Here is a 144,179-nt window from a genome sequence, read left to right as displayed (position 1 = left end):
TTATTTTAAATGGGGTGGCAGAGTGAATAAGGCCCACATCATTTGGGCCGATGGTCCACAAATGTGCCAGGACTTGGGCCAAATCTGCCTCACGCACAGAATCAAATTTAGGTATGGCAGTGGGTGTTCTTTTTCCACTGTCACTGAGACGGGTACCTCATTTGTGTAAATGATCTCTGTTTTGGAATACTCGTCAGGATCGCCAAAGAGTTGCTCATCTGAAATGCTTCTCACCAGTTGTCCAGGCTCAATAAAAATGACACAGGCCCAGGTGCACATGTGGTTGTCACCTGCTAGGAATGCCCCATATGTGGGTGTAATTTTAAGAGCATGTATGCCTAGGATGATGTTCCTGTCTGATATTGGGGAGTCCTGGGACTGTGGGCTAAAGAGAAACTCTTTTGGGAGCTGGACAGTGCGATTGTGCAGTACTGGTGTGTTCGCTACAATGATGTGTACCGCAGTGGAGAATGCTTGTTCATCCACTGGGCGGGCTCTTATTTGATCTTTCAAGGAGGAGTCAATAGTGAGTGCCATCATCCTTGCCAAGGGTGTGCCTGGTATAGAGCAAATCATTGTCCCATTCTAATTGAAGTGAACTGTCATGTTCAATTTTGCCATGAGGTCTCGCCCTAAAAGATTCACAGGAGAGTGTGGCGAGTAAAGTAATTGTTGTTCCAGCACCCAGGCTCCTATTTGTATGGGTACTGGCTTGGTGAAAGGGACCCTTGCTATTGCCTCAGAGAATCCCTGTGTGTCCGCTATCTGATCAGAAATGAGCAGAGGTCCGCCTGTAATACAGGAGTACGAGGCGCCTGTGTCAATGAGAAAGCTGTATGTTTTGTTGTTTATTGTGACCATGACGGTGGAGTCATTTTCATCACACAAGGTGCATAATAAAACCGGGCAAACAAGAGTTGTCTGTGGGCTGTCCTAGACAGTGTATCCTCCTGCTTGGTATTGCTGGATGGTGCCTTGTGTGAACGGATTTTTGGGGGTCATCACCACACCACCTTGGGGTGAAGCAATTTGTGCTTCAGGTATCACTTGGTAAGTGGTTGTCTGCTGTTGTGGCTGTATGGGGGCTTGCATCTGCGGGGGCGCCTGTTGAGCTTGGGTAATCAAAGGAGCTTGGAGCTGCACTTGCTGCATGTTTTGCTGAGGGGCAGGTTGGGCGTAGGCATACAGTATCTGGGGTTGCTGTAGATATATTTGTGTGGCTGGGATCGTGGCGGTGCCTGTTGGGTGGAACCCATAGATTGCTGGCCTTGGTCTCAAAGTCTAGTGTGGCACTCTCTTTGCATGTTTCCTACTTTGTGGCAATAAAAACAAGTGTATTGTCCTGGCTGCAGTTGGACCCTTTGCTGTCTCATTCCATTACCTCTTCACTGCATGCCTGTGTTTCTGTTGGCATTGTTTCTGTTATTGTTGTAATAATGTTGTTGGTCATTACTGTAGGTAGGTTGTGCTGCTCTGTATTGTACTGGTGGCTGCTGTTGCACATACTTTATGGCGGGCTGTGGTTGGGCCTGTAAATATTGCACGGCCTGTTGGGGCTGGGTCTGCACGTATTGTATAGCCGGCTGTGTTTGCATCTGCTGTGGGGCAAGCTGGGTGTTAGTTGTTAGTGCGTTCAGGGCATTTTGGGGGAATGTACGGACTGCTGTCATCTGACTGATGGGTGCAGGCAACATGACTGTGTCTGGGGTGTCCTTTTTCTTATTAAGTTTCTTTTGCACCAATTTTGCAGCTGCATTCTCTATAGCTAGCTGTCTACTCTTCCACTGGTCTTGTCTCTTTTAGCAGAAATGGATAATGTGATCCTGAATCTCAGGCCATGGTTTTGCTTCCATGGCTACTACTCCGTCTAACTTTTCCTGTACATCCTCTGGTAGTCCTCTTTTAACCATGTGGTAGAAGAGCCTATTATTCCCTCCTGTTGCGTTCCATTTATCTTCCAACTCCTGATGCCATTTATCTTTAATCCTGGATATAAAGGTAATGGGATCCTCGTTCGCTTGCATTGTCTGCGACATGAGGGATCCCATGTCAGGGACATCCAGATACTTTATCCGTAATTTCGCCCAGACCGCTGGTCTTATTTTATCAAATGGTTCCCCATTATACTGTGTGTCATTCATGGTTATTAAACCATTACTGACGATTTTGAAGATGTCTTCTGCTTCCTCTCCCATGATGGAGATGAGCAAGCTTTTCATATCACCTATCCCTATGACGTTACCTATAGTGTTCCTTTCTAGGACTGCTATCCATTTGCCAGTACCCTCCGTGAGGGGGGGGGGAGTTGCTTCTTGATGTTTTCCTTTTCCGCGTAGGACCCTGACATATACACAGGTGGGCCAGTGGCCTTTTTATACAAGAGTGGCATCTGATGTGTCACTCCTGTATCTAGATCTTTTGGCCGTGTGAGGTCATGTTGTCTGGCATATTTCTAACCAAATCTTTACACTGGCCCGCATGTAGGCATAATCCCAATCTTCATCTCCTGCACCCTGTAGGATGCATTCTACTGCTGTTGCCATATGTTGTGGCTCAAAGGACCCTTCTTTTGGCCATGGGAGCATCTGCGGGGCCAGGGACTCTGTCCAACCTGCCAAATCGTCTGTGAAGTGGTTGAGAGCATAATCGGAACCTTCACCTAGTATCACTATCTCGTTGGGCAATGGACCATTATTTCACGGGGCACATGGTCTGTTGAAAAACATGCCGTTACACTTCCTAGCTCGGGTGTTGTGCATGGAAGCGGTGCCAGAGACATCATACATGATGTCATCCGGACATCCGTGCACCCCGAATACTCTGAGGCCCTCTACTTCTGTTACCTTGGTCCCCCTTTTCCCGCTTGTATCACCTAAAGTTCGGAATTCTTGGCATTGGTGAAATGGGTTTGTCGTGTTTGTGGCGCGTGATTGGCTGAATGAATCTACCATGGCTGTGGTGGATTGTGGGGCAAACGGATCTATCACAGGTGCAGTGTTCCGTGGCGGTAGCTCTGGTTGTGTGAAGCGGACCTGAACTGCCGTGGCAGTTGTATGTGTTGGTTCTAATGCCGCTGTCTGGAGCCAAGAGGAATGTCCATTGTGACACAGTCTTCTAATTCCCCCAGTGTCCCCAAATGGATCTGTCTGTGATGTGAGTGGGTTTGGGGTGTTTATTGCTGCTTGGGCATTTGACGGTCCAAGGCTGGTATTTACGAGTGTCTCAGTTATTCTGTCCTGTATTTGTTCTAGCTTGAATGAAGCGCGTCGAATTGACAGGAGTATATTGTCCCTATCGGGGCTGGGTGATCTTATTCTATTGAATATATCTGTTTGAGCCTTTTCATTCGGACTATTCTCCAAGCTTTTGCTAATGTCTGTGGTGGTTCTCCAATTATCATAATGGACTGGGTGCAGTGCCAGGGGGCCTTGTTGTTCCCTGTCCCTATGCTGGTGTTGGACAGTGGAGAATGTGATCAGTGGGTCGTCTATGTTTGTGCTGCAAAATGGCAACTGGTCTTGGAGGTCGGCCTCCCACTCCTGGAGTTGTGAGGCCTTCACATCACGAAGGGAGTTGGGATTGAGGATTGAATGGTAAGACGATGCGAATGAGTGGAGGGATGATGAGAGTGAATTGTTGGATGATGCGAGCGAGTCATTATCCGAACCTTCGTCTTCTTCCTCAGCTAGTGGTGTAGTCATTGTTGTGGGAGTGAGTTTTAGCGTAAACTGTGCGTCTATCTGTCCTGGTAAGCCTGGCACTGTGGCATGTATTGTTGGGCTGCTACTAGTGGCGGGTGGTGCAGGCGGGGAGTTGTCAGGTGCGGGCAATGTGGCAGGTATTGTTGGGCCACTCCTGGCGTCGGGTGGTGCCGGGGAGAATGAACTGCATTCAACAGAGGGTGAGGGAGGGTCTGATAGGGCAGATAAGTTATCTGGGAGCTGGTTGTATCCAACAGCTGTCATATTATTCATGGTATAGTGTAGGTCTGGTTCTTCAGCTGGGGTGGTCGATAGTGAGGGGTACATGCCGCTGGCCTGATATGGAGGAGGGGCCGAAGGAGCGGTGGCCATTGTAGCAGTGTGCTCCTGCGCATTGTCTTTAAAGATACGCCAGAGATCTAAGGTAGACTTCCTTTTCTGTAGATTTGTGCTGGAGTATTTAGTGTCCAGGGAATGTGGTGGCGTGATCTAGTATCGTTTTATCAAAACCACCTTCTGAGGGCCACAGATAACTCATGTTTTTGGGGAGTTTGTGAAGCTCTCTACAATGTTTGAGTATGCATTGTTCCTGCCCACTGAATGTTTTCAGAACGTGCTGAAGAGGTGTCGCCATAATGAGATGTCTAAATGTGTCAGTGCAAGATAAATCAGTTAATGGGAGAGGGTGTTGCTGTGAAACAGTCTGCTTATCCTTTCCTTCTTTAGTGACTGTAGTTGAGATCAGGTATGAGTTCTCCTCCTACACCCTCAAGGGCACGATTATATATACCATTTTGTAACTCGTGGTTCTGCGTAGGATTGCAACCAGGGAACTGGAGCTGGCCGCCAAAGCAGGCGTCAGCTATTTTGGACTGGAGTGGGTTTCTGGGCCAAAAGCTTGATAGAATTGTCAGTCCTTCCCAACTTTCAAGGGGTAAGATAAAATATATGTGAAAGCCAGTAGTCGTTTTATATACAGTAGAACTCAGTATCCCATTCATAGGGAAACTAGTATGCGTACGGTACACTGTGAGCCTGTGAGGAGAAATGCTATTGTTTGCAAGGAAGAGTGAGTGCGCCCTGCATGTGTGTATCTCACCTAGTTGTGGGGAAAGTTGGAAAATAAATCTTTTACAAGTTCGTCTCCTACCTCATCAAAAAGTATTAAGGGTGGGTATTAGTCTTAAATCTTGTTCCTGGGGTCCCCTGTATATCCCCTCAGGGGAAAAATCAGAAAATTCAAAATTGGGGCGGGCAAAGGCGATAATAATTGTGCTCTGTAATGGGTTTCGTGGCCAGGAGGAAGTAAGTGTGGTGGGTATTTCTAAGCCTGGGGATATTAGACGGATGTGTACGTAGATCCAATCTGGTGTTTTGTGCACTGAAGTGCCAAATATTCTTTTCTCATATACTGCCTGAAGTGCCTGCATGGGGCTTTCTGACGGTGAAGGGTAGGTGGTGCAGAAGTAGAGCAGGAAAGAATATTTCTTTTTGTGCTTCAAAGTGCTCATTGTCGACTCCAGGGGGTGTGAAAAGCTGGTGCGATAGATAGCGTGATCTGCCGGGTATGACTGTAGTCAACGCTGAGTGCCAGAAATATCGTGAGAAGGACAGTGCTAGTGAGGGGTGTCACGTGAATGAAACAAGACGGGTGACCGTCAGAGAGACCCACAATGTGATTGTTGATCAGGTATATTGTGATTCTTGTTATGAGGATTATCGTTCATTCCCTTATATTGAGTTGGAGCAATGGGGTGGGCTTGCAAGGTCAGGCAGGGATGCAGAGTCTGAGGAGTTTTATAAATAATCGTGCATCAGTGCTCTCAAAAGAGGTGTTGTATCATTTTGAGACTGCGGTGGAAAAAATAGGAATCAGAGGCGGAGGGTGTGGGGGAATCGGGAACTTCAAGAGGTGGGATGGAAGCTGCTCCAGATGAAGCTACTGACTGTATGGAATCTAATGAAGATTCCCGCCAGTGACAAAAATAGGGGAGGTAGCAGAATGGTCAGGGTAACCTAGGTGTTCAAAGGAAGCAGAGTGGGGAACAGATAGGGTGGAGGAGTTAGAGGCTTCGTCAGGGTAAAGTAGGTGGGGCAAGTCGTGTCTGGAGATGGCGGGGTGAGGGATATTTCTGGGGGAGCGTCAAATAGGTTGGTCAAGGAAATCGCAGAGATGCAACCCTGGGTGTTTTGGGTGAAGGTGACCCCTGAAATCGCCCAAGCGTTGGATAGTATATTTCGGAGATCATCGTCCAGGGGAGTGAATTCGCTAATAGTGGTATTATAGACAGCCTGAGGAGTGCCGTGCACGAACTGGATAGTGTAGTTGACAATACGTGGGGGGCGTTGGACATCACTGGTATAGAAGGTACAGAGAAAAAGGCAATGGGCTAGAAGAGGAGTACTTGTCCCCCCTTTTTGGATATCAGTTGCAGAGGCAAATGATAGACAAATATGTAGTGTGGTGGGGGAATGAGGTATGAGGGGAGTAGCGGTGCGGAAAGGGCAAGCTACCTAGCAGGGCTGTGATAAAGAAAGGGAAAGTCTAGTCATCATACAGCCCAGACAGCAGTGGAATAGCGGTGAGGACACTGAGCAATGGGACCAGGTGCAGGAGAAGGGGAAAGGGGTGGCAATTGGGAAGGGGGCGCTATGTTAACAGAAGCACAAGGAGGTAACCATGAAGCACAATGTGGCACAGAGCAAGGCAACGGACAGAAGACATGGAACAAAAGCAAATATTAATCAAGGCAATGCATTTTCAAAATAAATTAAAAAGATATAAAAGATATGCATCCTGAAAAATTAAAGTACAGTAAAAAGGACCTAGATATAAAATCTCACTAGACACAGTGGAGCACCATGAAAGAATTATGAGAACCAAAGTGCACCACGAAAAGACCTTGAGAGGCAAAACTCGAGGTGGGAGGTGTGGTCAAGAACAGCAGGGGCACGGGGGCGAGAGGAAAGTGTGACCTACGTACAGAGAAGGTGAGGGGAGATGGTAGAAGAGGAGAAAGGTAGAAGAGAAACGGAGAAAAGCAGATATTCGTGGTAGCACAATGCAACAGAGCTGTGAGTCACGGAGGGGAGGGTGTGTGGGGGAGCTTGTTTGCAGAATTAGTCAGTGGAGAGACCGTGCAGCTGCGCCAGCCGAGCTGGTGAGCGATAGTGGCTGAGAAAGACCACAAGTTACTTGCTCTTTCTGTGGCTGCGCAGAACGAAATTACAAAGTCCAACTGTGAGAGAGGATCCAAATTTTAATGAAAAACAAAATAGTGAAACCCAATCCTTGCAGAAAAATGTCATGAAGAGGAGAAGGGATAATAAAAGGAAAAGGCTGGAAGGAATGATAATAACAAAGGAAAGAGCGGGCACATGGAGGCAGCCCGTAAACAAGAGAGAGTGAGGGCGGGACCCCGGGCACATGGAGGCAGCCCGTAAACAGGTGGGGGCGGGCCTGTGCGTGAAGGCACAGGCAAGAAGCAGGTAGCAGAAGGCGAAGAGAAGAACTTACGTGGAAGAGAAAAAGATATAAAAAGCAACAGGAAGATAAATATTTAACACAGGCGAAGGGAAGATATACAAAGGAGGGTATTGAACCCCCGCAATACAATGCAATAGAGATGTACATTAGTCAATGTAAAAAACACATCATGCAATGTAATGTCAAACCACAATCCATAATAGAGAACCGTTGCACCTATGCAGCAAAGGACACACGGGGAATGCAATGCAAACCCAGGGGAACGAGAAGGGACTCTCCCTCCCAACACTGCCTGCAATGCCCCCATATGATATTAGGTGTAGTTTGAAACTCCAAGTGGAAAGGGGAATGGAAAAAGACACAGGTCTATAAGCAGGCAGTCTGCATTCCTCTGTATTCTACTCTCTTGCTACTAGGGGATACCTCAGTCCAAGGAATTTAGCGGGTGTGATTTGAAATTCATGAACAATCACTGTGATGTACCTGTAGTGTTATGTGAGTTTATAATGACGGAACCATTGTGGCTCCTGATGGACTGAGCAGAACTGTGATATAAGCATTAGAGAATTGTGAAGTAAATGCAGGTTTAGAATGTTGAGTTCACGATTACACGAAGCAGAATAAAGACGTGTTATATTAGGCTCTGGGTGTGGCGTGGTATGCCGAGTCATTGGCTGGGGAGGCTACTAAAATTGTTGACAAGAAGAGAGATTAAAGATCGATGGACTTTCTGTGTATCCTTGTGGAACACGATTCCAAACATAAACATGCTTGTCAAATTTGAATGAAAATAAAAACTGACTGTGTGGATGCAATGGAATGGAGAAAAGGCATGACATAAATCAGTTACAGTGAAGCATCCTGCACTCCATGGTATCTGATATAGGATCACAGCTGGATTTGGTACTATTGGGCCACATGGTACAACTATTTTATTTATTTTGCGCAAATCTTGGACGACCCTATATTTTCCGTTTGGTTTCTTTATGCCAATTATAGGTGAATTACAGGGGCTACTCATGATTTCTTTTAAACTGCCCTGTTCGACCATTCGTTCAATTTCTGCTGCAACACCCTCTTTTATTTCTGGGCTCATCTTGTATTGTTGAGTATTTGGGTATACTGCACCTATTTTTACAGCTACTTTTACTGGGTCTACATTTGCCATTAATCCTACTTCTTTTCCGGTAAAATCGCATACATCAGGATTTACGGTATTTTGTATCTCTTCTAGTAATTCATCGGAGTCATCTTTTTAACTGTGTCATTTACTAGAGTTCCCTGTCTGGCTAACATGATCTTATATACTCCATCTTCATCAGAAGTTTGAATTGCAACACTATCCGGTGTGCAAAATATTGTGCAATTCATTTTTCACAACAACAGTCCCTTCCTAGCAAGTTTACAGGACTCGAGTCACAGACTACAAACTTATGCATTTCTTCGAAATTGCCAATACATACCTCCATTGGTTTGGTAATTGGGGTCCTAATCTGCTTATTAGAAATTCCCACTACTTCTATCGCTTCTCCCGAGAGGGGTAGGTTTGGGATGTCAGCTGTTCTCACAGCAGAACGGGTAGCACCAGTGTCCAATAAAAAGGTAATATCATTTCCCTCAACTTTACTCTCTATAAATGGGTCTGACTGGTCTTCCGGCAAGGATACGCAAGGTACGCATTCTGCACCCCCCCACCCCCCCTCAGCCACCGTCATATAGACTCTTCTTCAAAAAACGTTTTCTGTAGAAGAAACTGTTGGGTTACAGAATTTTTCTTATCAATTCCCTCCCTGAATCCTGTGTCCACACTGTACTTGGCTTGACTCACAAAATCTGGCATATGGGCAGGTGGCAATTGATTCTGTATTACCTGTTGTGGTGGTCTCATTAACATATCATTCTGCATATGTGGATTTAAGTTTGGATTTTGGACATTATTATTCTGTACAAATTTACACTCGTTTTTCCAATGCCCCAATTTTCCGCACCAGTACCTCTTCTTTGCTCATTCGCCCTCTTGGTTTGCCCCCACTACATTTGCCTTGTCCTTCTTCTATTCCTTGTTTACTTGCCTGATTACTGAGTTGGAGTTCTTGTTGTTCTGCTAATATTACTTGGGCCCATATTACCTTTTCTTCCAATTTCTTTAGTCTGTTATCAATTTCATCCCCACAGTATTTTGCATACTTGAGGACTTCATCAATGGGTTTGCCTGCCAGCATAACTTATGCTCTTTAATCATTTGGGATATATCCGACCTCAACCCAGACACAAAACAAGATAAAAAATGTGTCATGTCTTTATAATCAATGTTTTCCAACCCACTGTACTGTTGGAATACCTGTAAAAGGTGTTCCTAATATGCCTGTACAGATTCATCTTTCTCTTGGGTTGTTCTATCTATTTTAATCCAATCGGTTTCCTTTGGGGGACCTTTCCCTTCAAATAAGTTATTACGTGGTGATATTTTTTCATTACATCATCTGATGGGGCTCCTGTTTTTGTGTCTCTTGGGTACTCGTCATTAGGCCAATCTACTGAAAGTTTACATTTTGTCCATAAGTCAGCAGGAACAACTATGTCAAAACAAACCATCTAAATTTTGTAGTAGCACTTTTTAAACCTTCACAAACTTTTTAACTTGACTGTACCATTCTACTGGTTTTTCTCTAAGCTTTGGGAAATCAATTGTAAATGACAAAATATCCTGTCGGGACCAGGAGACATATACATAACCTCCTCAGAGAACTTCTCTCATTGAGCACAACCTTTCAACCTTTTCTGTTTCTTTCATTACGTACTCAGATGTCGTTCGATTTGCCTGTGCTTCTTCCTTTTTCTTTGTCCATCTGGCTTTCCATCTATCTAAGTCTCCCCATTTTTGTAACAATGTCAATAATTCTTTTGTTTGTAATTTTCTTCGTGATACATTCATGTTTTCTAAATCTTTGTCAGAAAATTCTGCTCTATATGGTTTTTGCAATACTTTAGATTTACCTACGTCAATTCCCATTTGTGATGTCAAATTAGTTAATTTTTTTATGAAATATTTTTGTATTTCGAGTGATACTTCTGCATATGAAAAACAATTCTTCTTGGCTAAAATAATTTAATCTCTCTAGTCCTACATTCCCTGCTATCATTTCTTCCAATTCTACCCTTAATTTGAAGATTTCTAATACCTTTGTCTGTGATTTTTCCTTTTCTATGTCTCGTGTCCATCTCTCTATTTCTTCAGGGGTTTCTACAGTGACACTCCTTATTCCTGTAGATGTTTCAATCTGAACCTGTCTTGAGCACCCAGGGGTAACTTTTCTGAATTAATCATTTATTGTCTCTCTTATAGGTAAATCCATTAAAGAAATCACTGACTCACACTCACCTGCCTGGTCATCCTTTATTATATTTTCTTTTCTGGTTTGAGTGATTGGAGTAGTCAGGACAGGAGTTTTAGGACCAATTTGCTTATCCCCATATAAGGAAACTACAGGACCTATAGTCACTGGAATCGTTAAAGCTTCAGGGCTTGCATTCAATTGACTTATTTTCTGAATTAGCTCACTTCTGTTTTTATTTATTGCTTTTCATTCTTTTTCTTGAAGTACCCTTTTCAATGTAGTCTCATGTACAACCTGCGGAACCAAGGGAGTTTTTAGAAATTGGGCACTAGGGTTAATACTATTTGTTTCTTCCTGGTAAGGTGGAGGATTTTTCATTAAAAGGTCTTCAAGATAATCATCTTCAGAATCTCCACTACTGGTCATTAAGTGCTTTGTCTTCGCTGTACATTTACTTCCTGTCATTTCATCTGTAGTCAGTACAGGATATAACCGTTCTACTACCATGACCTGTCTCCATTGCTTCAACTGCTTATCTCTAGTTTCTCTGGGGAATTGAGGATAAAATGTATTCAAATTTCTGTCACATCGTGGTCTGTCCCATTCAAAACCCTCAGTTTCCCATTTTTCTAAAGCTTTGTACAGAGTTAATCTAGGCCTTGGTTCTAATTAATTCATGCAAGTTTGTAAATTGTGCCACATTCTTCCATTAAATGTGCTGTACTCTGGGAATGCTTATATTCAATCATCTTTTATCCATACAAAAGTGTGGTAACCTCTTTCTATCATCATATATGATGCAGGTGTATTCCGAGGGAGAATAATAATTCCTTCTCGAGTTTTAATGGGTTTAACCTTTTTTAAATAATTCTTTATTTTCTGCATAAATTACATTTTTCTTTTCTCTCCGTACATGGTTCTTGCTTTTCCTCTAATGTACTGCTCGTGGGCAAAACCAGTAAATCTTCGGGACCTTATAATAGTTGGATCAGGGTTCCACATATAATCTATTAACACTGGCAAATAATCAATTCTTTTTTTACTTTTAAATGCTTCTCCAGTACCAGCATGTCTCTTATTCTAATGACCAATCAACATTTGATTTACAGAAACACTTTAACCAATGCTTGCGCGATGTTAGAAATGGGATCCGTGGCTGGCCAGGGCTTGCGCCAAAGTCAGCCAGAGACCACCACTTCCACGTCAGGGCAAGGGAGTTACACGCCAAGATAACCCCTGCTCACCCCCTTGGTAATGTAGCACGAGCAGTGAGGCTAAGCTCGGAGGCAACGTGAGTTAAGTGTTTGCGCACGCACCCCCAGCAACAACACCCAAGGCCCACCAGAAAGGAAACTCCACTCAAGGTTATGTATAAAAATAGCCTTTGTATTACACCAAAACACATTAGATAAAAACACACACTTTTCAATGTGCCAACAGGCAAGGGCAGAATTTACAGGAGATATATGTACAGGATAGGGCCACCTGGACCACTGTCAGGAATAAGCACTTTTAGAAATAACACTCTTAGACCACAGAACATATAATCGAGTGATCTCCTCAGTAGGCCTGAGAGGGCGGTGGCGACCCGCGCGCTAAAAGCGTTTGGTTGGGGTGACCAAGGTGTGGGCTCAGAGGAGGAGGGGGCAGGGTGTGGGCGGCCCAGCGAAGCGGACGCGGCTCAGAGGAGAGTGGCGCGGCTCGAGGCATGAGGGCGGCCCAGGCACAAGCTGCCAATGTGCAGGATCGGGCGGCCCAGGCGGAGCAGAGCACGGCTTCACAAGGAGCGGTGCGGCTCTTGGCGGGGGCGGCTAGGCACGAGCTGCAGGGGAGTGAGCGAGGCACACTTCAGGCGAGGCCCCAGCGGCCCAAGGAGATCAGACAAGATCCCGCAAATTTGTCAGGGAAGGCACAATAGAGTCCACTGGTCCTGGGACTCTGGTCAGGGGGCAAGCTCAGTATCAAGCCCTTGGAGATAGTTAAACACCAAATAATCATGTAGCACACAACCAGTAATCACTGGTAAGAGGTAAGTACCACCTACGCAACCCTAACCACCTTAGGAGAATGTCACACAGGGAACCAGGACCACACTAGAAACACCTGTACTAGGAGAAAACAACCACCTAGGTATCACCATACATTTAGGGGTATAGGCATGGGAACAAAACACATGATGTATAAACATACATTCAGCGGTGCAAGAACAAGGCACATGATGCATCAAAACACATTCAGAGGTGTAAGAACAAAGCACATGACACATCAAAAACACATTCAGAGGTGCAGCCAAAAACAATTTGCAGAAATCACATTAGCACAGAACTTACATCAAAGTCCAGGTTGCGCCATGGCGCCAAAACCTAAACGTAGCAGCTGCCCACTACTTGCTGGGCAGCTGAGGACAGGGACAGAACAGGGCCTAAACGCTGCAGCTGGCACTAAGTGCTGCACAGCTGGGGAAGGCCAAGAAGGGGTGAAGGAGTGCGACTCACTCCTGAGTCCAAAAGAACAGGTCCCTAGGAAGAAAAATACATAAACGGTGCAGCTGCCCACTAATTGCTGGGCAGCTGGAAACAGAACTGCGACAGGGCTTTCACTAGCCCTCTGGAACCTAAAACTTCGCAAACTGGAAGCCCTCAAGGCTCTAGGACTACATTGGGGCCCTCAGGGGCAAGGAACATAGGTGCCCCAACAGGTAGGAGCCCCGGGGCTCAGAACAGGCCGCTCTGGGGCCTTTCAAATAAACATAGCCCCTCAGAGGAATCTTTAAAACAGCTCTGGGCCATCGTTGGAGCCTTCATGGCTCTGAATACATAACTGCCCCCGGGAGCCTCGGGCTCTGAAATAAAATGCTCCCAGGGCGTTGGAGCCTCTCGGGCTCTGAGACTTCATCACAACGTTGGGGCGGCCCGCTGCCATCCTGGGCCACCCTAATTGCCCCCCTGGCTCTGTGCCTTACACCGGCACCAATGCAGGCAAGGAGTTAAGCACTCACCGGGGCTCTTGACGCTGCCGGTCTCCGCTTCGCCCGGCCTGCGCCCTCTCCTCACTGGCGGCGGTAGCGCTCAGCGGGGCTCTCCCGCCTTAGGGGAGCCCCGCCTTCACAAGACGCCCGCTTCGCTCGGTGTTGGTCTTCACCCGGTCCCCCATCTCGGGACCGGGGCTTCGTGTCGAGCCCTCGAGGCTCCGGGCAGCCACCAATTAGAACGCCGCGGCGGGCGGGACTTCCTCCGACAAACTGGAAGTCCCGACTGCGGCCAGGCGAAAAGCTGCCTGACTTCCGGTTTCGCCACGGGCTGCGGCGGTGAATCACACAGGGTAATAACGAGGGGTGGGCACCCTCTGTAAGCACGTAAAATGTACAAGCGAGGTGGGCACTCGCTCAGGACCAGATAAACGGGGTGGGCACCCATAATTAAAAATATTACGAGAATCGGGCACAATGCAGGGTAGGCTCCTGCGAAGCTCGGGTCACGAGTCGATCAGAGAGCAGCTCCATGCTGCAAAATTCAAATAAAGCGCTCTCAACGCGCTGGGGAGTCCAAGGAGTCCTGGGGCAGAGAAATGGAGCAGGCAGCTCCCAGTAAAGAAGAAGTCATCCAGTCCCCCCCAGGCAAGGCAGAGCTTTCCAGGCATCCAAGATATCCAGGGGCGGGGCAGGGCCCAGGGAGGCAAGCCTTCCCCTGGGCCCAAGCAGCAGCACGCCCCTGGTAGATTCGAGTTGGGAACAAGAACATTTTGTAAGGGGACACAGCCCCTTTTTATACAGTGAATTCCTTTGTCTAAAGGTGCAGTGTGGGGGAAAAACCAGTCACAGCTGGTTTTGGAGCACTCTTGATGTGCTCAGCCCCTCTCTCTATTCACTGGCAGGGCTACGGACATTAGACGCACCACAGGGGGCGGAGCCAGCATTGTGTGGGGAAAGCCCAGCCCTATTCAGGACCCAGGTGCACCACTCCCTCACATCACACATGCTAATCTCTCCACTCACCACCGGGCAGACCCACCCAGACTCCTGAAGCCAGCAGCTTCAGCCAATCACACGCCAGCAACCTTACTGCACACGCACACCAATGTCTGGAAGTGGCACTTCCACACTAGACACAATCATGCAGCATACATCATTGCGCAGCATTCAATCACACGAGTCCGCACATACCAGACTCGAGCCGGCACACCCCACGCATCAGGAACTACCAGGGACACATACATTCCCTATGCATTCCTATTGAAGGGCAAGCCTATCTCACACACGCATTCAGGGAGCGCACGCACTTTACACTGCGCCACAGTTTCAAAGTGCGCAAAGACCAGAAATCACTATAATTATTTAATATTACCAGGCAAAAAGTTCAGGGGTGAACCTGCCAGAAGGGCCAAGTCCAACACGCAGCTTTCTTGTGATGTGCGTTTTTGCTCTCTGCACTCACCCCTCCTTTACAATTTTACCTCTGCTACACGCCTGCTGTTTCTAGCAATCCCAGCGGGGCTCTCAGTGACGTCAGTGCAGCACCTGCGACTGACCCCGGCCATTGCAAGGTAATACAACAACTCAATTTCTTTTAAATTTTACGTACGCATTTCAAGTTCAAGTTCAAAAAGCTTTATTCGAAATGTAAAAACAATTCATAAAAGCATACAAGACAATCATAAAAATTCATTCTAATTACAATATAAAAAAAGGACCAATATTTAAAATCCATATGTACAATATTTTTCAAACAAAGTGGGATAAGGCATACAATTGGAGCAGATAGATTAAACGTGAAAGGGGCATCATCAGTAATATACAACTTATTCGGAGGTAATGGCCCGTCTTATTTTCATTATTGCCTTTAAGTACATCATTACAGTATTGATCGTGTAGTGATCTTCCAGGGACCGCAATTTATTATATGCTTCTCTCGATTTTCTTATGCCCCATTTTAACAAAAGAGGCCTTAGTATTTGTCGCCTTGGGTATAGATATAAAGTGCAATATAAACTGCAGTGAATGTTGGATTGAGATGATGTCTCATCACAGGGGCAGATAAGTTTGACCTTGGACCAATCATTACATCTTGGTAATAAATCTAAAAAATGTTTCAAGTCGAAAAGATGTTAAAATCCTACGATCGAAAAAGGATTGATCAACAACAAGATACAGCTGGATGTTACTATGCAATGTCACTTCATCGTGATTTATAACTGATATCTTGGACCTTTGGCTTTTCCACCTAATCGGTTCACAGTGCTCGACCAGAGATTTTTTTAGGCTGGATCTGGAAACAAAGTCCATTGAAAGTGGATTAGAGAAATATTCTGGGGGTACGCATTTCATTAATTAACAACATAAAAACATTCGCTACTGTGCCTGATTGACTAAATTCAAAGAAAAGCCCGAGACCGCGGGACATGGCGTGCTTCGTGACAGGTTAGTTTGGATTTACAAACTGATACTTCGGGAGTAGATCTAGCCGTGGTTTTACAGATACGGATAGTAAATTCAATACTGCTTTTTCTCTTGCAGATACACGCATTCGTGTTAAGGTACAGCCTTACTGAGCTGTTTATATTGCCGTAGTTTCTACACGATTGGGAGTTGTAATACCGGAGACCCGACTAGTGGGATGTATCGATCGTTTATTTTGTATGAGGTGAGATTATTTATGGACTAGGTTTATGTAGGGAAACTCACACTGGTGAGTTAACGAATGTGTATTAGGTTAACGGATGGATGTAGTTTTGACATGGTTACAGTTTTACTTTTGGCAGATATTGAACCGTACACATCACAAGGTACGAGATATTTACATTTAGATATTTTTTCCCTTTTGAATGAGGTTGGAGAAGTGACACATGAGTCATTATCAGATGTGATGAATTGGGTATATTTACAGATATCACTGATGCAGTGCATAAGATACATAGTGTTAACTATTTCGTGTGTATTAGTTGATAGTAGGTCATTTTAGGTACTGTTGACCAAGCCAGTATCTTTTTATTACAGATCTGATTTTTGAATATAATGAGCACATCTTTAATCGAGGATATGAAATAATTGACATTTGAGGTACAACTCAACCTGATTGATATACATTTTCTCTTTCTTTGACTGGTACTTTGGATTCTTTAATGCATATCTGACATTTTTCTTTCTGGTGTTGGACATATTTAACCTTATTAACTCTATGATTCCATGAACTAATTTACACAGAGGGCGACTAAGGACCCCTTTTTCAGTTCTCTCCTTTCTGCTTAAACTTTAGTGGTGAAGGGGATACATTGTACGAATTATATGGAAATTATATTGATATTTTTATTTTTATTTTTTCTGGGTTGCAGCCCTGATGAAGTCATTTGATGCATGTATATAGCATATGACGAAACACGTGTTGGCTGCCAAAGAAGTAATTTGGAGGACACCATTAAACTGGATATTTGGATTTCGTGCTTTGCAGTGGCCAATTTATTTTCATGAATTCTTGATTTCCATGAAGAAACTCAAAATGTTACTCCTGCACTCATATATTGGTTTTGATTAACTAAAGTATACGTATATTTAATTTTTATTGTTGCAGAGCTCAGGAAGAAACTTGTTGTAAAAAACCCATTTCTTTCACGGCAAGTGAAACTTTTCCGTTTACCCTTAACACACTATGAGTAAAACCTCTTCCGCTTAACCTTCACTCAAGCATCAAAGAACCTGTTACTCCTTTAGACTTACCCTTCCTAGGTGATATAAGACCAAAATTTCACCAGTGAACTTCTTTGCTATCAATCACTCTCCCTTTTTACACAAGGAAATAATCCCTAACTAGTGCTTCAGGTTTTACTTAACTTTCCACACTTCATAATGGCAAGTAACCACACTGCAGTGTGGCTGCCATTTACCACCAGCTATTCAATATCCCTGGGGAATTCTGGACATATTTGTTAAAACATATATATATATTAACATAATATAATTAAATAATATCCAATAATATTACCGTACTATAGCAGAAGTGTAAAAAATACTATTCCCACTCCACAGAGTGCAACTGTAGGGAAAGTGTTGGATAGTGTAGGGGTAAAAATTACTATTCCCACTCCAGTGGGTGCAACAGTGAGGAAAGCGTTGGATAGCGTAGGGGTTAAAATTACTATTCCCACTCCAGTGGGTGCAACAGTAGGGAAAGCGTTGGATAGCGTAGGGGTTAAAATTACTATTCCCACTCCAAAAAGTGCAACAGTAGGGAAAGCGTTGGATAGCGTAGGGGTAAAAATTACTATTCCCACTCCAGTGAGTGCAACAGTAGGGAAAGCGTTGGATAGCGTAGGGGTAAAAATTACTATTCCCACTCCAGTAGTTGCAACAGTAGGGAAAGCGTTGGATAGCGTAGGGGTAAAAATTACTATTCAAACTCCAAAGAGTGCAACAGTAGGGAAAGCGTTGGATAGTGCAGCAGTAAAAATTACTATTCCCACTCCAGTGGGTGCAACAGTGAGGAAAGCGTTGGATAGCGTAGGGGTAAAAATTACTATTCCCACTCCAGTGAGTGCAACAGCAGGGAAAGCGTTGGATAGCGTACAGGTGAAAATTACTATTCCCACTCAAGAGAGTGCAACAGTAGGGAAATTAAATACTTCATATATTATTTCAATAAATATAAATTAATATCTATCAAAAATTAATTAAAAGTAATTACAAATGTAATATTATATAATATTTAATCAATTAAAATTAAAAATTAAATTTAAATATTACAATTATTTAACTATTAATACACATTAATTACAAATTAACAATTAATAATTTAACATTTAAAAATTAATTTACAATAAATTCAAATCACAAGACGCCCGCTTCGCTCGGTGTTGGTCTTCACCCGGTCCCCCATCTCGGGACCGGGGCTTCGTGTCGAGCCCTCGAGGCTCCGGGCAGCCACCAATTAGAACGCCGCGGCGGACGGGACTTCCTCCGACAAACTGGAAGTCCCGACTGCGGCCAGGCGAAAAGCTGCCTGACTTCCGGTTTCGCCACGGGCTGCGGCGGTGAATCACACGGGGTAATAACGAGGGGTGGGCACCCTCGGTAAGCACGTAAAATGTACAAGCGAGGTGGGCACTCGCTCAGGACCAGATAAACGGGGTGGGCACCCATAATTAAAAATATTACGAGAATCGGGCACAATGCAGGGTAGGCTCCTGCGAAGCTCGGGTCACGAGTAGATCAGAGAGCAGCTCCATGCTGCAAAATTCAAATAAAGCGCTCTCAACGCGCTGGGGAGTCCAAGGAGTCCTGGGGCAGAGAAATGGAGCAGGCAGCTCCCAGTAAAGAAGAAGTCATCCAGTACCCCCCAGGCAAGGCAGAAGGGCCTCACAGGGAGAGAGCTTTCCAGGCATCCAAGATATCCAGGGGCGGGGCAGGGCCCAGGGAGGCAAGCCTTCCCCTGGGCCCAAGCAGCAGCACGCCCCTGGTAGATTCGAGTTGGGAACAAGAACATTTTGTAAGGGGACACAGCCCCTTTTTATACAGTGAATTCCTTTGTCTAAAGGTGCAGTGTGGGGGAAAAACCAGTCACAGCTGGTTTTGGAGCACTCTTGATGTGCTCAGCCCCTCTCTCTATTCACTGGCAGGGCTACGGACATTAGACGCACCACAGAGGCGGAGCCAGCATTGTGTGGGGAAAGCCCAGCCCTATTCAGGACCCAGGTGCACCACTCCCTCACATCACACATGCTAATCTCTCCACTCACCACCGGGCAGACCGACCCAGACTCCTGAAGCCAGCAGCTTCAGCCAATCACACGCCAGCAACCTTACTGCACACGCACACCAATGTCTAGAAGTGGCACTTCCACACTAGACACAATCATGCAGCATACATCATTGCGCAGCATTCAATCACACGAGTCCGCACATACCAGACTCGAGCCGGCACACCCCACGCATCAGGAACTACCAGGGACACATACATTCCCTATGCATTCCTATTGAAGGGCAAGCCTATCTCACACACGCACTCAGGGAGCGCACGCACTTTACACTGCGCCACAGTTTCAAAGTGCGCAAAGACCAGAAATCACTATAATTATTTAATATTACCAGGCAAAAAGTTCAGGGGTGAACCTGCCAGAAGGGCCAAGTCCAACACGCAGCTTTCTTGTGATGTGAGTTTTTGCTCTCTGCACTCACCCCTCCTTTACAATTTTACCTCGGCTACACGCCCGCTGTTTCTAGCAATCCCAGCGGGGCTCTCAGTGACGTCAGTGCAGCACCTGCGACTGACCCCGGCCATTGCAAGGTAATACAACAACTCAATTTCTTTTAAATTTTACGTACGCATTTCAAGTTCAAGTTCAAAAAGCTTTATTCGAAATGTAAAAACAATTCATAAAAGCATACAAGACAATCATAAAAATTCATTCTAATTACAATATAAAAAAAGGACCAATATTTAAAATCCATATGTACAATATTTTTCAAACAAAGTGGGATAAGGCATACAATTGGAGCAGATAGATTAAACGTGAAAGGGGCATCATCAGTAATATACAACTTATTCGGAGGTAATGGCCCGTCTTATTTTCATTATTCCCTTTAAGTACATCATTACAGTATTGATTGTGTAGTGATCTTCCAGGGACCGCAATTTATTATATGCTTCTCTCGATTTTCTTATGCCCCATTTTAACAAAAGAGGCCTTAGTATTTGTCGCCTTGGGTATAGATATAAAGTGCAATATAAACTGCAGTGAATGTTGGATTGAGATGATGTCTCATCACAGGGGCAGATAAGTTTGACCTTGGACCAATCATTACATCTTGGAAGAGTAATAAATCTAAAAAATGTTTCAAGTCGAAAAGATGTTAAAATCCTACGATCGAAAAAGGATTGATCAACAACAAGATACAGCTGGATGTTACTATGCAATGCCACTTCATCGTGATTTATAACTGATATCTTGGACCTTTGGCTTTTCCACCTAATCGATTCACAGTGCTCGACCAGAGATTTTTTTAGGCTGGATCTGGAAACAAAGTCCATTGAAAGTGGATTAGAGAAATATTCTGGGGGTACGCATTTCATTAATTAACAACATAAAAACATTCGCTACTGTGCCTGATTGACTAAATTTAAAGAAAAGCCCGAGACAGCGGGACATGGCGTGCTTCGTGACAGGTTAGTTTGGATTTACAAACTGATACTTCGGGAGTAGATCTAGCCGTGGTTTTACAGATACGGATAGTAAATTCAATACTGCTTTTTCTCTTGCAGATACACGCACTCGTGTTAAGGTACAGCCTTACTGAGCTGTTTATATTGCCGTAGTTTCTACACGATTGGGAGTTGTAATACCGGAGACCCGACTAGTGGGATGTATCGATCGTTTATTTTGTATGAGGTGAGATCATTTATGGACTAGGTTTATGTAGGGAAACTCACACTGGTGAGTTAACGAATGTGTATTAGGTTAACGGATGGATGTAGTTTTGACATGGTTACAGTTTTACTTTTGGCAGATATTGAACCGTACACATCACAAGGTACGAGATATTTACATTTAGATATTTTTTCCCTTTTGAATGAGGTTGGAGAAGTGACACATGAGTCATTATCAGATGTGATGAATTGGGTATATTTACAGATATCACTGATGCAGTGCATACGATACATAGTGTTAACTATTTCGTGTGTATTAGTTGATAGTAGGTCATTTTAGGTACTGTTGACCAAGCCAGTATATTTTTATTACAGATCTGATTTTTGAATATAATGAGCACATCTTTAATCGAGGATATGAAATAATTGACATTTGAGGTACAACTCAACCTGATTGATATACATTTTCTCTTTCTTTGACTGGTACTTTGGATTCTTTAATGCATATCTGACATTTTTCTTTCTGGTGTTGGACATATTTAACCTTATTAACTCTATGATTCCATGAACTAATTTACACAGAGGGCGACTAAGGACCCCTTTTTCAGTTCTCTCCTTTCTGCTTAAACTTTAGTGGTGAAGGGGATATATTGTACGAATTATATGGAAATTATATTGATATATTTTTTTTTTTATTTCTCTGGGTTGCAGCCCTGATGAAGTCATTTGATGCATGTATATAGCATATGACGAAACACGTGTTGGCTGCCAAAGAAGTAATTTGGAGGACACCATTAAACTGGATATTTGGATTTCGTGCTTTGCAGTGGCCAATTTATTTTCATGAATTCTTGATTTCCATGAAGAAACTCAAAATGTTACTCCTGCACTCATATATTGGTTTTGATTAACTAAAGTATACGTATATTGAATTTTTATTGTTGCAGAGCTCAGGAAGAAACTTGTTGTAAAAAACCCATTTCTTTCACGGCAAGTGAAACTTTTCCGTTTACCCTTAACACACTATGAGTAAAACCTCTTCCGCTTACCCTTCACTCAAGCATCAAAGAACCTGTTACTCCTTTAGACTTACCCTTTCTAGGTGATATAAGACCAAAATTTCACCAGTGAACTTCTTTGCTATCAATCACTCTACCTTTTTACACAAGGAAATAATCCCTAACTAGTGCTTCAGGTTTTACTTAACTTTCCACACTTCATAATGGCAAGTAACCACACTGCAGTGTGGCTGCCATTTACCACCAGCTATTCAATATCCCTGGGGAATTCTGGACATATTTGTTAAAACATATATATATATATTAACATAATATAATTAAATAATATCCAATATTATTACCGTACTATAGCAGAAGTGTAAAAAATACTATTCCCACTCCACAGAGTGCAACTGTAGGGAAAGTGTTGGATAGTGTAGGGGTAAAAATTACTATTCCCACTCCAGTGGATGCAACAGCGAGGAAAGCGTTGGATAGCGTAGGGGTTAAAATTACTATTCCCACTCCAGTGGGTGCAACAGTAGGGAAAGCGTTGGATAGCGTAGAGGTTAAAATTACTATTCCCACTCCAAAAAGTGCAACAGTAGGGAAAGCGTTGGATAGCGTAGGGGTAAAAATTACTATTCCCACTCCAGTGAGTGCAACAGTAGGGAAAGCGTTGGATAGCGTAGGGGTAAAAATTACTATTCCCACTCCAGTAGTTGCAACAGTAGGGAAAGCGTTGGATAGCGTAGGGGTAAAAATTACTATTCAAACTCCAAAGAGTGCAACAGTAGGGAAAGCGTTGGATAGTGCAGCAGTAAAAATTACTATTCCCACTCCAGTGGGTGCAAGAGTGAGGAAAGCGTTGGATAGCGTAGGGGTAAAAATTACTATTCCCACTCCAGTGAGTGCAACAGCAGGGAAAGCGTTGGATAGCGTAGAGGTGAAAATTACTATTCCCACTCAAGAGAGTGCAACAGTAGGGAAATTAAATACTTCATATATTATTTCAATAAATATAAATTAATATCTATCTAAAATTAATTAAAAGTAATTACAAATTTAATATTATACAATATTTAATCAATTAAAAATAAAAATTAAATGTAATTATTACAATTATTTAACTATTAATACAAATTAATTACAAATTAACAATTAATAATTTAACATTTAAAAATTAATTTACAATAAATTCAAATTAAATACAATTAAATAAATTGTTTTATTTAATTAATTATAAATAAATTACTTCCCATCCTATTCCCCTATAAACCCACAACCCACTACAGAAAATAAATTATTAAATTAACATAATTAGCAATTAAACAATTGAATAACATTAATTATGAATTCTAATTTAATTATTTACCCATAAAAAATGAATTAACAATTAATTCTAAAACAATACCAATAAATATGTTAGCATATTTAATTAATTATAAATAAATTACTTGCCACCCAATTCCCCTATAAACCCACAACCCGCTACAGAAAATAAATTAGTAAAATTAACATAATTAGCAATTAATCAATTAATTTAAATTAATTGCCAATTAAAAGTTAATTAATTACCAAATATAAATTAATTAACAAATAATTAAAAATGAATAACAATAAATAAATTTACATATTTAATTAATTATAATTAAATTACTTCCCACCCTATTCCCCTATAAACTCACAACCCGCTACAGAAAATAAATTAGTAAAATTACCATAATTAGCAATTAATCAATTAATTAAAATGAATTGCCAATTGAAAGTTAATTAATTACTAAATATAAATTATTTAACAAATAATTAAAAATGAATAACAATAAATACATTTACATATTTAATTAATTATAATTAAATTACTTCCCACCCTATTCCCCTATAAACCCACAACCCGCTAAAGATTTAAATTACGCAAAAATTTCTTTATTTAAAATTATTTATAACATAAATACACACTTTTCACACATATGATAACATAAAAAACACTATAAAAAATTCAATATTATCAAAAATTCGATAATTTTATGAACATATATTATATACTTCGATATTTTCACTGTCTATATTTTTAACATTCGATATTACATTACTTACCTTAAAACGATATTTTTGATGTCTATATTCTGTCCAGTCGATATTTTGTCCATTCGATATTTAAAACTCGATTTTGTGTCCAGTAGATATTTTGTAGTCGATATTTTGACTGTTCACCCCTATTACTTTATTTTAACTATGGTATTAGCAGATTAGCAAAACACTCAAGGTTTAGTCCAAGCAGAAGCATATGCATTAGCATGTGAGATTTAAAGCAGCCATTTTAGGCACTACTGCACACCTGCAAAGAATTCCCACGAAAAGCAAAAGACGTCACACTACGTAGATGCAGTTGACGCATGCGCAGAAGAGTTCCTGCGTTTTCTGCAGCTAGTTTAAGACACTCAAGTTACTTGTTAGTAAAAGCACATAGGTAAACTTCCCCTAGATACAGAATATGTTGTGTAGTGCATTATTAATACTCACAAAAAATGCTGGTTAACTTATTATATGTTATTTCGAGAGGATTGAGTCCAAGCAAGTTTCTTTATGTACAAAACCTTGCTCCATCAGCATGACTAGCTATTGCACTAGATTCATGCAATACATTGCCATTGTCAGTATACCATTAAGATACTTGATAAAGAAGAATGTTTCTTTGCTTTGGCCACATGAATGCAAGCAAAATGTCCAGAACATTAAACAAGCTATTGAGAAAGCTACTGAAAGGGCATACTTTGATCCAAAGCTTCAAACTGGGGCTGTTGTTGATGCTAGCCCTGTCAGCTTATGAGCCATCCTTGCACAGCACAGCAGACACTCAACTGCTCAAAGACATATCTTGGCATATGCAAGTCGAAGTTTGTCCCAAATTGAACATGCTTATACACAAGCTGAGAAAGAAAGCTTAGCAGAGGTGTGGGCTTGTGAACATTTCCAAGTATTCTTGTATGGGACGCTCTTCAGGCTATGACAGATCATCAAGCATTGGTGACTGTCTTTGGTAATCCGAAGGCTATAATACCTCCTCACATTGAACGTTGTGGTCTGCAAGTGCAAGACTACAACTACACCATCGTGCATCATCCGGGGAAAGATCGGAATGCTGTTGACTACTTCGCATTAGTGCCTCTGCAATGCGTTGGCACCCATTGTAAGACAGCTGAAGCCTACATAAAATTTATAGTGAACTCACGCACCCTAGTTGCCATTTCATTGGAACAAATTGTCACTGCCAAGAATCAAGATAGTGACTTGGTAAAAACTGAAAGACATTTTACGCATCAGTCTTGGTATCAGAACCCTTGACTGTTTACTAGTGACAGTGAATACCAGAAGTTTAAAAATGTCAAAGATGTACAGTATGTTACTCAGGAAGGTATTATTCTAAGATGTTCAAATATTTTCATTCTGGAGAGCCTGAGACACAGATAATTAAAGTGGCCCATGAAGGACAGTGTGAAATTGTTTCAACCTAACAAGCTCTCTGAGATCAAGTCTGGTTTCCACATCTCAATGACAGAGTTGAAAGGGAATTGAAGGTCTGTCATCTATGCTACTGCTGGTCATAAAAAAAAACGCTCAACACACCTTAAACTTGTCAGAGTTGCAAACACGTGAATGGTAAAGGATAGCTGTTGACTTCTTCATTCCTCTTGACAACGGACATCACCTGGTAGGAATCATTGATGAATGCTCTTGTTTTCCATTGACAAAAGCTCTCTCATATATCACTCAAGAGAGATGTATCAAGAGATTAGATTACATATTTGTGATATGGGGTGAATAAGAATTTTTCAGTCAACTTAATGTGAAACATCAGAAGAGGACACATCTTTGGCCCCAAGCCAATGGCCTTGTCGAACGTTTCATGAGTACTCTTAAGAAAGCTGTCCAGCGTTCTCTACTAGAAAAGCTCAACCTTAAAACTGTCCTAAATTTGACTCTTAAAGTGTACAGTTTGACCCCTCACTCAACCACAGGTGAAAGCCTTGCAAACTTGATGTTCAGGAAAGCCATGCTGACCATGTTTCCTCAATAGACCAACAGAAGATTAAGTACTGAGAAAGAAACCAACATGGAAGACTTGCAACATTCTAGAGGAGATCAAGTGCTTGTTGGTCAGCATAGAAAACAAAAGTCTGATGCTTGTTTTGATGTGGACCCATTTCATGTTGTGATCTGCAAAGGACACATGGTGACTACGCAGCATCCTGGGAAGTCCATTACATGAGATTCCTCACATTTACTACATAGTTGTATGATTAAATAACGACTTCCTGAACCATGACTGCCTGAACCACGACCTCCTAAACCACTAAAGTTTAAACAACGATCTTTTCTTTACAACAACTTTTTTTTCAACGACTTCCTGTACAACGAAATTCCTTTAATTAGTCTTTATTTGTGGGGGGAAAACCCCCCACACCCCTCAATAATCCCTTATTAGCGTGTTTATATGTTAAAGTGTTTTAACTTCAAATTAAATACAAATGTTAAACATCTCTTTTTAGAAATAATACTCTTATAATTAATTATAAGTATTTTAAAAATCATTTATTCAAACAAATGACCTACCTTTTAATGTTAGAGAATTCCATGCTTGCTTTTCCTTGATGCCATTTCAAATGTGTCAGCCATAGAGTTTTTACTCGCGTCGAGAAGAGAAAGACTTTACCACAGTGAAATGCTAACCAACAGTGCCATCTACTGGTTTTTAAAGGTAAATTCATTCTGAACATTTTAAAAGTTTTAAGTCGTTGTTCCGCAAAGTCGTGGTTCTGGACTTCGTGGTATGTGATTCTTCGTTGTTCAGACTTCGTTGTTCAGGTAAGTCGTTTTTTGATCTTCGTTGTTTAGGATGTTTCCCTTACTACATGTCGCTCATTGCTCGTCAAGCACTGATGTCAATGTAGAGACTAGGTCTAAAAGTACACATGAAGACCCCCTGACTGCTGCTATTTCTACATCCCCAACCCTGGACATGGACACTTCTACTACCTGTCCCCAGTTTACGAAGATTTGGTCAAAGCACCATGAACGCTCATTGAAGAGCTATGATTGTGTATATATTTGTAAAAAAGTTGAATTTTTTATTTAACAGAGGGGAATATGTAGAGTCATTTGAGTTTGTAATGATGGAATCGTTGTGGCTCCTGATGGACTCCGTAGAACTGTGATATAAGCATTAGAGCATGGAGAAGTGAATGCTGGTTTAGAATGTTGAGTTTGCAGTGTCACACAGAAGAAAAAACATGTGTTATACTAAGCTCCGTGTGTGGTGTAGTCATTGACAAGTGCAGGGCTGGAGCAGGCGATACAGTGCCCAACTACAGAGGTGGTGCACTGACATGGGGAGGGTGTCGTAACCCAGGACAGGGGTAATGCTTTAAGGGGAGTGGTGCCTGTGGGAGGTGAGACAATATTCTAAAAATAAAATGTACACAACATTCTGAAGGCCTTTCAAATCTAAGGATTGAGCAATATATGTTGTTTAGAAAGACCCTAATAAAAGCAAGCTGGCAATCAACAGAGTGTGGCGTTGGGCAGGGAAATGATGACCAAACTGTTTTACGTCATTCTTTGCCCTACGTTTAACTTTTAAAGCACTCTGATACCTACAAGGGTCATGTTCACTCTAAATAAAACCTTTAAAATAAATAAATAAATACAATAAACCACAGGAGGTATTCCATATGTTCTAGATCTAAGTCCAAGTTCAGTCTTGGGCTTTATATAAAATATTTTTATAAAACATGGGTAGTTCAACACTTGACTATTGCATAGACTGTGGTTGAAACATGATAAAAAAACAGAATCTGATGAAGAGATGGGAGATAGTGATCCATCGATCGGGGATCAATAATTCCTACACAAACAAAGGCCCATTTACTTCACCCAAATAATCGCTTCACGCCGGGTGTCAGTGTGATGCAGGTTTATACCCAACTTACCAAATACACATTAGAACCTGCATATTCTCCTTTTAATATGTATATAACTGTGGTGATGGACCTTTTTAGTGTTGAGAAGTTGATAGCAATAATATGTACTTATCAATACTACTAAATAATAACAGACACAGTATTTAATTTATGTTTGCTTATCATAAATAATGTGAAATGAATGCTCAACAAGTACAGTCTCACAAATGCAAATCATAGATTATCACGGAGATAAAACATTAGCAATGTATAAAAACAAACTCATTTCAAATAAACAATGCACTGAAGGAGTACATAGGCGAAGAGAGAAAAGTTTCAGAGGCAAAATACATTTACAAATGATTATCCAAATTCAGAATATTATCTATACTAACGCAAGTAAGAATTAGGTAAATCTACCCTCTGGCCAAAGGGCAGTAAAGCCCCTCGAGAAGAGTCAAGTGGCAAAGATTAAGTCAAGAATCAGGAAACAAGTAGGCCTCTATCTGGAAACAGCAAACCAACGTCAGTGATGATCTCCCGCAAGCTGACCAACACCCACACCAACACCAAGCACACCGGGCACTTCAATTATATCCTAAAACCCAAATGTCTATCCTACATTTGTTTCAATATGAGAATAAACTCCATCTCTCATTAGTTCAGGATGGGGGTGTTCTGTCACACCACTCTCAGCATGACTATTTTATTTAATGTCCTTTTGTCTTAAACTTTCAGCAGTATGACAGATTCGTCCAAGGAAATAACTCTGAACTCAATCGTAGTACACATTTCCTTCAGCACATTTTAAGCATCAAGTCTCTGCGCTTCCATTGTTTGCCTCTGCCTTCTCGTGAGGAAGTTGCTCGCTTCTACTTGTTTATTAAAATTTCCTTCCATAGCTTGGCAGTCATACAGCACACCACCAAGGTCATTATTGAGAAACTTTGCGATCTCTCTTCTCATTTGAAACCCTTTCTTTTATTTTTCTACCAAATGTTAATCTCAAACTAGCATGCAGGAAAGTAGGCCCATGCTTGCTTATTCTACAGAGAAAAAACACATAACTTTATTATTTTAATGAAATGTAACTTCATTGCACAACATCCCAGCATTGCACTAATCCATGCAAAATGTGTGGTATTTACCTAGCAATCATTATTAATGTGCATAAAAGCAGCATTAGACTTTTTGTCACAGCACTTGCGGCCTAGTTTGCGCATTAGTTCATGCATGCGCCAAAGCATTTCCCCTTATTTTAGTTTTCTTTTCACAGCACACTGTTAATGAATGTTACTGAGGGTTCAATCCGAGCAAGTGTTATTTTCGCAAAACCCTGCTCCATCAGTACCAATACATTAGTGAGACATTACTAGAATGCAGCACACTGTATATTTAGTTTTTATATTACACATTTTCTTACATTTTACTTGTTAAAACGTCGGGGGCAAGCAGATAGCGTGGGTCTCAATCTAACAATGTGCCGAAACTGTGAATAAAACTCAGATCTGCAAGGTCCTAGGAGAAAATTAGTACATTTTCTTATGACAACAATACAAGTAGGCGTGGGCTGGTGAAGTCGAGCCTAAATAAATATGTTTGAATTTATCCAGGGCTTGAAGTGTGCTGAAAAGAACTGAGTGAATTTAAAAGGGATGCAACCTAACATAGGGGTCCATTAGGATGGCGGACGGATCGCCCCCGCCATGCAGGCGGTGGCGATCCGTCCGCCTTCCCTGCCAGTCCGCCACCTTTCTTCCTCCCGCCATATTACGATGGCGGGGGGTACCGTGGCGGAGGGGAAGACCGTCTGCCACTTTTCCGCCACGGACGGCTTGCGACCGCAGCGGAAAAGGCCTGATATGGTGGCGGTGTCTATCAGACACCGCCAGCCATATCAGGATGGCCGGTGAGGAATGCAGCCACGGAAAGGCATACGGTCTTTGCTTTGGGGGCCCGTTGCGGGCCCCCAGGGTGAAGGGGGGAGTGGCATACGGTCTTTGCTTTGGGGGCCCGTTGCGGGCCCCCGCGCGGTGCCTGTCATATTGTGCATTGAAATGTACAACATGGATTTTTTGCATTGCGGCGGCTGGTGCTTCAAGCACAGTCTGCTGCAATGTAAAAAATGCTGGATGCACCCACCACTGTGGCGGATGCATCCTATTTGGGGGCACAGTTCCTCCGCCCTTGTGGCGGACGAGACTGGCCCGACAGGATGGCGGACAGACTTTGTCCGTTCGCCATCCTAATGGACCTCATAGTGTAACTTAGACCTGTTTATAAAAGTGTTGTCTTTTTGACTGCGAGTTTGCCTCAATGAATGTGGTGTACAATTACACTGTTCTGTAGGGTACGCAGTGGGCTTGACCCTGCAAGACTCAAATGCCCTCACCCACCTGAATAGGTGTCATGCTTCATCATAGGGCGTTTGTTCCCCATCAGGCTGGCATTAGAAACATGTTGACCAATAGCTATCTAAGATAACTAAAGTTTAATAGATAGCACCACACATTTTTAATATAGGTAAGAGAGCTTGTTCATTTAAGTTTTTCATGAGAAGTGCCTCTTTCCCTATTTTTAACCTCACACCTTCACACCTCAACACCAATCTACTCCTTAAGCCTTCAGACCTGCACCTCAAACAGCAGGCAAGAAGATCTCCGGCAAAGAGCCCCCATTGAAGGTACCCGTTGGGTTTTGCAGTGCCACCCCCATGAGGAGCAAATGCCCTGTGATGAAGCATGACACCTATCCAGGTGTGTGAGGGCATTTGATTCTTACAGGCTCACGCCCACTGAATACCCTACAGAATCGTATTTGACGCACATAGACACTCCTTCTTCTTAAGGAACTGCATCCCCGACATATATTTATTAGATTATTTGGAGCACGTATGCTGGACCTTGATGCGCTCTAAGTCCCTCCCTTTGTTAGACACGTAGAATTACACTGGCTTCCTCATCCTTCATCCTCCTTCCCCTCTATTTTTACCTCTTACTGGTCTTCATCCTCCTGATCTTTGTCCGCCTTTTCTTAAACTGATGCTCTGGATTTTGGTCCTGCTGTTCCTTGTGGTACTCCTCTTGGTTTTTGTCATACTGGCCATGGTTCTCGTAGCACTTGTATGGGCAGTTCTCCTTTTCAGGAACATCTCTTGGTCTAGGTGTTCTTCACTCTTGTATACCTAGACATCCTTTTAGTAGTCATCATGGTCCTCATGGAGCTGGTCTTCCTGGTACTGGAGCTGATTTGCCTGGTACTGCGACAGGACTAGTATTGGACCACCTGGTACTGGTACTGTTCCATCAGAGTTAAATTTACTATTTGCCAGTGTAGTTACAAATTTGTAATCATTCAAATGTTAAACAGCATGGTCATTTGTACTAGAGTACTACACTAATATTCTTGATATCAGCTGAATGTGAAAGCCTGGGAGAGTTGATCATTAATCGACATTCTACGACTGTTCATTGTTGTAGGAAGGTGGAGAGTTATTATGTGGTGATGCTAGTTAGGCTCACCATGCAATACTCTAGCAATAACCCAAAGGCTTTACCAGAGGATCATGTGTTAAGCATTTCAGAGTACCAACATTGACAATGAGTAATTGACACTTCTTGAAAGAAATCCGACACCAATTTATAAAAATAAAGCCAATCTTTATATGGATTTAGACACCAAAACAAAGTCAAAGGTATAAGTATAACCACGGTTATGGATTTAAGGAGCAACATTAAATCAGTGCAAAACAGTACTGCAAAACTTTATATCTGAGGTCAATGGTAAAAAGCACTACTGACAATTTGTCACTTGCAGGTTGAGTTGCGTGGAACCCAGGGAGGGTAAAGATGATGCAGGTCCCATGATCAAGCCACGACAATCAGATTTTACCTGAATTGAGAAGCTCGAGTGCAGAGTTGTCCTGGCTGTCCTTGGTGCTAAACCGGGAGCCATGGGACAGCTGGTTTTACCATTTACACAGCGCTGGTGGGAACCTGGTGCAAAAAGTCAACAACAAAGCCACTGCTGTCTTCCAAAGATGGTTTTGCAGAGTTTTCCTATAGATCAGTGTCGAATACAGGGGAGGGTTGCTGCTGGACTGGTGACCAACAAGCCTTGGCAGCAGGAAGGTTGGCAAAACACAATTTCCCACAATGCACTGGAATATCTACATTTGGGTGATCCCTCGAAGGGCCCGATGGCCTGAGATTCTTTGGTTCTGATATGTTGTTTTTACTTGTGGTATACAGGGGACTAGTGCCAATAGTCCAGGGGAGTTTGGAGTTGCCTTTGGCTTTCTGTCTGGAAGCAACTGAGTTTTGGTCATGGAAGAGTCACAGTTGAGCAATTCTAGAAAGGTTGCACAGGTGCATCATATCACGCCGTAGCTTGTGCAGATCCTTTTGTCGCAGACACATGTCTGCCTTTTGCCTTTTGTTACAAGTCAGATCAGAACTGAGGTTCTGGTGTCAGAGGTAGCCCTTAAATATTACATTTATGGAGTGTTAGGGGTGTGGGTGCAAGTGGCCAATGGGCTAATAGTCCCAGCGGCTAATCTACTGTTGAAGTGACCACATATGGGATGTGTGTCACTTTTTCTGCCCAAAGCCCTCTATTCAACAACTTTTAAAAGAGTAAGAAGTCTTCCTCGGCTATACAGACCAGGTAGCCCACCCTAGAGGTATGGCTAGACTTCTGGGGGTGTTATACTGTAAAGACAGAGCCCCCCTGCTAATAGGGTATAGTTCCTTAAGGCAGGGATAATTAATCTAGTGTACAGACTTAAGGCCATAATAATATCAACATAGCAAATATTACATAAAATATACTAAAGACAAAAGGAGAACCAACATTATCTATTTTTCATTACAAAAATACGTTTTTATTAGTAATCAATTAATTAGCAAACAAAGTCATTTCCTACTAAAATAACACTCCATTAATACTCATGCATTCATTTTCATTCATAAAACATGTGACTAGCAATCAATTAAAAATGACAATTTTCTTTGTTTTAGCGGCACAATGATGACAATCAATTTCTAATAATTAAGGAGAAACAGTGTGGCACAACACTTGGTAGACTGTTGTATTTGACGCGCGTTTCGGCACAGAAGGTGCCTTCGTCAGGAAAAGGGGCCACTATTTGTCAAAGTTGGTTTCTAGTATCTTGCAATAGGATAATCAAGTGGTATGACGCCTATGAGTGAAAAATAAATAAATAATTCATTTTCCCTCTTTGCTGTCTTTCAAAATCCCCCCACTCGGCCCACCGCCCCACTGCTCTTACCTGCATCTGCAGGGGGGGCCTGTATACCACTCCCCAGCCATCCTGTCACTGACGGAGGTGTGACCTCCTTCCTGTCAAGACCAGTGTTTCTGACTCCTGGGAGAGTCCACACCTTCTGGCAGGGGTCAGATTCCTGACTAGGTGGCAACAGCTACGGGCTGGCAGTCAGAGCACAGAAAATGATGGGGCAACCAGGTGGGCAACTGGATATTAATAGTAATGATATTTTAATGATTAAACTTCAGATTCAGGATGCTAAGGACCTCCTAATTTTTAATGTTTACGCGAAAGAGATGCCTGGTGGGAAAGCCTCGGGCACTGTTGCCCTCTTGAATTCCTATCTCGATCAGTACAAAGGAGTGGGAAACATACTAGTTGCTGGCGATTTTAACTGTTCATTCAAACCACTAGACATCAACAATGTAGACCTTAGTCTAGAGGAGGATCTTCAATGGGACATCCCGCAACTGATATTAACCCCTATTGAAAACTGGACAGAAGCTGCACTACAGCTAAAAGTATGTCTGGAGCAAGGGATAAGGGCTGTAAATGGGAGGGTGAAATCTGACAAACAGGGCTCCCCTACCTTTAGTAAGGGGTTGCGAAGTATTTGTATAGACTACCTATTTCTTAACAAGGAATGATGGCCCTCCCTAAGGGATATGGTTGCTGTGGAATGGGTGGAAAGAGACCATAACCCCCTAGTACTGTCACTGCACCTGGAAGGAGGCCATGTTACCGATGGACAGGCCGCAGGAAGCGACCATATAGAAGTACAGCTTAGTAATGATACCAGAAGAGTGAAATGGTCGAACTGTATAAATAATGAGGACCAATTAGAGGTTATGAGGCAGTTGGTCGCCAAAGCAACAATAGATCTCCAAAATTGTGTTACACAGGAGGAAATTGAGTCTAAAGTTATTTTGATCCACAATGAACTTTTTAACAAGCCCAAGGGCTTTTTTATAACTAATGTAAAAAAAAACAAGAATCATGTTGAATCCACGGTGGATACATGGTATGGGAAATCATGTAGAGAAGCCTATAAAGCATTAGCCAGGGCGATAAGATCCAAGAATAGGGACAGAATTACAAGTGCGAGGGTGGAATACAAGTCAGTGCAACAGAAGGCTAAAAGGGAATGCATTCTGGCATTTGGTCAAATGGGGTAAGGGGAAGCCGAGTCAACCACCTAGAAACCATGTAACACCTGAACTGTGGGTATCCCACTTCAAGACGCAGTTTGCTATCTCTGCCCGTGAACTAGAATTAGCTCATGGTCCACCCCTCATTCCTGTAGGTAATCCCCCCTTGCACTTCACCAGGCAGGAGGTTGATTCAGCACTGAACATGGTCCAGAGAGGTAGAGCGCCTGAGTTAGACTATGTACTTGCTGATCTGTTCTTGCACAATAGGGTTATGTGGGTAATTTATATTCAGTCCCTAGTGAACGCTATTGCTAGCGGCTCTCCTATACCAGATTCACGGTTGGGAGCTGAGATAATTCCAATTTATAAAAAGGGGAATCGTTCAGACCCTGGCAATTATAGGCCCATAAGTTTAATTGATTGTATTCAGAAGCTGACTGTTAGGCTCGTGTTGAGTAGAATCCAAGGCTGGATTGACAACTTTGATATCCTTTCTCCTTTGCAGGCTGGGTTTCGCTCACACACAAGCACCATCAACCAGTGTTTTAGGTTTGTTTTGATACAGCGCTCACCCAGAAATATCACCAACCCAGGGTCCAGGTCACTTCGGTGGGGCCCATAACATCGAAGTACAACACACCTAGTCATACACACACACACACACACACACTTTACCCCAGACCCTTGCAAATATATATATATATATAAACAAAAATGGGTTGAGTGTATTCTCTCCTATGACAAGATACCTTTAAGCACAGATTTTTAACACCATCATTTGTTTTCATCAATAATTCTACTAACTAATCTATGCATCAATGTACCCCGCCAATTAGGTCGATGGACCAATTAGTTGAGTAAGTTGATGGTGAGTGTCAAGACCAGCTTAACCTCACTACAACAATACATTGATTTGCATAATTAATTGACTCTAAAGAATCACAAACATCTGTATTTTATGTACGTAATTTGCATACAAGAAAATTAGCATCTATTCTGTTATTGTTAATTCTCACTGAGCATTGCCATTTATTCAGGAAATAAATCAAGAAAATTGTTTAATAAAAGACATGAAGAGAAAATTCAGGTTCACATCTTTGGTCATGTAACTGAAAAAGAAATTCTTCATGAAAAAGAGCAGAGAACCATAGTTAAAACAAGCATTTAATTCTAAAGATTTCTGCACTAAAACCTTCCTACCCAGCACTGAACCCCAACTATACTTACTTACTAACCCAGGCCTCCTCGGCGTAACTCTCACCCAGGCTAGTGTCCCACAACAAATCCCACAACGAATCTCCAACCTACAGGGGTTATCAGTGAGCAGTCTGACATAGTTTCAGGCTCCCATCATCTCTGCAAACAATTGCAGTGCAATCAGCATCTCTCTTCGATCAGCTTCTGTGACATTAAACCCCAATTTTGCTCTGATATTTATGCTGTTTTTGCCGGCTCTCTACCCTCAAATGTTTCAAGTGTTGCCGTTTCCCTTTCTCTGATTGGTCATGACATTGCAGTTCTTAGCTCTCAGGATGTCCGTTAATTGACAATGTATTTTTCAACTTTCAGGATGTCCATGAATAACTTCCTTATTAAAAGGCTGACAGATACAAATTCGACTGTCCATTCATTTCTCAACTTCCAGGATGTCCATGAACAACTTTGTTTGACAAACTGATAAATACAAGTTCGACAGTTCCCGTTCACCATCAGGCCTTTAAATGTTTATTTTCAGAGATTCAGCTGTTTCCACATGGTCATTTTTAGAAGGCATTTGACTTTTATCCTTGGCAGACATTCAGCTGTTCTCGTGGTTATCATTTTGGCCCTCAGCCACTCACCAGCGTTCATATCAAATGGCCTGGAATATAGTCAGCTGAAGTTGCAAAGTTTTCAGTGAAGCACAGAGCATGGATGAGCTTCTCTCAGCAAAATGATGTAACCTTTTTCTACTGCGCAGAACTGGGAAAAGCGAAGCCATTTTGGAATTGGCAACCAACCAAAACTATGATAAATACAAAAAGAAAGTCTGATGGGGTCAGCAGGGGAGGGTGACAGATAGATGCCTGATTGCCAGAGGGGTTTGTCAGGGGTGCGTATTGGCACCAAGCTTATTAATAGGGTGATCCAGTATTTTACGAATCACCCTGCTGATGCCCCTATCCTTGCTGGCAGGAAGATCCCCTGCTAATGTTTGCAGATGACACCTTGTTGATCTCTAAAACCTAACAAGGCCTCCAGACGATGATTGTGAGATTCGAGGAGTTCTGCTGGTACTATGGTCTTATAATTAACGTGGACAAGACTAAGTGGTGCTACACAAACAAAAGATTGTAAGAGGGAGAGTAGCTATGAATGAAGCCACACTAGAGCAGACCCAAGTCTTCACATATTTGGTTATTACTCTAGGTTGTAAACTAAACTGGAAACCTCACATAGACCAGTTGGCCCTTAAAAATGCACATTTGTCTGGTGCCCTAATCAACAAACAGCGCCTTTCGCACACAAAGCCGATTGCCCCTGTGTTAAAAATGTACAACTCAAAAATTAGTGCCTTGGTCCTGTATGGGGTTGAACTATGGAGCTTCAGCAATCTAGCATCATTGACGATTTCCCAAAATACATTTTTGAGGGGTATAACTGGTCTCCCTCCATCCACTTCGCCATTGCCCCTTTATTACGACCTCGGATGTAATTTCTTTGAGGATGTGGCATGCTACAGACCAGTGGCCTACTAGAGGAAGCTCTGGGTAACCCCCAAGCTCTCCCAGTATGCACAGGCTTTCCTCGAAGTCAGGGATGCCGACAGTGCGCGCAAAATTCCATGGCAGAGGCAGGCCAAAGCTACTTATAATGAGATGGGCCTCAACCAATTGTGGCAAAATCCTATAGACAATGTTTTTCCCTCTAGAAAGGATTTTAAGGAGACATACTGGAATATGGTTACCTCCTTAACTAGGCCTTAACTAGGCCTTCCTTAACAAGAGATTTTTGGAGACCAAACATGTTACCGAATACGAAGGGTACTGGGATTTTATTACGGTTTTTAGTGATAGGAAATGGTACCACCATTTTAGGGTGGGTACTCTCCCAGTTAACTCATTTACTGCTAAATGGTGCTCTAAGATTAGCACGAAATGTCCATTTTGCCCGACCCAGATTGAAACTATATTGCATATTATATTAATCTGCCCAGTGTATAAAAAACCGAGGAACAAGTGGCTGAAACCCATTTGTATGTCCAAGGGCAATAATACTAGCAATGAAGCACTTATGATCCTAAAAACGGATAGAATGTAACCAATTGTAATTGCGGTTGCCAAATTTTTACACTGGATGTGGTCAATCTGTGCCCATAAGTTGATCTTGTATTAAACTGTCTCTTTTCAACGTTAAAATGTGTGTATCAAACCTAGGCATATTATAACAACATAAAGGGAATCCGAATTGCAATGAGAGAGAACAACAGAGGCAAGAAAAGTTTAAAAATGTTTTTGTATTATCTTTTAATTTAAACATTTAAACTGGTTGCCAAGAGGACCGCGTCCTCTTGGCAACCAGTTTAAATCGCCAAGAGGACGCGGTCAGCCGTTGAGGGTCCCATCTCAACTCATCAACCCCGAATTTACATAACGGAGGAAGTCACATTTTGTTTGCTCCGGTGCCGAACCTTGATGAAGTAATACGGGCTCACCATATTTACCCTGGGAAATATCGAGTAATTTCTTATGATACTCTGACTGAAAAGAATCAGTTGATTGTATCGAACCAAGTGTTACCAGCTATCTTTTGGATACACGAGAATTGTAATTATACATCTATGAAGATAACGGTTAAAGATATCATAATAGCAGGAGACAGAATATAATATTGTGAGGTCAATCACCTTTTTTGTGGTCCCGTAGAATGCGTCCAAAGAAAGATTGAGGATTTTCAATATTTATTTTTTTGGTGCAGACTGAAATATCGATAAAAAGGCTGCCCAATTCAGAGCATCGCTATATAAATACCAATTATTGGCAACTGAAAGTAATACCTGCAATCTGAAAAAATATCCGTGGCTCCTGAAGAAGGCGTTTTCCCAACGCCGAAACGCGCGTAGATAATTGTTAGACCTGACATCATTGGCATGAGTCTCTCCTCCATTTTTTCTGTTTGCCTCCTCTGTTTACGATGTTTTTGCTGGTATAATGCTTTGGGCACTGTGCCACTGCTGATCAGTGCCACAGTGCAAGTGCTCCCTATGTGAAATTGCTGTATTGATTGACTTCCATGTTTGGCTTATTTGGTTTACTGTCAGTCCCTAGTAGAGTGCGCCAGGAGTGCCAGGGCTTGTAAATACAAATGCTGCGAGTGGGCCTGCAGCACATGTTGTGCCACCCACAAGAGCGGCCTAGTAAAAGTATGTCTGAAGGTCTACCATTGCTAGACCACGTGCAGTCTGACTGTCACGAGGACTGCGCAAGTACACCTACTTGCCAGTCCCCAAACCTTCCCTTAACTTCATGTTAGTCACCCCTATGGTAGGCCCAAGGGCAGGGTGCATTGTAAGCATAAGGTAGGACAAGCCTGACAAGGTTGGCATGTCCTAATAGTGAATTACAGCCATATTCGTTTTTCACTATTGTAAGGTAACCTTCTCTCCATCAGTTAGAATGGGCTGCCAGGATTATTAATGCTATAATCCTAGCGGGCTCGGGTAGCATGGTGCAATGTCGAGTTTGGTATCCCTGAACTCAGGGTTTAATAACGCATCCGTTTGTGTGGATGGTTTTTGGACTCTGTGTTTGAAAATAGCACTTTTAGAAAGTAGCTATTTTCTTGTCTAACTGTCTACCGGTCTCTGCTGGTTCTGGTGTGCGTGTGACAGGAGCTGGGTGGCTCCAGAGGTCTGAATGAGTCAGTGTGGGATGAGTGGGGCATTTGCATTGAGAGTAGGGGAAGAGTAGCTCCTGATAGCCTGCCCTGCCTGATACAATGCTGGCTCCGCCCCCCTGCCAGGCGACTGATGACTCTGTGCCTGCCAGGGACTTTCCTGGCCCCACCTCCTGCCGGGCAACTGATGGCCCTGCCCCTGCAAGTGACAATGCTGGCTCCGCTCCTGCTGGGCGGCTGAGGACTCTGCCCTGCACAGTGAATAGGCCAGGTGCTTAGGCCTGGCAACACCCACAACAAACCCAGGATGGGGGGAAATTCCCCTGCATGGACAAAGGGATCAAAGCCAAAAGGGGTATAGGAGAAGGACCCCTGAACCAAGAATTTAGATCACTTCTGACAAGGAAACCTGAACCAAGGACAAGAAGCCTGCTGATCTAAGGACTGCCTACCCCTTCTGCCAGAGTGCTGTTTGTTGGGGGAATCCTGCAGTTGCTTCTTTATTTTTGCCAAGGAACCAGGAGAGAGGAACTGAGTGTGTACACTCAAACTTGCTAAGAAAATCTCCAAGGGCTGGAAGAAGTGCCAGCCTCCTGTTGAAGTCACAGGGTCAAAGGACTTCATTTATTTGCTAAAAGTGCTTGTTGCTGGAACCTGAAATCCAGCACCTCTGAAGAATCCAGCAATCTCGACGCCGACGGACGCCGCCGAATCCAGCTCGACATCGTGAGTAACGGCTCCAGTGTCCCGCACCTTCGACGCCGGCCGCCGGGCCCGATCGATGCCAGTAGCGACGCCAGTGAGTAGCGAGTTCGGCTCCAGCTCCAAGTGACTCTGTGTCGACGCCGCCGCTGATCGCATCGACCCCGAGCCCTCTCGACGCCGTGAGCGCTGCTCACTCTTGCAACCTCGACATCGACGACGCCGTATCCTGCTTCATCCCGTGAGCGCTGCTCCCGCCTGACTTTGGTCGACGCCGCTGCAGATCGCCCCGACTCCGAGGCCCGATCGACGCCGAAGACGCGACGCCGGACATCTCGACGCCGCTGATCATCGAGTGCTTCACTTTTCCAAGGTACTGTGTTGTTGGGGTCTGTGCGACTCCGGGCTCGACGTAGCGCTCATCGCGGTCGACGCCGAACCTTTGGATTAACTTTGCCTCGACATCGTGTGACTCCCGTGTGGGTTACATTGTTGCCAAGAACTGTGTTTTAGAGAAGAAGAGTTGCTTTTGATACTAAAGACTTTTTGTGCTAAGAAGAAACCGTGCTTGAACTATTATTTTTCCTTCCAAGAGTATTTATTAAGATTGTGGTATATTTTTGTCGTTATTTGGTCTTGTGCTAAGCCTTATATAAAAATACTTATTTTTATAATACTACTGTGTCGTGTCCATTTGTAGTGTATTCACTTTATTACTGTATGTGGTCATAAATGCTTAACGCACTGCCTCTGAGATAAGCCTGTCTGCTTTGCCAAGCTACCAAGGGGGTGAGCAGGGGTTATCTAAGTGTGTGATCCCCTTGCCCTGACTAGAAAAGGTGTGTCCCTATTTGTCAGAAGTGTATACCTCTGCCAACTAGAGACAGCCGCTTCTAACAATAATTATAAATTGCCACTACTTGATTTTAAACTGATTGTTTTTATTAAGTTGTACATGATTTTATGTGATTAAATGTGTATTATTGTAATTGTTGAACTTTAATGAAGTATAATTTCCTCTCTTTTTTATATATGTTTAAATAAAAAGATAATACAAAAACATTTTTAAACTTTTCTTGCCTCTGTTGTTCTCTCTCATTGCAATTCTGATTCCCTTTATGTTGTTATAATATGCCTAGGTTTGATACACACATTTTGTTTTCCCTGTCCTAGGAATTGTATTCACCTTCACAGGGGGTCCTTGTTATTTACATAGTCTTTTCAAAGTTAATACATGGTCTTTTAAATTTTTACATTTAGTCACTATCAGCCTGTGGCATCCTCTGTAATCTGGCTTGGGATCTTATCGACAGTCTTTTATTATGTTTTATATCTATTTATGTATAATATTTGTATATTGGGATGAATAACTTGTGGATTTATTTTCCTATTGTGTTAGCTTTTTACTACTGTGGAATTGGAATGTTTAATATTTTAAATGTAAATGTCTTTCATGATTTATGTGAATCGAAAGAAAGACTTATCAAAAACGATTATTAATAAAAACTTATTTTTGTAATGAAAAATAGATACTGGTTGTTCTCCTTTTGTCTTTAATATAATTTATGTAATATTTCCTATGTTGATATCATTGTGGCCTTAAGTCTGTACACTAGTCCTCGGGTGTACACTTCCTGAATACCTAACTTTCCTGCCTGCCCCTGTGCAAATGGGCCTGGGGAATGGAGTAGACTTTTTCCTTAGTTAGAAGGCAGCCTAGTTGCATATCAATGGTGGTGAAGCTCACCACCTTGATGTACCACCAGCAGCGGCCCATGCAGGTAAGAGTGGTGGGTGGTTGTGCCGGGTTGGGGGGATTCGACAGACGCCTAAGAGGGAAAAATACATTAATAATTCATTTTCCCTCTTTGCTGTCTGTCAAAATCCCCCCCACCCGGCCCCACTGCTCTTACCTGCACGGGCGAGCCTGTGAACCACTTCACTAGCCATCCTGTCACAGACGGAGGTGTGACCTCCTTCCTGTCAAGGCCAGTGTTTCTGACTCATGGGAGAGTCCACACCTCCTGGCCAGGGGTCAGATTCCTGTCTTGGTGGCAACAGCTACGGGCTAGCAGTCAGAGCACAGGAAAGGCTGGGGCAACCAGGTGAGCAACCTCTAAGGTAGCCACCAGGGTGCATGTCACATCTTCCTCAACACAAGATTTATTTCAGGGGTGAGGAGGCATGTGGTTTGATTCCAAACATGACATATTTCGGCAGTACCATGGTGGAGCTGCCAACCTCGGGTTTGCTCGTGTGGCAGCCCATGTCATCCAATGGACTGCCTATCACTTATAGTAGCTTTTAATGGTAAAGGTCATTATAGGGACATATAGGCCTGCACTTACATTTCCACGCCTTTAAAGTAATGCACTCCCATTAAAAATTGTTCATTGAATTTGCCACACATGGAGAGGATAAAGTCGTGTTTGAGTATTTTGTACTGCTCCTGCAGCTTACAAAGTCCGGCCTGCTGTCAGTAGTTTATTTGGTTCACTCAGGGCAGCACAAACAGTGCATCAGGCCCTGGAGACCCCTTTAACACCTGTGCCCTGGTTACCACTGGAACCATATACTAGGGATTTATAAGGGGGGTTAAAGTTCTTCCCAATTGGGGTTACCAATTCGCTCACATGAGTTTCTGGAAGAGAGCACTGGCACTGGTGCCTGTGAATGTGGTTATATAAAGGAGAGTTCAAACGGTTATCCATAACTTTCGCTATCATTCCACCAGCCCTCAAAAAGTTTAAGGCGCTTGTGTTTATTCCATGGTAAGCACATGGTAGACAGACTGAGCAAGTTTTACTTCCTGTGCCCACTTTTCATGATAAGCCCGCTGTGACGTAGCTTGGGTCTGGGCACTTGGCTCATTGCACATGAACATGTGACTTATAATACACAGAATGGGGCAACTTTATTTGTTATGATTGGACGCACCATCACTTATCTGACCAACCACTTAATATATTGATGTGCTGCTTTTACATATGAAAGAGATAGGATGCTTTCAAACATAAAAAAGAAAAGTAGAATATCTTGTGCAAAATGAAACACATCACAATTTTTTCTTTTTTTACGGAGTTTTATATAGCACAAACTTGACCCGAAGGTATTGGGTATCAGAGCGCTTTACATAGCACTAGTTGCGTTACATGAGGACACATACATTTATTTATTTTTTTGTTAGGCATGGGGAGATTAAGGGCCAGATGTAGGTAATTCGTATTTACCGATTCATAAATACCGAATTTTACTGATTCGGTATTTATGAATCGGGAAGGGGGGAGATGTAGCTAATTTTCGGTATTTACCGAATCGGTAAATACCGAATGTTGCAAGGGTGCAGGGGGTGTCACTTTGACACCCTCTAGCACCCCGAATTCAGGCATGTGTGCCATGTGTTACACAGACATGCCCTAAGGGCATGTCTGTCTGTCACATGGCATAGGTGTGCATGCACACCTGGATTCGGTATTTTACCACTGTTAGACGGGGACCTGGAGGGTCGGCCGAGCACAAGGGGAGAGGCCTCCGGTGAGGGCCGTCTCCAGCGATCGTACAGACGAGTAACTTCCCCCCCACAGATGGACGCCACACGAAGATCAGCTTACACCTTTTATAGGCAATTCTTTGAGTAAGGTGGTACGATACAAGGAGATTAGGACACGATGATCCTCTCAATTCTAGTCTCTATTAGGGAAAGGGGGTAGCGGGACAGTCTTGGTACCTACAGGTACTGAGGTGAAACGGTGGTAGCTCACAATCCTCGAGCTCGGCGTTCGGACGGGTCAGACCGCGGCAGCGCCAGCAGGTCCCGAAGAGGTCGTAGGTGGCAACGGGCCGCGGCAGCGCCAGCAGGTCCCAACGAGGATGACGGTTACAACGGGCCGCGGCAGCGCCAGCAGGTCCCACGAGGATGAAGGTTGCAGAAGGCCGCGGCAGCGCCAGCAGGCAGGACAATAGTTCACAAGGCAGGGCTGCGGCAGCGCCAGCAGTCCGTCAAGGATGAGTTCTTCTCGGTGTCTCTCGACTCCAGGATACAACTGCCTTCCTGCTCTGGGGCTGCCTCAGTTATAGGTCTGGCGCCCTTTGATGTCCGGACCCTCGCACTGGGAGGTCGGGAGGTCCGGGATGAGGGAGTCCAGACACCCAGCAGGGGGGTGGAGCCAGCACCCGGGGAGGCTGGGGGCGATCGGCCCCTGGCGGGGGGAGAGCCATCGACACTTCTTTCTCCCATTAACCTGCCAAGTGGTCCGTTCACCTCCTGGGTGGATGGTGGTGCCGGGATGTCGGGGCCCGGCCAGGCCCAGGGTTGGGGTCGAGCCGAGGCCACGCGGCCGCGTGGTGCAGTGTCCAAGATGGCGGCTGGGCCGGGCAATGGGGTTGACGGGGGCCTGGGCCCGTGGCACAGAGATGTCCGGGGGCAGGCGTCCCGGAGGGGGACGGGTTGCGGGTTGCTTCTGCGGGTAGCCCCCGGAGAGCCGATGTCTGGGCCCTGTCATGCGGGGAGGGAGCGAGCCCTTCGTGGGGCCTGTCCAACATGCGTCCCCCCCAGCTGAAGGCGGGGAGAGTTACCCATCCTCTTGGGGACTCTCCTCGTCGAGGCGGAAAAAGCGGGACAGGCCATCCGCGTTGGCGTGGTCTTGGCCAGGGCGATGCTCCACAGTGAAGTCCATCCCCTGAAGGGAGATGGACCATCGCAATAGTTTGGGGTTCTCTCCCCGCATTTGCATTAGCCATTGCAGGGGCCGATGATCTGTTTGTACCCGGAAGTGGGTTCCGAAGAGGTAAGGCCGGAGCTTCTTGAGGGCCCACACTACTGCGAAGGCCTCTCGCTCAATTGTACTCCAGCGCTGTTCTCGGGGCAGGAGGCGTCTGCTGAGGAAGGCCACTGGTTGGTCGACTCCCTCGGGGTTCAGTTGGGAGAGGACGGCCCCGATGGCATGGTCTGAGGCATCAGTCTGGACGATGAACTCACGGCTGTAGTCGGGGGCCTGGAGCACAGGGGCGGTGCACATGGCGGCTTTCAGCCTCTCGAAGGCCGCTTGACAGTCGGGGGTCCAGTTGACGGTTTTTGGGTTGGTCTTGGATGTGAGTTCCGTGAGGGGCCGAACAATGCTGCCATAGTCCTTCACGAACCGCCGATAGTATCCGGTGAGCCCCAGGAAGGCTCGGACCTCGGTCTGAGTTACGGGGGGCCGCCAGGACTGGATGGCAGCGATCTTGAGCAGGAGGGGGGCCACCAGACCGCTCCCCACTTGGTGTCCGAGGTAGGTCACGGACCCCTGGCCTATTTGGCACTTGCTGGCCTTGATTGTGAGGCCGGCCTGTTGGAGGGCCTGCAGGACCCCTCGGAGGTGGCGGAGGTGGTCAGACCAGTGGTGGCTATACACCGCGATGTCGTCCAGGTATGCGGCGCTGAACTCTTCGAGGCCCGCCAATACCTGGTTCACAAGTCGTTGAAACGTGGCTGGAGCGTTTTTCATGCCGAAGGGCATCACTCTGAAATGGTAGTGTCCATCCGGGGTGGAGAAAGCGGATCGTTCTTGTGCCCTGGGGGTGAGGCCGATCTGCCAGTAGCCCGCCGTCAGGTCGAAGATGCTGAGGTAGCGGGCCGCCCCCATGCGGTCAACTAGTTCGTCGGCTCGGGGGATGGGGTGAGCGTCGGTTCGGGTGACAGCATTCAGACCCCGATAGTCGACGCAGAACCGGAGCTCGGGTGTGGTGCCCGGGGCCGCAGCTTTGGGGACCAGTACAACCGGGCTGGCCCAGGGGCTGTCCGAGGGTTCGATGACTCCGAGGGCGAGCATCTTGGAGACTTCTTCTTGGATGCAGGTGCGTACCCGATCTGGTACTCGGTACGGCCGGTGTCGGATAGGAGGACTGTCGCCAGTGTCCACGTCGTGCAGGCACCAGGGGGTGACCCCGGGTGTGAGGGAGAATAGGCGTGCAAATTGCAGCAGGAGGGCCCGACAGTCTTGGTGCTGCTCCGGGGTCAGGGCCTCGGAGAGTTGGACCCCGTCCACTGAACCATCTTTTTCCCCGGTCCCCAGCAGGTCAGGGAGGGGCTCGGAGTCCTCTTCAGCTCCACTGTCTGTGGCCATCAGCAGGCTGAGCTCCGAGCGCACAAAGTGGGGTTTGAGTCTGTTGGCGTGGAGGACCCGGAGGGGGTTCCGGGGGGATTCCATGTCGATGAGGTAGGTGACGGGGCTCTTACGCTCGATCACCTTGAAGGGCCCCGTCCACCTGTCCTGTAAGGCACAGGGTTCGATGGGGGACATCACCCACACCTGCTGGCCAGGCTGGAATTCGATGGAGGAGGCATGTTGATCGTACCACTTCTTCATGTCCCCCTGACTGGCCTCAAGATTGGCTTTGGCGAGCTCTCTGAATCGCCGGGTCTGATTGCGGAGGGTCAGGAGGTACTTGTAGATGTCTGGAGGGGTGTTCAGGGGGGCCATTTCCCACTCTTCCTTAACTAGGCTGAGAGGCCCGCGAACAGGGTGTCCGTACAGGAGTTCGAAGGGGCTGAAGCCGAGGTACTTCTGGGGGACTTCTCGGTAGGCGAAGAGGAGGCACGGTAGTAGCACGTCCCACTGGCGGCGTAGGGGTTCTTCCAGCCCCATGATCATCCCCTTGAGAGTGCGGTTGAATCGCTCGACCAGTCCATTTCCTTGCGGGTGATAGGGGGTTGTGAATCGGTAGGTGACTCCGCACTGTTGCCATAGGGATTTCATATATTTTGAAATAAAGTTCGTGCCCCGGTCACTGACGACCTCCCTGGGGAAGCCCACTCGAGAGAAGATCCCCATTAAGGCTCGCCCTACCACGGGGGCTGTTACAGTTCGAAGGGGAACCGCCTCAGGATAGCGGGTGGCGTGGTCCACCAGGACCAGGATGAAGCGATGCCCTTGTGCTGTTCGGGGGTCCAGGGGCCCCACAATGTCTATTCCCACCCTTTCGAACGGGGTGGTCACAACGGGGAATGGTTGCAGGGGTGCCTTGAGTTTGCGGCCGCTCTTCCCGCTGGCCTGGCAGGTCGGGCAGGACCGGCAGTGGTTGGAGACGTCATTTCTCATTCTCGGCCAGTAAAAGTGAGTCACCAGGCGGTTGTATGTTTTGTCTTGCCCCAAGTGTCCAGCCAGGGGGACATCATGGGCCAGGTTCAACAGGAAGTCTCTGAAGCGGAGGGGCACCACCAGCACTCGACTGGTCCCCAGCTCCGCTACTCTTTGTTCGCTGTACAGTAGGTCATTGTCCCAATAGATCCAGTGGGCCCCTGCGGTGTCTCCTGAGCTCTGGGCGAGCGCTTGCTGTCGCAGTCCCTCGAGGGAGGGACATGTCTTTTGCTCTTGCCGGAATTGTTCTTGGGTGGGCCCCCCTTCCTGACGCCACTGAGCCAGGTCCGGAAGGTCTTGGGGCTGAGCGGGCTCTTCTTGGGATTGTTCCGGGTTGTCGGTAGGGATGGAGTCTCCCTCCGGAGCGATCGGGGGAGGAGGTGCTGGCCATGCGGGTTCTTCAGATCTAGGGATGGGGTCGGCGGCCATGGACCGGGTTGTTACGCACGCCCAGCCCGGGAGGCCTAACATCGCCAGGTGCTCTCTTCTTTCAACGGCTGCCCACGGGGAACTCTCGAGATCGTTCCCCAGGAGGCAGTCCACGGGGGCATCGTCGCGGACAGTCACTTTTAGCATCCCGGACACTCCTCCCCATTCGAAGGGGACGCAGGCCATCCGACACAGGCTCTCCGAATTGTCGGCCGATCGGACGGGGCAAAGAACATTTGGCAGGATTTGTTCTGGGGTCACCAGGTGACAACGGACGGCCGTCACACTGGCCCCTGTGTCCCGCGGGGCTTCGTCCTTACGCCCATTTATGTTCACCCACTGGCTGTACTTCCTGGTGTTGGCTGGTAGGGGAGCCCGCGGGATCAGGTCTCTCCCCCCTAGGCAGGCCAGGGTCATGGCGGCAGGTTCCCACTCGGGCTGCTCCTGCTCGTACTCTTCAGGTCCTTCGGAGACTTGCTCTTCTCCTAGGGCGGCGGCAGCCACCTGGCGGGGCCCGGGGGTCTGGTTCTTTGGGCAGATCGGGTCACTGGCATAGTGGCCGACTCGCTGGCATCGATGACACGTAACGTTGGCTCGGAACCCCGGGCGCATCGGGGGGTTGCCCCGGCCGGCCGGGGGCGGGGTGTAGTTTGCGGGAGCGGCTGGGACGGCGTCTCTCCCCCGGCCCGGGCCTCCTCCTCCTCCTCGGGGACGATGATGACCTTGGTTGGTTCTGTTCTGCTCGTTGGGCCCACTTCGGGCCACTCGGGTGCTCTCCCATCGGTCAGCCTCGGCGGCGAGCTGCCGGGGGTCAGTCAATTTACTGTCGAGGAGGTGCTGCCTGAGCTCGACGAAGCAGTTGTTGGAGAGGTGCTCCCACACAATGAGGTTGAAGAGCTGTTCGTAAGTTGTTACGTTGCTACCCTTGATCCATCCCTCGAAGGCTCGGCTGAAATAGTTCACATATTCTATCCAGGTTGTACCCGGGATGCGGGTGCAGTTGCGGAACCTCTGGCGGTACATCTCGGACGTCAGCCCATATCGACTGAGGAGGGCGGCCTTCATGTGGTCATAGGACGTCATTTGATGGTCCGGAAGCTGCAGCAGGGCATCACGGCCTTCATTGACGAATCTCCCCCATAGACCGGCTCCCCAGTCACTTCGAGCGATCCGGTGGGCAGTCATGGCGATCTCGTAGGCCTTGAACCACTGCTGTATGTCGTCGTTCCGAAAATATTCCCGGACCACATCTTTGGGGATGTGGACCTTCGGTTCGGTAGTACCTGGGGGGCGCGGTTGTTCGGGCCCCCCTAGGTCTTTGTTCTGTTTGCGCATCTCTATCTCCGCTAGCTTGCACTCGTGTTCGTATGCCAGTCTTTTTTCTTCGAGTTCTCTCTGTCTCTGCTTCTCCTCTCGCTCTTCTTGGAGCCGTAAGTGTTCTAAGTTCATTTTTTGTTCTGCCAGTTTCAATTCTCCGTCTAATTTGAGCCGTGCCAGCTCTAACTCGTGAAGTCTATTTTTCTCTCGTTCTCGGATCTCTTCCCGGGAGAGATCCGTTCTCCTTTCTTCTGTCAGAGTGGTGTTTGGTTCCGGGGCTTCGGCGGTATTCGTCTCTGCCCAGGATTCTAGGGCGTGTTTGAAGTCCTCTTTCGTGCTCAGACCGGTGGTAGCAATGCCTAGTTCTATGCAAAATTGTTTTAGCTCTCGGTGGTTGTACTCTTCCAGTTTTTCCATCTGGAATTTCTCTGCAGATCCGCTCTCTCTGGTCGTCATTGTGGATTAGTCGTAGGGTGAGTTACTCTCTGTACGGTTACGCGTTGGTTCGGATCGCGATGCTGGCCACCAATGTTAGACGGGGACCTGGAGGGTCGGCCGAGCACAAGGGGAGAGGCCTCCGGTGAGGGCCGTCTCCAGCGATCGTACAGACGAGTAACTTCCCCCCCACAGATGGACGCCACACGAAGATCAGCTTACACCTTTTATAGGCAATTCTTTGAGTAAGGTGGTACGATACAAGGAGATTAGGACACGATGATCCTCTCAATTCTAGTCTCTATTAGGGAAAGGGGGTAGCGGGACAGTCTTGGTACCTACAGGTACTGAGGTGAAACGGTGGTAGCTCACAATCCTCGAGCTCGGCGTTCGGACGGGTCAGACCGCGGCAGCGCCAGCAGGTCCCGAAGAGGTCGTAGGTGGCAACGGGCCGCGGCAGCGCCAGCAGGTCCCAACGAGGATGACGGTTACAACAGGCCGCGGCAGCGCCCGCAGGTCCCACGAGGATGAAGGTTGCAGAAGGCCGCGGCAGCGCCAGCAGGCAGGACAATAGTTCACAAGGCAGGGCTGTGGCAGCGCCAGCAGTCCGTCAAGGATGAGTTCTTCTCGGTGTCTCTCGACTCCAGGATACAACTGCCTTCCTGCTCTGGGGCTGCCTCAGTTATAGGTCTGGCGCCCTTTGATGTCCGGACCCTCGCACTGGGAGGTCGGGAGGTCCGGGATGAGGGAGTCCAGACACCCAGCAGGGGGGTGGAGCCAGCACCCGGGGAGGCTGGGGGTGATCGGCCCCTGGCGGGGGGAGAGCCATTGACACTTCTTTCTCCCATTAACCTGCCAAGTGGTCCGTTCACCTCCTGGGTGGATGGTGGTGCCGGGATGTCGGGGCCCGGCCAGGCCCAGGGTTGGGGTCGAGCCGAGGCCACGCGGCCGCGTGGTGCAGTGTCCAAGATGGCGGCTGGGCCGGGCAATGGGGTTGACGGGGGCCTGGGCCCGTGGCACAGAGATGTCCGGGGGCAGGCGTCCCGGAGGGGGACGGGTTGCGGGTTGCTTCTGCGGGTAGCCCCCGGAGAGCCGATGTCTGGGCCCTGTCATGCGGGGAGGGAGCGAGCCCTTCGTGGGGCCTGTCCAACAACCACCCAATTGGATTGGGTGGTAAAATACCGAATCTGTAAGGCCTTTGGGACTCAGACGAGTCCCACCTACATTTGGATTTACCGAATCTGTAAAATTACCGATTCGGTATTTTACAGAATCGGTAATTTACAGATTCTGTAAAATAAAGGCCCCTACATGCCAATTTCTAAATACCGGTCGGTAACGGCCGAAATCGTCCGTTACCGACCGGTATTTGGGCTCCTACATCTGGCCCTAAGTGATTTGCCCAGAATCACAGGATGTTCAGCGTTGTTGCAGAGACTCAAACCCATTTCCCCAGATTCGAGGACAACCACCCTAACCGTTAGGCCAACTCCTCTCCCCAACGTTGGTAGAAACTTATTCCAAAATATTTTTAGAATTGGATTAATACAAGTCAGATTGAAAAAAATTCTGCGGCTCAGTGTAAGAAAATCCATTCTAGGTTGAAGAGGGGGAGAACCCACCTCAAATGCTTCTTTTCAAAATTCTTCTTTGAGTAAACCACAAAAGTCACTAAATAAACTTGTGCTTAATCCTCCGATAGCTTGGCCCAAAGATGACAGGCTAAACTTAAAGACAATGTGTATAGTATTTATGCAGCACTCAAACAGTAACAAAGTGAAATCACAACTCTGGTGAAAATCCCAAAACTATTGAGAAAAATTAATTAAATTAAATTCTAATTAATGAAATAGCACCAATAATACAAAAACCAATCAGTAGAACAGGCATTATGAATTTTTAGAGAATAAGATTAAACATATTACCAAAAGGTGCGCTGGACTGGAGCAAAGTCATGAGTTTAGTCCGGCCAAGAAGGAGCATGGGCAGGATACAGGAACAGGTTCCTCAAGCTGGAAGGTTTACCTTTTGACTTCGATGGGAGGATGGTTGGGTGAGACCCTGCACCGCTCCGCGTTGAAACATGTTGGAATGAGAAAAGCTTTTATTCAGGATCTGCTTGGGTCTGTGAGTCTCTGCATTGCTAGGTGCTGAGCCTCGTGAAGACTTCAGTGAGGCATTGAATGGTTAGGCTCTGTGGGGCTCTGCATCATTCTACGTTGGATCTGGTGTGGCCCACGGTTGGCAGATGCACAGTGCAGCTCTGCATCAATCTGCATCAGACCCGGTGAAACCTTCAGTTACCCAGGAAGGAGTGCACTCTTACTTCAGCCAAGAATCCAGGACCTTGAGAATGATATTTGAAGGTCAGCGATCCCTTCCACGAAGGCCAGCAGAGGGGGCCAGGTAAGGTCTAGTTGTGGCTAGTCAGCTGGGAAGCAGGAAAGGACTCTGTAACTTCTTATATCTCTGTAGTTCACAAAGGAGGTCACTTCTGGTTTCCTGGGTCTTTATGTGCTGATTACATCATAGTTCATACTGTACTACTGCCCCATGTAACTCACTGTAATATCCTTGAGAGTGAGCTCTCGGACCACTCCATGGTGCAAGTCAAGCTTGCACTGAAGTGCATCACAGCTCTCAGGGTATATCTCTTAGCGTATGAGACAGAGAATGAGACGTGGGAATCCTCATCACAGTTGTTGTGGGCCCTTGACAAAGTGACTTGGAGAGGTCTCCTGACGAAACACTTGTCCAAGTTAGGAAACAAGCCAAGCTGAAGCATGCCAAGAAAAAAAGTTATTTGAAGGGCTTTGTGGATCAACAGATTGCCTGGCTGCCACTCCTTTTGCAAGTTTGACTACTGTTGGAGGGGTAAAGAATACCTTCCAAGCAGACTGTTCTCTGGTTGGACTGAGGCATAATGAGACTGCAGAGAAGGCCTGAGACTATTGACCTTTCTGCTGCACCAAAGGGCATCCTTTCTGGGAATTGCAGTCATCCAAGATGGATCAGGTGGATATTTCAAAACGTTTAAATTCACGTGGAGATCCTCAACAGTTCAGAAGCCCACAATACGATGGCAAATGTGATGTTCTTAGCACTATTGCGCCTTTCCACTCTATCCCTGGAAGGAAGACTATGAGATCACGGCTGAGAAAATATGATGTCATCTCTGCCAAAACATCTTACAGGTTCACCACTGAAATTTGCTTTCCAAATTAATTTTATAAAACTGGGAAGGAATTGCTCATCCCTATGCTCAATGCAGCTTTCAAAGAAGGAAAAACAATGGGCTCTCTGGGTCACTCGAATCTGCAAATTCCAAAAGAAGGGAAAGATACTCTAAAAAGCCAGGCATTCCCAATTTTCCTCATAAACATGTACGTTAACAGTGCAGCTAAGGCACTAGCCACTAGATGTACACAGTTATACCTTCCTGTCAGAAATGTGGCCAATAATTTGGAAGTTGGGTACCCCTAGCAACTCAATAAACCTGTTCAAAATATATTAAAGGGGGCTGGGGATATTATTCTTTACAGTTTTAATCCTAAACCACAGAAAACGTCAAGCAACATAGAAAACAATAGTGTGCAATGTACTGGTACCTATGAGCAATTTTAGGCTGACCATGATGCAGCAGAAGTCAGATATACCAAGCGGGTTGTTCCGGTCGAAGGTTTTAACTTTCAACTTGGTCTGTAACTTCTGGCAATGCTTCTTGTAGTCAGTTCCGGAACCTCTAGCTCCCCAGGGTAGGCTTCTGGGCAACAAGCCTCCCTTAAGGAAAGTCTCCTGCATGGTCTGGTTCTCTTTAGTCAGCTGGACCTTCTCCTCTTGGAATCAAGGATCTGTCTGCCTTTTGTGTTCCTAAAGCAAGTAAACAGGAGGCCAACAATGTGATACTTCAGATACTTCAGTCTTGGGGTGCTAGCAGGATTCAGGGATCCTTGAGTCCTTGTGTGAGCTCTTCTTCTAGCAGGATCCAGAAGTCAGGATTCTTCTTACAGCATGGCCTTCTTCTTCAGATGGAGTCTTCCTAGGTCCAGTACTTTTCTACAGGGGTGGCAGAGATGCTAGATTTATGGTGTCAACTAGCCCATAATTGGAGAAATTCTACCTCCTAAACCTAACATGTTTTCTTGAAGTCTTCTCACTACCATTTGTAACACTTGTTCTTTACCTTACTTTAAAATTATGTAGCAGCCCCTGTTTTTTGGCTGGTCCCAGCTGACACCAGAAAGGCCTGTTTTTAGCTTCTTGACCATTTCCCCTATCTGACAGGGTCAACAACAGTTCTTTGCTCCTACTGTGGCAGGTTCATGACTGTAGAAGAGGGTCCTCGAGATGAATAGTAGAAGCTCTCCTTGGCATGTCTAAGTCAAACGAGGTAGCACTAAAGGAGCTATTTGTTCTGCAACTTTTCCGTTTGTGGGGAACAGCACCTGCCTAATACGGAAACCTAGTGATCTCCATGCCTGTACCATTGCACACCTATTAGCTGGCACACAATCTATCACAATGTGCATGCCTCCTGCTAAAATCTGTTTTTAATACCCCACTGTGGGTCACCATACAACACATGATGCTTTACAGTATCTGTGGCGCACAGTCAAGACTGATTTGCATATGGCTGGGTCAAATTGGGGTGGCATGGTGGGCAAAGGAACATTGGGTTGTAATGCAACTCAGAGTAATTGCCAGTTGTTAAACTTATTACAAGCATCCTCCCTTCAACATTTGTGTGTTTGATGGAACATGCTAAGAGGCCAATAAAATCTCCAGATGTGGGTCCCCCTGCTCACTGTGCCACTGGAACTAAGCTAAATCCTACTGAGGAGCCACAATCAGGGCTATACGGGTCTTAGGTTGCTTGTGTTTCAGTTATGAAAGAACCCAGCCTAGCAGTTCTGGCTTATATGTTCCTACTGGAGAAGGGTCAAAACTGATTTACATATGTTTGCATCTAAACTGAGGTGGCATGGTGGACAAAGGAAGGATGGGTTGGAATGCTACCGCAATCAATTTCTAGGGGTTAGATTTACAGCAAGTATCCTCCCATTACCTTTTGTGTGTTTGGTTTACAGGATTACCCATCAGCTTTGAGTGGGTATGGAACATTTTCTTCCCTAGACCGCACAACCAGTGGTTTCTAGGCTGCACATTTAGTGTAAATTCCTGACAGACACTTGGTACTGGACACTCACGATGGCAACACGAGGGCAATACACTGTGACCTCGAATTTTTGGTCACTAATCCTACCTCTCACCTGCTCACCTTATGTTATGCCCCCTATGCACATTCTTTCCCCCCACAAGCAGATTCTTGCTTTGCAGTTGGAGTATTATTTATCAATAATTATACCAAAAAAATCAATTGTAAGAATTTGGCAAAAAGAATATTACCTGAATATCATGCGTCCAGAATACCATAGCCCAATTTCTTGACTACCAAAGTATCATGGAGGAAAGTGTGTAGAGGTTACGTATAGATTTTGTATATATAAACTTTAACACCGTTTGACGCTAAACTTAAAAAAAAGGTTCTTCCACCTCAGCTCTTTCCTGAAAACATATGTGGTGATCTGTCAAGTGGGGATTGAGAAAAAGGGGAGTCCCAAAACAAATTTTCCCATTCATTTAACCATTGGAACTTTAGATATAGCTACAGCCCAAACCATTGAATGGGTTTGGAGTAAATTTTGCAGAAGGGTAGATCGTGAGCCAGAAAGATTGTGATTTACTGTGAATTCATTCAGTAGTTTTTAAGAAATGATTACTCAAAATAATTGTTTATTACTCACTGTGGAGAATCTGCATCAACATAAGAGTGCGGAGTATGGATACCCTGACCCCCTAGGCCTCCTGGTAGACTCTCAGAGGAACTCGGCCTGGGGCCAAAAAACGTTCTTCAACTAAATAAATGTTGCCTCAAATTCACAATGAATCCGCAAAATGATGCCAATATTAAAATAAAAGCACCAGCTCCCATTGTGTTAAGAAACCAGGGCCCAGGGGGCTTTCCAAAATCCTCTTTTTTGGGAAGGAGGCATGTGGCCCTATCCTGAGCCTTGAGAAGGACCCGGGGTTCCCATCCTCAGGGACCATTCTATAAAGGAGAAGTGGCTGCATGGTCCCCCTCCCTGAGCCTGCTTAGGTACCAGGACCCTCTTCCCTGTTTCTGACTTCTGGCCTAGGGAGCCTATTACTGGGACATAGTGATTTCCCTGCCCGCTGGAGCGTGGACAGGGAAACAGAAGTCTGCTCCCACCCGGCATTAGCTTTGAAAACAGCTTGCTTTAAAAATTCTCCTCCTGGGTGGAAGCAGACTTCAATTTCCCTGCCCACGGAAACACACATTGCTACCACCCAGACAGAGCAAACAAACACCTGCTCCCTCCGTGCAGGAGCAAAGCTGGCTCCCAATCCACCCTGGATGGATTCATGTGGAGAGACTGTAGGTATCCCTCCATTATTCCAATTAGTGGCTTGTGTTTACCACCCTAGGCCCTTGGAGATTAAGTCCCCTGGGGCCTTAAAGGCTTGGGGAGGGGGGCAACATGCCACTTCACCTTATTTAAATGTAAAGGTACCGAGGTGGGGCACCCAGGGCCAAAAGAGGCTTGGGAAGGGGATACAGTGCACCTCAGTCCCCTTATGTCAAGGTAACGGCCTAAGGAGATGGGGTCAGTGGGTCCCAAGCTGGTTTGGAAATGGAGGCCACCCACTCCCTTCCCTTTTTTAAAAAGAAAAGCTCCAAGTGATGAGGTTCATAGGGCTGTAAAGGCGGCTCAGGAAGGGGGGCTAGGTCCCCCTCCCCTATAATTATTTTAAAAGGTTGTATTGCAAGAGGCACTGGGACATCAAAGTGAAAAAAAGAGTGGCACTAACATGGAGTTCCCCATAATGCCTTGTAATTTTACAAGTTAGGTGTTGCCCCCAGAATAGGGAGGGGCACCACCAAGCCTTTTTTTATGTTGTCGGTGGCTGCAGTGAGGGAAGCAGCCCCCCCAGCAACATTAAAAAAACTGCAAGAAAGACTTACAGACATGTTTATTTTTTAATATAAGTTTATTAAACATTTGTATAGTAAAGATTAAAAATATTGGTGATTTTTGGAGAAAGATGTTAATAGGGTCACTTTTTATAGTGTTGTGATTGTTTGGCAAAGTCAGTAGGTCTACAGGAGTGCACCCAGTAACTGCAAATGCCAAAAGTCCATGCGTGGCATAGTGTTGACTACTTGCAAGTGGCTGGATGCAGGACGAAGCAGCAGGGGGTGTACCTCGGGGGGGGGGGGGGGGGGGTTGTTTGGAGTGTTACACTCCGCCAAAAAAGGTATTCATTACAAAAAAAGTTGGATACATTTGTTTTCAGTGAGGTAATGCGAAGTGTCTGTTGGATTTCTCCTGGAATTTTCACATGCACACAGACACAAAACACACACCCTATATGTCCTATGTTTTGAAGGCCTTAGAAAACGTTGATTAGTTTGAAAACGGTTGTGTTTTAAGTACCCCAAACAATCTGCCCTCCTCCCTCTTTCCAATGCCCCTTTAGACCCCCTCATGTCCTGCCTCGTTCTCACATAATGTGCTTTAACAAGATGTCCCAGTGACATTTTTGGTAAATCTGAAGCTCTCACCACCCCATCATACTGACCAAGCTACGTCATTGCCACACCGTGCATGGGGGGGATTGGCTTTATGTATGGTAACTGTAACTCACACCTTGCCATGCACTGATTACACCACATACTACAGCACTCACTACATCTTCTATAACATCATGAAAATATCACTGTAATATTCACAATAAAATGATTGATGATAAAACTGTGCATATGATAGGCGCAAGTTATCGTTACCTTAGGGGTATATTCACCTAACTATAACAACACTTTAATCCTAGGTTTTTCCACTAAACAGATGTGATCAAGACTTCAGTCGAAATGCATCATAAGTTGTTGTTGCTGAATAAATCGATGAAATAATGTTCAACTTCCTAGAGTGCCGCCTATCGTTTTTTTGATTTTTTTCACTGGAGTAGTTTCTCTAAGAGGCTTTGTAACGATAAGATGAGCTGTGTTCATTGCAGTGAAAAGTAACCATGCTGATAATATATGCACGTATCAATCACAAATATTCTGGTTAGCATATTTTGGTAGTAGAATATTTTTGCTTTCAATAATGTAATGTACAGCACTTTGAAAGACAATACACAAATCACAAGTCGAGTCTGCAAAACTTTACTCTGCATACGCTTAAGAATTTTAAAATAATTATAGGGAATTTTAGAATCAAAAATGGTTGCCTTCTCGGCTCTTTCTCTCTTATTTCATAATATAATGTTACTGTTTGTTTGTGTGTGGATTCAGAATGGTCATATTGCTTATGTAGGAATTAATGTTTTTATTTTTTATTTCTTTCAAATATATTTTCTTAAATGCACTCAATACAGGGTATACCATTTCCATTTTTATTTTATTACTAATTCTGAAAATTCCTCTAATATTTTGTTCCTTTGTAGTTGTAGTGCTATGTTGGAGCATATACCCTTGAACATCATGCAACTGATTCTTAATACTATTCCTGCTTGTCCCATTTTCACAAGGCTTGATCCACAAACGTAAACTTTTTGGGAGGTTTTCACAAATTACGATTTAATAGTAATTCTAGACTGCGTAGACTTAGCCATCTGGGTGGGGATGTCCGTACATAAAAATATAGACCTGTGCTATCTTTTTATGTGCAGAGTTCGCTGTCCTGACTGGGGCGTAAACTTAGCAATAACTGTTGTTTGTGAATATCAAAAAATGTAAGCTTACACAAAAGTGTAAGTTTACCTTTGTGGGTCAGGCTCTCTGCATTTATTCAGTTTTGCACATATTTAGACTTTGTATGGTTTTGTTTTCTTATATTATTTTAAAAGAGAGACGTGTGCCGGGGTTTTGCTTAAGCATAGGTCCCATGCAAACTGTTCAACTATTCAATTGAAAGTACCTTGGTAATTTGCTATTACTGCTGTGAAATAGTATAATCGTTGCTTTATCATTAAAGCAGCACAATATAGCAGCATAACAGTGTTCTGAAATCAAAAATTCAATATATAAGTGCCACCAGGCCTGGGCTGGAACCCACAGCAGTCCTGGCAAACTTTGTCAGACCAGCCCCCCTACGGTTCATAGGGATCGAGCACAGCGCAGTGCACCAGGATATGGTCATCTTTATTGGGGCTTTTCAATAATTCCCTCACTATCATCCTCCATCCTCTCATCTCTCCATAGCCCCTGCCTCACATGTAAATCAATTGTTTCATAGCACCTCTCATACAAGTGTAGGGTGTCAGAGAATTTTACATCACAAACAAAGGCAGTGACAATGAATCATACATGTGTAAGCAGTGTACAGAAAATGTTACATAAGACAAAGGGGACTATAAACTGTAGGATTCATGTGCCATCTATTCTGATAGACATGTTTTAAGAGAGCTTGATCCTGGGAAGCACAAACTCATTATTCAGACCTTAACACAATGGTTAAGGTTGACTTTACTAATAAGAATGTATCTCTACCCAAACAAACCATTTTAGCAAAATTAGCATAATGAATGACTGGGGAAAAAAAAACATAACTTTCTAACCTAGATTACGATTGTAATGTATGAACTGCACTGACAAAAGCAACAACCCACTGAGCTATTCACATAAAATACTGTTCTGTAATCTGCATAGTATACACTCTTTGGAGCAGGCATATTAACCATTGGCCCTACCATAGATGAGACAAAACGACCCAAAAACAAATCTTTGATATCCCTCTAGCTGGTGCAATATTCACCAGAGTTATTTTGGCACTGTTGCGTGAAAACTGTTGGAAATACAAGGAGCTCGGCAGTGATTTTAAAACTGATGTACTGGTATATAACTGCAGCCCCCAATAACAAAGGTGCCCCCCCCACCCTTCCAGCCTCCCAGAAAATCGCCCGATGCCTGGTATGGCCAGTCAGGCCTTGAGTGCCACTTAAGATTTTCAGGTCATTACTAATGGGACATGTTGCAGGAACACATGATTGCTACCCTACTGACATTAGCAGGATATATGACCCTGGCTGCTGGAACGTGCTTTTTTACCCAGTACAAGTCTCGCTGACACATGCCACTTCTTTCCTGTGCCACTAAAATCACCCTTCTGCTGATCTCTTTTTGGACTGGCTAAGAGTAGACCATTCACTTTTAAAAAAAAGTAGGGCCATCTAGAAGTTATTTTTTATTTGGTATTTCCGTTTCCCAGGTTATTGCTATGGACACATCAATCACATGTAATACTAATTAGTATTATTTTTTCGAGTATGTCAGATATGCATTCTATTTTGCATAACGGAGTCTGCATTTTGTTCCATCGTCAGCGATCACTACATTCATTAGTCATCTTTTGAGTGTTAGCTTCATGCCTGCATCCTATGTTGAGCGTAAATTCGTAGGTGAACAAGCATATTCCAGCTTCATCGTACCCAGGAAAAATACGTGACGAAGAGAGAAGTTTGGCTGAGAAAAAACATATGAATGAGGATAACAACCACTGTACTTTCTGCTTGCTAAAACTTTTTAAATGAAATAATTATTCTGGACAGAGGCAATAATACTTAACAGTGGGAGTGTGAAGAGGGAGCCCCAGAATATCCCATACTTCATAGATCTCGAATTTGCCTTTGGGTGTAGTAGGGGCTCCTAGAAGGATTGTCGGGGTCTTTGGGTGTAGTGGGGGTTCCTAGAAGGATTGTCGGGGCCCCTGAAGGATTGGGCCCTCCTTGCGCTGCAGGGGCTTACATTACAACCCTGGCAGTTTAGCATATTTTGCAATGGGTACAAGCTGTTTGGACTAACCTTGGATGGAGCGGTAGAAAATGTTGCAATACAGAAGCTAATGACATCTTTGACCTTTTCCTGACTCCCAAAAGACATAATTTCACTCGTGAAGAAAATACAATGTGAACTTCTGTATCATAGACTTAAATTCAATTTCAATTAACACCGTTTTCTTTTTTTACACTCATTTCAGACTAGTAATTTAAAAGAAAAAATATGCAATATTAATTGTATATGCCTAGAATAGAGAAACAGCCTATGGAATAATTATACCCAGCTTCATTAGTGAATCCATTTTCAAAAGAGGTTTTGGGCCTCAGGGGTGTAAAGTAAGTCACAATTCTGTCTGCTTAAAAGACAAGCACTAATTCCTCACCAAAGGTCAGGAAGAGTCAATGGCAGCAACCCAAGGGCTAGCTCATTACCTTTCGTCCAGGAGGGATATTTTCTCTCCCTGCAGTGAGCTGTTGATTAATGTATAAGGTTAATAAGAGCCAGAATAAAAGGAACTCTTTCTTCAGAAGGCCATTGAGCTAAAGGAATTAGAAGCCTCAATAAGCAAATGATTCATAATGGTGAGCTTTCGCTGATCCCAGTGAGCACTGAAATGAGTTAACTTGACTACGAAATGGGTTGTGCTGAAAAGTTACAATGTCTTCAAAATCAAGTGTGTGGACGTAGCAAAGTATCAAAAAGAGAGCTTTTTTAAGAACCATGATAGTGAAAACAAATGCACTAGAACATTTCCTTAAGTCATTGTCACCCGATCTCAGTTGATTGTATTATATATATATATTGATGAGTTTAAACAATACTGTGTGTGATTTTTCTAGCACTTTATTTGTAATGTCTGTTTTTTACTTCTATGAATTTTATGGGAGTGACATGAATCTGCATGTTGGTGAAATATGCAGAAATTGATCACAATGAGATTGTGGCCCAAATTGACTTATTGATCGCAGAATTGGATGCTCTGGACCAAAAGGATCTTGTCAAAAAAGGCAGAGACGAGATTCAAAAACGTCTGGATAAACATGAGAATGTGATAATGAACTGAAAAATTACAAAGTTTGCACGTGATAAGCGCGACTACGAGACTGGTCATATATTCAAATTCGCAAAACGGTGTGATACAGTGAAGAAATTGGCAATAAATAAGAACCAGACACCTCTAATCTCTATTAATCAGGGTACTGGTGCAGCATCCGTTACTGGGGAGAGTCCTCTTTCAAGCAGTGTGGAATCCATTCCTAATGATCAGCCATATTCAATGGTTCATGAGCCCCCGAGTTTCAGTCCCTCTGAAGAGTTGGGGTTTATGATAGAGGACCGTCGGCAAACACTTAGGCCGAGAATACCCCGTGTACAACGCCAAACTCAAAATGCCGCCGGAGAAACAAGCAATGCAAAGAAAGGCGGAAAGCACGGCGGCTTCAACAAAAGAAACTGAAAACTAAGGAAGGAAACACAGAAGCAGTCAGCACAGCAGCTGCTAATAATGTTATTAATATGACAGAGCTAGAATTAAATACTGCAGAACTTCAATTACTGGCTTTGGGACTTTTAAGTTTAAATATGTTCAATCTCGAATTGACATCTTTAAATTCATTAGGAAGCTGAAACTGGTTAAATTCCATAAATTGAAGAATGTGAATTCTAGAGCTTCAGTTGTTGATGCAGCAAATCAACCTAGTGCTGTGTTTCAGATTTCTAATGTTTCCATACTAAGAACTGTGAATGAATTGGCTGAAGTGAATGATACTAGACCTCTTAGCACTCAGGAGGATCTAATGGGTATGGGCATTACCACTACCAAGGCTGTCTCAACCCATTTCCGTCCGTCCTCTACTTTTATGCCCATTATGGCTAGAGATGCAATTGATGTATTTGGTGATTGTGTTGTTGATGATTTCAAGAACCTTCACAGAACATGCCTGTCTAAAAATAAACATAGACAATACAGAGAACAACAATATTCACGCCTTATGGAAAAAAATAGCAGTAATAAAAATATTATTGTTAACAAAGCTGATAAAGGCGGGAATATTGTGCTCTGGCCGCGTGATGCATATATGGAGGAGGCTAAGAAACAGCTGAGTGACGCTAGGTGTTACAAGTCGGTAGCTTTTCCCATTTTGCTCAAAGTAAAAGAACAGGTTCTGAAAGAACTCTCACAGTGGAAGAGGGAGTGTTTAATCAATAAGGATGAATTACATTTTTTGAAAACTGAATTCACTATTACTCCCACGTTATACCTTTTGCCAAAAGTGCACAAACAAGTCACTCCGGTTCCAGGGCGCCCAATAATTTCTGCCCAAGGTAGCCTATTGGAGGCTATGTCCAAATATGTTGATTTTTTTTCTCCATGACTATGTTACTAACCTTCCCTCGTTTATCAGGGACACAGGCCATTTCCTGGAAACATTGAAAGAGGTCAAATGGGAAGATGGCTATCACTTCCTAGTGATGGACATCTGTTCACTATATACTAGTATTGACCACCAGGATGGTTTAAATGCAACTGGCCATTTCTTATCTGACAGGAATGTTTGTTTCAATGAACACACTAAAATGCTGCTGCGTATGACAGAACTATGTTTAACTGATAACTTCTTTATTTTTAATAAGGAATTATATCAGAAGTTACAGGGTATCGCGATGGGAGCGTGCTTCTCCCCTAGCTATGCGTGCTTGCACGTAGGCTGGTGGGAGAAGCACGTCCTGGCCCAGACTTTCGCAGATGAGGTCTCTGACCACGTCATCAGATGGTGGAGATTCATCGATGATATTTCTGTTGTGTGGAAGGGCTCCAAAGAATCTGCTTTGGAATTCGTTAATAAGATCAATGTGAACTCATTAAATCTCGAGTTCACTGCTCAAGTCAGTAACATAAGAGTCGAATTCTTAGATGTTGAAATCTATGTAGAAGAAAATATTATTTGTACTAAATTACACAGAAAAATCACATCTGGAAACTCTATACTCCATGCCAGTAGCGCTCATCCTAGGCACCTTATTAAAAGTATCCCCTATGGGGAGTTTTTAGGAATTCAGAGAATCTGCAGCAGAAAAGATGATTTGGATATTTGTCTCACTGAGTCTATGGATAGGTTTCTTGCCAGAGGGTATGACCCTAAGGATTTACAAACTGCATTGGCTAAAATGAAGAAAGGGAAAGCATCGGAGGATGCGCTAAACATAGACGAGATGATTGAGCGCCCCGTTGTCTCAACTAAACCTGTGGTGAGACTCATTACTACGTTCAGTAGCCAAGATAGGGAAATAAGAAAAATTGTCAGTAAACATTGGCCAATCTTAAGAACGGATTTGACATTAGCTCCCGATTTGACAGCACAACCAAGAATTACCTTTAGGAGAGCACCCTCTATGAGGGATGCGCTGGTAAGAACAAGTCCTGAGGCAGTTAACCCTGTGAATTGGTTAACGAATAAGAAAGGTTTTTTTAAGTGCAGTTCATGCCGTGCATGTAAATTTGGGATTAACAAACAGGCTTTTGTCGATCCGTTCTCCAATATGTCTAATCAAATTGCAGGCTATTTTACATGCAAAACTGAATTTGCAGTTTATATTCTTTAATGTAATTTCCAGCTCTCCTATGTCGGCAGTACTAAACTTCGAGTGTTCAATCACATTTTGCAGCACTTGCGGGCAATCGTAAATTCGGACCCTTCCTATCCGGTTGCCCGACATTTTAAACTAGTGCATCAAAATAATCTTCAGGATTTAAAATACTATGTTATTGACTCCGTTCCCAAATCCATAAGGGGTGGGAATCGGGAGAAAAAATTACGTCAACTTGAAAGTCAATACATTGTACAGTTGAATACTAAAATGCCGAATGGGCTTAATACTGGGGAGGATCTGGTAAATTTCCTCTAATTGTTAAATGTAGTTTGCGTTTTAAACATGAAATAGGAAATATTTTGGCTATTATGATGACAAACAAACTCTCTTCTGTAATGTTGCAGATAATATGAAATTACAATGGATATATGAATATGAGGTTTTTAATACCTGTGTGTATATATATTAATGATGAATTTTAGGTATTATGACGATGTATTTATTGTATTTTAATTGGTCTTATGAATTACACTTAATATTGTAGAGTTTTATTGGTTTAACTAGGTTCTTAGTTTTACTAGTAGTTTTCTCTGGCAGGGGTGTAGTTAATGCTCCAATTATAACTAAATTATCGTGACCTATGTTATCACATATGATTATTGCACCATGGATTTAAAACTCCGTTCAAGATCTACTTAATAATTTCTAAAGATCTCTAAAAACGGCTAAAAATTATGACATCCTATTTGCTGCTTTGCTATAGATTCGCATCCGTTAACAAGATTTTAATTTAATTTCTGACAAGTATCTTCGGTAATCTATCGGTACTTAGTCATTACAGTTGGGTGTATCTTAATTTTGGCTCTTTTCCTCCCCTGAAGTAATTCAGAAATACGAGATATTACTTGCTATTATTGTTGTTAATACGGGCACTAGCCCTGGAGTTTTCATTGTATTGATGAGTTTAAACAATACTTTGTGTGATTTTTCTAGCACTTTATTTGTAATGTCTGTTTTTTACTTCTATGAATTTTATGGGAGTGACTTGAAAAGAGCCATTTGGTATTTAAGGGCGTGGGTTCTCTAAGCATGTCTTGTGATCAAGGCCGGGGCAACCTGGTTGAAACGCGTCATGTTGGAGGAAAATAAAATTGCACTTTAAAGAATTTACCTTTTGTGCGGTCCGTTCCTGTTTGAGAAGCGCTGGGTGGAGGTTTGCCCTACTTCGTTCTCTCTAAGGACTTGGTTGTCATATATATATATATATATCCACAGAATACATGCTGCTCTTCGCAGCACGAAACAGGCCACTCCAGCATGCTTTAGCGTTTAGTCAGATCTTTATTGGAGACAGAAGCAGCATGACGCGTTTCGCCACTCTCGAGGCTTAATCATATGCACAGTCACCTTGGGTGGGTTCGCTAGCTTATTTAAACCTAACTTCAAACATTGAAGAAGGACTGATGTCCACCAGTACGATTTAAGGTGACAGTGAGTGCTTTAACATAATTATACAAAGTGTATCTTTCATGCAGTGGCAGCAAGTACTTATTTGTTCATATAAGGAAACTCCTTCGAAAATGAAGTATTTTCGTTGTCACTGTGTCTTACCACTGCATAGTTGCCCAATTGTCTTAGATTGTAGATCTCGGGCCACAATCCCCAGAATGCATCATCACTGCCTTCTTTCAGCCTACTTGGTACTTCAATGCTGTTCTTGGCAAGATTCAACCTTTGTGGACACTGCAACTCCCATACATTGCATGGCCTTTCCCAGGAATAGTTCAATTTTACGGCTTATGTTTAAAGTTGCAGCCTCTCTAAAGGTAAAATTTGCTACCATCCCGATGTAAAGACTTTCTTTCTTTTTGTCTACCTTGCAAAACATTCGGCATGAAGTGCACAGGGAAATGCCCTAAACAAACTCTAGCTGTGTCCGTGTTCATTTTCCAAGTCGAGGCGGGCCATCTCAAAGTGGCCCTTACATCATTCCTTCGTTAATAATCCACTTACTACAGCTGGTGTGTGCTTCTTACACTGGATATGATCCAAACAAAGAACCACCTGGCAATTGAAGCGCCACAACCAAGCAAGTCGGGGCCCATCAACGGTGTACCAGACACCTTAATTCATCCACAGAATACATGCTGCTCTTCGCAACACGAAACATGCCACTCCAGCATGCTTTAGCGTTTAGTCAGATCTTTATTGGAGACAGAAGCAGCATGACGCAATTCACCTCTCCCGAGGCTTAATCACGTGCACAGTCACCTTGGGTGGGTTCGCTAGCCTAATTAAACATAACTTAAAACATTGAAGAAGTACTGATGTCCACCAATATGATTTAAGATGGCAGTGAGTGATTTAACATAATTATACAAAGTTTATCTTTAATGCAGTGGCAGCAAGTGAAATGTCCAACTAAATATAAGGTGCCTGAAACCTAAGTTTTTTTTTCAGTGAATATATATACATATATATATATATATATATATATATATATATATATATATATATATATATATATATATATATATATATATATATATTACCTACTGGCGGTCGCCAGTAGGTAGTTATAGTTAGGATTGTTTTCCATAGGGAAATCGCAACATTCTATTGGGAATAACTTTGGCGCCGGTTGAGGAATCTGCCTGAAATTGTCCTCAAATTTGCCTCGCGGCTCTCCACTCCGTCCCTGAAAGTTTGGGGGGGATTCGTCAATCGGGGGCTGAGATAAAAGGGGGGTCCCAAAACGTGTTTTCCCCATGTTAATTTCCATAGGGCGGTCAAACTCACTTTTAGCTCGAACGGCTGAATGGATTTTCACCAAACTTGGCAAAATTGTAGGGACTGGTAGCCCGATGTGCCTTTGCTATGTCTCAAGATATGTGCACCAGAGGATTTTGAGTAATTTGGGTTTAAAAAAATATATATATCTATAGCCGCGCCCCGGTACGCGCTCCGGGGAGCGCACCGGGCGCGCTACGCGACTTGCGCACGGAAAGCTGATTGGCTCTCGAGTGTCTGTAAACATTCGAAACAGTCCACAGCGGCCGCCATCTTGTGTCTCGGTAGGATCGAGACACAAGAGGTGGCAAAAAATCAAAGGGGGAAATGACCAAAAGGGGGCAGGGTACACCCCCCCTGACCCCCTAGGTTTGATGTGGGGGCCATAAAAGGGTCCCGCGGGAATTATTATTATTTTTTTTTTCGATTTTCGCGGGGGGAGCACCCGGTACGCGCACCGGGGAGCGTACCGGGGAGCGTACCACGGGGAAAACCCAGTGAAATAGGAAAATAATCATTTAAAGTGATTAGAGGTAGGGTAGCTCTGCATAGAGTTGTTGTGTTCTTTGGGTGTTTTAAGTACCAACATGTAGGTACCAATGCTGAGTCTTAAATTTAATGTACACCGTTTCCTCTGTAGATATCTTGCATGTTGTTACAGAAGTTATTGTGGTATATGGAATCCATATCATAGTCTGTCAGGAAAGCAGAAAGAACATGGAGGCAGGAGAGGAAAAAGAGATGTCAAATACACATTGGAGATAATATAGTGGGAGAAAGGAAGTAACTATGAGCAAAATTACTATGTAACATAAAAAAGCTGCACAGTATACTATAACTCTGAATTTACATTACAATCAATTTGGTACTAGTTTATGAATTACATATAAAAATGAATAATGTCTCAAACAATTTTTGATTATTAAATATAAATTTATTTTTCTGATTCTTTTTCAAAATTTAACAGAACTTCTAACAACACATTGTCGGAAATGTCCTCATTTTCAATCAGCGAATCTACTGCTTCTACACATTGAACTAATTCATAGTCCCGTGATTCATCCATAAATTCTAAGTCATCATTGTCTTCAATAACTTTTCAGCGTTGTTCTCCAGAACAATTTTGAAGGAAATATTCTGCTCTCCTCCCATTTTCTTGCTGTAATTTGCATAAAAAATAAATATATCAGTAGAGATAGGGCACTGTTGGGTTTAAGTTCAGACAGGTAGTTTTGATTTTTTAACAGTGAAGTTATCTTTGGGCAGTGTATGGTATCAGGCTGGAAGTAGAAATATAAAATATTGTATATCATAAAGCCTAAGTAAATTCATAATTATACAAGACAAGCCTAACTCCATCCATAACTATAACAGAGAAGCCTATCTCAATCTATAACTATTACAGAGGGATAGTATATAACTATCAGAAAATGTTTTCCAAATTAACTTAAAGTGCACAACATACTTCAGTTTTCAAAATAACATCTTACCTTTGAAAAAGAAGTTTAAGTTCTCAGTGAAAATCCTTTTGAAATGTACTTTAGGAAGTAGTAGTCAAAATGGCTGTGTTTCCCTCTCTTTCTTTATATATTCATGTACATAACCAATCAGTAGAAAATGAAAGTAACATTTTAATTGGTTGTAAATTCTAACAATTCAGATGTGTTTTTGTCAAGTAATTCGTATTCGTATTCAAAAACTTTATTCGATTCATAAAATGGATCATAAAAGTACTGAACATACAATATTTCATACCTCATAACGAAGAAAAGTGTTGTTTAAATACACATTTTCCCCAAATTTAAAAGACATAATAATGACTGTTATAAAAATATATAATACATGATTTTCACCAGAGGATATTCTATACAATGTGATGCTAACCATAGGCCTTCCTGATCTTTAGCGAAACGCTGATAAAATTTAGCATGGCACAGCAAATTTCTACAGAGTATAATGCTGACAAATAATCATACCCTTCCTTATAGGTGCAAGGTTGCCTCCCCTTCAAGATTGGTTTAATAAACCGGAGTCTTGGCTCTTGATATAAGGAGCAAAAAAGGACCACATGTATAGTGCTTTGGCTATCCCTATTATTACATGGACAAGGGGGCAGCCTCTCACACCAACCCCCTTGATTCGGGAAGGCAAGCAAAAAATGCAAAATGTCCAGTCTAAACCTTGTTAGTAGGAATCGCCATTGCACATTAAGGGTAAATGTTAGGTAAAGCTGAGGTTGGAGCTTACGAGCATAAACATTAACATTGTCCGAGGATGGTGGATTCAATGATTTCCAATACATTGCCTTTATGTCCACCTTATGGTTTCCCTCTATTTTTTCAGGATTGTCATAGTAGGAACCCAATCCAATTTTGTTTAACATGTTACAAACATAGGACAACCAGGGGATCTGTTTTGAATTTTCCAAAGCCATACAATCAATGATAATGTCTTTAGTAAGTTGCAGGTCTTCAGATTGCCATACTTTGCCCCATAACAATAAAGGGGACAAACGAATCGTGTCCGAAACACTGACCATTCCAATTTCCTTGTGGCAGAAGATGTTTGGGCAGCCTTTGGGAACTGATAAAACCCTTTTTATAAAATTATTTTCCACCACCTGTATCACAGATGGTGTTTCAGTCCCCCACACCCCTGCCCCATAGGTGGCCACCGATATACATTTTGATGTATAGAGGGTTTTGAGGTGCGTAACATGCTTTTGCCCCAGTTTGCTACAGAAACGGAAGATGCCCTCTATGGCCTGTGTCGCGCTCTGGGCTCGAACCTTCATGACTGGCGTCCAGCTTAATTTGCTATTAAACAAGTTACCAAGGTAGTTAAAATTTTCCACTTTTCCAATTATGCGATTATTTACCACAAACTTCCTAATGTTTGACCCTTTAAGGCCACAAGACATTACAAAGGATTTATCAAAGTTCACTTTTAAGTCAAGGTCAAGCATGAAAGTATTGAAGGCATCTAGACATACTTGCATGCTATTTCCAGTTAATGTCATTAGGACAGTATCGTCTGCATAAGAAAGCATGGGAATACTTTTGCCTTTAATTTTTGGAAAGTCACAACCCTGGTTTAGTAGATACTTTTCTAGCCCATTTGTATAAACCAGAAAAAGAAAAGGCGCCAAAATACATCCTTGACGCACACCCTCAGTAGAAGGAATTGGTTTTGTCATTTCACCTCCAGAGCAAAATCTAACTGATACAGTTGTTACTGCATGTAACCTACGAAGGAATGTGACCAAAGGTTCCTCAAAGCCCATGTCATCCATCATCCGCCACAACTTATATCTACAAACAGAGTCGAATGCACTCGTCAAGTCCATGAAGGCAAGATGTATTGAGGACTTTTTTGCCTTCGTGTACTTGCCTAGAATTAGTGCCAGATTGAGACACTGCTCGTTGGTCCCCTTTCCACGCCTAAAACCGTATTGGGAGTCAACTATAAATCCTGTAGAATCTGCCCAACTTTCTAATCTCGCTAGGATTACCCTACCCAGGATTTTGCATGAAGCATCTATTAAGGAAATCGGGCGATAGCAACGTGGGTCGCCCCTATCACCCTTCTTAAAAATCGGCACTACGATTGCCTCCTCCCATGTACCAGGGATGCGCCCGACCACAACAGCCTTAAAGACATTCAGTAGTATGGGTGCCCACAAACTAACATTAGATTTAAAAAGGTCCAAAGGGACAGCATCTGGGCCTGGGGCTTTTAGTGATAATCCCTTCCCCAAGGCTTCCTCAATCTCTATCAGTGTAAGTGAAGAGCTGAGGGTCAAAGCCGAGGGAGGTGCCACCAATTCCCCTGTCCTTTCCGTACTTGCCATTATTGAAATAGAATTGGGATTAAAAATCTTAGTAAAGTGTTGAACCCATTGTTCAGCGGTGACCTGCATAACTATAGATTCTTTATTGTCGCTCTTAAAAAGGGGGCGATTTAGAACCTCCCAAAAGAGTCTACTATCTTTTAGTTCTGCAGCCTTTTCAAGGTCTTCCCAGGCAGTGTTTTTTAGGTCCTGCTTTCTTTTTACAATTGCCTCCCTATAGGCCTTTCTGCTAGTTCTTACAAGCTCTTTGTTTCTTGGTTTTTGACGCAGAGCTAGTTTTAGCGATCGGTGTGTAACAGAACACACGGAATCAAACCATCTAAAGGCCTTGTGACCACCCTTCCCCTTGGGTTTCCTAAGGTGCTTTGCTGCATGACCACACAAGTCAAGTAATTCACCTCAGGATATTTAGAGAGGGCTACAGGCCAAATGGCTCAATGGAATTCCACCAAATTTGGGAAAATGGTAGGGACTGGTATGTAGTATGGCCTATTCTATAATTGGTGAAAGTGTCTCCAGTGTTTTTTATGTAAATTAACTTTTAAAATGTTTGGGAGCGCTTCCCGGTGCGGGCCCCGGTACGCGTACCGCCAGCGCTACGGGAGTCCTCCATTTTGTGTTTCGGTAGATTTGAGACAGAAAATGGAGGAGAAACAACGTTGGGAATGGGTATAAGGGGGCATGGTAGGCGCTCCCTGACCCTCTAGGTTTTCTGAGGGGGACTTAGGAGGCCCATATAGGCGAGAACATTTTTTTTTTATTTTTCGCGGGGGGAGCGCCCGGTACGCGCACCGGGAAGTGTACCGGGGAGCGTACTTTGGTGAAAAATAGTGAAAAAAGTTAGAAAAAGATAATCATTTGGAGTGATCAGAGGTAGGGTAGCCCTGAAAAGAGCTTTTGGGTTCTGTGGCTGCTTTAGGTACCTACAAGTAGGTACCAATGCACAGTCTTAAATTCAGGAGGAATATTCTATTCCCCTCATCTGAGAAGTGCACACCATCTGCTCTGTAGATATCTTGCATGTTGTAACGCAAGTTGTTCTTGTATATTGAACCCATTCCATAGTCTCTCATGTAAGCAGAAACAGATTTATTCACATGTTTCCGTGCTTTCTCAAATTGTGGACAAAATTGGTTGGACCAGTTCCATTTCTGTCTTTGGCATATATTGGAATATACCATGGCAGTTTGTAGAAAAATTGTCATCAATTGCCCAAAGGTGTCCTTTAAAAGCATCTACAGACCTACCCCAGTCAAAGTGCCTAGGTCATTTCCACCACAGTGCAAAATGATGAGGTCAGGGTATGGCAGATGGTAAAAGGTTTTCACCAATGATATCAATTGATGACATCGCAATCCTCTTTGGCCAATCCATTTTATGTGCACATTTGGTAAATCAAGGTTGTGAAAATTTCTGGTAGCTACATACCTTTGAGCCCAGTGAATGTAGCTATGTCCAATAATCCAGACAGAGTACATGGTGAGAGGAGGTTCTGGTGCAGTCAGATGAAGTGTAGGAATGAAATGGCAGTTGGAACAGTAGGAGTTTGCAAAAACAAAAGCTGTGGGGTTTCAGTGCTCTTGAATCACAAGCAATGATTGGTGGATTCAGATAGTTGAAAACTGAAAGTTAGGGTGCATGGTTCTGTTAGGTGAAAGAAGTAATTTGAATGGTTAAGAAAAAGTCATTTAAAGAAAGATTGCAGTGGATAAGCTGGTGTATTGAGAGGTCAAACATGCTTGCTGATTTCATTTGCAACATTGTAGAATAAACTTTTAACCCTGGGAGCTCAGTGAGGAGGGAGTTGCTATGGTAACAGGTAGAAAGGGCTGAGGGGGGAAGGGTGTTGATTTGAAAATAGAGAGGGAAGAGTTTTGATTGGTTACCATGAGGAATATGTGTGTAGAATTAGAGGTTTTCTGTGCCATTAATGGTTGCAGTGCCTGGAGAACATACCTTTTGCTCTGCTAAAGAAATATTGGTGTGTGTATCTGACACTGTTCTGAATCTCCTAAAGCATTTGTAAAGGTGAGTTATGATTCATTTAGATAGAGAGTTCAGATTAAGAAGCACATTGATTTTCTTTACTGTTGGTTTGTGTGATGCTTTTTGAAAATGCATGGTTTCTATATTTGTAAAATAGAGGATTTGTATTTTGTGAAATAGTGATGTTTCAGTAGTGAAGTTGAATGGTTGTACATAGGACTTGCTCTCTGTATCTAAAATGTTACTTTAAAAATCAATTTTAGGGTAAATCAATGGGTTTCAGTAGTGAAAATGAATGCTTGTACATAGGACCTGTGTTCTGTTCCTAAAATGGTAATTGAAAAACGATTTTAGTGCAAATCAATGGGTTTTAGTAGTGAAAATTAATGCTTGTAAATAGTATCTGTGCTCTGTTCATAAAATATTAAATAAAAAACGATTTTAGGGCAAATTAATGGCTTTCAGTAGTGAAAATGAATGCTTGTACATAGGATCTGTGTTCTGTTCCTAAAATGGTAATTGAAAAACGATTTTAATGCAAATCCACGGCTTTAACATTTTTAAGAAGGAATAAATAGTGTGTGCATAATTATATAAAAATATTTGAATCTTTTACAAACATGTTATCTGTTTTACCTCAGATTGGGAAGCACACTGAGTTTCTTTGCTGTTGGTTTGTTTCATTTTTTGGGTAATGCTTGGTAGGAATGTTTGCAAGAGATAGGAAATGTATTTTGTAAAATAGTGACTTTTCAGTACTGAAATTGAATGATTGTACATAGGACCTGCACTGTGTTTCTAAAATGTTATTGAAAAATTGATTTTGGGGCAAATTAATAGCTTTTAAATTTTTGAGAAAGAATAAAAAGTGTGTGCATGCTTAAATAAAATAATTTGAAGCTTTCACAATCGTGTCACCTGTGTTACCTCAGATTAGGAAGCACACTGAGAGCCTTATTTATGAAAACAGTGATGCGTCACTTTTAACTGTGCACTCCTTGTGACACCAATGATGCATTATATTTAATGTATGACGCATCATGTTTGTAGGACTTACAGATAAGTCAGTATTTCTGATGTATTTGTAAGCGCAAAAGTGACGAATTGCTGGAGTGTGTCACAAAAATGACGCAACTCCAGCAATGCATCCTTTCACATGGGGAAAGCCCCATGTGAAAGCGTTTGCCTCAGTCTTACGCCTGCTGTGAGGCAGGTGCAAGATTTTGACGTAACAGTGTCCTAAAAGTGACGCAGTGAAATCTCATAGATTTCACTGCGTCACTATTACGAGGCTTTTTGCGGGGGAATGCCCCCTCTGTGTACATTACACCTGACTGAGGTATAATGTGGCGCAGAGGTTTAAAAAGTGACGCATCTACCTACATGCGTCACTTTTTAAATATGGCGCAAAAAGGCACATGTTTTATGCCGCCGATGCGTCACAAAAAGTGGCGCATCAGCAGTGCAAAACTGACGCAGGGCCTCATAAATGAGGTTCATCTTTTTTTGCACAGTACTCCAGTTTAGTGCTGTCCACTGCACTCTTGCACACAAGCCTCACCTTTTGTGCTCCCCTGGACAGGCTTCATCTCATCTGCACTCCTGCTTAGGTGTCAGAATCCTTTCACATGGGGAAAGCCCCATGTGAAAGCGTTTGCCTCAGTCTTACGCCTGCTGTGAGGCAGGTGCAAGATTTTGACATAACAGTGTCCTAAAAGTGACGCAGTGAAATCTCATAGATTTCACTGCGTCACTATTACGAGGCTTTTTGCGGAGAAATGACCCCTCTGTGTACATTACACCTGACAGAGGTATAATGTGGCGCAGAGGTTTAAAAAATGACGCATCTACCTACATGCGTCACTTTTTAAATATGGCGCAACAAGGCACATGTTTTATGCCGCCAATGCGTCACAAAAAGTGACGCATCAGTAGCGCAAAACTGACGCAGGGCTTTATAAATGAGGCTCATCTTTTTTTTGCACACTACTCCAGTTTAGTCCTGTCCACTGCACTCTTGGACACAAGCCTCACCTTTTGTGCTCCCCTGGACAGGCTTCATCACATCAGCACTCCTGCTTAGGCCTCATAATCTTTTTTTAGAATAACATTTGAAAAACAGAGAAAAAGTCATATGTATAAGCTTTTCATTACACTACTAAAATATTTTTGGGGCAAATTAATGAGTTTTACATTTTTGAGAAAGAATAAATAGTAGGACCTGCACTGTGTTTCTAAAATGTTATTGAAAAATCGATTTTGGGACAAATCAATGGCTTCTACATTTTTGAGAAAGAATAAATAGTGTGTGCATGATTGCATAAAAAAAATTGAACTTTTCACAATCATGTCACCTGTGTTACCTCAGATTAGGAAGCACACTGAGCTTCTTTGCTGTTGGTTTGTGTCATTTTTTTGGTAATGCTTGGTAGGATTGTTTGCAAGAGAGAGGAAATGTATTTTCTAAAATAGTGAGTTTTCAGTACTGAAATGGAATGCTTGTACTCCAGCAATGCATCCTTTCACATGGGGAAAGCTGCATGTGAAAGCGTTTGCCTCAGTCTTATATCTGCTGTGAGGCAGGCGCAAGATTTTGACGTAACAGTGTCCTAAAAGTGACGCAGTGAAATCTCATAGATTTCACTGCGTCACTATTACGAGGCTTTTTGCAGAGAAATGACCCCTCTGTGTACATTACACCTGAAAGAGGTATAATGTGGCGCAGAGGTTTAAAAAGTGACGCATCTACCTACATGCGTCACTTTTTAAATATGGCGCAACAAGGCACATGTTTTATGCCGCCGATGCGTCACAAAAAGTGATGCATCAGTAGCGCAAAACTGACGCAGGGCTTTATAAATGAGGCTCATCTATTTTTTTGCACACTACTCCAGTTTAGTCCTGTCCACTGCACTCTTGGACACAAGCCTCACCTTTTGTGCTCCCCTGGACAGGCTTCATCACATCTGCACTCCTGCTTAGGCCTCATAATCTTTTTTTAGAATAACATTTGAAAAACAGAGAAAAGGTCATATGTATAAGCTTTTCATTACACTACTAAAACATTTTTGGGGCAAATCAATGAGTTTTACATTTTTGAGAAAGAATAAATAGTGTGTGCATGATTACATAAAAAAAATTGAACTTTTCACAATCATGTCACCTGTGTTACCTCAGATTAGTAGGCACACTGAGCTTCTTTGCTATTGGTTTGTGTCATTTTGTTGGTAATGCTTGGTAGGATTGTTTGCAAGAGAGAGGAAATGTATTTTGTAAAATAGTGAGTTTTCAGTACTGAAATGGAATGCTTGTACTCCAGCAATGCATCCTTTCACATGGGGAAAGCTGCATGTGAAAGCGTTTGCCTCAGTCTTATATCTGCTGTGAGGCAGGCGCAAGATTTTGACGTAACAGTGTCCTAAAAGTGACGCAGTGAAATCTCATAGATTTCACTGCGTCACTATTACGAGGCTTTTTGCAGAGAAATGACCCCTCTGTGTACATTACACCTGAAAGAGGTATAATGTGGCGCAGAGGTTTAAAAAGTGACGCATCTACCTACATGCGTCACTTTTTAAATATGGCGCAACAAGGCACATGTTTTATGCCGCCGATGCGTCACAAAAAGTGATGCATCAGTAGCGCAAAACTGACGCAGGGCTTTATAAATGAGGCTCATCTATTTTTTTGCACACTACTCCAGTTTAGTCCTGTCCACTGCACTCTTGGACACAAGCCTCACCTTTTGTGCTCCCCTGGACAGGCTTCATCACATCTGCACTCCTGCTTAGGCCTCATAATCTTTTTTTAGAATAACATTTGAAAAACAGAGAAAAGGTCATATGTATAAGCTTTTCATTACACTACTAAAACATTTTTGGGGCAAATCAATGAGTTTTACATTTTTGAGAAAGAATAAATAGTGTGTGCATGATTACATAAAAAAAATTGAACTTTTCACAATCATGTCACCTGTGTTACCTCAGATTAGTAGGCACACTGAGCTTCTTTGCTATTGGTTTGTGTCATTTTGTTGGTAATGCTTGGTAGGATTGTTTGCAAGAGAGAGGAAATGTATTTTGTAAAATAGTGAGTTTTCAGTACTGAAATGGAATGCTTGTACTCCAGCAATGCATCCTTTCACATGGGGAAAGCTCCATGTGAAAGCGTTTGCCTCAGTCTTATGTCTGCTGTGAGGCAGGCGCAAGATTTTGACGTAACAGTGTCCTAAAAGTGACGCAGTGAAATCTCATAGATTTCACTGCGTCACTATTACGAGGCTTTCTGCGGAGAAATGACCCCTCTGTGTACATTACACCTGACAGAGGTATAATGTGGTGCAGAGGTTTAAAAAGTGACACATCTACCTACATGCGTCACTTTTTAAATATGGCAGAACAAGGCACATGTTTTATGCAGCCAATGCGTCACAAAAAGTGACGCATCAGCAGTGGAAAACTGATGCAGGGCTTTATAAATGAAGCTCATCTTTTTTTTGCACACTACTCCAGTTTAGTCCTGTCCACTGCACTCTTGGAAACAAGCCTCACCTTTTGTGCTCCCCTGGACAGGCTTCATCACATCTGCACTCCTGCTTAGGCCTCATAATCTTTTTTTGGAATAAAATTTGAAAAAACAGAGGAAAGGTCATATGTATAAGCTTTTCATTACACTACTGAAACATTTTTGGGGCAAATTAATGTCCTTTACATTTTTGAGAAAGAATAAATAGTGTGTGCATGATTACATAAAAAAAATTGACCTTTTCACAATCATGTCACCTGTGTTACCTCAGATTAGGAAGTAGATTGTGCAGATGAGGTGAGGCATGTCCAGAGGGACAGAGGAGGTGAGGCCTGTGTTCAAGACTGTAGTGGGAGAGAGGCTTTTCTTGGAGAGCGTAGGTGGTGAGACCTGTGTCTAAGAGTGCAGTGGACTTGGCTTCATGAAGCCTATCCCCCACTGCACTCTTAGACACAGGTCTCAAGTTCTTTGCACCCGTGGACAGACCTCTCTTCTACTACACTCTTCAATAGAGGCCATACCTCTTGTGCACCCCTAGACAATCCTTACCTCATCTGCAACCCTGAATAGACTTCAACTAATTGGCATGCTTAGAAAGGCCTCAGTTTATTTACACCCTTGGACATGCGTCACCTCATCTGCACCTACTTACTATCAATTATACTCAATACATTGAGGCCTGTTCAGAGGACAGAGATGAGGTAAGGCTTGTCCAAGGGTGAGAGGAGGTTAGTCCTCTCCACTGTAGTCATGGACACTGAATGCTTGTACATAGGACCTGCACTGTGTGTCTAAAATGTTATTTAACAAACGATTTTGGTGAAAAACAATGAGTTTTAGTTTTTTGAGAAGGAATAAATAGTGTCTGCATGATTAAATACATATATTTCATCTTTTCACAATAATGTCACCTGTGTTACCTTAGATTAGGAAGTAGATTATGTAGATGAGGTGAGGCATGTCCAGAGAGACAGACGAGGTGAGGCCTGTGTTCAAGACTGTAGTGGGAGAGTGGCCTTTCCTGGAGAACATAGGTGGTGAAGCCTGTGTGTAAGAGTGCAGAGGACTAGACTTCATGAAGCTTATCTCCTACTGCACTCTTAGACACAGGTCTCACTTTCTTTGTACCTGTGGACATACCTCTCTTCCACTACACTCTTCAATACAGGTCTCACCTCTTCTGCACCCCTGGAGAATCCTCACTTGATCTGTAACCCTGAATAGACCGTTTGCTTTTTGTCATTGCTTTGTTGTTTGATAATAGTGGTCTATAATGTGCTATTTTTTTCTTTAACACAGATTGAAATCAAGATTTCAAGAGTAAGGAAAGATGACCTCAAGGCAAAGAAGAAGGAAAAATGAAATACGGTTACAAACAAAAACAGCATCGGAATTACAGCAGTCCTCCACAACAAAGACTACAAAAAACAGGAAAGAAGCTCCTGGTAAGATAACTGAGTCTTTCTTACGGAACATATGTAAAACAAAAAAAAATGTTGGACAGCATGTAGAAAAAGAGAAGGAGAAAGTAATTTTGAAAAGGAAGGAGAGGCCCTCAAAAAATCTTACTACTGGAGCAGGAGAGAATAATATGTATCGGAATAGAAGGCAGAATCAGTTTAGAGACATTCGTAAACGAATGTTTCGCAATAGGGTGGTTTTAAATGTGTTAAAAAACATTAGGAAAGGAAAACAGAGAGCTGCTTTTTATAAGAAAAAGAAAAATGTAGAAAAGATTGTTGATCAGGCTTTTGAAGTTAAGAAAAAATTATTTATTTTAATAATCAATAGAATTAGGACACTTAACAACACAATTGATGTTTTTAAATCAAACAGTAGATGGAAAAGAGTAATTAATCGGACTAATTTTTGTAAAGTTTTTTCAGGAGAATGGATGCACAGTTCAAGTTGTGAGCCATTTTTTAATGAGGAGTGTTACTTTCAGGAGAATGATTTAGTGCATGCAGTTGACACCAGTGGTCGAGCATATGAGGTGAAAGACGGTTGTCCGATTGAAAAAGAGAAACGTGTGCCTAGAGAACCAGAAGAGGTGTTATCTGATGAAGTTTTAGGGAGACAAACTAAGGGTCCAGTGTACACTTGGAAGTGTAGTCGTATTTGTAGTGTGCGACAGGAATCAATTGATTTGTTTTGTAATTTCTTACGTACATATAGTAAGAAAAGTCTGAAGCAGAAAATGAAGTTGTTGCAAGATTTATATCCTTGCAGAGTGAGAGAAAAGACAGGTTTGCAAGGCCATTCACTGGCTTGTCTTTCTAGAAAAGTCTGTCAAAGTGTTTTTCATCATGTTAGCAGTGCATCATACCAAAATGAGAAAATTAGTGAGAATGTTGTATTATGCAAAAAGTCCAGCACTTAAGCTTAAACAATTAAACAGTGCTCTTTTGCATGGAACTGAATTAGATGTGAAGAAGATTTGTGAAGAAATTGAGATTTCTTATTTTGGTGAAAAAGAGGACAGTGTATTCAGGGTATTGTGGAAGACAATGTACAGATTTCAAGTACAGAAAAGGTTGACCAGGAAATTACCAGGTTTAAGGTGAAATCAAGTGAAAGGCCGAATTTTACTTGTGTGTGTTGTCGACGAACTCATTATAAGCATCAAAATAGATTAGTTGATTTACACGTGAAAAGATAAATAATTATGAGTGGAAGGATTTTGCAACTTATTTGTGGGTGGAGAATTGTTTTGATTTGAGTTCTGATCAGCGTATTTGTAAATATTGGTATGATAAATTAAATCAAAACAGAATGCCTGCTAGAGCTGTTCATAATAATCTGGAGTTGGTAGACATTCCTTCTGAATTGATGGATTTAAATACATATGAGTCTATTTTGATTCAATGTGTCCATCCTTTTCAGGCTATTGTTCGCATGGAGCCTAAGATAGGGAAATTGCCTCCTTCAGATTTACAGAGAGGATAAAAGGGAAGAGTTGTTTATTTGCCTCTAGATTTCAAGAAAAATATTGATACCATTGGTGTACAGAAAGTGGAAGAGGAACCTCTGGTTATTCTAGTTAATGGGGTTCCGACAAAGAGTAAGAAAATCTGGCAAGATTTATTGGATGTTAGGAAAGTCAAAAAGGCAACGTTGTATTTAGTCAAAAACAATAAGTACTACAAACATGTGTGTGTTGAAGCAGAGGAAACAGCTGCAGATGAAGACAGTGATTGTTTAGCTGGCCAAATTGAAAAAGTTGATGTATCAAGAAGTGAAGAAATATATGAACATTATACTGTTCATCCTTTGCATTCCAAAGAAGTGATGGGGAATGCAATTGACTTGTTTCAAATGAAAGCAGCAAAAGGAAGTCCCATTAGTGTATGGGAAGAAAGTTTGGAAGATCGTTGTTTTCCACATTTATTTCCAACAGGTCGAGGTGGACGATATGACGATCGACCACTTCAAATTCCTGCATCTGAATACCGAACTGTAAGATCATATGCTGAAGATCCAAGGTTTCGTCAATGCATTCCCTATTTGTTTCATCTACTGTATGAAAGTGACTTGTCTGGGCTTTCTTATGCAGTAAACCATATACTGAAAAGTGGAGCACATTTCCAAAATGTTTCGGCGAGGGACTTTATGGAGAAAGTGAATTTGCAAGATAATATTTTGGAATCTCATTTAATCAATCTCATGGCTTGTCAGCGTGGTACAAACGAGTATTGGTTCCGTCGTCATGGGGAATTGAAATGTATGCTAAGAAACTTAGGAACTCCTACATGGTTCCTCACTCTTAGCTGTGCCGACTATGCATGGGACGACTTACTTCAATTTCTACGAGAGGCAAATGCAAATATTCAAAATATAGAATTCAAAACTGCTGGAGAACTGTGTTCTTTGGATCCAGTGAATGTATGCAGATATTTCAATCATAGATTTGAAGCTATGATGTCTTTTATTACCAACAAAAAAAATCCTCCCCTTGGAGAGGTTTTGGATTTCTTTTGGAGATAGGAGTATCAAGCGAGAGGTGCTCCTCATATACATATGTTGTTGTGGATTAAAGATGCACCCAAATTTGGAACAGATTCGGATGAGACAGTGATGAGCTTCATTGAAGAGTATTCAACATGTGCTGTTCCGAAAACTACCAAAGAAAACAGTTTAAGGCAACAAGTTTTACGCTTTCAATCCCATCGTTGTGGAAAGTACTGTCGTCGAAAATTCAGAAACAAGGACAAGTTCTATACAAAATGTCGTTTCGGCTTTCCACGACCAGTGATTTCTAAAGGAAGAGTATATAATTTGATGTCTTCTCTGTGACATACTGTGACGAGGAAATCACCAAAAAATACATACAATTTAAAAAGAAACGAAGAGTCCAAGTACATCAACGACTACAACCCAGTGATTTTGTCCATGTGGAATGCTAACATGGATATTCAATTCGTTGCTGACAACTCTATTGCTGTGGCTCGATATGTGACGTCTTACATCACAAAAAAAGAAAAGACAGAACTGAAGGAAATGTGGGAGGACATTTCACATGAAAAGAGTCTAAGCAAGAAATTATATAGTTACAGACTGAAGATGTTGTCGCATCGAGAAATTGGAGCAAGTCTCTAGCCAAATCTAGAACCATCATTTGGATAAGTCTAGGTCTTGCTGCAACACGAAACCGAGTTTTGAAATCTGTACAAGAGATAGAGTATTTGGCAGAGAAAGAACCAGAAAGCACAGATATTTTGAAGACAAACATGTTGGATACATACTATCCAAATAGAAGTCCTCACCTTGAGAACGCTTGTCTCTATGAAGTTCTGCAAAGATATATTTATAAGAGGAACATCAGAGAAGATATCAATAATGGAATATATGCTGTCATTGGATGTGAAGGATGTTTAGTGAAACAGAGAAAAGGTCATTTGATTAATCATCGAAAATTGAGTTGTGAAAATCCAGATAAAAGAGAATTTTACTATTTGGCTCTTTGCAATTCTTTAAACCATGGCATAAAGAAGAGGAACTACTTGGAGATTTTCTCTGTTATGAAGACTCTTTTAATGCAACCAAGGATACCATAGAATATCCTGTTTTTCCAAACTGTCTGCAAATGTTGAATGAAGAAATAGAGCAAGAAGCAACAATTGCTGCAGAGATTGCGAGAGACAGTTGTCAAGATAGTCAGAATTCTGCTTCATTGAGTCAGGATCCACTAGGAGGACCAATTATCCAAAATGAAGCTGCCACTGCCATGGATGAGGTGGAAAGAGCTATGGAGCAAGCTCAAGAGGATGTAATTAATTTAGAAGATTTGGTGAAACAATTAAACCTTGAGCAAAAACAGATATATGACAAAGTCACAGAAGAGGTTGAACATGGATTCAGTCATGAGAAGAAAGAGTGCTCATGTACATCATTTAAGCCTGTCCGACTGTACATGAGTGGAGAAGTGGGAACTGGAAAAAGTTTTCTGATTAAAGCAATTGCAATTTATCTGCAGAAAAGGACTGAATCACCGCTGTCTTGTGTTGTTACCGCTCCAACTGGGCTGGCAGCACATAATATTAAAGGGATTACTTTACATCGTTTACTGATGCTGCCAGTGGAGCATGATAACAAATTGCAATACCACACGCTATCTGGAGATGCGTGTTCTGAAGTTTTGAGAATCCTGAAGAAAATGAAACTTCTTATCATTGATGAAGTAAGCATGGTCTCAAATGTAATGCTTGCTTTTGTGCATTTGAGAATGCAAGAAATTCTTAGAACAGACTATGATGTCTTATTTGGAGGAAAACACATTATCGTTTTTGGAGATCTACTGCAGTTGACTCCAGTGAAAGGTCAACCAGTGTTTAAAATGGTCACGCATGAAGATACCAGGAAGTGCCTAGGAAGCATTGGAAACGTTAATATATGGTTAAATGTCAAATATGCAGAACTACTCCAAAATATGCGGCAGGCAAAGGATGAAGATTATACAAATATTCTATAAGATGTAAGAATCAGAAAAATAAGTCAGCATGGGAAAGAAGCTTTTACATGGACGATTAATTTCTAATTTGTACCCAAATGAAAACATTCTTCCAGAGAATATTTTTAAGAAAATTAACGAGAAGAAATCTGGCATATGTTTGATGCCTACTCTGAAAGAATGTTCCATGTTCAACAACAAAATGTTACATTTAGAAAATGAAGAGATAGTGAAACTGGAAGCTATAGATAAAATAGAGCATATGGGAGCAACAATTATTTTGTCAGAAAATTTGAAATCAAAATTGGATTCATTAGAGAAGAACTGCTGGTTTTGAAAAGACTCTGAATGTGTGTTTAAATTGTCGTATCATTTTGAGAAGGAATTTAAATGTTGAAAGAGGTCTGATAAATGGAGCAATGGGTCATGTTGTTGGTTTTGTGAATTACAAAAATAGAGATGGAATTGAAATTTAAAAAATTAAATTTGATAGCATTGATGAAATAGGACAAATTTGTCGTTGTTCAGCTAGATTTTTGCTTGTGAAAGACTTATATGTTCGTCGAAAACAGTTTCCTGTTTGTTTGGCATATGCAGTGACAATTCATAAATCTCAAGATTCAAGTGTAGATAGTGCTTTGGTGAACATTGGAAGTTCTGTGTTTAAAGAGGGTATGGCATATGTGGCATTATCACGAGTCAGAACTTTATCAGGATTGTACTTGATTGAGTGTGATGAAACAAAGATTTGTGCTGATCTAGATTGTGTTAAAGAATGCAATAGGTTAAGAAGAGAGTATGCTCCACATTTGCCTCAATATCCTCTGTTTGAAAAACGTGTGGTAGGCCGAAAAAGAAGAAATGAGATTAATTGCAGTGAGGTACTAGCAAAAAGGCTAAAAGTAGATAAAATTGTAATTGTAAGCAGAAAGAAAAAGGATTCTGTTTAAGATGTTGTTGGATTTCAGTTTGAAAACAGTTCTGGTGTCAACTGCTATGCTAATGTAGTAGTTAATGTTGGTTTTTTTCTTCAAAATTTACAAAAACAGATTGTTGAAAATCGGGATCAAACATTGTGCTGTTTATTGACTTCTGTGTTAGAGAAATGTAGCAGTGATAGAGCAAAAATAGAAAGTGTTTCAGAAATTAGAAATCTTCTAGACATATGTTCTGGTCAAAATCAATTTTCACAGATAATTCAGCAGGATTGTCAGGAATTTTTAATGTATATGTTTGATGTATTGGAAGATGAAGGAGTAGATATAAAAACTCTTTTTAACCTTTCTTATCAATGGCAACATGACTGTGATAACTGTACTTTATCAAGTACTACTAGAATAGACACGGAAAGATTTATATATTTGACTTTACCAGACTGCAAATCAGTGTCTTTCAATAATCTAGTTAAAGCAGCTGATCACAATATGGTGTGTACCCAATGTAAGTCTGCGATGCTGTCCACATTATTTCTACAAAGTTATGGTCACTATGTCATTTTAATGTTCCAACGATGTAGACCTGATGGAACGAAATTGACAACTTCTATTAAAAATGTTGTGACTTCTCAGTTATCAATTTCAGGAAGAACGTTTGGAACTGTAGCTATTATTTATCATGACGGACCTTCAACAACATCAGGGCATTACACATGTTATTTAAAAAGTTGTAAAGGTTGGACCCTTTGTAACAATACTCATTTGACTTTTAAACAACGTTTGCATTTTGACCTAAAAAATTCATATCTAGTGTTTTTAGAACCGAAATTTAAGTAAAGGTAATTGGCCTATGAAGACGGGAGCAGTTAATAAAGGTTAGTTTGCTATTTAAAAACGGTAATTTCAGAGTTTCTTTTAATTAATTTGAAAGTATGCTCATACATCTAACACTATTTGGCCTAAAGGAAAAGTTAAGGAATGAGCAAAGAGTCATGAGTGAAAAAAAGGAGTATATGAAAATATTTCAGATGTTCTTGGAGCTTTTCTTCTAGAAAGTCGATGAAATGGAATTTTTAGTGAACAGCAGAGTACTTTCCAACGAGAAACAGACCTTCATGATATACTATTTGGCCTAAAGGAAAAGTAAGTGAATCAAAGATTAGTGTATATTTGTTATTTTTTTAACTTTGGATGGGTTTTTAAAAAACACAATCTTTTTGCTTGTGTTTTTTTTTTCCCCGCTGTAATATGATGAGTAGTTTGAACTCACTTTTTTAAGTGAAATTCAATATATTCTGAGAACAGCAAAAATAAACTATGTAACATGTTGTACACGTTAATCTATAGTTTGTATTCTGTAATTTAAATAATTTTCCCATTGTCTCACACTCACTTTTCTTTCTCCACCCTCTTCCAGCTTTTTTTACTCACTTATAATGTCTTTCTTTCACTCTCTTTCAACCCCGTTCCTTTACTCCACTTCTTTCACAACCCCTCATTCTCATTTCAACTGTCTGCATCCCCTCTCTCCCTTGCATAACTTTTCAGCTTTCAGTCTCTCTGCTTTACTTGCCTTTTCCGTATTTTCCTCTTTTGCTCTTTTAGTAATTCCTCTTTACTCACTCAGTATTGTCGCACTCTATCACTATAAATCACCCACTCTCCCTCGCTTATCTTTGTTTGCTCCTTTCTTTTGACCTCTTCTCTCTATTTTTCGTTCACTACCTCTATGTCCTCAGTGCCTCACTCTCCTTGTGTTATGTTCACTTGTGTTTATCTACCTTCTATCATTGCTCCTCTGTCATCGTTCTTCATCCCATTTCTTTTACTCTGGTTCAATTACTATCCCTCATTTCCTTTCTTTCAATGTCTTTCTCTTTACTTTCATCACCAAATTATTTTGTCTCAGTACCACTGTTTTAGTCGTCTTCTCCTCTCTTTCCTTTTTTTGCTCCCTTACTCGTTTCCTTTGCTCACTTATTGTACTCCACCTCACTCAGTTTTTTTCTTAGTGTGTCTGTCTACTAACTTCCTCACTCCATTTCCCTCAATCATTGTATATTATCCTCTCTCCCTTCATCCCTTCACTTTGACTGTTCATCACTTACTCTCAGTTATCTTCTATTTCTCAATCTTCTAAATGCATCCTTAATTAGACTCTTTTCCGTCTCTGTTATTATCTTTTAACTTACTACTGTTTCCTGACTTAGTTTTGCTAATTCACATTGTTTTAGTATCTTTCTTACCTTCAGTTCATTTCTCTGTTTTTCTCTTCCTCTGTGTCAGTGAATCTATATGCCTTACTCTTAGTAATTTGCTCTTCATTCTATTTCTTTTTTTCTCTTTTTATCCTTCTACCTTACTTTATTTCCCTTTCTGTGTCCTTCACTCTTACTTTATTTCTAAATAGACTGTTATGATTTTTAACCTCTTCATTTGTATCTTTTAATTTAAAATACACATTTTACTAATTATAACTTATTTTTTCTTCTCTCTTTCACAGATACAAAGTGTAGTATTTTTTTTTTATTAAAGTTACATTTATTATATGGTAAGTATGACTATAAAAATGTATTTTGTCATCACCCTTTGCTTTAAGCTCACTAATATTTTCTCAACCAACCTCACTCCTGTGTCTTTATTCTGCTTCCCTCGCTTATTCTTATTCTCCATGTTTACTCCAATTTCCCTATTTTCCCTCTCATATTCAACTTCTTTCAATCCCTATTCTTTACTTCACTTACCCTCTGTTCCCTTCCTTTGCTTCTTCACTCATTCTGTTTTTCTTAATTATTTACCTTACTCCTACACACACACCTCATCCCATTCTCAACACATACACACACCTCTAACATACACCCCACACACACACCACACACGCACCTCATAAACACAAAAAATCCCCCCACACACACTCTTCACATACACACACACATTCCATACACACATATACATCGCACACATATACACCCCACACCCATACACTCCTCACACATACTTCACACACCCTCACCTCCACCCACACCAAAACACCCCACACAGCCACGTAGACACACCTTACACACCCACACCCCGACCAACACCCACTGACTCCCTATAAGTCACACACACTGCATTACTTATCTTTCTTTGCTGTTTCACTCAAACCCATCCAGGTACTGTTTCCTTTACTCTCTTTGTCCTTTCTCTTTGTCAGTCCCCATGTCTTATCCTAATTCAATTTTTCACACTCTTTCACCCCTCTTTACTTATACTAACTGGTCTTTTCTTACCCTCCCTCACCGTTCTTCATTTATCCTGGTCCCGCCTTCATTCTCAATTTTTTTACTGTCCTTTCTTTTACTTTCAACACCCACTCACATTCTCCCACTATCTCTACTTTAGTCTTCTTCCTCTCTCTTCCCTTCTTTCGCTCCTTTAGTCATTTTACTTTTCTCACTTTCACCCTATTAAACCTTCTCTGTTTTTTACTAAGTAATAAACAATCCCTCTGTGTTCATCCTGTAGCTCTCTTTCTCTTAACATTACTCTCTTTGTGTTCTTCCCTCATGCTAACTCCTTCATTACATTTTTTTTTTCAATTTTTTTGGGGGGCGCGCCCCGGTACGCGTACCCTAAGAATTTTTTTTTTACAGAGATTCATTAAAAATATAGGTTTATTTTTATAAATGAAAGGTAGTTCTAAAAAGAACTGTTTTTTTCTTCTTTTTGTTGTTTTATATTTTTTTTAATGTTTTTTGGAACATTTTGTACTTTTTTTTGGCTTTTCAAAACAGTTTTATATTTTTTTGTATTTTTTATGGGGAGAAACAAAAAAAAGGGAATTGAAAATGTCTCAACTGGAGCAAAAAACAAAAAACGGAAAAAATTACAGTTTTTTGGGGCAATTGTGATTGTCACCAGCAAGGACGACGAGATTTACGCTCTTTTCACCATAGGCGACGAGCTTACCACATTCAATACATGTGATTCTAAAATCTGCAAATCGTGGTTGAATACAAGGCATCATCTCCGTTGTTTCTGGTCCCGATGGAGTGGGTTGCTTTCTTTTGGAGGTGGTCCTTGAATACTGGGGGAGGTTACTGGCCAGTTCCCTGATCTCTGCAGCAGAGTAGTTGTTAGGATGCTTGCGGGTCATATGTCGAATCATGGTATTATTACCAAAGGAATATTTTTTGTTTGGATTGCCCCTTGAGAGTTCCATGCCACAGATTCGACAAGTTACCTTGGCCGCATTAACTTTTTTCTTGCCCTCTGGGAGTGAAAAAAACTCCCATACAATGTGTGGCCTTGGCTTGTATGGGGTATTTTCTTGAGGCAGCCATGTTCTCCCCTCCTCCTCTTCCTCTTCCTCCTCCTCCTCTTCCTGACCACCAATGTACTGTTGTGGTGGTCCTCTTGGTGGTGGTGGTGGTGGTGCAGATGCTCCAGCTGTTGCAGCCAGAGTAGCCATTTGAAAGTACAAAATAATTCTCTATATTGCTGAAACAGGTCTTCCTCAGTCAAAGGACAAAGTCAGAATAAGGAAAAAAGGTGGGGTCTTTCATCATTTGGAAAAAACAAACTGTCCTGAACCAATGAGAAGTGTTATTTTCAGGTCACATGACCCGGGCTTTACTCATTTGGAAACCAAAACTGTTCTGTACCAATAGAAAGTGTTATTTTCAGGTCACATGGACGCGCTCCGGGGTCCGGGGCGCGCCCGCGGGCGCGTAGCGTAAGCGCGTCAAGACGTTGCACAATCGTATGCGCTCGTGTGCTTCCGGGTGCGCTTACGCTGTGCATCATATGACACATCACGCGTCTACGCGATACGTCACGATGTTGTTTTCGTTCGCGGGAATAGCGCTCCCGGGAAGCTCACCGGTACGCGCCCTGGGGCGCGCCGTAATATTGCGCTTACCCGTGCGTTCACCGGTACGCGCCCCGGGAGCACCCCGGGGTTAAAAATTAAAAAAATAAATAAAATTAACATAATTATACAATATAAAATTCGTTTTACGAAGAGGGTCAGCCCCGGGGGATGGGTCCCCGGGGCAAGAAGTGGCCCGGGAGGGAGGCCACGCCGCCCCCTCCTCAAATAAATATATATTTTTTTGTTTTATTTTTTTTTTAAAAAGGAGGTAGGCTGGCCCCGGGGAATGGGGTCCCCGGGGCCAGTAGTAGCTCGGGAGGGGGGCTACGCGGTTCCCTCCCCCCCCTCCCCCCAAATGTTTTTTTTTTAAATGAGGCAGAGCCCCGGGGGATGGGGTACCCGGGGATAAAAGAAGCCTCAGGAGGGGGCCACGCAGACCCCCGCCCCATATTTTTTATTACATCTGGTGTGTACGCGTTCAGTACATGTACCGTAAGACATATGATGCCTGATACCTAAGGTGTACCGGACGCGTACCTAAGCAAGAAAAATAAAAATATTTTTGAAGGTATTTATCAAGTTTATGTGTTTAGATGTTGGGTGGCTCTAAAAAGAGGCCTTGTGTTTATTGGGAGATTTTAGTACCTGAAAGTAACTACCGATGCAGAGTCTAAAGTTCATGAGGAAGACTCTGTTTCCTTCATCTGTAAAATGTACACCATCTCTCCTATAGATGCCATGTATATTGAAACGCAGATTCTTGTTGTAAATGGACCCCATTCTATAGTCTCGGAGAAAAGCAGAAACAGATTTATTCACATGTTTCTAGATTTCTCAATCTGTGGACAAAATTGATTGGACCAGTCCATTTCTGTCTTTGGTATATGTTAGAAAACACAAAGGCAGTTTGGAGGAAAAGTGACATCAGTTCCTTCATAAACATTTCCAGACCTACCCCAGTCAAAGTGCCTAAGTAATTGCCACCACAGTGCACAATTATGAGGTCAGGATGTTGGATGTGTAAAAAGGATTTCACCAATGGCATCAATTGGTGCCACTTTAACCATCTCTGTCCAATCCATTTTATGTTTGGTAAACCTAGGTCTTTGTGAATTACTTTCTGTTCTGCGTACCTTTGGCTCCAGAAAATATAGCTGTGTCCCACAATCCACACTCTAAGCATCTTGAAGAGAGGTCGGGATGCACTCAGATGGTCTCTGCAAATGAAATGGCAGTTTATAAAGTACGATTTTTCTAAAATGGTGGATCAGATGCAGTTTTGAAAAAAGAAAAGTACTGATTGGTTGTTTGAAAACATTTTACACAGAAAACTAGGGTGCAATTTTCTGTTTTTTAAAAACCTGATATTCATTGGTTAACAAAAACTGATAGAAAAGAAAGTTACTTAAGATAAGCTGTTATATTGAAAAGTCAAGCACACTTGCTGTTTTATTTTGCAACACTGTTTAATGAACTTTTCACCTGTGTGCTCAGTTAAGTGTTCCCTGAAGTGTTTCTATGGGAACAGGCAGAATGGTGGTAGGGTTGAAAGTGTTGTCAGTTGGAAAGGGTTCAAATGTTCAAGTAATAGAAATGTGTGTTTCCTCTTGATTTAATGTGGGAATAAATGAGATTTGTTATGTATTTGTATATGTGTGTAGATTGAGTGTGTAGATTCAGAGGAAGACTTTGTTATTTGCCATAGGATTTCTTGATCCCCTAGGCCTGCTCTGGGTGTCCTACAAGGACCCTCAAGGCCTAATTTCTTTTTAAACCGTGTGATACGCGTACAGTACGCATACCCAGTAAAAACAAAAAACAAAACAAAGGTCACTTTTGTGGTAATTAGCCCCCGGGGGGCTAAGTCCCGGGGACAAAGTGTTTATTGTAGTGGGGTGCCGGAGGGGCCCCGGCGACCGCCACCTCCTGGGCTTTTTAAAAATAATAATGGGGCCCAGAGAGGCCCCACAGCCCCGGAGACCGCCACCCCATGCGGCTTTCACATTATGATTACGGGGGGGGGCTCACGGCCCCCCCGCAGCCCCGGGGACCGCCACCCCAAGGCGCTTCTTTTTTTAAAATAAAAAAAAGTTGTGTGGGAGGGTCACGCCACCACACACACCCCGGGGACTGCCACCTCCCTGGGGCACTACATTTTAAAATTGGGGGGTCCTTGACGGACCCCCCAGCCACGAGGACCACCACCCACCAGGGCTTTTAAATGTTGGGAGGAGGGCCGCGCGGCCCCCCTCCTGGATTCTTGTGGTGGCCCTGGGGCCCGTCTCCCCGGGACACTATAGTGTGCTACGGTAGGGCGGGAGCCTCACAGCTCCTGCCCTACCATAGCAAACTGCTTAGATTTTTGGAAGAGAGAGCAGGTTAACCTGCTCTCTCTTCCAAAAACCAAAGCTGATTGCTTTTCTGCATGGGGAGCAGCATGTTAGCTGCTCCCTATGCAGAAAAGCAATGCCGGCTCCTGAAGGGCGCGGGGAGCCGGCTGGGACCGTGGGGGCTTTGGGGCTCCTCCACGGTCCCCAATGTTTTATAAGAGCCCCGGGGGATGGGGACCCCGGGGATGATAAAAATTTGTGTTAGGGGCTATTTTTTACAATAAAATTAGAGTAGGCGTACCATGCGCGGCCGTACCATGTATGCTGCGAGGTTTCTAAGTCGTCTCATACGCGTACCTTAGCAAGAAAAAAAAACAGAAAAAATATATGTTTTTCAGATACCTATCAAGCTTATGTGTTTAGATGTTGGTTGGTTCTAACAAGAGCCTTTCTCTTTATTGGTACTTATAAGTAAATACCTATGCAGAGTCTAAACTTGATGAGGAGGAGTGTTTTACAGTGTGCTGAACTTTTGACCTCTGTGGTCAGTTGAGTTTTGCATGATCTGTTAGTATGGTAACAGCACAAAACAAATTAGGGGTAGGGTTTAAAGTCATGTCATCTGGAAAGGGTTCAAATGTTCAGCCAATAGAAATGTGTGTGAAGCAATTTGATTCGTTATTAACATGTATATATGTGTAAATTGAGAGGGAAAGTGTGCCATTTTCTGGTTTTGCTAAGAACACTGAAGTAGAGAGATTCTGTATATGAATATCTGCTGTGTGACTGGAATTCTTTTTAATCTACAAATCAATTTGAAAGGTGAGTTGATAACTTTTAAGGGAATGTATGTGGTGCATTTTGTTTTTAGTAAGAGTAATGTTTTTATCCTTCTAAAGTGTGTAGAATTATATTCTGAGTTTGTCTGCATTTGGATAACCATTGTGATACAACCATTTGGTAAGTTAATGTGTTTGGTGAGTCAGCTTTGTGCAGTAAAGTGCAGTACTAAAAAATGTAGAACGTGTGAAGTCACTTTTTCAGTTCTAGAGTAGTTATTAGTGTTGCTTGTTTAGAATTAGGCTTGTGTTTCAAATCTACAATTTTCCAGTTAGTATACATACCCTACTGCAAAATCTCTGAGGCAGATTTACATGCCTCTTGCGTGTCGTTGTGCTGCTATTGCGTCACTTTTTTGATGCAATGTTGGCACAAATAATGCAGCAAATTGCTTATGTATTTGCAAAATTAGTCAGGGTTGTGCACTGAAATGTAGTAGTTATATACATGAAATGTGTGCAGTCACTTTACCGTTTCTAGATTAGTAAATGTGTTTTGGTAAAATGCAAGGTTTAATGTTTTTTGTCTAGAATCACACTGTGCGTCTGTGTGTATTTAGGAATTATTCTGAGTGAATCATTTTTGTATGTTTTGTGTTTCTAGACACATAAGTACTTAAATATCTATCCTTTTTTGAAGTTTTGATAGAATTAGAAACTAGTTATTGTTTTTGTATTTGCAAAATCAATCATGGTTGTACAGTAAAATACAGTATTTATATTTCTGGAATGTATGCAGTCATATTAGCTCTTTAAGAATAATTAATAGTGTTGCTTGTCTAGAATCAGACTTGTGTTTCAAATCTACAATTTCCCAGTCTGCATATATACACTGCTGCATACACTCTGGGGCAGATTTACTAACCCCTTTTGCCTCTTTGTTGTTCTATTGTGTCGCTTTTTTGATGTAATGTGTTTTGTCACTTTACCGTTTATAGACTAGTAAATGTATTTTGATAAAATGCAAGGTCTAATATTTTTTGTCTAGAATCACACTGTGAGCCTGTGTGCATTTAGGAATTATTCTGAGTGAAGCATTTTTGTATGTTTTGTGTTTCTAGACAAATAAGTGCTTAAATATCTATCGATTTTTGAAGTTTTGATAGAATTAGAAACTAGTTATTGTTTTTGTATTTGCAAAATGAATCATGGTTGTACAGTAAAATGCAGTTTTCATATTCATGAAATGTGTGCTGTCATATTAGCTCTTCAAGAGTAATTAATAGTGTTGCTTCTCTAGAATCAGACTTGTGTTTCAAATCTACAACTTCCCAGTCAGCATATATACACTGCTGCATACACTCTGGGGCAGATTTACAAGCCACTTGTGCCTCTTTGTTGTTGTATTCTGTAACTTTTTAGATGTAATGTTGGCGCCAATAATGCAGTAAATTGCTTATGTATTCACAAAATGAATCAGGATTGCATAGTAAAATGCAACAGTCATATATATAGAATGTGTTTAGCCACTTTACCGTTTCTAGACTAGTAAATGTGTTTGATAAAATGCAAGGTCTAATTTTATTGTCTAAAATCACACTGGGCATCTGTGTGCATTTAGGAATTATTCTGAGTGAAGCATTTTTGTATGTTTTGTGTTTGCGGACACATAAGTGCTTAAAAAGCTATCATTTTTTCAAGTTTTGATAGAATTAGAAACTAGTTATTGCTTTTGTATTTGAAAAATTACTCATGGTTGTACAGTAAAATGCAGTATTTAAATTTCTGAAATGTGTGCAGTTATTTTAGCCCTTTAAATTCAGTCAGGCACTCTCCATGCAGAACTGTAATCATCCAGTCAGTACCTAAGTACTCATGCAGCAAAGTAGGCCTTAGGGCATGGACTATTTCAAACCCCTGTAGACTATGCATGCAGTCTTCCATGCACCTGCAAACTTGTCTTTTATACCTTAAATTTTGCAGTCTGTATCCTTACACTTCCAGCAAACACTCTGTCACTGCTGTTTAAGTATTGCAGTGAGCCATTCCGCAGTATGTGTTTATCTATGCACTGTGCTAAAACTGAAGCTGTTATAAATTCAGTCTGGCACTCTCCTTGCAGAACTGTAATCATCCAGTCAGTACCTAAGTACTCATGCAGCAAAGTAGGCCTTAGGGCATGGACTGCTTCAAACCCCTATAGACCATGCATGCAGTCTTCCGTGCACCTGCAAACTTGTCTTTTAAACCTACAATTCCCCAGTCTGTATCCATACACTTACAGAATACACTCTGCCACTGCTATTTCAGTATTGTAGTGAGCCATTCAGTGGTATGTGCTTATCTATGCACTGTGCTAAAACTGAAGCTGTTATAAATTCAGTCTGGCACTCTCCTTGCATACATTTAATCATCCAGTCAGTACCTTAGTACTCATGCAGCAATGTAGGCCTTAGGGCATGGACTGCTTCAAACCCCTATAGACTATGCATGCAGACTTCTATGCACCTGCAAACTTGTCTTTTATACCTTCAATTCCCCAGTCTGTATCCTTACACTTCCAGCAAACACTCTGTCACTGCTGTTTCAGTATTGTAGTGAGCCATTCAGCAGTGTGTGTTTATCTATGAACTGTGCAAAAACTGAAGCTGTTATAAATTCAGTCTGGCACTCTCCTTGCAGAACTGTAATCATCCAGTCAGTACCTAAGTACTCATGCAGCAAAGTAGGCCTTAGGGCGGCATGGACTGCTTCAAACCCCTATAGACCATGCATACAGTCTTCTATGCACCAGCAAACTTGTCTTTTATACCTTCAAATCCCCAGTCTGTATCCTTACACTTCCAGCAAACACTCTTTCACTGCTGTTTCAGTATTGTAGTGAGCCATTGTAAATGTAAATGTATTGCGACTTATATAGCGCACGTATCACCCGAAGGCATTAAGGCGCTTGCCTTGGGAACCCGTCATGGCTTTTCCCTGTGAGATAACCCCTACTGGGCATCCCCAGGGTGAAAGCCAGGCATCCCGCAGCGGGTGGGCCGCCGTAGTGGAGATTAAGCAACTATTGCCCAGAGTTGCAGCGTGGGACCCCATGATTAGAATAGGCACCGAGACGAGAATTATCGAGTCCGTGGACATTTTTTAGGGCTCAGGACCCTGCCGCGTCGGGAATTGAACCCTGGTCCCGGGCCAGACCTCTGCATCAGGGTCTGCCGCTCTAATCAGTGAGCCACACTCCTCCATTCAGCAGTATGTGCTTATCTATTCACTGTGCTAAAACTGAAGCAGTTATACATTCAGTCAGGCACTCTCCTTGCGTAACTGTCATCTTTCAGTCAGTACCTAAGTACTCATGCAGCAAAGTAGGCCTTAGGGCATGGACTACTTCAAATCTATATAAATCATGCATGCAGTCTTCTATGCACCTGCAAACTTGTCCTTTATACCTTCAATTCCACAGTCTGTATCCTTACACTTCCAGCAAACACTCTGTCACTGCTGTTTCATTATTGTAGTGAGCCATTCCTCAGTATGTGCATATCTATGCACTGTGCTACAACTGAACAAGTTATAAATTCAGTGAGGCACTCTCCTTGCAGAACTGTAATCATTCAGTCAGTACCCAAGTACGCATGCAGCAAAGTAGGCCCTAGGGCATGGACTGCTTCAAACCCCTATACACTATGCATGCAGTCTTCTATGCACCTGCAAAGTTGTCTTTTATACCTTGAATCTGAATATAACAGGAATGAATCATTATTAAGTCTAATATAAATTTATTAGCCAATTAAAAAAGTACATATAAAAACACAAATACACAATAATAAAAACAAATTGTCAGCAAAATTATACACATAATGTCATAGGCAATTTATAAATAAGAGACAAAAAAGTTAATCAAAATGAAAAACATCTTGTGTTATTAATCCGATTGGAATCAATATTTTGGTGCAGTTGCTGTCAAATAATAGCACCCTTAAACGTTCCTCAGATTTAATATTGGAGTTATATGCGTCAACGCGTTTCAGTGTAGTGATTGAATATTGCACCACCTTCTTCAAGACGAAAACAATGTTGTCTCTTATTCCAATATGTAACTAAAAAAACAATAAACACAATAATCAATCTGTGTTGTGTTTAGACAGTCAAAAGGTACATTATTTCTAAAAACCTATAACAACAGATCCATATCTTGAGGTATAACACCACATTTTAAATAAAGAATTACTAATAAAAGAACCCCACAGTGGGTTAGTCACAAATCACGAATCTTAAAAAACATTAAAAGACATGTGTCATATACAAATCTATAACCCCAAATAGGCTAGTTCATTAAGCGTTATTGATTTAACAGACAGAATTGCTCATTCGTTTAAATTACAGAACAATATCCTAAGTTCATATTACACAATCCGAAAAAAATGCATTAAGTGAATTCTGACTCATGATTAAGCATGGGCGGATTTTGCGGATCCACGATTCACGGATTTGCGTATTCACGGATCGTGGATCCGCAAAATCCGCGTATTTGCGGATTTGCGGATTTGGGGCGGGGCTTCCATGCGAGTGCACATGCCTCTTGTGTGTATAAAAGGTCAGAGACCGATCAGAGCAGCGGATTAAGAAGATACAGAAGCTCCTGGTCACAGGAACAGCACGAGGATTGCGCTCGTGAAAGTCAAGGATGCAAAGGCCTCTGTCCAGCATCACAGCTGATTTTCGATGGTATATTTGGGAAGAGGGCACAGCTGCCCAGCCTTGACAACGCTCACAATTGTTTTTTGGGCCGATGAATGAGTCACTGAATTTAAGCTTCAACTAGGGCACACGCGTTGGGTAAATGTATAGTGCTTTTATTACACTACAGCTGCCTAAAGTGCCAGAGAGTTGTCTACAGCGACCAGGTGTGTGTTACTATGCAATGGCGCCGAAGGGCGCAGGGGTCCCTTGAGTGAGCTATCATAGTGGGTAAATGGCGGGAAGACGGTGCACACCGCGAGTGTGTGGGCGGGGCCAAACGGACGGGGCTTCCATGCGAGTGCACATATCTCTTGTGTGTATTAAAGGTCAGAGACCCATCAGAGCAGCAGATGAAGATACAGAAGCTCCTGGCCACAGGAACAGCACGAGGATTGCGCTCGTGAAAGTCAAGGATGCAAAGGCCTCTGTCCAGCATCACAGCCGATTTTCAATGGTATATTTGGGAAGAGGGCACAGCTGCCTGGCCTGTTAACTATTTTACGATGGCGCCGGCAAGTTGCCAGCGCCATCCTAAAATAGTTACTAAATTAGCTTCAACAGGAAGCTCGAATAGATAAAATAAAGCAGATGCACGAGCGCCTGCTTGATTTTATCTATTAGTGCTTCCTGTTGAAGCTAATTTAGTAACTATTTTACGATGGCGCTGGCAGCTTGCCGGCGCCATCGTAAATTAGTAACAACAACAGGCCAGGAAGGCTTGAACTTTTGGCCTCGGAATCCGCCGCTCGCGGATTTGCGAATTCGCGGTAAATTCGCGGGAGTTCGCGGATCGCGAATTTCCCGAAAATTCACAAAATCCGCAAGCGTAACGGATTTTCCGCCCATGCTTACTCATGACACCATTCACTCAACCACATGTATACATTTTTCCTATAGTTTCCGATTTAGCTCAACCAGATCTCCTCTATCCAAGCCAATAGATATCTATAGTGAGGTCCACTGTAAGTCTCAATAAGTCAAAGGACTAAATCCGCCAATGGTTGCGTGTCCTCTTTTACCTATATCTAAATTAGATTTTTAGCAAGCAAAGAGCATGCACCTCTATCTAGCGGTTTTGCTCTCAAGTTGTAAATACCTTTGTGGATGTATTGATCAAATAGATGCTCTCATAAGGCGACTAATCTTGGGGAGTAAACCTAAAGTTAACAGTGTTCCAGCACTGCAGTGATAATCATCAGAAAGTTCCCCTGGGAACGACTGCTCCAAAATCAGTTGCAACTTGCAGGATCAAAGCAACCAGAGTTCCTGAGCATGCAGCAGAAGTGGCAGCAGGTGATTCAGGTGAGTTTACCGCATACAGCCCCAAGAGGGTTGCACCCAGCAGTCGGAGATTCTACTCACTCAATCCTGCTTCTGCAGCGACCAGAGGTTCTTGACGGCTAGTCCCCACCTGTTATGTCTCTAGTCCCACTCATGGTGGGGGGGAGGGTTTGATGGAAAACAGCTCCTGATGGGAATCTGTAATGATGACAGCAGACAATGTAAATTAAGTAGGTTTATTCGTATAAATCAAGTTCCCATAGACAAGTGCAGGCGTGCGTGCAAGCAAGCACAACAGAGAGTCGACATCCAACTGCCTTTGGGAAATAGCTGCCCATTCTAACGGATTCACGCGTGCCAATGGGCAGCGCGAGACAGAATGAACAACAGTGTCCTCTCGCAGGGAGCTGCGTGAGAATAAAACACTACATATATCTCCTTTCCTATAAAGGGAAGATGAGAAAAAAATGAAAGGAAGACAGAAAGAAATAAAGGAAGCAGGGAAAGCGGAGAGACAGAGAAAGAGAGAGAGAAAAAGAGAGAGAGAGAGAGAGAGAGAGAGTGGGAAGGAAAAGAGAAGGTAAAGTAAAAAGGAAATAACCATAACCAAAATGTCAGTGACTGAAAGAGATTTCATCTGTAACTGGCTGGTAACCTGGTCACTCTACAACTTCTCCTAGAATTAACCATAGAACGCTGAGAAGAATCTACATCCCAGTCTTTAGATACAGAAGCACATGTCAAGTCCGTTTCATATTTTACTCTATGTCTCACACCAAACTTGTCATTTACTTTTACAACCTTATTCATGTTCCACCATTTGCCACCATTGACACGTACATCACTGCCACATATTTTGTCAATGACAACTGGTTCACTGCATTTGGATGTTCCTTTTTTCACAAAACTTTTTTTCTTTATTTTCACTACATCACCTACAGCCAAACTCTGTTCAGAGACATGTTTTATTTGGTCAAAATACATTTTTTGCTTGTTTTGCACCTCATCGACTTTGTTTCTAGCCCTTATATCTAATTCTTGGAGCGATTCTTTGTTTTTAAACCATTTAGACATCCATGCAGGGTTGAATTTCGTGGAGGGTTTCCTACCTCTTAGCAATTCAAATGGTGATAAACAAGTGGATGAGTGGGAAGTGGTCGTATAAAACCACAGCATGCTTCTCGCTGCTGCGGCTATGTCATTGTTATGCTGTATGGCCCACCTTATACAATCCCCAATTACACTGTTGAGTCATTCTACCAGACCATTGGTCTGGGGGTGGTAAAGTGAGTTTTTAATATGTGTAATGGAAGAATCCTTGAGAAAATTGTCAACATCAGATTAGACAAATTGTACACCATTGTCAGAAATGATAGTCTTTGGGAAACCCTCTCTCATGAAAATTTCTTTCATGAACTCAATTATCTCTTTTGGAATCAGCTTTGGATACAAATATGACCTCCGGCCATTTAGAGTAATGGTCTATTAGGACAATGGCAAATTTGCTTTGTTGAGCCAGAATGTGAAAAGGTCCTAGCACATCTATAACCAATTTCTCCCAAGATCTTTCTGGAAAGGGAATGGGTGTGAGAGGGGGATTAGTAGTGCGGAAACTTTTGTCACTACTAGAACAAATGGCACATTCTAGTACTAGATCATCAATGTCTCTGTCCCGTTTTGGCCACCAAAAGTACTCTCTAACTGTCCTTTTTGTGAGAGTCGCTTCCAAATGTCCCTCATGGGCCTTAGTTAACATTTTTTGGAGGAACAATTCTATCACACCTAAAGACAAGACCATCTTCTAATGATAACTCATCCCATATTTTTACAAACGGTTGAAGATCATCATTTAAGTTTCTTCCTTTTGGCCACCCTTATGTAATGTATGGTTTAACATCTTTCAAGGTATCATCAGAATTCATTGCAGCATGCCAGCTGCTTTGAGACACAGAACACACATTTTGCAACTCTACACTTGCAATACTGCAATCTTCTTGCTCATGTTCCTCAATATTGTCTTGACCCAGAGTCAACGTATTTGTTGCAGGGGGAAGGCGTGATAAAGCATCTACACGTACATTCTTTCCACCTGCAATGTGTATAACATCAAAATTGTATTGAAGAAGTTTTGATGCTAAACGGGCTATGCGTGGCGTGGTATTGTGGAGGTTGGTTTTGCCTAGTATGCTTAGTAAGGGTTTGTGATCAGTTTTTAAAGTAAACTTCCTTCCCCACAAGTAGCACTTGAACTTTTCAATACCCCACCAGCATGCAAGTAGTTCCTTTTTGATCTCAGAATAATGTGATTCTGAATCCCTCAAAACCCTTGAAGCGAAACCATAGGTATTCTCTTGAGGACCAACTTCCTGGGTCAGGACAGCTCCCAGACCATAACAGCTGGCATATACTGTCAAGATGCAGGGCACAGAAGGTTCAAATGGTTTTAAGGCTTGGACATTGCACAACTGTTCTTTTAGCCAAGAAAATAAATGCTTGAATACAATCCTCTTCCCACACAAACTCAGTCAACCCTAAAAGTGATTTTACCCCAACTTTGTCCTTAGGAGCAGAGGCATCCACTATGGCTTGGACCAAACTAGGGGGCCTATTAGGATGGCGGCCGGACCTGCGTCCGTCCACCACCCCGGATGTGGAGGGACCGTCCGCAGGAGCAGCGGCGGTCCCTCCAGTGCAATTAGGATGTGACCGCCACCCTGGCGGTCACATCCCGTATCTTTAACCTTGCTTGAAGCAGCACCCGCCGCAAGGTTAAAAATGCATGTTTTACATTTACATGCACATAGCGGCAGGCACCGCGCGGTGCCTGCCGCTTTGTGCGTGTAAATGCTGGGGGGTACCATAGGTACCCCCCATGTGCACCCTCCACCCCTGACAACCTGGGGGCCGCAACGGGCCCCCAAACACCAAAGACCACAAGCTTTTCCACGGCGGAAAAGCTGCCGTGGAAATGCATGTTTCTCTGCACATCGTAATTTGGCTGACGGTGTCTTGCAGACACCTCCACCAAATAGCCCTCCACAACCCGCGGATCAGCGGCGGACGGACCTGCCGTCCACCGCTGGTCCCACCGCAATCCCACCGCCATCCTAATCTGGCGGTGGGTGTTTCCAGTGGCCGCAGCGGTGCCGGCCCGGAGGATGCGGATTCACCGCCATCCTAATCGGCCCCTAGGTTTGGGAGTGACTCCTGCTCTGGAAATTGTGTGGCCCAAATATTCAACAGAGTCTTTCGAGAACACACATGTATCATTCTTAAGTACTATGCCATGTTCCTCAAAGATCGACAAAATACGTCTCAGGGTTTCATCAAGTTCTTTCTGGTAACCTGCATAAATAATGACATCATCTTGAAAAATGTCTACATTTTTGATTTCTTTGAGAAGATTGACCATAAGCCGTTGAAACACGGAAGCTGCTGAAGCGAAACCAAATGGCATTCGACAGAATTGATATATGCCAAATGGTGAGTTGAAAGCTGTGAGATGAGGTGAGTCTCTGTCTAATTCTATCTGGTGGTACGCAGACGCCAGGTCAAGTTTGATAAAAATATTTGCCCCTGCAACTACTCCCAACATGTAATTGATGTTGGGTAAGGGGTGTGAGTCCACCCAGATAACGTTGTTCAAGCTAGGCAAATCCAAACAAACTCTCAACTCATTGTTTTTTTTTTCGTGCAGTAACTAAAGGTGATGACCAAACTGAAGATTCTATGGGTTTGATCACTTCTTTCTTGTGCATGGATAACAACTCTATCTCAAGGTCTTCCCTTATACTGAAAGGTACACTTCTGATTTTATGTTTCACAGTGGTTGCTTCATTCATAACCTTTTTTTACGTTTGAACCCTTTTATCTTTCCCACAATTTCCTGAAAAAACTCTTGGATAATTGTTAAGTAAGTCTTCAACATGTGATAGATTGCGAATGGCCAAAACCTGTTCTTTTGCACCACGACACAGCATCATGTTAAACAGACCTTGGTGAAACCACCCGAGTATGTTTATTCCGTGTAAGGCAACATAAATTTGACCATATATGCGCATGTTTTTGAATTCCAAGACATCTTCAAAATAGCCTGATAGTTCTATTTTGCGTCCTTCATACGATACTGGTGCGCGATCTGGGGGTAAAAGTTCTCTTTTACTCCAATTACTTTAAAAAAGAGAATCAGTGATCATGGTAATACGCGCACCAGAATCCACCAGGAGGCGTAAATTCCTATCACCAACAGGATCAATACAATCATTTGGGTCACCAGTCTTGATATCAGAATCATTCACCACAAGAACCATGTCTTTCAATTCCCCTAGAGGATCTTCATTGTCACTGTCACTGTAATCTTTTACATGACTAATACAGACTTTTTCTTTCTTATGGCTCTGACAAACTTTGTCAAAGTGGCCCATTTTACCACAAGATCTGCAAACAACATTTCTAGCAGGGCATGGCCTACCGTTTTTTTGAGTGAGGAAAGTTACCACATCTTAAACAAATGTCTACTCTTCTGAAGAAGTTGTTCTGATGGGTTTCTTTTTTTGTTCTTTACATTTCAAAATTTCACTGAATTAACAGTTTCATTATTTTCGAGTTCCCTCACAGAAACTTGAGATGTTTCAGTACTTTTAGCAATATGAATATACGCCTCAAGAGAGGGGTTGTCCAATGAAAGTAATTTCTGTCTGATAGTTCTGTCAGAACATTGACTGATAAACTGATCACAAACTAATTGTTCACTAAAATGTTCAAAGCCACGGTCTGCTATCATCTTTCTGAGTGCTTTGATATATGTGTCTACGTCTTCCTCACTCTTTTGTGCACGTTTGAAAAATGTATGTCTCAGTACAACTATGCTTGGTTGTGCATCATATCTTTTAGCTAACTTCCTAATGGTGCTCAAATATTCATCAGGTTCCTCCCCTTCAATTGCTTCAGCATCAGGTAAATGTTTTAGTGTGTCCTACCTTCAAATCCTAAAGAATTTAACAATAAATATTTTTTTCTTTCTGGTCTGATCCTGTGTGCCCCCAAGGCACCAAGATAATTTTCAAAAGCGTCAAACTATTTGCGGCATTTTATGGGTGGTTCGCTAGGTGTGTCTAGAAAAGGTGGAGGTGCCTGTACTGCGTGCTTGACTAGTAAATAAGAAAATAGAGACAACTAAATATGGTCTGTACCTATTCACTTTAAGATTTTAAAAATCACACATTAAGAATGAACATAGCATGAATGCCAATATTTTCAACTTCCTTGAGACTTCGTACCGAAGCAGAGAGCTTCCTTTGAAGTGTAAAGGGGAAGCCTGGCTCTCCCCTCTGTGGGTCCCACCCAGCTTATATGAATGCAGCAATACATATTCTGTCTAGGGGATTCCTCTCCATGTTTCTCAAAACAGGCCGGGGTCCCCTAAAATGGAACCCAGCATCCACCATGTACTGTACCATCCACAGACACACATATACCCAGTACATGGATAAAACTAACACACACTGTACAACACTGTATCCTTTATGTACTGCACCACTCATAGGCCCACATACACCAAGCACATGTACTCACCATGCATGCACTGCTCTGTACTGCATTATCCTTGCATTGTACCCTTCCCAGTCACACATTCACCAATCCCAGACACAACACTGCTGCGCTGAACAGCACTTCATAATAAACCGATGTAGGCCAATAGTGAGATAAGCACACAGCATCGGAACTTTAAAAAATGAGCGAGCAGGTAGGACTCACTCCAGTGACATAGTTTAAAAGGACCTGTTCACTCCTACTGGTCACTATAGGGTTTTCTGCTAAAACCATGCTGCTTAGCTCCCTGTGAAGGCAGTAGCATTCCATGACTATGACAGATGACCCTCCTGGTCCAACAAGACTGCAATCAGTGAGAAATGCCTATGTCATGAAGCACATGCATGATCCATGTGTGCCTACAACAACAAAAATCTGCAATTTGGAATCCAGATATCAGTACAGCTGGGCACTTAAGGCATAGATGTGCATCCATTAACATACAGAAGACTTTTTCATCCTAACAGACTCTCTACCAGGGCCATACATTATATCCCTTTAATAAAGCCATAAATTCTACTGCTGAGTACTATACCGATTGTTAAAGGCCTTGAGCCGAGTTATAGGCTTAACTGACATTTGAGGGCCTATAAAAAGGGAGAGGGCTAATAACAACCAGTGTAGTCTGAGGCACACGATCTATGTGGCTATTAGAACATCTCAAAAAAATATGAGAGTCGCTCCTTAGTTAACCCAAAGGGAATGGAGCATCAGTATACGTTCAGTAAACACAAATTTATCCCTGAAGGTAAAAGAATTTGTATTATGAGGTCCTATCCACACGCCAAACCATGGGTCATTCAGTTACAATCATACGTTCTGATGATCTATAGTGAAAACTTCACAAACCAATGGGTTGTCAACAAAAATTAAAGATTGAAATCAAATATATATAAATGTGACCATATGTATATATAAAATAATTTATTAAAATAACAGGTTTAAAAACACATATTTCAACATACAATAGTTTATACAATAAATCAATAAACAAACATAATAAAAATGATGATCTGACGAAAATATACAATAGTGCAGGAGAATTCACAACTAAAAAGACAATAGAATCTGTCTTATGTACAGTTAATTTATACACAGTTGGTTCAACAAAGGTTAGGTGGTATTTCCTAATTCCCTCACGGGCGTTGACCACTTATAAATGTAACTTCTAATACAGCGTCGACGCGTTTCGGCGGTCTATAAATGATTTTGACCACCTTCCTCAGGACAATATTATGTTACTTCTCCTCTGGATCAGCATTACCTAATCCAAAAACATAAAAATGTTCAGTGTGCCAGTTGTGTATATCTGATACAACATCCTTTATGTAATACAGATTTGTTTCTCTAATTGTTTCACTATTTGGCAGAGCGATTTGTCACATAACTGCTACCCCACTACACATTACTCCTTAAGCAGAAATTCAATATATCATGTATTACTCCAACCCCACTTATGTAAACTTTGCAAGCAGTTGATATTTACATATCAATTACATAAAGAGGACATTAGCTACACACTTAAAGTTATTCATTTCTTATCATCTCCAAGTCGACTCCTATATGTAAACATTAATGTACCACAAATTGTTCACTCTGTTCTCAACATTGCCTAATTAAATAAATTTAATTTTTGAACACCCCTGTATTTGCAAAAGTTTCACCAAGGTCATCTCATCCATACTTCCCAGTTCGCTCCATTCATTCAACACATTAATATAAAAGTGCTTTGACACTCACCCTTGTGTATGCACCTATATATCTAAACTGTTTTTGATCATAGGTGTCCTCTTCTTTCAATACCGTGGGACTTGTCTCTATTAGTTGAGAAAAGTAACAGGAGGGAACAGGTTTTAGTTATAGCATACTCCTCCCGCTTTATGTCGATTAGATAAAAATAACCATATTACCCACTTTAATTAAAAGGTGTTATTCCTTCTTTTGAGGGGTTGTGTTCTTATTTGGCCATCAATCCCCGATTCCTGAAACGAATATTCCTTAATAAACGGAAAGTGGAAAGGGTATTTAAGTTCTGTAATGTTCTCTCCCCTTTCTTAAATCAGTGCACAATACATACAGGTCATTTATCCAGTACCTTGTGTTATTGCTGGAGGAGTGGTATTGTTGTAATATCCACTGGGATTTAGGGCCTCTTCTTAACTTGAGGGTCCTCCCTAATATGTCCAATAAACATATATTAATTATCCTTTTTAGCGATGGATCATACGCATTTCTAAATTTTAAAATGCTTAAAGCTCTACCCCCTTTATCCTGGGTCTTTGTAGGCTCACCTTTTCGGTTAAATCCCTTTACCGATCACTTGGGTTCTGGCAGCGGGTAACAACGACTCATCACTATAGAGGCGACAAAATCAACAATGTATCTTGTCCATGAGTCTGGTATTACACTGATAATTTCGTAATCATTTAATCTCATATACGTGCAGTTACCGCTCTATGTGTTACGAGCTATTACTAGTTTATAACTGGACTCAAGAAAGAGGTTTTATAAGCTAGGTCTCAAGTATGATACATGCCGCTTTCTACATTCGGCGCAATCCTCTTTTTTTAAAAAAACGTGCCACTTTTTGTCTTAGGTGCAACCCTCATTCTAAAAGCGTGTCATGCTAAAAGCGTGTCTGAATCGATTTTCTATACCACGCCTTCGTCACATGACACACCTCGGTGTGGGACATTTTATTTATTTACAAACCCAGATATTTTGTTAACCCCTTTCATAAAGCCGCTTGTTTACTTTGAGCAGTTACATCGATCTTCTCAGCCACAGTCGCTTTACGCGCTTTGTTTACGGCACCCCATTTGCCTACCTGTTTCCTCTCCCTTTTTTTGTGTATAGAGCCCGTTTAACTGACTTCTCGTTTAGTTTGAGGAATTATTTCTGTGTTCACGGCCCCTGCCTCATTAGGCGCTTTGTTTCCGACAAACCTGTTGGCTTTCCTTTTGCTACACATGCATATCGAGATATATTGTTAACCCCTTTCACAAAGCCGCTTATTTACTTAGAGCAGTTAATTCAATGTTCTCAGCCCCATTCGCATTTCGCGCTTTGCTTACAGCAACCCATTTGTCTAACTTTTTCCTCTCCGTTTTTTTTGGGATATAGAGCCCGTTTAGTGAACTGCTTGTTAAGTTTGAGGAGTTATTTCTATGTTCACGGTCCCTGCCTCATTACGCGCTATGTTTCCGACAACCCTGTTGGCTTTCCTTTTACCTCCCCGTGTTACTAGAGACTGTCTTTTCCTTTTTACATATCGAAAACAGCGGCGATGTACTGCCTGTCACCCGTGCCTCTAAGCGTGCACATTTGACTACAGCCGCGTTTTACATTCAGCGGCGATGAAATGCCTACCTTTATTGTCGTGTGCTGTGTTTCCCCGTCAGCCTCGTCTTTTTCGTTTGATTAGATACGCGCCACTAGAAGCTGGCTCTTTTTAATAGCGTCAGGGTTTGACGTCACTACCAAAGGACCTCACTTTTTCTCGGCATTTAAAGGCACCACTTCCTCATTAATTCAGAGCCCGAATATATAATTCACAGGCCGATTTTTTCCGAATTTGACATACTTGGCATCAAGATTTTTTCATTTTACTTTGTACCGACATGCACATCATGCATCTTGCTTATTTATAATTCGGAATGCCTTTGTTTAAATTTTTGGACCCCCTAGCCCATTTCTAAATTAATTTGATGGAAGGGCTAGAAGGGTGAGTTGGCACAGATTTTTTAACCCTTTCAAAACACAGTATAATTTTTGGTGGTCCATCTTGGTATTAAACTTTCATTAGGTATTTTTGGAAATTGTCACTCCACAAGGATGACAAAACCACTGATTATTTATTTTAGCGTTCACAGCTGTATTTACCCTGCACTACACTACAATCCTCATCCAATCCTCTTTACTGTTCAATCCTTTATTCACTGTGTCCAAAGTCGAGATGTACCACTGCTCTCTGTTTTTGCGCTTCACCTCCACGTTGCCGCCTCTTTTGGAACATGTGATCTTCTCGACTATGAACCAAGTGAAATCTGTATGTTTGTGATTAAATTTACTGTAATGATCAATTAATGGCGCATTAGGTTTGCCTGTTTTAAGGGCTGATTTATGTTCAAGGAGCCGTAATCTTAGTTCTCGGCTCGTCTCACCTACGTACGCCAATCCACAAGGACAGCTGATTAGATACACTACATTACTACTTCTACAGTTATTCAAGGTTTTAGCAGTTATAGTGTAATTATTGTGGGTGAATGTTTTAGCCACACAGCAATTTTCACAAATAGAACAGTTGCCGCATCTGACATTACCAATCGCCTTAGTTCCAGCGATAGTTAACTGGCTGTTCTGAGTGGGTTCCCTATATGTATGGACAAGGTTTTTGCGGAGATTGTCATTCCGTCTGAATGCAAATATGGGCTTAGGAATTTTTGTCTGCCTGCCATCATTGAGAATACTCCAATTAGAGTGGATCACATTTTTTAATCTATTGCTGACATTCGAAAATTGACTGACGAACACCAGTTTGGGATCTTCTGTTTTTTTATTGACTTTGCCATTTGGATCTGGGTTCAGCATGCAGTCTCTATTATAGAAACGTGCACGTTTGCAGGAGTTCCTAATCAACTTCTTAGGATAGCCCCTATCTTTCAGCTTTGTCTTAAGTACTTCAGCATGTTTGAGATAATCCTCCATCTTCGTGCAGTTCCTCCGAAGACGGAGAAACTGTCCAAAAGGCACATTATCTCTTTGGGACCTGGGGTGGTATGACTTGTAGTGAAGGAGGGTGTTCTTGTCTGTAGCTTTCGTATACAGTTCTACTTCCAGACATTTGTCCTCATTTTTAATCATAATGTCTAGAAAATGTGCAGAGTTGGCATCATATTCAGCTGTAAATTTAAGATTGCTGTCGCCCAAATTTAGCCACTCTAAAAATTCCTTCAGGTTTTCCTCATTCCCTTCCCAAATGAAGAAGATGTCATCAATGAAACGGCGCCACATCCTGATATTTTCATAGAATGGCGCCGCTTCATTGAAGACATGCCTCTCCTCAAAGTGTGCCACATAAAGGCACGCCAGACTCGGGGCACATGTAGCTCCCATACTGGTGCCCTTGTGTTGGATGAAAAGGTCGTTTTTAAACAAAAACATGTTGTTCTTAAGCACTAGTCTTATACACTGAGATATAAAGGTTTTGTTGGCTCCTTTTAGATCTGCTGTTTCTAAAATGTCACTAATCACTTTAATGGTGTCATCCTGCGGTATGTTTGTATACAATGCCTCTATGTCGAGGGTCACCATAATCTGGGTTTCAGAATTATAAGGTGTCCCCTCGAGCATAGAGATAATGTGAGCGGAGTCTCGAACATAGGATCTCTGTTGGGTTACCAACGGTTTCAAAAAGATATCAGCGTATTGGCTCAATGGTTCCAACAAGGATCCAATGCAGCTCACTATAGGTCGCATAGGTGGATTATTTAAACATTTATGGATCTTTGGGAGACCACAAATCGCTGGAATTCTGGCATTGGTGTTATTCATAAATTTGTGTTCTGCTGCACAGATCCAGCCTTCCTGTGCGGCTGTATTAATTGTCTGTAAGACTTCTCTTTTTAGTGATTCCAGTTTTGAGAATGGAACTCTAGAGTAATGTTCTTTTACATCCAACAACGACAGTATCCTTCTGTCGTAGTCTTCTGTATCGAACACCACCACTCCCCCACCTTTGTCTGCTGGTTTGATCGTGAGTGACTGGTTGTTTTTTAGGTCCATCATTGCCTTACGTAAGTCTCTTGACATGTTGTTTGTATCAGGAAATGCCTCGTTTATGATTAGTCTAACCTTTGTTTCAATCACTTTTTCAAAAACTTCAATATTCTTATTCACCTGTGTTATAGCTGGGGTAAAGGTCGACTTCTCCCGTAGACCTGATATATTCTCCACTGGATTGTAATCCCTATTTTCAAAAAAATCTCTCAGTCTAATTTTACGGAAAAAAGCTTTCAAATCTTTTTCCAAGTTAAATTTATTGCAAGTAGCAGTAGGGGCAAAGGTAAAACCTCTTTCCAAAACTGCTAACTCGTCCTTGTTTAAAATATGTGATGAGAGATTGATAATGGGAAATTTCTGTGTATTTGTATTATCTACCTTCTGTATCTCTGGCTCCGTGTGTTTGGATATTCCTGAGGTGCCTGGCTTTGTTGGTGATTGCCCCTCTGCCCATTCTGGTATTCCTGTTGGTTTCTTTGATAATGCCTCCTGTATTGGTAAGGATTCCGGTCTACCCTTCCGCCTCTGGTCTGGCGATTTTCTAAAAAAGGCGAAGATGAGGATGAAGAAAATTGGGGTCCATTACTTGCACCCAAATGAATTCCATTTGGACCTCCCTTGTGTATTCCATGCTCATTATTTGCTGGGCACTCGTCTTCACTGCCAGATCCAGAGGTCTCCGAAAAGGTAACCCCCTTTTTTCCTCTATTGTAAATGGGTCTTTGTTCAAGTTTCCTCTCTACCCTAGACTGTTGATAGTAATCACTTTTGGTGTATGGATACACCAATTCCAAACTGAACCTATTTATATCCTTCTTCAATTTAATGGACTTCTTATTAATTAGATATTCTTTATAGCCATCAACTTCTTGATTAAGTTCATCCAATCTTTTTTTCACATCATCCACAGCTGTCATATCCTTTAGTATCCTTTCAAGCTTTTCTATCTCTTCCTTCTCTATGATGACCATATTTTGCGCAGTGTCAATAATTAATAGGATCCAATCCCTACTGCACCTATTGGCAATTTGCGTCCATATTTCAATGAAGTTTTTATTTTCTGTAAATAGCCCAGGTTCATTACGGACCTGTAAGCCTATAGGTATAACACCTGATTTCGCATATTGTGTCAGGAACTCAGCATGGAGTTCCGTGCGAACCATTTTCTTCTTACGGTTAAACACCTCATCCCATTTATCATTGTTCGCCGTGTATACCGTGATATTATTCACACTGTTAGTAGAGGCCCCAATAATTTTATTGTACTGGTCCTCGGTGAATCCAAAGGTCTTAAATTGGTCCATCTAATGATATGATAGAGATGTCACTAAAAAGTGATCAAATGAAAGCGGTTAGCTCTCCAGTCTGCCGACTGTACCAAGAGATCTCAAAAAAATATGAGAGTCGCTCCTTAGTTAACCCAAAGGGAATGGAGCATCAGTATACGTTCAGTAAACACAAATTTATCCCTGAAGGTAAAAGAATTTGTATTATGAGGTCCTATCCACACGCCAAACCATGGGTCATTCAGTTACAATCATACGTTCTGATGATCTATAGTGAAAACTTCACAAACCAATGGGTTGTCAACAAAAGTTAAAGATTGAAATCAAATATATATAAATGTGACCATATGTATATATAAAATAATTTATTAAAATAACAGGTTTAAAAACACATATTTCAACATACAATAGTTTATACAATAAATCAATAAACAAACATAATAAAAATGATGATCTGACGAAAATATACAATAGTGCAGGAGAATTCACAACTAAAAAGACAATAGAATCTGTCTTATGTACAGTTAATTTATACACAGTTGGTTCAACAAAGGTTAGGTGGTATTTCCTAATTCCCTCACGGGCGTTGACCACTTATAAATTTAACTTCTAATACAGCGTCGACGCGTTTCGGCGGTCTATAAATGATTTTGACCACCTTCCTCAGGACAATATTATGTTACTTCTCCTCTGGATCAGCATTACCTAATCCAAAAACATAAAAATGTTCAGTGTGCCAGTTGTGTATATCTGATACAACATCCTTTATGTAATACAGATTTGTTTCTCTAATTGTTTCACTATTTGGCAGAGCGATTTGTCACATAACTGCTACCCCACTACACATTACTCCTTAAGCAGAAATTCAATATATCATGTATTACTCCAACCCCACTTATGTAAACTTTGCAAGCAGTTGATATTTACATATCAATTACATAAAGAGGACATTAGCTACACACTTAAAGTTATTAATTTCTTATCATCTCCAAGTCGACTCCTATATGTAAACATTAATGTACCACAAATTGTTCACTCTGTTCTCAACATTGCCTAATTAAATAAATTTAATTTTTGAACACCCCTGTATTTGCAAAAGTTTCACCAAGGTCATCTCATCCATACTTCCCAGTTCGCTCCATTCATTCAACACATTAATATAAAAGTGCTTTGACACTCACCCTTGTGTATGCACCTATATATCTAAACTGTTTTTGATCATAGGTGTCCTCTTCTTTCAATATCGTGGGACTTGTCTCTATTAGTTGAGAAAAGTAACAGGAGGGAACAGGTTTTAGTTATAGCATACTCCTCCCGCTTTATGTCGATTAGATAAAAATAACCATATTACCCACTTTAATTAAAAGGTGTTATTCCTTCTTTTGAGGGGTTGTGTTCTTATTTGGCCATCAATCCCCGATTCCTGAAACGAATATTCCTTAATAAACGGAAAGTGGAAAGGGTATTTAAGTTCTGTAATGTTCTCTCCCCTTTCTTAAATCAGTGCACAATACATACAGGTCATTTATCCAGTACCTTGTGCTATTGCTGGAGGAGTGGTATTGTTGTAATATCCACTGGGATTTAGGGCCTCTTCTTAACTTGAGGGTCCTCCCTAATATGTCCAATAAACATATATTAATTATCCTTTTTAGCGATGGATCATACACATTTCTAAATTTTAAAATGCTTAAAGCTCTACCCCCTTTATCCTGGGTCTTTGTAGGCTCACCTTTTCGGTTAAATCCCTTTACCGATCACTTGGGTTCTGGCAGCGGGTAACAACGACTCATCACTATAGAGGCGACAAAATCAACAATGTATCTTGTCCATGAGTCTGGTATTACACTGATAATTTCGTAATCATTTAATCGCATATACGTGCAGTTACCGCTCTATGTGTTACGAGCTATTACTAGTTTATAACTGGACTCAAGAAAGAGGTTTTATAAGCTAGGTCTCAAGTATGATACATGCCGCTTTCTACATTCGGCGCAATCCTCTTTTTTTTAAAAAAACGTGCCACTTTTTGTCTTAGGTGCAACCCTCATTCTAAAATTAGAACATTCCACCCACGGAGTGTAGATTTTTCTAATTAATTCACTTTTTGCACATATATATTAGTTGTTGTTATGTATGGCAACTAAAATCATCTGACCCTGCTCTTGCTACACAGGGACAGAGCATTGAAGCACCTATTCATACCATATGCATTGCTTGCTGTTTTAATTATTTTAAAATTACCTGCTCCACTGCGCGCTCGCGCTGACGATCTTGGCGCTAGGCGCAATATTCTCTCGGCTTGGCATTGGGGGGCTACTTTTGAAGAATAGGTCTCACCTGCATTTTAATTGTGACCTCACCCGCATTTTGCGGGAATTAGAGCGCTTCAGGGCACTTTGCTCCTGGGGACATCGCGCTGCGGTGACCGAAACCGCCATCCTAGGTGAGGGAACCAGGGAGTGCCGAATAGCAGGCGCCATCTTGGTTGGGGGGCTAGTTGATAGCATTGCAGGACTCCCGCGATTGGAAAGGGATCAAAAGCGGAACTTCCTCGCCAACAGGTCAGACTACATGACTATCGCGCGCTGAAGGATTCTGTTGCTGCATTGCTTGCTGTTTTAATTATTTTAAAATTACCTGCTCCACTGCGCGCTCGCGCTGACGATCTTGGTGCTAGGCGCAATATTCTCTCGGCTTGGCATTGGGGGGCTACTTTTGAAGAATAGGTCTCACCTGCATTTTAATTGTGACCTCACCCGCATTTTGCGGGAATTAGAGCGCTTCAGGGCACTTTGCTCTTGGGGACATCGCGCTGCGGTGACTGAAACCGCCATCTTAGGTGAGGGAACCAGGGAGTGCCGAATAGCAGGCGCCATCTTGGTTGGGGGGCTAGTTGATAGCATTGCAGGACTCCCGCGATTGGAAAGGGATCAAAAGCGGAACTTCCTCGCCGACAGGTCAGACTACATGACTATCGCGCGCTGAAGGATTCTGTTGCTGCATTGCTTGCTGTTTTAATTATTTTAAAATTACCTGCTCCACTGCGCGCTCGCCCTGACGATCTTGGCGCTAGGCGCAATATTCTCTCGGCTTGGCATTGGGGGGCTACTTTTGAAGAATAGGTCTCACCTGCATTTTAATTGTGACCTCACCCGCATTTTGCGGGAATTAGAGCGCTTCAGGGCACTTTGCTCTTGGGGACATCGCGCTGCGGTGACTGAAACCACCATCTTCGGTGAGGGAACCAGGGAGTGCCGAATAGCAGGCGCCATCTTGGTTGGGGGGCTAGTTGATAGCATTGCAGGACTCCCGCATTTACGGCTATATAAAATGGATGACCCCAAAGCGCGCAGCGGGCGCGCCGGCGGAGCGCCGGAGGTGCGCCAGAGGTAAGCCCGTTTGCGCCCGTTCTCGCACAGGACGCGCCGGGCGCCGGAACCTCTGTCTCACAACATCAAGTCGCACTCTCCTACTCCCGCGACGAACTGGTATGCCTGAATTCAGGCACTCTTCCAATCGATAAGCAGAACTCCATCGGCAGGCACCCTGATGTCCTGTCCTGCGGCCTGCTGAACGTGAGATCTCTTATTAAGCACTGTGAAGAAATCGCGCTGCTGATAGAGTCTCACGGTCTAGACGTACTCTTTATGACAGAAACCTGGACCACAGCAACCAGTTCGGTGGAAATGGGGATAGCCTGCCCCCCTGGTTTTAAATTCATTCACAATCCGAGGATGGGAGCCAGAGGGGGTGGAACCGGCCTCATATTCAGGGAGACATTAGATTTCTCTCAACTTTACATCAAGGCCATTTCTGGCTGTGAACTGCTGGGCTTTTCTATTAAAGATCGGGGAGGTGTGTTATACACTGGGTTGCTATGCTACAGACCCCCGGCCAGCTCGCTATCGGCTGTCTCAGAGCTCATAGATTTAATCTATGACCTCTCTCACTCCCATACAAAGCTGATGGTGCTAGGGGTCTTTAACCTCTGGCCTGAGGGTCCAACGAACTCAGCCTTTGTGGAGCTGGTCCAAGCCTGCTGTAATATTGAGTTGAAACAGCTCGTACTCACCCAAACTCAATCCAAAGGTCACATCTTGGATTTGCTCTTCGCCGACGCACGTCAAACGTCTCTGAGGAACATCCTACCTCAGTGTTGGACGGACCACGCTCTCGTCCTCTTCTCTCTCTCGTGCTCAGCCGCTGCTGCTAAGAAGGGCAGGATGGGTGGCACCAGGATGGGTAGACAATGGTCCAGAATCCTTATTCGATCTACCCTGCCTACCTTGCTTCCGGACGGCTTCACTTTGGGAGTTAGTGTGGACGTGAGCTATGAGACCTTTCGTCAGCGAATCTTAACTTCTCTTGACTCCTTGGCTCCAATGCGTACCATTAGAGCTAGGACTCATCTTGCAATGCCATGGTACTCAGAAGAACTCCGGCAGCTTAAGCTGCAGTGCAAACAGGCTGAGAGGGCCTGGAGGAAACAGTACCTAGAACCACAAAGAATCCTCTTTAAACAGGCATTGGCGAACTATAAAGCTCAGATCAAGCTGGCCAAGATTAGATTTCTAGAGGATTCATTGAAGGCTGCTGCGAATAAGTCCCAGGCTCTTTTCAGAATCGTGAAGGATTTAGCCCACCCAGCTTGCACTAAAAATGTCATTCCGGCCTCTCAGGCTCTCTGTGACTCGTTAGCACAAGCCTTTGAGGACAATATTGCTACCATCCTAAATAATCTTGCCCCGTCCACCGGCAAGGTGGTGGATAATTTTTCCTCGAATGAGACCAGGAAGGAAGGCGGCATATCAGCGGGATTGGACAATTTTCCTCTACCATCTTTCGAGGATTTCTGCGCCCTAGCTGATGGTGTGTCCTCTGGATCTCCATCTGATCCGCTTCCACCTAGGTTCTGGAAATTGTTTCGGGAAGAGCTCTTTCCCCCACTCTTCTCGATCTGCTGCCAGTCCTTGGGTTCTGCACGGGTGCCAGACTGCTGGAAATTGGCTGTGGTTTCCCCACTGCTGAAAAAAGAAAATCTGGACCCTATGTGTCCAGCTAACTATAGGCCGATCTCCCTGCTGCCTTTTCCAATCAAAATCCTGGAGAAACTGGCCACAAAACATCTTTCCAACTTTCTTGAGTCCACCGAGTGTTTGGATGTGGCCCAGTTTAGATTCAGGCCAGCACATGGGACGGAGTCGGCATTGGTGACTGTTCTTGATGACCTTCGGACGCGTGCCGACCAGGGTTGAGCAGCCTTTCTAGTGCTGACCGACATGTCGGCTGCGTTCGACACGGTCAGCCATGCAATCTTGATTAGGAGATTGACGGAGGTTAGAGTGTCTGGTCTGGCCCTGCAGTGGCTGGTGTCGTACCTCGATCATAGGCACCAGGTGGTGGCCCTGCCACCCTTTAAATCTGACATCAGGAGGGTTGGACAGGGCGTACCACAGGGGTCGGCCATTAGTCCCATCCTATTTAATCTCTACCTCCGTCCCCTGATCTCGTTGATAACATCTTTTGGCATAGCAGTCACCAACTACGCAGACGACACCCAACTTATCTTCTCGTTTGAAGGTAAGGAGGCGGTATCACAGGAGGTCTTCCATCGGTGCATGAGCACCACGGCAGAATGGCTAGGTAACAACTCCCTGCAATTTTACAGCTCGAAAACCGAGGTGCTGCACTGCTCGATGGACCGTACCCCTAGGCCTCTCCCATTGGATTTTTGGCCCCCTGATTTCCAAGGGATTGGTTCACCTGTTGAATCTGTGCGGAATCTGGGTGTGATGTTCAGTTCCAGTCTGCAACTAGATGCGTCGGTGAACAAAACGGTAGCCACTTGCATGGCACTGCTCTGCTCGCTGCGCAAGATCCTACCATTGCTCCCTGTACAGGCTAGACCAGAGGTAGTGCGAAGCATTATTTTAAGTCGACTTGACTACTGCAACGCACTGCTTCTGGGGGCACCGGTCACCTTGTTGGGGAAACTGCAACGAGTGCAGAATTTCGCCGCCAAATTGGCACTGTCGCGCCGACGCGTGGACTCCTCTGCTAAGGCACTCAGGGACCTCCGTTGGTTTCCAATCTCGCAGCGAATTGATTTTAAAGCTCTGTGCCTGGTATTTAGGGCTCTTCATGGACAAGGTCCGTTCCCTCTGCAGGACCTTTTTTCTTGGCATACTCCGGGTAGACCACTTCGGTCAGCTTCGGCCTACTTGGTAGTAGTACCCAAGATCCGGCTGTCCCGGATGGGAGGTCGGGCCTTCAGGTTCACCGCAGCGAGACTGTGGAATTCCCTTCCTTTGGACCTGAGGGGTCTGGAAGACCTCCCTTCTTTTAAAAAAGCCTTGAAAACCCACTTGTTCCCTAGGATGCTGTAATAGGGTTTCGGATGCTGGTAACATCTTGTATGTCATGACTGTCTAAGCGCCAGGATGCCCGTCGGGTGACAGCAAATGCGCTATATAAGAACGCCTATACATACATACATACATACATACATAACACCCACCTCATATATTCACTGTACCTTCCCTCACCTCTAGGAAATGAGTTCTGTGCTTTCCAATGCTGCGCTGACAGGCTCTCCATGAGCCTAATCAGAGCAGCCAGGAATTTGATTATAATGTCGCATTTGTATATAACAAGTTCAGTTACTCAGAGTTGCTATGTGACAGCAGTGAATTACAAGATCCATGAGAGAAATAGGGTGATTGTTTGATTAGGGTGCAAGCCCTACTCCAGGAACAACGGGATGTACCACAAAAATCACTTAATTAACATGTGCTTAACCTAGTGGTTCTTTGTTACAAAAGCAGTCAGTCCAACTTAGAGGCAATCTGTGTAGTAGTTATCCAGCAGACAAACAGTAGAAAAGTCAAAACACCACATAAGAAAAATCCCAAACAGTTTAGAAAAGTAGAGTTTATCATAAAAAATAAAATGAGATCTGGATGATAAAAATCCTATCAGTAAAACTTGAGATATTCAATTTCAAACTTTTAGGTGAAATCAACACACAGCACCACATGTGGCCATCTGGTAATGCTATATCCGAAAGAGCATCCCCCCAGATACAAGGACCAAGTTAATCCAGCTAAAGGAGTTGTCTTCTCAAAAGTGCACAGAGTTTGGTTTGTGGTGGAGGAGGCTGTGAGAAGCAGGGAGAGCATTGTGGATGGCTGTCACTGTGGCATGAAGAGCAAGCCTGGTGTCACAGATGGTTGTTGTTGTATTACGAAGAATTGGTCAGGCGTTGCAGATGGTTGTAACTGTAGTTTCGTGTTGGCAATCACCACAAGCTGTCATTACTGTAGCATGATGTGCAGATCTTGGGTTGCTGGTCCTCACTGGTGGACCCTGCAGTGCGAGGAGTCAAGTTCACCAGAGCTTTGTGTTGCTGGTCATTGCGGGCCGCAGAGTCTTGGAGCAAACTGGTCTGTTCATGGTCGTGAAGAGCCCAAAACTTCAGGATTTCCCCTTTCTTCACAGGAGGCGCTCTACTGATTCCTGCCAATGGTACAGGACCTGAGACAGCATCGCTTGGGGATCAGGAACTCACTTCAGCAGAGGCCAGCAGGGCTCAGGTAGGATCAGATGCAGGTTCAGTGCAGCAGGTCATTAGGGCATTTATAGGGAGCCCTTTGGAGCTTGTTGGAATGATGCAGCTCTGACAGGAGGTCAGCTAACTGATCCCTAGAGTCACTCATGTTAGCATAGGATGAAGGGAGCAGGTGCAGTCTTCCTTTGCAGGGCCGTCCTGAAGCATCACAGCACCCCTCTCAGGGTCAAGCCAATTCTGAAGAAACAAGGCAGTTCTCTGGTAGCAGAAGGACAGTCCTCTGGTGAGCAAGGTAGGCCTCAAACAGCAGGTCATTCCTCTGGGGGAAATATAGTCCTTCTTCTGTAATGCCGACAGGTCCAAGAGTGTACTGAAGAGTGGCTCTGGAGGTCCAATATTTACACCTGGTGCCAGCCTTTGAAATTGGAGGATTCCCTATATTACTCCCAAATCAGGCTCTTCCTTTCCCCTGTCAAGGCTCAAAGAAGTATGTGGTGACAAAAGACTAGTGTCAAGAGCCTTTGTTTGTGATGGAGGCCAGCCCTTTGAAGTGTAAGTGGTGCAAGGCACAGTTCATAGCCAGCCACCCGGGTAGCAAGGTATCCTAGCCAAATCTCCTCTCCCCTTTGCGTCAGGTTCCAAAAGGAATTCACTAACATCAGAGCCATTCACAGTCATGTGACCCAGGACACTAGCAGAAGGCTCAATTGGTTAGAACAAGAATAGGTCAACATTCTAAAAGCATTTTCAGAATCGTGAGTTACAATTCAACTTTTCAAATGCAGTGCACCCTACCCTATGGGCCTTTAGCTGCTACTCTAGGAGTGATTTATATGTATTAAAAAAAGTGATGGTTTTGGTCTGGCAAAAGATATATGTTGTCAGGTTGTAATTGCAGTTTAGAAAGTGCGCTACAGGTCACAGGGGAAGGCCTGAGGCATGTTGTAAAAGGGTACTTTAATGGGTAGCACAATGAGTGCTGCAGCCTCAATAGTAGAATTTAATTTACAGAGCCTGGATACAGGTAGTACAATTTACTAGGGATGGACAAGAAAATTAAATGTGCCAATTAGGTGCAAACACTTTTATCATGTTTGAAGGAGAGAGCACAAGCTTTTTGTACTATTTAACAGTGGTAAAGTGCCCAGAATCCTAATACCAACAAAAACGAAACTAGCAGACAGGAGTGGTAAAGGGAAAAAGTATGGGGGAATACCACTCAAGTCAAAGATTCCAGAATCCAGTTATTTACACTAATGTCTCTCTATGAGAGCCATGTATAACAATACATATAAAGCTCTAAGTATTGTCTATTTGCATAGCCTTCTTCGAAATGACTCACTGGACAACCACAGTTGTAAGTAAAGCAGGCATATTTAGCCTCTACTGTTTTGAGGGCAATACTATAGAAATGTGGAAAATAATATCTGTCAATGGGGGGCAGATCTTTAGTTTTATCATATCGTACCTATGAGGATTCTTATCTTATAACAAATGGGTTATAATGGGTAAAACTGTCACCCCAAATAGGGAAGCTCTGTGCTATACCCAATCAAAGCACATGAGAGTTGATTCAAACTGAAATCCGTATTCACTGTCATGTAGTAGGGCAAAACAGAATTTTTAAAGCCTTTCTGAACCTAAGAAGATTTTATTCCTTCCTGAATTTGACAAGCAGATTATTCCAGGGGTGGAGTGCAACAACGAAAATCTATAGTGAAACTCGTTGAAAATCACTGCTCTTTCACAAGAAACCAGTGGAGGATAACCAGAGCAAGGGAATTATAGTCCCTAGCTCTTATCCCAAAACCCAATCCAGCATCATAACTAATTGTAGTGTCTGGATCAAGTAAGAATTTATATCAATATACACTGTATTGCAATATTCAAACTGACAAGACATAAAAGCCCTCAATATCATCACCCTGTGGGAAGAGAACACATCAAGAAGCATGTTCAGAGTTCTAAGCTGAAGGAAATAGGACCTCACTGTCGACTTCCCCGCATAGTCATGGTCAGTTGGAAGTCAAATATTAGATTTTTTACACTGGAACTTGGAGTGGGCTTAGGTCCTCTCTGGAGGTCCAATAAGGAGGTAGTCTGACAAGACATAATATTTCCTTTTTGCTTTCATTTAATTTAATTGTTATTCATCCATTGGTGTAACTGCAGCAGAGAAGAGCAACGTTTAGTAGTTGCAGCCTTCAGATCTTTTGTTATTAGTATGAAAATCTGTGCATTATCCGCATAAATGTACAGATCAAACCCACATGTCTGAAGTAGCTAGACCAATGGAGCCAAGTACAGATTGAAATTAAAGGGGACAATATTGACACCTAGGAATCCCCCAAAACAATAATCAAATCATGAAGGAAAAGGCTGCTTTTGAGATTTGGAAAGATCTGTGAAACCAGGCCAGATCTTCAATACCAATAAATCATAAATGATTTAACGACCTGGCAATGGTGGACCGTATAAAAAGCCTCAGTGAAGTCTAATAGTATTATTTTCACAGGAACATTAGTATCTATGTGCCATCACAGCTCATTCAGTACTGCAATCACTTTTAACTCCATGGTCCCTTTTGGGCGAAAGCTCATTTTGAAAGGATGTAACACTGCAGTCTCCTCAAAAGTAGATGTCTGGTAAAATAAAGCTCTCTCCAACAGCTGGGTTATGTATGGCAGCTGATATATAGGGTGGTAGTTGGTCAGGTCTGATAGTTCTAGTTAAACTTTCTTCCAAAATGGTGTGACAGCTGTAAGTTCAACCACATTTGGAAATGTTCCTGATGACAAAGACACACAGAATTGCTTTTTAGGAGATTCAGGATCCAACTTAATGAGATCTCTAAAACTTTTTGCTGGAATATGATCTTTAGGAGATCTGTATAGTCTACTTTCATTCACGAGCTGAAGAAAATATGTCAGTCAAGAATTTAAAATGAAACCATGGCTCTTCGAATGATCCAAGGCAGCGACTGATCCAGCACTGCCCCCACTTCTAGCACCTTGAGATCCTCACAGGTGAGTAATGCGCTTTAAAAAAACCTTGATTGTTTGATTGATTGATTGCCTGCTGCTCAGGTAAGATCCCAAACATAGATAATTAGCAAGGGGAGAAATATCTGGTGGCACTCCATCGATGTTGGTTAGGATCTTCTCTTTGAAATAATTTGTGATTAGGTTATATTATCATCAGAATTCCAGGTTTGAGGGTGGTGGATGCAGATCCAATAGTTCTGTGACTGAACAAAAAATGGCAGTAGTAATGTTAGGGGTGAAAAGATTTCTGTTGACATTAAATGTGCTTTTTTCAAGGTCCATAAGGTAACTCTGGCAATCTATGATCTTAACTTCTACATTTCATCATGAGTGTATTCACAAACTCATGCTTCTCTTTTTTGAAAATAAAATACATTTTTAAAGATTTATTTCATGCATAAGTATAAGTCCATGCATGCCTCACTAATGTATCTACATTTGTGGTAATGATGACAATATTAATTGAGCCCCCATCTTATCTGTAAAACTGCATGAAATGTACATACTTTTGGAGATACTAAATAGAGCAACCGAGATTCATCTGACTGCTCACCAAGAAGAGGAGGAAGAAGAGCAGGAACTGGCTGAGGAGGATAAGGTCTTGGATGAAGAGGAGGAAATTACTGACCCCACCCCTAAAATCCTTCAAGAAGGTCACCTCACAGCTGGTCAACAGTTTTCCTCCTAAACCCATTCTGGAATTTGCCAGTCCCCAGCCATTTGCTAAGCAGTCATAGATAGTACGTCCACCTATGCCGCAGTCCTCCACTCAGCCCTCAAATCACATCTCTCTGTAGAATCTCCTACACACTCCTCCCATAAACGTGCATGTCTGGTTTCCACTCATTCATACGAGGGAGACCACACCCCTGATGATGACCAAGTATCACCCTTGGCTGGTTATAACATGAAACCAAGAGGGGGGCCAGCACATACTCCTCCGGGTGCTGACGGGCACAGGCGGGCCCGCACTTGGCCTGGTCTTCACCAGGGCTCGGCCCGCACCGCGGGAGCCCAGCTGTAGTTTCCAGCGCTTGAGGCAAGACTCCGCCTCCTTTCCTCCAGATGGAATTCTCGGGCAGTGAATCCACTCTTTGTGGTGCAGTGTGGCTGCTCCAGGGACCGGGCAGACAAACACAGGATCACTTTCCTGTGCCGCAGGGGCCCAGCTGCGCTTTTCAGTGCTCACAGAAAAGACTCCGCCTTCTCCTCTCCATATGGAATGCTGGAGCAGTGAGTCCCCTATTTGTGGTGCAGAGTGGCTCTAGCAGGGACCGGGCAGACAAACACCGAATCACATTCATATTTTCACAAAATTTTGCAGAAATTTCACATGTTTAAGCGAATGCAAATTACGCAAAATTCACACACCCCTATTCTCTTTTTTTTTTTTTTTCCCAAGTTTTTTTATTTTTCTTTATCAAAGCGGCACATGTTAAATTACACAGTTACCTTTACACAATTTACAGTGCATTGCCTATTTTCACATTTTTCATAACACCTTATACCTACTTTAAATTTAATACATCTGAACCATAAATCAATCGGACTCATACCATTAATACAAAAAAAATAAAGACCAAATCATTATTAAGGAGCCATTAATTGACATGCCCCCCAGACTTTTCTCCACCCATCCCCTAATCAGCTTCTTTGCTTCTCTTTCCATTTACTTAAAGGCTCCCAGATTCTCCTCCCCAAACATCTTCCTCTCCTTCCTTTCCGAGCATATATATTTTCTTCTATCTTATGGGCATACAACGTGGTCGCCAACCAGTCTTGAAATTTAGGGGGGTTTTTATCTAATCAAGCCCGGGCTATTGTCAGTCTATACACTGCCATTATTACAAACAAAAATTCTGCAAATTGTACTTGGTCCTGTTCAGCTACTCCTAACATAATCCAAGAAGGTGTAAGACGAATTGCAATCCCCAAAGATCTTTCTAAGAATCCCTCTATCTCCATAATCAATGAGTGTAGCTGTGGGCATGTTGCAAAGATGTGAATGCTATCAGCTTCCAACTCATTACATCGGGGGCAATTTATGCCTGTATTCCCGCCCCACTTTGCTATTTTCTCGGGCGTATAATAGAGAAAGTATAGTGTTTTGTAATGCTGGGACTGCAGGGGGGCAGCACTTAAGATTGTGCAACCTAAGTTTAAGGATTCAAGAAATAGATTACGCTCAAACCCCATTTTGTCTGCCCACTTCGTACTATATTTCTCTAGATCGTCCTGCTTTCCTTTCACCAAGGCTGCGTAAAAAGACCTGATTGTGCAGTCCCTTGACTTCGTAATTTTCTCCATTATTTCTATCTTGTTAAATCCTAATGGCCCTCCTGATTTATTCTTTAAGTAGCTTCTGATCTGTAAATACTTGAAGAAACCCCTATTCCCTATACCATATGCCTCTCTCAGATCTGCGAATTGCATGAACCCTTCCTGGTCAAATAAGTCTAGCATGGTTTGATCAGCTAAAATTTCCCCCGGGAGCGATCTATTATTAAGCAACAAGACATATCTATTATATCTACCCAATTTGACTTTCTTTAAGAAAGCGTTCCATATCGTAACTGCCGCCCTAACAGTTTTAAACCTAGTTCTTTTAAAGTAGCTGTAATCTAAACATTTTAAAAAGCAATTACAGGCGTTTGGCCCTAGTACAACAGTATAAACCTTTGTGGACATATCTTGTATTCTTACATCATCAACATTCCCCCCAATTAGCCCTTGTATATATTGCAAGACAGTAACCATATAATATAAGCGAAAATCAGGTACACCCCATCCCCCTTTTTCCCTAGGTAGTGTCATAAACCTATAGGCCCTCCGGGTCTTGCCGTGTGCCCAAATAAACCTGTTACAAATGGCTTCTATATTATTAAACCAGCTGGATTCAAATAGCAGGGGTATGGCCCTAAAAAAATATAAAAACTTAGGAAAAATCATCATCTTAATAATATTTGTGCATCCCACCAGTGATAAATGTAAGTTATTAATTTTTTCCAAATCCCTTTTTACAGAGGTCAACAAGGGGTCGAGATTGCTTTTAACGATACTATCTATCTCTGCTGTAATTCGCACCCCTAGGTAAGTTGCTGCTTCTACCACTCTATCGTCATTACATATTACCCACTGGTTTTTAACAATCTGGGTTTTGGTGCTATTCAGGCTATACCCTGAAAACTGTCCAAATCGCCCCGCTTCGGCTTCTGTTGTTCTAATAGCTGCTATAGGTTGTGCAGTCAGAATAGCCACATCGTCGGCATATGCTAACGTTTTAAATCTGCATCCATTAAGAACTAGTGGCGGAATTTGATCATTAGCTTCTAGTTTCCGTATGTAGGGATCGAGATATAGAGCGAAGAGCAGTGGAGAAGATGGGCACCCCTGCCTTGTCCCTCTGTGAATTTTAATTACAGTTGATTGCCCTCTGTTAACCCTTATTTTAGCAGTTGGATTAATATACAAAGACTGTAGGGCCTTTACAAATCCTGCCCCTATACCATTCCACCTCAGAACTTCCCATAAGTATCTCCAGGAAACCCTGTCAAATGCTTTTTCAGCATCTAAAAACAAAGCAGCCGTAGGATCTTTTAGCGTGTTTGCTGCATCAAATACCGTGATTACTTGCCTAGTGTGTTGAGTCGATCCCTTTCCTGGAATGAAGCCGTGCTGTGAGGGAGCTACCAGTGTTTCTATTACCCTTGATAGCCTTTTTGCCAAAATTTTGGAAAACACCTTGACATCTGCGTTCATTAGCGTAATGGGGCGGTACGAGCCCGGGACATCTGTGGGTTTGCCCTTCTTAGGAATCACAATAATATCTGCACCTCCCCATGATTCTGGCACAGCCTCACACACCCCTATTCTCAAACAGAATTACTGTCACCATTCAATGAAAATGTGTTTATTTTTTTCCCCATAAACCTGTGTTAACCTTTCATACCTGTTGGATGTTTGATAGTGAGTTTGATAGGTTAGTGTTATGTATGTTAGATTCTCTTTTTGATTTTTAAAGCGCAAGACATTTGAAATAACAAAAAGCTAAATATATATGTATGTATGTGTGTATATAAGTATATATATTTATATGTTGGACGTTACAGTTCTTCAGTTAACTTTAACTGATGAATTCCAGTGGGTATTATTTTCAATTTAAAATATTATTCACTGAAAAAACCATAGGTTTCACCCCAGTTATAGTTAGGAATTAGCATTTAAAAAACCTATTAAATTCACTGAAAAAACCATAGGTTTTACACCAGTAATAGTTAGCTGGAAATTTTACTCGCATAAAACCATTGAAATTCCCACGTTATAGTTAGTTGGACTCACTATAACTTGCGGGTGCAATGCACTGCTGATGACGTCACATATTACATCACTCATGACATGGTCGGTGACATCACTCATGACATCACTGATGACACCATCCAGTGAATGTGTGTCTTTCTGAAAAATAAATAATAGTGAGTAATGTTTAAATATTTAAATATATGTGTTATTGTTTCACTTTGTGTATAAGTGGCTGCATGGGTTGTGAGTAGCTACATGTGTATGTATATGGGTTATTAGATGTTTTTCTTAGTATTATTATGATTGTTTGTATGGTTTGGTGGGGGTATTACTTAGCACTTAGATGCATGAATGAGTGACTCTCTCTTTGTATGTGTTTTAAAGACAGCATATGTGCAGGACTGTATGGTGGATGAGTGTGTATATGTGTGTGTTAGTGAGTGAATGACTGTCTCACTAGTGTCTTTATCAGTAACTACATATGTTTTAATCTAGTATATGTGAATATTGATGTATATAAGTGAGTATATGTGAGAGTGAGGGATTCTAAGAGTTCCTGTTTAAATTAGTATGTGTTTATATAAGTGATTGTTTAAGAGAGTAAGTATGTGTAAGTTTCCTTAGAAGTAAAGTGGTAGTGTGTGTATAGCTATATATGCAAATGAATAGATGTTCAATAGTTTATTTGCATGTGTGAGTATGTGTGTGAGTAACTTTTGGATGCCTGTCAGTGTGTAACAGGATGTATAGGTGTATCACTACATATGATGAGTGAGTATATGTATGAGTGACTATATAGAACTGTTGGTGAATGAGTGGATGTATATATAGATGGTGGAATTATTGAATTGGTTGTTGTAACTGGTATGGGTATCTCCATTTTGTTTGAAAATTTTAGTTTCTATTTTTGAATATGTGTTTCAAGGGTTACATTACAGTGAAAGGAGGTCTGTCACTCTGTCACAATGATGGTGTCATCAGTGATGTCATGAGTGATGTCACTGATTTTGGAAAAGGGGGGTGGTGATGGACAGAGTTTCTGAATGATGCAGAATACTCTTACCAAGTCAAGAGATCATGGTTTTAATCCATCACCGTTTTTTAGCTCAATGCACCATCCCAGCTCAGAACCTGGCTATATGCAAATTAGTCTGTTCCTGTCCCAGTGCATGATGGGAACAGGGCGAAACCAAACTACCAAGCCAATTCTTATACTGGGAAGGAAACAAGCTTCCGGGGACCGGTTTCTGGCATCACAGCCTTCTTCGGCCCGGCTTGCTTGATTCCTGATGGTGCAATGAGCAAGGGACTCACGTCTGAGCATACCCTCCCACACATAGTGTGGATAAAACCGATTTTGGAAAAGGGGGGTGGTGATGGACAGAGTTTCTGAATGATGCAGAATACTCTTACCAAGTCAAGAGATCATGGTTTTAACCCATCACCGTTTTTTAGCTCAATGCACCATCCCAGCTCAGAACCTGGCTATATGCAAATTAGTCTGTTCCTGTCCCAGTGCATGATGGGAACAGGACGAAACCAAACTACCAAGCCAATTCTTATACTGGGAAGGAAACAAGCTTCCGGGGACCGGTTTCTGGCATCACAGCCTTCTTCGGCCCGGCTTGCTTGATTCCTGATGGTGCAATGAGCAAGGGACTCACGTCTGAGCATACCCTCCCACACATAGTGTGGATAAAACCGATTTTGGAAATGGGGGGTGGTGATGAACAGAGTTTCTGAATGATGCAGAATACTCTTACCAAGTCAAGAGATCATGGTTTTAACCCATCACCGTTTTTTAGCTCAATGCACCATCCCAGCTGAGAACCTGGCTATATGCAAATTAGTCTGTTCCTGTCCCAGTGCATGATGGGAACAGGACAAACCAAAGTACCAAGCCAATTCTTATACTGGGAAGGAAACAAGCTTCCGGGGACCGGTTTCTGGCATCACAGCCTTCTTCGGCCCGGCTTGCTTGATTCCTGATGTTCCAATGAGCAAGGGACTCACGTCTGAGCATACCCTCCCACACATAGTGTGGATAAAAACAATTTTGGAAAAGGGGGGTGGTGATGGACAGAGTTTCTGAATGATGCAGAATACTCTTACCAAGTCAAGAGATCATGGTTTTAATCCATCACCGTTTTTTAGCTCAATGCACCATCCCAGCTCAGAACCTGGCTATATGCAAATTAGTCTGTTCCTGTCCCAGTGCATGATGGGAACAGGGCAAACCAAACTACCAAGCCAATTCTTATACTGGGAAGGAAACTAGCTTCCGGGGACCGGTTTCTGGCATCACAGCCTTCTTTGGCCCGGCTTGCTTGATTCCTGATGGTGCAATGAGCAAGGGACTCACGTCTGAGCATACCCTCCCACACATAGTGTGGATAAAACCGATTTTGGAAAAGGGGGGTGGTGATGGACGGAGTTTCTGAATGATGCAGAATACTCTTACCAAGTCAAGAGATCATGGTTTTAATCCATCACCGTTTTTTAGCTCAATGCACCATCCCAGCTCAGAACCTGGCTATATGCAAATTAGTCTGTTCCTGTCCCAGTGCATGATGGGAACAGGGCAAACCAAAGTACCAAGCCAATTCTTATACTGGGAAGGAAACAAGCTTCCGGGGACCGGTTTCTGGCATCACAGCCTTCTTCGGGCCAGCTTGCTTGATTCCTGATGGTGCAATGAGCAAGGGACTCACGTCTGAGCATACCCTCCCACACATAGTGTGGATAAAACCGATTTTGGAAAAGGGGGGTGGTGATGGACAGAGTTTCTGAATGATGCAGAATACTCTTACCAAGTCAAGAGATCATGGTTTTAATCCATCACCGTTTTTTAGCTCAATGCACCATCCCAGCTCAGAACCTGGCTATATGCAAATTAGTCTGTCCCTGTCCCAGTGCATGATGGGAACAGGGCAAACCAGACTACCAAGCCAATTCTTATACTGGGAAGGAAACAAGCTTCCGGGGACCGGTTTCTGGCATCACAGCCTTCTTCGGCCCGGCTTGCTTGATTCCTGATGGTGCAATGAGCAAGGGACTCACGTCTGAGCATACCCTCCCACACATAGTGTGGATAAAACCAATTTTGGAAAAGGGGGGTGGTGATGGACATAGTTTCTGAATGATGCAGAATACTCTTACCAAGTCAAGAGATCATGGTTTTAATCCATCACCGTTTTTTAGCTCAATGCACCATCCCAGCTCAGAACCTGGCTATATGCAAATTAGTCTGTTCCTGTCCCAGTGCATGATGGGAACAGGTCAAACCAAACTACCAAGCCAATTCTTATACTGGGAAGGAAACAAGCTTCCGGGGACCGGTTTCTGGCATCACAGCCTTCTTCGGCCCGGCTTGCTTGATTCCTGATGGTGCAATGAGCAAGGGACTCACGTCTGAGCATACCCTCCCACACATAGTGTGGATAAAACCGATTTTGGAAAAGGGGGGTGGTGATGGACAGAGTTTGTGAATGATGCAGAATACTCTTACCAAGTCTAGAGATCATGGTTTTAATCCATCACCGTTTTTTAGCTCAATGCACCATCCCAGCTCAGAACCTGGCTATATGCAAATTAGTCTGTTCCTGTCCCAGTGCATGATGGGAACAGGGCAAACCAAACTACCAAGCCAATTCTTATACTGGGAAGGAAACAAGCTTCTGGGGACAGGTTTCTGGCATCACAGCCTTCTTCGGCCCGGCTTGCTTGATTCCTGATGGTGCAATGAGCAAGGGACTCACGTCTGAGCATACCCTCCCACACATAGTGTGGATAAAACCGATTTTGGAAAAGGGGGGTGGTGATGGACAGAGTTTCTGAATGATGCAGAATACTCTTACCAAGTCAAGAGATCATGGTTTTAATCCATCACCGTTTTTTAGCTCAATGCACCATCCCAGCTCAGAACCTGGCTATATGCAAATTAGTCTGTTCCTGTCCCAGTGCATGATGGGAACAGGGCAAACCAAACTAACAAGCCAATTCTTATACTGGGAAGGAAACAAGCTTCCGGGGACCGGTTTCTGGCATCACAGCCTTCTTCGGCCCGGCTTGCTTGATTCCTGATGGTGCAATGAGCAAGGGACTCACGTCTGAGCATACCCTCCCACACATAGTGTGGATAAAAACAATTTTGGAAAAGGGGGGTGGTGATGGACAGAGTTTCTGAATGATGCAGAACACTCTTACCAAGTCAAGAGATCATGGTTTTAATCCATCACCGTTTTTTAGCTCAATGCACCATCCCAGCTCAGAACCTGGCTATATGCAAATTAGTCTGTTCCTGTCCCAGTGCATGATGGGAACAGGGCAAACCAAACTACCAAGCCAATTCTTATACTGGGAAGGAAACAAGCTTCCGGGGACCGGTTTCTGGCATCACAGCCTTCTTCGGCCCGGCTTGCTTGATTCCTGATGGTGCAATGAGCAAGGGACTCACGTCTGAGCATACCCTCCCACACATAGTGTGGATAAAACCGATTTTGGAAAAGGGGGGTGGTGATGGACGGAGTTTCTGAATGATGCAGAATACTCTTACCAAGTCAAGAGATCATGGTTTTAATCCATCACCGTTTTTTAGCTCAATGCACCATCCCAGCTCAGAACCTGGCTATATGCAAATTAGTCTGTTCCTGTCCCAGTGCATGATGGGAACGGGGCAAACCAAAGTACCAAGCCAATTCCTATACTGGGAAGGAAACAAGCTTCCGGGGACCGGTTTCTGGCATCACAGCCTTCTTCGGCACCGCTTGCTTGATTCCTGATGGTGCAATGAGCAAGGGACTCACGTCTGAGCATACCCTCCCACACATAGTGTGGATAAAACCGATTTTGGAAAAGGGGGGTGGTGATGGACAGAGTTTCTGAATGATGCAGAATACTCTTACCAAGTCAAGAGATCATGGTTTTAATCCATCACCATTTTTTAGCTCAATGCACCATCCCAGCTCAGAACCTGGCTATATGCAAATTAGTCTGTTCCTGTCCCAGTGCATGATGGGAACAGGACAAACCAAAGTACCAAGCCAATTCTTATACTGGGAAGGAAACAAGCTTCCGGGGACCGGTTTCTGGCATCACAGCCTTCTTCGGCCCGGCTTGCTTGATTCCTGATGTTCCAATGAGCAAGGGACTCACGTCTGAGCATACCCTCCCACACATAGTGTGGATAAAAACAATTTTGGAAAAGGGGGGTGGTGATGGACAGAGTTTCTGAATGATGCAGAATACTCTTACCAAGTCAAGAGATCATGGTTTTAATCCATCACCGTTTTTTAGCTCAATGCACCATCCCAGCTCAGAACCTGGCTATATGCAAATTAGTCTGTTCCTGTCCCAGTGCATGATGGGAACAGGGCAAACCAAACTACCAAGCCAATTCTTATACTGGGAAGGAAACTAGCTTCTGGGGACCGGTTTCTGGCATCACAGCCTTCTTTGGCCCGGCTTGCTTGATTCCTGATGGTGCAATGAGCAAGGGACTCACGTCTGAGCATACCCTCCCACACATAGTGTGGATAAAACCGATTTTGGAAAAGGGGGGTGGTGATGGACGGAGTTTCTGAATGATGCAGAATACTCTTACCAAGTCAAGAGATCATGGTTTTAATCCATCACCGTTTTTTAGCTCAATGCACCATCCCAGCTCAGAACCTGGCTATATGCAAATTAGTCTGTTCCTGTCCCAGTGCATGATGGGAACAGGGCAAACCAAAGTACCAAGCCAATTCTTATACTGGGAAGGAAACAAGCTTCCGGGGACCGGTTTCTGGCATCACAGCCTTCTTCGGGCCAGCTTGCTTGATTCCTGATGGTGCAATGAGCAAGGGACTCACGTCTGAGCATACCCTCCCACACATAGTGTGGATAAAACCGATTTTGGAAAAGGGGGGTGGTGATGGACAGAGTTTCTGAATGATGCAGAATACTCTTACCAAGTCAAGAGATCATGGTTTTAATCCATCACCGTTTTTTAGCTCAATGCACCATCCCAGCTCAGAACCTGGCTATATGCAAATTAGTCTGTCCCTGTCCCAGTGCATGATGGGAACAGGGCAAACCAGACTACCAAGCCAATTCTTATACTGGGAAGGAAACAAGCTTCCGGGGACCGGTTTCTGGCATCACAGCCTTCTTCGGCCCGGCTTGCTTGATTCCTGATGGTGCAATGAGCAAGGGACTCACGTCTGAGCATACCCTCCCACACAAAGTGTGGATAAAACCAATTTTGGAAAAGGGGGGTGGTGATGGACATAGTTTCTGAATGATGCAGAATACTCTTACCAAGTCAAGAGATCATGGTTTTAATCCATCACTGTTTTTTAGCTCAATGCACCATCCCAGCTCAGAACCTGGCTATATGCAAATTAGTCTGTTCCTGTCCCAGTGCATGATGGGAACAGGTCAAACCAAACTACCAAGCCAATTCTTATACTGGGAAGGAAACAAGCTTCCGGGGACCGGTTTCTGGCATCACAGCCTTCTTCGGCCCGGCTTGCTTGATTCCTGATGGTGCAATGAGCAAGGGACTCACGTCTGAGCATACCCTCCCACACATAGTGTGGATAAAACCGATTTTGGAAAAGGGGGGTGGTGATGGACAGAGTTTGTGAATGATGCAGAATACTCTTACCAAGTCTAGAGATCATGGTTTTAATCCATCACCGTTTTTTAGCTCAATGCACCATCCCAGCTCAGAACCTGGCTATATGCAAATTAGTCTGTTCCTGTCCCAGTGCATGATGGGAACAGGGCAAACCAAACTACCAAGCCAATTCTTATACTGGGAAGGAAACAAGCTTCTGGGGACAGGTTTCTGGCATCACAGCCTTCTTCGGCCCGGCTTGCTTGATTCCTGATGGTGCAATGAGCAAGGGACTCACGTCTGAGCATACCCTCCCACACATAGTGTGGATAAAACCGATTTTGGAAAAGGGGGGTGGTGATGGACAGAGTTTCTGAATGATGCAGAATACTCTTACCAAGTCAAGAGATCATGGTTTTAATCCATCACCGTTTTTTAGCTCAATGCACCATCCCAGCTCAGAACCTGGCTATATGCAAATTAGTCTGTTCCTGTCCCAGTGCATGATGGGAACAGGGCAAACCAAACTAACAAGCCAATTCTTATACTGGGAAGGAAACAAGCTTCCGGTGACCGGTTTCTGGCATCACAGCCTTCTTCGGCCCGGCTTGCTTGATTCCTGATGGTGCAATGAGCAAGGGACTCACGTCTGAGCATACCCTCCCACACATAGTGTGGATAAAAACAATTTTGGAAAAGGGGGGTGGTGATGGACAGAGTTTCTGAATGATGCAGAACACTCTTACCAAGTCAAGAGATCATGGTTTTAATCCATCACCGTTTTTTAGCTCAATGCACCATCCCAGCTCAGAACCTGGCTATATGCAAATTAGTCTGTTCCTGTCCCAGTGCATGATGGGAACAGGGCAAACCAAACTACCAAGCCAATTCTTATACTGGGAAGGAAACAAGCTTCCGGGGACCGGTTTCTGGCATCACAGCCTTCTTCGGCCCGGCTTGCTTGATTCCTGATGGTGCAATGAGCAAGGGACTCACGTCTGAGCATACCCTCCCACACATAGTGTGGATAAAACCGATTTTGGAAAAGGGGGGTGGTGATGGACGGAGTTTCTGAATGATGCAGAATACTCTTACCAAGTCAAGAGATCATGGTTTTAATCCATCACCGTTTTTTAGCTCAATGCACCATCCCAGCTCAGAACCTGGCTATATGCAAATTAGTCTGTTCCTGTCCCAGTGCATGATGGGAACGGGGCAAACCAAAGTACCAAGCCAATTCTTATACTGGGAAGGAAACAAGCTTCCGGGGACCGGTTTCTGGCATCACAGCCTTCTTCGGCACCGCTTGCTTGATTCCTGATGGTGCAATGAGCAAGGGACTCACGTCTGAGCATACCCTCCCACACATAGTGTGGATAAAACCGATTTTGGAAAAGGGGGGTGGTGATGGACAGAGTTTCTGAATGATGCAGAATACTCTTACCAAGTCAAGAGATCATGGTTTTAATCCATCACCGTTTTTTAGCTCAATGCACCATCCCAGCTCAGAACCTGGCTATATGCAAATTAGTCTGTTCCTGTCCCAGTGCATGATGGGAACAGGGCAAACCAGACTACCAAGCCAATTCTTATACTGGGAAGGAAACAAGCTTCCGGGGACCGGTTTCTGGCATCACAGCCTTCTTCGGCCCGGCTTGCTTGATTCCTGATGGTGCAATGAGCAAGGGACTCACGTCTGAGCATACCCTCCCACACATAGTGTGGATAAAACCGATTTTGGAAAAGGGGGGTGGTGATGGACAGAGTTTGTGAATGATGCAGAATACTCTTACCAAGTCTAGAGATCATGGTTTTAATCCATCACCGTTTTTTAGCTCAATGCACCATCCCAGCTCAGAACCTGGCTATATGCAAATTAGTCTGTTCCTGTCCCAGTGCATGATGGGAACAGGGCAAACCAAACTACCAAGCCAATTCTTATACTGGGAAGGAAACAAGCTTCTGGGGACAGGTTTCTGGCATCACAGCCTTCTTCGGCCCGGCTTGCTTGATTCCTGATGGTGCAATGAGCAAGGGACTCACGTCTGAGCATACCCTCCCACACATAGTGTGGATAAAACCGATTTTGGAAAAGGGGGGTGGTGATGGACAGAGTTTCTGAATGATGCAGAATACTCTTACCAAGTCAAGAGATCATGGTTTTAATCCATCACCGTTTTTTAGCTCAATGCACCATCCCAGCTCAGAACCTGGCTATATGCAAATTAGTCTGTTCCTGTCCCAGTGCATGATGGGAACAGGGCAAACCAAACTAACAAGCCAATTCTTATACTGGGAAGGAAACAAGCTTCCGGTGACCGGTTTCTGGCATCACAGCCTTCTTCGGCCCGGCTTGCTTGATTCCTGATGGTGCAATGAGCAAGGGACTCACGTCTGAGCATACCCTCCCACACATAGTGTGGATAAAAACAATTTTGGAAAAGGGGGGTGGTGATGGACAGAGTTTCTGAATGATGCAGAACACTCTTACCAAGTCAAGAGATCATGGTTTTAATCCATCACCGTTTTTTAGCTCAATGCACCATCCCAGCTCAGAACCTGGCTATATGCAAATTAGTCTGTTCCTGTCCCAGTGCATGATGGGAACAGGGCAAACCAAACTACCAAGCCAATTCTTATACTGGGAAGGAAACAAGCTTCCGGGGACCGGTTTCTGGCATCACAGCCTTCTTCGGCCCGGCTTGCTTGATTCCTGATGGTGCAATGAGCAAGGGACTCACGTCTGAGCATACCCTCCCACACATAGTGTGGATAAAACCGATTTTGGAAAAGGGGGGTGGTGATGGACGGAGTTTCTGAATGATGCAGAATACTCTTACCAAGTCAAGAGATCATGGTTTTAATCCATCACCGTTTTTTAGCTCAATGCACCATCCCAGCTCAGAACCTGGCTATATGCAAATTAGTCTGTTCCTGTCCCAGTGCATGATGGGAACGGGGCAAACCAAAGTACCAAGCCAATTCTTATACTGGGAAGGAAACAAGCTTCCGGGGACCGGTTTCTGGCATCACAGCCTTCTTCGGCACCGCTTGCTTGATTCCTGATGGTGCAATGAGCAAGGGACTCACGTCTGAGCATACCCTCCCACACATAGTGTGGATAAAACCGATTTTGGAAAAGGGGGGTGGTGATGGACAGAGTTTCTGAATGATGCAGAATACTCTTACCAAGTCAAGAGATCATGGTTTTAATCCATCACCGTTTTTTAGCTCAATGCACCATCCCAGCTCAGAACCTGGCTATATGCAAATTAGTCTGTTCCTGTCCCAGTGCATGATGGGAACAGGGCAAACCAGACTACCAAGCCAATTCTTATACTGGGAAGGAAACAAGCTTCCGGGGACCGGTTTCTGGCATCACAGCCTTCTTCGGCCCGGCTTGCTTGATTCCTGATGGTGCAATGAGCAAGGGACTCACGTCTGACCATACCCTCCCACACATAGTGTGGATAAAACCGATTTTGGAGAAAGGGGGTGGTGATGGACGGAGTTTCTGAATGATGCAGAATACTCTTACCAAGTCAAGAGATCATGGTTTTAATCCATCACCGTTTTTTAGCTCAATGCACCATCCCAGCTCAGAACCGGGCTATATGCAAATTAGTCTGTTCCTGTCCCAGTGCATGATGGGAACAGGGCAAACCAAACTACCAAGCCAATTCTTATAATGGGAAGGAAACAAGCTTCCGGGGACCGGTTTCTGGCATCACAGCCTTCTTCGGTCCGGCTTGCTTGATTCCTGATGGTGCAATGAGCAAGGGACTCACGTCTGAGCATACCCTCCCACACATAGTGTGGATAAAACCGATTTTGGAACAGGGGGTGGTGATGGACAGAGTTTCTGAATGATGCAGAATACTCTTACTAAGTCAAGAGATCATGGTTTCAATCCATCACCGTTTTTTAGCTCAATGCACCATCCCAGCTCAGAACCTTGCAATATGCAAATTAGTCTGTTCCTGTCCCAGTGCATGATGGGAACAGGGCAAACCAAACTACCAAGCCAATTCTTATACTGGGAAGGAAACAAGCTTCCGGGGACCGGTTTCTGGCATCACAGCCTTCTTCGGCCCGGCTTGCTTGATTCCTGATGGTGCAATGAGCAAGGGACTCACGTCTGAGCATACCCTCCCACACATAGTGTGGATAAAAACAATTTTGGAAAAGGGGGGTGGTGATGGACAGAGTTTCTGAATGATGCAGAATACTCTTACCAAGTCAAGAGATCATGGTTTTAATCCATCACCGTTTTTTAGCTCAATGCACCATCCCAGCTCAGAACCTGGCTATATGCAAATTAGTCTGTTCCTGTCCCAGTGCATGATGGGAACAGGGCAAACCAGACTACCAAGCCAATTCTTATACTGGGAAGGAAACAAGCTTCCGGGGACCGGTTTCTGGCATCACAGCCTTCTTCGGCCCGGCTTGCTTGATTCCTGATGGTGCAATGAGCAAGGGACTCACGTCTGACCATACCCTCCCACACATAGTGTGGATAAAACTGATTTTGGAGAAAGGGGGTGGTGATGGACGGAGTTTCTGAATGATGCAGAATACTCTTACCAAGTCAAGAGATCATGGTTTTAATCCATCACCGTTTTTTAGCTCAATGCACCATCCCAGCTCAGAACCGGGCTATATGCAAATTAGTCTGTTCCTGTCCCAGTGCATGATGGGAACAGGGCAAACCAAACTACCAAGCCAATTGTTATAATGGGAAGGAAACAAGCTTCCGGGGACCGGTTTCTGGCATCACAGCCTTCTTCGGCCCGGCTTGCTTGATTCCTGATGGTGCAATGAGCAAGGGGCTCACGTCTGAGCATACCCTCCCACACATAGTGTGGATAAAACCGATTTTGGAAAAGGGGGGTGGTGATGGACAGAGTTTCTGAATGATGCAGAATACTCTTACCAAGTCAAGAGATCATGGTTTTAATCCATCACCGTTTTTTAGCTCAATGCACCATCCCAGCTCAGAACCTGGCTATATGCAAATTAGTCTGTTCCTGTCCCAGTGCATGATGGTAACAGGGCAAACCAAACTACCAAGCCAATTCTTATACTGGGAAGGAAACAAGCTTCCGGGGACCGGTTTCTGGCATCACAGCCTTCTTCGGCCCAGCTTGCTTGATTCCTGATGGTGCAATGAGCAAGGGACTCACGTCTGAGCATACCCTCCCACACATAGTGTGGATAAAACCAATTTTGGAAAAGGGGGGTGGTGATGGACATAGTTTCTGAATGATGCAGAATACTCTTACCAAGTCAAGAGATCATGGTTTTAATCCATCACCGTTTTTTAGCTCAATGCACCATCCCAGCTCAGAACCTGGCTATATGCAAATTAGTCTGTTCCTGTCCCAGTGCATGATGGGAACAGGGCAAACCAAACTACCAAGCCAATTCTTATACTGGGAAGGAAACAAGCTTCCGGGGACCGGTTTCTGGCATCACAGGCTTCTTCGGCCCGGCTTGCTTGATTCCTGATGGTGCAATGAGCAAGGGACTCATGTCTGAGCATACCCTCCCACACATAGTGTGGATAAAACCGATTTTGGAAAAGGGGGGTGGTGATGGACAGAGTTTGTGAATGATGCAGAATACTCTTACCAAGTCTAGAGATCATGGTTTTAATCCATCACCGTTTTTTAGCTCAATGCACCATCCCAGCTCAGAACCTGGCTATATGCAAATTAGTCTGTTCCTGTCCCAGTGCATGATGGGAACAGGGCAAACCAAACTACCAAGCCATTTCTTATACTGGGAAGGAAACAAGCTTCCGGGGACAGGTTTCTGGCATCACAGCCTTCTTCGGCCCGGCTTGCTTGATTCCTGATGGTGCAATGAGCAAGGGACTCACGTCTGAGCATACCCTCCCACACATAGTGTGGATAAAACCGATTTTGGAAAAGGGGGGTGGTGATGGACAGAGTTTCTGAATGATGCAGAATACTCTGACCAAGTCAAGAGATCATGGTTTTAATCCATCATCGTTTTTTAGCTCAATGCACCATCCCAGCTCAGAACCTGGCTATATGCAAATTAGTCTGTTCCTGTCCCAGTGCATGATGGGAACAGGGCAAACCAAACTAACAAGCCAATTCTTATACTGGGAAGGAAACAAGCTTCCGGGGACCAGTTTCTGGCATCACAGCCTTCTACGGCCCGGCTTGCTTGATTCCTGATGGTGCAATGAGCAAGGGACTCACGTCTGAGCATACCCTCCCACACATAGTGTGGATAAAACCGATTTTGGAAAAGGGGGGTGGTGATGGACAGAGTTTCTGAATGATGCAGAATACTCTTACCAAGTCAAGAGATCATGGTTTTAATCCATCACCGTTTTTTAGCTCAATGCACCATCCAAGCTCAGAACCTGGCTATATGCAAATTAGTCTGTTCCTGTCCCAGTGCATGATGGGAACAGGGCAAACCAAACTACCAAGCCAATTCTTATACTGGGAAGGAAACAAGCTTCCGGGGACCGGTTTCTGGCATCACAGCCTTCTTCGGCCCGGCTTGCTTGATTCCTGATGGTGCAATGAGCAAGGGACTCACGTCTGAGCATACCCTCCCACACATAGTGTGGATAAAACCGATTTTGGAAAAGGGGGGTGGTGATGGACAGAGTTTCTGAATGATGCAGAATACTCTTACCAAGTCAAGAGATAATGGTTTTAATCCATTGCCGTTTTTTAGCTCAATGCACCATCCCAGCTCAGAACCTGGCTATAAGCAAATGAGTCTGTTCCTGTCCCAGTGCATGATGGGAACAGGGCAAACCAAACTACCAAGCCAATTCTTTTACTGGAAAGGAAACAAGCTTCCGGGGACCGGTTTCTGGCATCACAGCCTTCTTCGGCCCGGCTTGCTTGATTCCTGATGGTGCAATGAGCAAGGGACTCACGTCTGAGCATACCCTCCCACACATAGTGTGGATAAAACCGATTTTGGAACAGAGGGGTGGTGATGGACAGAGTTTCTGAATGATGCAGAATACTCTTACCAAGTGAAGAGATCATGGTTTTAATCCATCACCGTTTTTTAGCTCAATGCACCATCCCAGCTCAGAACCTGGCTATATGCAAATTAGTCTGTTCCTGTCCCAGTGCATGATGGGAACAGGGCAAACCAAACTACCAAGCTAATTCTTATACTGGGAAGGAAACAAGCTTCCGGGGACCGGTTTCTGGCATCACAGCCTTCTTCGGCCCGGCTTGCTTGATTCCTGATGGTGCAATGAGCAAGGGACTCACGTGTGAGCATACCCTCCCACACATAGTGTGGATAAAACCGATTTTGGAACAGGGGGGTGGTGATGGACAGAGTTTCTGAATGATGCAGAATACTCTTACCAAGTCAAGAGATCATGGTTTTAATCCATCACCGTTTTTTAGCTCAATGCACCATCCCAGCTCAGAACCTGGCTATATGCAAATTAGTATGTTCCTGTCCCAGTGCATGATGGGAACAGGGTAAACCAAACTACTAAGCCAATTCTTATACAGGGAAGGAAACAAGCATCCGGGGACCGGTTTCTGGCATCACAGCCTTCTTCGGCCCGGCTTGCTTGATTCCTGATGGTGCAATGAGCAAGGGACTCACGTCTGAGCATACCCTCCCACACATAGTGTGGATAAAACCGATTTTGGAAAAGGGGGGTGGTGATGGACAGAGTTTCTGAATGATGCAGAATACTCTTACCAAGTCAAGAGATCATGGTTTTAATCCATCACGTTTTTTAGCACAATGCACCATCCCAGCTCAGAACCTGGCTATATGCAAATGAGTCTGTTACTGTCCCAGTGCATGATGGGAACAGGGCAAACCAAACTACCAAGCCAATTCTTATACTGGGAAGGAAACAAGCTTCAGGGGACCGGTTTCTGGCATCACAGCCTTCTTCGGCCCGGCTTGCTTGATTCCTGATGGTGCAATGAGCAAGGGACTCACGTCTGAGCATACCCTCCCACACATAGTGTGGATAAAACCGATTTTGGAAAAGGGGGGTGGTGATGGACAGAGTTTCTGAATGATGCAGAATACTCTTACCAAGTCAAGAGATCATGGTTTTAATCCATCACCGTTTTTTAGCTCAATGCACCATCCCAGCTCAGAACCTGGCTATATGCAAATGAGTCTGTTCCTGTCCCAGTGCATGATGGGAACAGGGCAAACCAAACTACCAAGCCAATTCTTATATTGGGAAGGAAACAAGCTTCCGGGGACCCGTTTCTGGCATCACAGCCTTCTTCGGCCCGGCTTGCTTGATTCCTGATGGTGCAATGAGCAAGGGACTCACGTCTGAGCATACCCTCCCACACATATTGTGGATAAAACCGATTTTGGAAAAGGGGGGTGGTGATGGACAGAGTTTCTGAATGATGCAGAATACTCTTACCAAGTCAAGAGATCATGGTTTTAATCCATCACTGTTTTTTAGCTCAATGCACCATCCCAGCTCAGAACCTGGCTATATGCAAATTAGTCTGTTCCTGTCCCAGTGCATGATGGGAACAGGGCAAACCAAACTACCAAGCCAATTCTTATACTGGGAAGGAAACAAGCTTCCGGGGACCGGTTTCTGGCATCACAGCCCTCTTCGGCCCGGCTTGCTTGATTCCTGATGGTGCAATGAGCAGGGGACTCACGTCTGAGCATACCCTCCCACACATAGTGAGGATAAAACCGATTTTGGAAAAGGGGGGTGGTGATGGACAGAGTTTCTGAATGATACAGAATACTCTTACCAAGTCAAAAGATCATGGTTTTAATCCATCACCGTTTTTTAGCTCAATGCACCATCCCAGCTCAGAACCTTGCTATATGCAAATGAGTCTGTTCCTGTCCCAGTGCATGATGGGAACAGGACAAACCAAACTACCAAGCCAATTCTTATACTGGGAAGGAAACAAGCTTCCGGGGACCGGTTTCTGGCATCACAGCCTTCTTCGGCCCGGCTTGCTTGATTCCTGATGGTGCAATGAGCAAGGGACTCACGTCTGAGCATACCCTCCCACACATAGTGTGGATAAAACCGATTTTGGAAAAGGGGGGTGGTGATGGACAGAGTTTCTGAATGATGTAGAATACTCTTACCAAGTCAAGAGATCATGGTTTTAATCCATCACCGTTTTTTAGCTCATTGCACCATCCCAGCTCAGAACCTGGCTATATGCAAATTAGTCTGTTCCTGTCCCAGTGCATGATGGGAACAGGGCAAACCAAACTACCAAGCCAAGCGTAGCGTAAGCGCATCGGGTCATGTGATCTGAAAATAACACTTTTCATTGGTGCAGATCAGTTTTGGTTTCCAAATGAGGAAAGCTTGGATCATGTGACTTGAAAATAACACTTTTCATTGGTCCAGAACACTTTTTTTTCCCAAATGATGAAAACCCCACCTTTTTTCCTCACTCTGACTTTCATCTTGTGAGAGGAAGACCTGTTTCTGCTTGTTCAGTCATGGCATCTGTAGTAGCTGCAGCTAGTGGACCCCCACCACCACCACAACCACCTAGGAAGGAAGGACCACCTGCACAGTTCCTTCCAAACCCAGAGGAAGAGGAAGAAGAAGAGGAAGAGGAGGTAGAGCCAAGGCAGTTCTTGCGTGAAGAGCCCCAGCAATCCCACCACATAGACCATTTTATATGGCAATTTTTTTCTTACCCTCGAGAGCAAAAAAAGGTCAATGCCCGGTACGTGACATGCCTCATTTGCAATGCAGTTCTGTCCCGAGGCACAGACAAAAAGTATAGTTTTGGAAACTATACTATGCACCGCCATATGCAGAGGTGGCATCCAATCAATTATAGCGTTGCTGAGGTGCGTCACCTCCAGGATAACCCACCAACTCCTGTGGCCAGTATATCGTCACAGGAAACTCTATCGGGACCAGAGGCGAGGGAGACGGTCCCAAGTATTCAAAAGTATTTTTTGCACCTGAAGCTAGTGTGCATTTATTGTGGTGCACTAATTTCTTATGTGGAGAGGAGTATCATTTTAATTAATAGAGCATTTGAAAACCACAAGTGCTCAAAACACCCCAAGAAGTAATTCTTTTTTTTTTCTCCTGTTGAGCCCTTTCTAATGCCTGTTTTTCGTTGTTCCGCCCAAAAAAAAACAAAAAAAATACAATTGTTCAAAAAATAAAAAAAATAAAAAATGTTCAGAAAAATAAAAAAATATATAAAACAACAAAAACAATAAAAAAAAAGTTCTTTTCAGAACTACCTCCCATTTATAAAAAATTGCAAAAATGTTTAACACTCTGGCAATCTCTTTTTTTTTTGATTCGCTCCCCGGTACGCTCCCCGGTGCGCGTACCGGGCGCTACCCCCGCGAAAATCGAAAAAAAACAATTTTTTTTTTTTTTTACCCGAGGGACCCTATTATGGCCCCCACATCAAACCTAGAGGGTCAGGGGGGGTGTACCCTGCCCCCTTTTCATTAATTTTCCCTTTTGTTTTTACCACCTCTTGTGTCTTGATCCTACAGAGACACAAGATGGCGGCCGCTGCGAACTGTTTAGAATGTTTACAGACACCCGAGAGCCAATCAGCTTCCCGTGCGCAGGTCGCGTGGCGCGCCCGGAGCGCTCCCCGGTACGCGCACCGGGGTGCGCTTACAGATATATAAATTTTTTTGAACCAAAATTACTCTAAATCCTCTGGACCACATATCTTGAGACATAGCAAAGGCACATCGGGCTACCAGTCCCTACAATGTTGCCAAGTTTGGTGAAAATCCATTCCGCCGTTCAAGCTAAAAGTGCGACAGACCGCCCTATGGAAATTAACATGGGGAAAACACGTTTTGGGACCCCCCTTTTATCTCGGCCCCCGCTTGACGAATCCCCCCCAAACGTTCAAGGAAGGAGCGAAGCGCCGCGAGGCAAAGTTGCTGAAAAATTCAGGCTGATTCCTCAACCGGCGCCAAAGTTATTCCAAATAGAATGTTGCAATTTCCCTATGGAAATCGATCCTAACTATAACTACCTACTGGCGACCGCCAGTAGGTAATATTTCAAATGACATTTTCATTTGACTATAGCGACATTTTAACCTTTGATTTTTTTTCTCAAGTTCTAAGTTTATTTTTGAATGAAAGTAAGATACAATTATCATATCTAACTATAACGCCACTCTAAACTTTGTTTTTTTCAGTGAATTCATAAATTATCATTTTATTACCCCACATAACTATGTACACTCAGTCATGCATGGCATGGCATTGGCCAAAGTTCTTGGCATGTGACCAGCACCTGTGCCCAACACTCTGCAGGTGGCTATCCTCTCACTGCTCAAGGTATTTGGCCATTCCTGCACCCATCCCCCCACAGGCAATCAAACTCCGGGTCCTTTTATGGAGTGCCAGCATGGCTGCCTGTGCTCCAGTGAGACTCTCTTGGTAGCACAGGAGGCCTCGCTAGTTCCCAAGATCCTCCCATGGTATGTCACGGCAAAAACATTTTTCTCCACATTGAGTTCAGTGGTGGTTCTCTGATGAACCTCATCTTCAAGGGCTAGGGGACAAAGGGATCCCTACCTCGTCTCCTCATAATGTAATTATTTTTAATTTTAGGACATGGGAACCAAGTCCCAGAGTCCTGTAATGGCAGGGCAACATTTCTGTTTGTTTTGCACCCAGCCAAACAGAGCGAGTGCTCTTGCTGAACTCCTGCGGGATTGGCGAATGGGAAAAAGGACTGCTGCAGCCAAACCATTCAATCCATGATTTGAAATTGCATGCCAGCATTAAACTCAGGAAACGCTTGCATAACCAACCACCCAGATAGCTATAGTTTTTTTATTTTTTTTCTCAAAAATTACAGAGCGGATTTAGACCAAATTACAAAATAAAAATGCTTTCTATGTAAAGTTCTAGCATTCTAGCCTATTTGGTGTCATTCCATTCAACTGTTTTGGCTGTGGTCTTAAATTACCTATGGAAATTGCATGAGGTCCCCTTTTCTTGGAACCTGCTCAATTAATCACTTTAAAACTTTCCAAGAAGGAGCTGAGGTGATGAGATGTTTGTCAAACTGCACCAAAAGTTATTAGCAAACGTTTCTGTTTGTCAATCAAATCGCTTGGCCACGCACAGAATCTATACATTCTGAACCTTAATTTCTCAAAAACTGCTGAAAGGATTTACACCAAATAAAAAAAATGCATGCTTTCTGGATCAAGATGTAGCTTTCTGCCAAATTTGATGTAATTTGGTAACTGTGTCCAATTTTTCTATGGAACATTACATGGGGAATAAATGTTCTGGGACACCCCTTTTTCTGAGCTCCTGTTTGACAGATCACCCAAAACTTTCCAGGAATAAGGTGAGGTGGTTGAGACTTATTTTTGTAAA

The sequence above is a fragment of the Lissotriton helveticus genome, chromosome 1_1 (assembly GCF_964261635.1).
Source record: "Lissotriton helveticus chromosome 1_1, aLisHel1.1, whole genome shotgun sequence".
NCBI lineage: Eukaryota > Metazoa > Chordata > Amphibia > Caudata > Salamandridae > Lissotriton > Lissotriton helveticus.
The sequence above is the reverse complement of the archived record's forward strand: the minus strand, read 5'-3'. Positions refer to the sequence as shown.